The following is a 121,896-nucleotide window of genomic DNA, read 5'->3' on the forward strand; positions in this document are numbered from 1 at the left end:
TATTTGCATTGTTGTTGTGGTTTATCGGACGCGCTTATTCGTCAGACACGAGTGAATCATCACCGCGTCAATAAACGCGCTTTCCGCTTCCGGCACGATGGAGTCTGCTTGAGTTCGTTACAGTTCTCTTCACCCTCTCTTTTGCTCAAGGTCATCTGCCATCTGCTTGGAAATCAGCCAACATCACCGCTTTACACAAAAAGGTGCAAAAACAGATCCTAGCAACTACAGACCAATCAGACTTCTCCCAGTTATGAGCAAAGTCATGGAATCCATCTTTGCTTCGGATATGAAATTTTTCTTCTTCTCCAATGAAGATCATCTTCGGATTCTTCTCTGATCATCAATTTGGTTTCAGACCAGGTCACTCTACTCTGGACATGCTGCTTCTGCTGTCTCAACAATGGATGGAGATCCTCAATGCCAAACAGGAAATTAGAGCTGTCTCCCTTGACATATCACGTGCCTTCGATACGGTCTGGCATCCCGCTCTGCTCACCAAACTCTCCTCCTTTGGTATCCATGGAAATCTCCACGCATGGCTGGCGGACTTCCACTCTAGTCGTAGTCAACGTGTGGCCCTGAATGGGTTTCTCTCATCTCCTCTTCCTGTTCAGGCTGGAGTCCCCCAAGGCAGTGTTCTGGGCCCTGTGCTTTTTCTGGTCTTCATCAATGATCTCTCCGACTCTATTGAAAATCCTCTCTATCTCTTTGCTGATGACTCCACTCTCTGCCGCTCCATTCCTCATCCCTCAGATCGGCAGTCTGCAGCCTCCTCATTCTCTGCAGACCTGCACAAAATCACAGACTGGGCAAACAAGTGGACCATGTTTTTCAATCCTGACAAATCTCACACTCTTCCGATGTCTCTCCGAAAAGACCGACTGGACAACCCTCCCATCCAGTTTCTGAATAATCCTCTCCAAGAAGTTCTGTCACCCAAGCTTTTGGGTCTCACTATCTGCCATGATCTTAGCTGGGAAAACCACATTTCAAATCTGGCCTCCAAAGCCAGTCGCCGACTGGGCATCCTCCGTCGTGCGAAGTCCTTCCTTGGCACACCTGAGATCCTCACCACATATAAGGCTTTCATCCGCAGCTCAATGGAATACTGTTCCCCCCTCTGGGCTGGTGGTCCTGCCTCACACCTAGCTCGTCTTCACGCTGTTGAAACCAAAGCGTTCAGAATCATTGGAATCTCCCGCGATGAAGCTACCTCCGAGGGCCTTTCACTTACTCACCGCAGGCAGGTTGGTGGTCTTTCTGTCTTCTACCGACTCCTCTCCGGCCTTGCTCCTCCAGGTCTCTCTGGGCTCTGTCCCCCAAATATTCCTGCAGGTCGCACAAGATCTGCCTGCAACCCTCTTATGGTTAAACTGCCAAAATCAAGACTCTCCGCTCACCTTCACTCCTTCATTCCTCTTTTCTCCCACCTCTGGAACAAACCCCCTCACTCCCTTCAATCCCACTCCTCCCTCCAGGTCTTAAAAACAGCTGTTCACCGCCATCTCTTATCTTCCCCTATCCAAAACCTTGATCTTTTCTACCCCCTCTAATTTCACCCCAAATCCACTTTTTTGAAATGCCAACTTCTTTCCGAGAAGTCCTTGGTGTCCTTGTGTTTATACTTCTCCCACCCCCCCCCCCCCCCACCCCCCTCCCCTTCCCAGGCCGCCTCCCCCCAAGCCCTCTCCCTCCCACACATTCCCGATGTCCCTGCTCTCAAATGTTGTTTATGTGCTTCCCCTTCTCTCCCCATCTTGTCTACCACTCCCCTTTTTATATACTTTGTTTGTTTGTCTGTTTGATTTGTTTGTGTGATAAATGTTAGCTCTTTCACGAGCCTCGATTATGTATACAAAAAAAAAAAAAAAAAAAAAACAATCACCCAATGGTGAAGAATCACTTAAATTAATCAATAGTTCTCATTTGCGAATCCATATTCAGATCTTCACCAAAATCTAATCGAATCTTCCTTGTCAGACACCCAAGTGGTCCACAAAGTTTCGTCCAAATCTGTCCACAACTGTTTGAGATATCCTTCTTTGAATCGTTCTTGCCCAGATCTCCCAATGGTGAAGAATCGCTTTAAAATTGTACGAGCTGGATCCTGATCAAGATCTTCACCAAAACTGAATCGATTCTTCCTTGTCACCTCGCCACCAAGTTTCGTCCAAATCTGTCCACAACTTTTTGAGATATCCTGTTCGCGAAGGGACAAAAAGACAAGCAGACAGGAGTGAAAACATCACCTCCATCCACCAATGGTGCCGGAGGGAACGAGACTCTCACTTGGGAAATTCTTTCGATCCTTCAAGAATATCCAAAGAGAGTCAGTTGTTGCCTACGACCATACCACCCTGAATACGCCCGATCTCGTCCGATCTCGGAAGCTAAGCAGGTTCGGGCCCGGTTAGTACCTGGATGGGAGACCGCCTGGGAATACCGGGTGTTGTAGGCTTCTTTTTCTCCTGCAGGGGGAGTCTTGGTTTGTTCATTGTTTGATTGTTTGTTCATTGTTTGATTGTTTGATTTTGATTGAAACTCTTGTTTTGATTGTCTGATATTTGTGCTGATTGACACGCTCGCTGGTATGTTCGTTTTTGCCGCACTACTCCTCATCTTCAACTACAACCACCACTACTACTAGCCTTCAATCAACTACTACGTACTACCACAAGGACCCACCTCCACTATAAGCCTACGACGATTACTACTAGCCTCCTCCTATCAGTACCGCTTCTGCGACTACGACGCGCCTACCACTTCGACTACCACTACTACGACGAGCTGACTACTACCACTACTACCACTACTACCACTACTACCACTACTACCACTACTAGTCCTTGAGCCAGACCAAAAGTAATGCTCCGGCGGGGGGAGTAATTCTCATTATGATTTTCCATTAGACCAATGTCTCAAGTGTCAGAAAAGGTGTGATGGACATCTGAGAACGGTAGCTTAGTGCCCGGATGGACGCCATCTTTGAAACCACCCAGCTCGAAAATGCCCATTTGGTGGGGTACATTGTTGCACGTGTATCTGGACTTCTATACTAGCTATCGATGTGCGGTTGACGACTAAATATACGTCCGATGTGTACCGTCTAAATAAAAAATAATATGAAGCATTTTGTTTTAGATTAATTATTATAAAAATCAATTATCGGAAAAAAATCATATATTTTTCAATATTTTATTATTAGACTTGTACTTTTTTTAGTGAAACAACACTGGTATGATTTTCCAAATTATGCATTGTCCTACACCGTTTATCTGTCTATAAAAATAACTCAAAAACTAAAACATATCATCCACCACGAGTTTACAACAAATAAATGTAAAGAGGCATAAAATGACTTAGGCCGCCGCTGGCATTATCTATTCTGACGATAACGCAAGTTAGGAATGTCGTACGGAGAGGATTTTAACACCATACGATATCTAATAAGCAGGCGGAAATTGTTACATAGGAAATCTGCACTTTGGTGGCCATCTTGGATTTCAAAATGGCCGCCAATTATATTAATTATTCATTACTAGAGTTTGGAAAGACGTATGGAGCTGATTTTAACACCATACGATGTATATTCCTAATAAGCAAGCGGAGGTATCATTGAACATGTCATGTTTTAGTCAAATAACACCGGTATGATCTTCCAAATTATACATTTTGCTAAACCGTTTATCTGTCTATAAAGATTTTCAGGCAATTTGGCCTGCATTATAATAGAGAACAACATATGCTATACAATATACAGTGCACACAAAGTTAATCATCAGAGTCGCCATCAGAGTCATTGGCATCCTGAGCCACGATAGCATCATCCTGCACCATGTTGGAGCATCCCTGCAGCTTACACACAACAGTGCACTTCAACCCATTCAGTATGCAGGAGCAATCTGACGGTCGACATGTCCTTCTGCATGTGCATGAGATGAGATTCAAGACGACATCTGGAGCTGGTAGACCCGCCATCCATCGGATTGTGAGCGAACCGCCATCATCGAGTTCCCAACCATGTCCTGCTGATGGTGTTGGGACGTCTGGTAGGTTTTCAAGGCTGCGTCGCCAGATAGCCGCCTGATAGTTGGCCCTAAGCGTATGCTGCATCAAGGAGTCTTCACAAGGCGGCAATTGTCCAGATTCGATCTGGCCCTTCTTTGCACAGAACATGTGATAACGGAGCGAATTAACACCGACGATCTTCGTGTTCTTGGCATACAGCTGACACGTGAAGGCCTGAATGCTATTGAAGACGTCTGTTGGTACATTCCACGAAGATCCCAGATCTGTGAATGCTTGAAGATACAGCTCATTCGCTTGCACAAGCTTCAAAGCCTTTATCTTTCCTTGGCTAGCCAGAGCACTCACAGTGTCACACCCGCTCCATGCATGAAGCCCTGGCAATGCACTGCAAACTCCAGACCCCAATACCGCAGCCAACTTTCCAACGTCGATCATTCTGACTCGAACCTTTGTTCCTCGTCTGATGAAGAGCTCAGCAGATGGTTCTGCTGAGATGAAGACTGATGATCAGAACGTCGGTGTCATCTGCCACTAAGATGATCGTCTTGTAGTGGGTAGCGGCGTGCTTTGCGTGGAGAAACATACGCGTGTCTGCTTCCTCGTGGCTACATTTGAGTGCTTGCACCAACTTCCACCTATCGCGGGTCAGTACCAGACATTTTTCACCACAGGTGACATACAGTGTTCTGTTGCCTAGCTTTTCGCGATTTGTTTCATGTTTCCACGACTCCGCCAGAAACACAACCAGTTTCTCCTTTGTCTGGCTGCAAGCAAGGAGACGCCGCCAGTTCATGATTTTGTGTGCGGGTCTGATCTCGCTGAAACTGATGCCTTCATTTGAACCGCGGTTCACACGCTCAGCTGCTTTGATGGATTCTTCTGTGTATGTGTCAAAGACAACATCGATGCGCTCACTGCCTTGACCAGCGTGAAGCGCTGCAGCAAGGATGCGGTCAGATAGTTCTTCGAACGTGTCGTTCTCGCCATGCATCTTTTGTATGAGAGCCATCGCATCAATTATTGTTGCACTTCGCTTGTCAACGTTCTCGGCTGGTTCCACAAGACCTTCCATGTGTTTCGCAAGTGCAGCTTTGTTCGTTTTTTTCATTGACCCATCAACGTTTGCCAAAGACCATGGTAACGGCCCTAGTGGGTGACAAAGGACAAGTTGCATGTCGAGGTTCCTTGTCTTGGCGATGAGTATCATGGTGGCAAACAGTTGTCTGTCAGCTCTCAGGACGATCTCCTTGTTTGTGCCCTTCACAACTTTCTGCTTGATCTTACCAAAGGTCTTCAAGTTTAGCTTGTTCAATGTGTCATGAAAGCCTGTTCCCTCTTCAAGACGTTTCTGGAAGCTTTGATACGCCGCTTCCCCCTTTTGCAGGGTGTTGAGTAGGTCATTAGAAACGTCCTCCCTCGCAGCCGCTCCGGTAGATATACTGAGAAGACATGACGGATCATCGGCGAATGGATTGGTCCAGTCATTTTCCAGTAGATCACAGATAGCTGTGACGCCAGACTCATCACGTTTGATGCGAGAAGTAGACAAGTCAGGGTGCTTGGCGTGAGATGTGTCGCTGCCATTCACAAGGATAGTTTCTCGTAGTTGCCTCAGTGCAGTAGCCCGATTTTCTGCAGTTAGATAGTATCGTGACACAGCCCCTTGTCGAAGACTAAAACCTCGTGTTCCTCCAGCTGTTTGCGTATCTTTGTTTACTGTTTCTTCTGTTGTCTGATCAACAGCGATTCTGGCAAATGGATTCCCTGGTCTAAGCTGTATGGAGAAGTAGCCTTGATTGAAATGCCTGTACAACTCGGGGCATGTTTCGTGGAGTTGCGTCATCTGTGCATAGTACACTGGTAGATATCTAGCATAGTTCACCTTGTTCATTGCGAAACACCAAGGGATCACTCTTCTGACACAAGCCAAGTGAAGCATCCAGTCGCCTTCTCTATCCGCACGAATCAACCCCAGCAGGGTCTCTACCATATCAATATACATCATCCAGAAGCGAGCCAGGTCTCCATGTTTGGTTCGCAGAAAATGTAGGTATTTCGCGAACATGTCAAAGCTCTGTACACATGAATCATCATCGAGAGCAGCAGCGAGAGTCTCGTGGCAAACATCCTCCTTGATGCTGCGAATTTTGAGGTCAGTGCTTCGAATCTGGGGTTCCTTGTCAGGATGATTGCTTTCTATCCACACCTGGAAGCCCTTCCAAATGATGCGCATTAGTGCCTCGTACATCAACTTGTGGAGTCGCACAGCACGGTTGTATTGCTTGCCTTCCAGAACCCTGTTGATGGAACCTTCAGCGATTACTCCTGACTCAACAGCTACATCCCGAAGGCCTGCATCTCCAAACATTTTCCCAATGCTCGACATGAAGTTACAGATGGTATGGAAGTTCCCCATCATGAGCACGATTCTTCCATATCGATCGACATCTTTCCATGCTATTTCGGTCGCCTTAGCAAATAGTGCCTGGTCTAGCACCACCGGTATACGCTCAAGCTGAAGTGATGACATGATGTTCAGAGCTTCTCTGAGGATTTCTTGCACTGTTGCCATATCTGTGGCAGGCGCGTTTATAGTCGGCAGGTAGCCAACTACATCTTCCGTCACCTGAACACGATCTCTAGTCATGATGTTGAAACCAGTCCACGAACTGATTGTCTGGTCGCATGGTTCCAGCATGCGAGTCATAATCCATACGTGATTTCGGCGCTGCGCAAGGGATGTTGCGCCTGCAAGAGTGTCAGAAAGATCTGCAGGCTTGATTGCAGGTGGGCCCTCTCGTTTCCCACCGCTGTATATTGGAACTAAATCGCTGGATGACGGGATAGATCGCTTCTTATCTGCTTTGGATACTGCCGATGGAGGTTGGGGCGGCAAACACGACTGCGACTTCAGTTGGACGATGATACTGTTGACGCGATGCGATGTTCCGCCACCACTCAGCGATTCCTCTAGCCTGTCGATGTTATCGAATGCTAATACAGTCGGGACCGAAGGGTGCACATGTGACGGAAGTGGTACTGTATCTTTCTCCACACTTGCTAATTTGTCTATGCATAGCGCTGTCTCGATTTCTTCCAGAACTGTGTACGAACATCCGTGCCCGAGTCGATTCAATATTCTGATGACCTCTGTATTACCGGTGAGCGTTTTCATGACCCACGGAAGTAGGACATGCTTCGATGTTCTGATGGTACCCCGGTGTACAGCATTGATGATATCTTGAGCCATCGACCATACCAGTGTGTCGGCACGCGCAGAGCTACCCCCACTCCCGCAAATCAAAGTATGCAGAAATACACGAAGAGTAAACAAGAATGTATCAATTGAATGCAGGTTTATTAGCAACAACGATGAACAATCAATCTGCAAGACAAAGAAAGCGATGGTAGATATTAGAATAAGATAATAGATACAGAATATGCAAATAACAATGCGCAGTATTACACAAGATGAGAACGCAATAGAGAACAGCACCATACAAGAGTTGTCTATCTCCCTTTCCCAAAAACGTTCAATTGTGACACAGAATAGAACGAAACTGGAGACCGAGAAAAAGGATCACATGAGCTTATAATTGATATTCTTCTGAATTGAATCGGGCTGGTGGTTTGATAATTCGCTTCGGGCGGCCCGTCACCACCCGATCAATCGTCGGAGTCCTCTGAGGGCAGTTCGTAATTTCCTGGTCCATTGTGGGAGTCTCCGGTGGGTGGTTCACTATCGCCCTGTCCAACGCCGGAGTCCCCTCCAGCTGGTCCATCATCACCCGAACCGTCAAGGGGGCAGAAATAGGCAGTGACCGTGGAGGTGTGGCGGTGGTCTGCACATGTGGTTGGTTAGCGACTCTCGCGGGTGGTGTCATCGCGGTGGTGGAGCGGAGTGTCTGTGATGGTAAGCCCGGCGCAATGACATGTTGGGGTTCACCCTTCTGGGGAGTGGTAACAGGATTGAGACAGACTCTTGGAGCGGCGATGGGTTGGGTACCAGACATTAAGGATTTCGGTACGATTGGCATAACACTTGGCATAACGGTTGGCAGCATGCCACTTTTGCCAGTCGTAGTGGGAGTTGTCATGCTGAAAGGCGTAAAACGTCGCAGGAACTTACGATTCCGGAGAGTGATTCTTCCGGAGCCATCCACCTTGACAACGTATTGATCGAATTGTTTTACCTCAATCACGGTTCCGGTCCGGTCCCATTTTCGTGGTTCCAGGCCGGTCTGGTTCTGGATCCGGACATGGTCCCCGACGGCCAGTGGAGGTAGTTTTGTCGTGTGTTCAGAGAGTCTTTCGATCTCCCTGGCATGCCGAATGCGCAAAGCTTCCTCACGATTGTTGCGTGTTTCCCGCCAGGTGTCCGATGGCAAGTATCTGCCTGGGATGATGGGTATGAAGTCCTTGACTGGCCTCTTGAAGATGATCATGGCTGGAGACAACCTAGTGTCCTGATCCGGTGCATTCCGGTACTGGAGTATTGCACGTTGGAACCGATCAGTGTCTAGTTCACCATTGGAACCAGTGTTATCGGTGATCATTCTTTTCGATGTTTTGACTGTGATCTCGGCACGACAGTTGCTGTGTGGGAAGGCAGTGGATGACAACCGATGGTTAACGCCCCACCGACGCAAGAAGTCTTGGGTGTCATGTGCCGTGAATTCTGGCCCACAGTCAGATGCCAATTCGTCGGGGATACCATAAGTGGCGAAGTTCGACCGCAGACATTTCACTAGGCCTTGTGCCCCGCCAGTTGTTAGCTGAATGATTGGCCAATTAGAGTAACGATCAACGGTGACCAAATAACTCCGACCCTTGTGATGAAAGTAATCTGAACAAACGTACTGGAAAGGGTAGGCAGGTTCAGCTGAGGCTGTAGGTGGAGCGCTTGGTTGCGATGGGGCCATCCGATTGCAGTGTGAGCAGCGATTGCGCATCTCATGAATCTGGGGAGTGATTCCAGGCCAAAAGATCGAGCTGCTGGCCCGGGTGGTCATAGCCGTGACTCCTTGGTGAGCAGCATGAAGATTCTCAAGGACAAGCTTCCGTAGCTTCGGTGGGATGATAATCCTACCCTTGTAGACCACTATGCCATCAATAGTGTAGAGGTGTTCACGGAAGGGAAAGTATTCCAAAATGGACACAGGGAAATCGTCCCGACTGGCAGGTAGACCCTGCTCAATAGAATTGAGTAACTGCAGCATCTGAGTGTCACTTGCTGTTTCGTCCCGAACATCGTCCCAAGTGACGGACCGCACAGAATCGAGTGTCTTGATGGCTGCCATAGAAATAGCCATTTCCATGCCAGTGTCGTCATCTGTGGTCCACAGCCCAGTCAAGGTGTGCTGTCTTAGTGTAGTCGATGTGGCCACATCCATAATGGAGGAAATGTCATCCACCAGTGGCAGTCGTTCCAATGGTCTAGCACCCGACGGATGTCGTGAAATCGCATCTGGTACGCAGTGTCGTTTTCCCGGGATGTGGATAATTCGGAAACGATATGCTAGGGTCCTTTCTTTCAAGTTGGCAAGCCGCGTGTTATGGATGTCCTCTAATCGTCTGTCACCAACAAGCTTGATTAAGGGCTTGTGATCGACGGCAATAATCAGGTTCTTGCATCCCAACACAAAATACTTTACTTTTTCCAGGCTGTCCGCCACTGCTAGAGCTTCACCCTCTATCGGAGCATAGCGCGACTCCGCTGCATGGGTGAAGCGGCCTCCAGCAAGGGTGATTTTCCAGCCATCGGGGCAGCACTGTGGGGTTTCACCAGGGCATCTGCAGTGTTTTTGGAGGAGCCAGAAGCCAATCCCATCCTTCGACCAGTCAGTTGCGAGACGTGTTGTCCGTTCCTTGTCAAAGATCCGGACCCCATTTGCGACTTCAGATATGATGAGTCGTTTTGATTCTTCGAATAGGGATTGTAGTGTTGCATCCCAGTAGAAGGGGGTGCATGGTTTTAGGAGGTCCCAAAAAGGTCGCATCCTCTCGGTCATGCTGAAGCAGTATGTTACCTGATTGACTAGCCCAAACCAGGAGCGAATGTCAGTAATTGTTTTTGGTGTGGGGAAGTCCTGTATCGCTTGGAGATACTGTGGAAGTGTAACTCAGTGTAACTTATTAATTGGCACTGGTAACTTATTAATTAACACTGGTAACGAAGCAGATACATTTTACCTGCAAACTCTGTGAAAGCCGAGTTTGTAAATGAGTGTCAGGAATGCGCCCGAACATGATAATCTCTTGTCCACCTGGTCACAGCCCCTGGCTGAAGCACCCCCCTATCGTTTGGTAAACGGAACTCACAACAGGAGGGGAGCGAGCTGATGCCAGGACTTGGTACATGCATGACCTCGGGGCATTAGCGGAGAAAGGATTAACGGTTAGCGGACAGGGGATTAAGTCCAGTTTGTCCATATAAACGAGAGCAAACGTGGAGTCGAGAGGACTTGTCACCAGGACCTCTGCCGGACGGGAGTGGCGGAGGAACATCGGCCGAACGAGAAGGACCATGCGAAAAGAGTTAACCTGGTCCATTGAATTATGCGGTATTATTTGGTAAATGGAATGAAGTGAATAACCAGTTAATAAAGTTGAGACCTTTTGTAAAACCTGTGTCCGGTCATTGGAGTCTTGAGTCCCCCGCTACAAATTCTCCTACAATACCTTTGGCATGGTCGTACACTGTCCATGGTGATCTCGAATCCAGCGAATTCGACCGTGTCCTGACCAAAATGGAATTTCGTCGGATTTTGCGTAATCCCATTACGGCCGCACAGGTCGAGCCAGTTGCATGTCTGAAAAAAGCTCTCTTCCAATGTGTCGCTCCACATGATGGTATCATCAATACATTTGGACTTGTTTTTGAAGTCCGATACGATTTCGTCAAATCGTCTGGAGTATCCATCACCTGAAGCGATGTAACCTTGGGGAGTGGTGCAGTAACGGTATCGGCCCCATGGTGTGATGAACGTTGTCAGATGGCGGTCACATTCTCTGATTGGAAGGCTGTGATAGCCATTCCAGGCGTCTGTTACCGTCTTTTTGGTGTTATGTGGCACCGCCATTGCTTGATGGAAGGGTGACTGGGTGTGGTGGGTCTCACGTGTGCAGTGCGCATTCAGTGGTTGCAGATCAACTGTCCTCCGTGGGGTCCCATCCTTCTTTGGACAGACGACCATTCTGCTGCACCATGTCACTGGTTCACCAATTGGCACCGGTTCCAGAACCCCTAACCTGATGTCGCGATCGATACCAGCCTTGACTTCTGCCTGCCAGTGTAAGGGGACAGGCACTGGGGTGTGCACCGCTTTTGGTGTTGCCTCGGGGTCAACCATCAGTGTGAGAGGCGGACCTTCCATGTGGGGTAGTGGCTGGTGTTCGCAGACATTGAATGTGCTGCTTTTGTAGTACTCCAGTAGCCATTTCTCCAGCCTCTCTCGGTTCTCGTCAGTGGCCGGAAATGGGATAGATGTAGGCAGTGTAGGGGGAAGCGATCTTTCCGGGCAGTTACAATTTGCATCGATAACTGCTGCCACTGCAGCACCAACTGTGTTGGATTCGCCAATGGTTGGGAAGCTACTAGACACGAGGCCTAGATCGACGCATGCTTCACGACTGAGATACATGTTCCGTGTGTCAGGTGAGATGTAGCAGATTTGTCGGGTTTCAATAATGTCGCCATTGGCTGTGCGACCAGACAGGTGTAGGAGCATGGCGCCGATAATCCGGACCCTTCCACTGTTAACAGCATTCATCTTCAGGTTGACAGGTAACAGGTCTTCATTACGCAGCCCGAGTTTGTGGAAAATATTAAGTCCTGTGAGGCAGCTTTGACAGCCAGTGTCGGCCATGGCCTGGAGCCTGGCCGATTTTGGTCGGGATGACAGTGGCTGGCCGAAATGGTCATAAGATTCCTTATCAATCCGTGCTATGAGTTTTATGTACGGCTGTGGTTGAGACTTCTTCTTGGTCCAGCCAGAGAGGTGGTCAAATATATGGTGGTCGAGGTGTAGTGGAGTTGACAAGGTGGCCATGGCCCTTTTAATTTGCGGCTTCCAAATGGCCGTTTCTCGTTCCGTGACAGAGCAGAGGAGATCGTGGACCTGGCTGCTTTCTTCCACATCATGAGCATCCATTGATTTGTCCGTAGGTTTGTTGTCCGCCTTTTTCGTGCCTCCCCGGCAGACATGTGCAAAATGGCCGCGAGTGGCGCATTTACTGCATGTTTTCCCGTAGGCATTGCAGAATTGACGCCTTTGGTCGATGTTCGGCTGTTTGCCATGACCAGTTTTGCCGCAATAACTACAAATGGCCGCCTGCTTGTCGGTAGTGATCAGGGCTCTTTTGTTCTTCCAGATTTTGTATTGGCTTGCGCCATGAGCGCCTTCACTATCGAGCAAGGCATTCTGGGAACGTTTCCCTGCTTCCTTGGCCTCGACGAAAATAAGAACTTCCTCCAAGCTCATGTTCTGATTTTGATCGCCGAGAATGTCCTGTTGTATATCTTGATCGGCGAGTCCCCGACATAGGACATCGCGAACCATGTCCTTGGTGTAGTTGACATCAGTAGGGGGATTGCATGAGCATACAACAGAAAACTTGCAGATCTCAGCTTGACCAGCCAGACGGGCTGCGTAGGTACGAATTGGTTCTTCTCGGTCCTGTCGCATGTTGTGGAGGTTTACGCGGGACACCATGGTATTCTCCTCTCGGACAGCAAGGGACCGAATGGCTTGTAGTATAGCTGCCTCGTCCTTGATTTCAATGCGTGGGTTGCTGCGGTGGAGGTCACGTCGTAGGTTATCATCACAACATTCAAGGAGTTGAACGCGAACATCATTGCCGATTATCTGGGTCGCTGCCTTGTAACCATCCCATCTTCTGGTGAAATATTGCCAATCTTCGCTGGTACCGCCGGTTTGGATACGAGGACGGCTGACTTTGTCCGGTTTGGCTGGTGCAATGGACGTGTGAGTCATGGCATGGATGGAGAGCTGGATAGCAGCAACGGCATTGTCAGTGCTGTCAGTAACGTAGACACAGCTCGGGAAGGGGCAGACTGCAGCAGGCATCTTCAGATGAGTTGATTGTTCATAAACAAGAATGTATCAATTGAATGCAGGTTTATTAGCAACAACGATGAACAATCAATCTGCAAGACAAAGAAAGCGATGGTAGATATTAGAATAAGATAATAGATACAGAATATGCAAATAACAATGCGCAGTATTACACAAGATGAGAACGCAATAGAGAACAGCACCATACAAGAGTTGTCTAAAGAGAATCTGGTATCTTCACGTAATCTGAAGTGAGTTCTGCTGGCTGAGGCGGCCAACGTTCATTGTAATGAGCATCTTTGATCTGGTGTCGCAGTGAAGAAGCTGCACGCACAATGTTACTTTCACCGTCCGTTCGTTCAAATGCTTTCACTTCTGCTTTCAGGTTTACGCACTCTGCAGCAATCTCTCGCTTTGTCAGATTATCGGGCATCAAGTATACACGGTGTTTCACATTGAAGAAGATGAGCGATTCTCTAAACTCTCTTTGTAATGTGCGCTGCAGATTCTTCTTGATGGAGTCACGAACATCAACTGAAAATGTATCTGAAGACAGGATATCTGTTGCAACATCAACTATTGGAACAATCCTCGGGTTCAAGAACAAGTCAGTGCGAATGAAATTGAATATACATCGTATCATTTCTTTTTTCTCGATATTATCTTCAATGTCAGTTTCTACTTGAGGTTTTTGGGGCCGTGTGTAGTTTCTATAGCAGGAGAAGTGGTAGTGAGCCTCAGCTGCAACCATATCTCGTGTAGTCAATGCCAAAACTCTCTCATCATTGCGAGCTGTCGCAGCATCTCTTATTGTCTTATCTGCTCGAAGTTCAACAGCCAAGACAACTGTTTCACGGGTACGACTGCCTTTTATGAATTTTGAAGCACGCTGGCAAAAAATGCATTTATCATCGTAGACCGTTGAAGTTGATCCTGTCTCTTCCCGTGATGATCGCCGTCGCACCGCATCGCCAGTATCAACTGAAGAACTTCTAGCTGCATTGGTCAAAGTAGCTAGGTGGTTTTTGTGAGTGAAGTCTGATCTACAAGCCCTATGGTATAATATTGGAATATTAGGAAGTTCAACTGCGCCTTCTTGGACTAGCTTTAGAATTGGATAAAAGTTTCTAATTGCGGCTGCGTCACACAATATCTTCCAAGAACTGTTGCCCGCTGCCTTGCTTAGTTCAGAGAGTGGCGACTTCTTGCTGCACAGGATGCACGTTCCGGACTCAGGTTCAATCTTCGCCCGTTTCGCCTCGACACCGGCCATCTCAGCTGAAAGAACAAAAAGACTGACGTTAGATTACTCCGATATCCGAAAAGCTCGCCAGCTTACATAGACATACTCATCCAAGTCAGTGAACATGTTAGATGGCGCCACAATACAACTCTATAATAGAGTTGTATGTGGCGCCATCTAACATGTTCACTTTTAGTTCTTAAGCCACCCACCCCCCCCCCCCCCCCCTCAGAAATTAATCACGTCACCGCAACAAATCTCAGACTGAGATATAGAATATAGAATATAGATATAGAATAGACTGACGTCACTTTCGGCACTGGGTTCTGTGGGTTGATTATCGGCGGGAAATTCCAACTGACATAGTTTCGGTTTGTGGAAAGTGCATGCCTTTTCATATATTTTTTGTGTACACTCGTGGTGGATGATATGTTTTAGTTTTTGAGTTATTTTTATAGACAGATAAACGGTGTAGCACAATGCATAATTTGGAAAATCATACCAGTGTTGTTTCACTAAAAAAAGTACAAGTCTAATAATAAAATATTGAAAAATATATGATTTTTTTTCGATAATTGATTTTTATAATAATTAATCTAAAACAAAATGCTTCATATTATTTTTTATTTAGACGGTACACATCGGACGTATATTTAGTCGTCAACCGCACATCGATAGCTAGTATAGAAGTCCAGATACACGTGCAACAATGTACCCCACCAAATGGGCATTTTCGAGCTGGGTGGTTTCAAAGATGGCGTCCATCCGGGCACTAAGCTACCGTTCTCAGATGTCCATCACACCTTTTCTGACACTTGAGACATTGGTCTAATGGAAAATCATAATGAGAATTACTCCCCCCCCCCCCGCCCCCCCGGAGCATTCACTTCAAAAAATGGCCGGTTGGCTCAAGGACTATACTACCACTAGCCTTATAAAAACCACGAGTATCACTGCCACCACCACCATTACCGAGAAGGAATTGGAAAGAATGCCAAGGTTCTCCATTGAAAAAGAAAATCGTAATTGAAAGAAAAGTTATAAATGGGAATTAAAAGTGAACGAGAACGGCACTCAGAAGAGAGCACACCTTCGCCAGGTGCACAGTTTACGTTTTGTATTCCCGAGTCGAACAGAAAATCACAAAACAGAATCATATTGAATCAAAATCATCCGTCCACAACTTTTTGAGATGTCCTTCTTTGTATCGTTTTTGGCCCTATCTCCCAATGGTGAAGAAAAAAGAAAAAAAACACCTTTAGAGGCCATTTTTCCCCGCAAGCGGGGGTTGGCCTTTTTCGGGCACCGTGGTTGTTGTTGTTTTTTTGGGTCCCCTTTTTGAAGCAATGTTTTGCTGCCGGATGCCCTTCCTGCCGCCAACCCTGTTGGTCGCCTCTTGCGACGCACAGGGAATTACCAGTGAACTGGTACTCAATTTGCCGACCTTGGAAGGATGACAGGCTGGGTCAACCCCCCTGGTCGTTAATTCAGTGATCGACCGGGGTTTTACGAACCCAGGATCCTTAGGATATCCTAAACTGGCACCCTAACCGCGAAGCCAACACCAGGCTTCCCAATGGTGAAGATTCACTTTAAAATTATACGAGCTCGATACGGTTCCGGATCTTTCTCAAAATTGAAGCGATTCTTCCTTGTCACACACACAAGCTCTCCAACAATTTTCGTCCAAATCCGTCCACAACTTTTTGAGATATCCTGCAATGTATCGTTCTTGGACTATTCTCCTGATGGTGAAGATTCACTTTAAAAAATCAATAATTCTCATTTGCGAATCCATATTCAGATCTTCACCAAAATCGAATTGAATCTTCCTTGTCAGACACCCAACTGGTCCACCAAGTTTCGTCCAAATCTGTCCACAACTTTTTGAGATATCCTTCTTTGTATCGTTTTTGCACCCTTTTGCACCCAAGAGACCGAGGACTTGCCGGAATTAAAAAACACTAGCAACGGTGCCGGCCCTACGCTCCCCGCCCTGTGGGCGGGGCTTCAAAGAGGCCCAAATGAAAAGGTAAAATATCAGAAATTGAAGGCTTTTATTTTATTTTAAACGATTCATATAAACATCCGTTAAATCATATCGCAAGCAATTCATCAAAATCTAAACAGTATCTTACTATAATTCACCAAATGTCCCACAGTGATCGATGCACTATGATCGTGATGATCGTGACCGTGAATCGTGATCGATAATCGTGTTCACAATCGCTATGTCGTATGTACTCCCGATAGGTGTTTCCTTCAGTTGAAATGGGTTGGAATTCTCTCAAGCAGGGATTCAACCCGTGTCCTTATAAAAGGTCTTTGTCCGAGGTCACCGAGTCCGATTGGTGCAGCTGTGCAGCGATCGGTGCAGCCGTTTGTGCGGCACCCGGGAAAACAACATCGTCACAATGAAAACATCGTCACAATGAACGTTATACGAACGCGAATGTTATGCGGGAGTCCAAACTTGAGAATGCTGGAGACTCAAGCTGAAATGGGGAAAACTAAATAGCCTATTTTACTCCTGGAGATCCCAGGATTATCCACCCAAAATATCGTTGCGATCGGTTCAGCAGCTTTTATGGTACCTTCGAACGGACAGACAGACAGACAGACGGACGGACATTTCATGAATTATCCTAAGATGGCAGCCGAACCACGTGACCGATGACGTCATGATTATTTTTTTTCTCCACCAGTTTCTGCCGACATGGCGCTCAAGAAATTGCATCTTGATTGGATGAAGTTTTGTACTTGTGGAATTGTCGAATTATGACGTTATAATGGAGGCCTTGTGCCGAGAGAGTTAAAAATTGGGCACAGTCTATTCCAGGGCAAGACACGTAATTATGTGTGTAAAGTATGGCGATTCTATGTGCAACGGTGTAGACGTAGTACTGCACACAAACAGACAGTCAGACAGACAAACAGACAGACAGACAGACAGACAGACAAACCAACCAACCAACATACTTGCCGGAATCTTTTCCGGCAAGTAACAAACAGACAAACAGACAAACAGACGGACTCAAATGCAATACCTTCTCCTCTGGTAAGGGTAAATATTCGAATTCTGTCCATTCTTATCGGTTAACAGGGGGTGCGAGTGTGCGCCAATCCGACAACAGATTTCTGCAGTCTCCACCACTGATCTCTATTGTTCAGATGGTGCCAACATTGCAGAGATCAGGTGCCGGAATGACAGAGATCAGGTGCCGGTATTACAGAGATCAGGTGCCGGTATGGCAGAGATCAGGTACCGGTGTGACAGAGATCAGGTGCCGGTATGACAGAGATCAGGTGCCGGTATGACAGAGATCAGGTGCCGGTATTACAGAGTTCAGGTGCCAGCATCACAGAGATCAGGTGCCGGTATGACAGAGATCAGGTGCCGGTATTACAGAGTTCAGGTGCTGGTATTATAGAGATCAGGTGCCAGTATTACAGAGATCAGTTGCCGGTATGACAGAGATCAGGTGCCGGTATTACAGAGATCAGGTGCCGGTAATACAGAGATCAGGTGCCGGTATTACAGAGATCAGGTGCCGGTATTACAGAGATCAGGTGCCGGTATTACAGAGATCAGGTGCCGGTAATACAGAGATCAGGTGCCGGTATTACAGAGATCAGTTGCCGGTATGACAGAGATCAGGTGCCGGTATTACAGAGTTCAGGTGCCGGTAATACAGAGATCAGGTGCCGGTATTACAGAGATCAGGTGCCGGTATGAGACCCCTAAGATCCTTAAGACCCAAAAGACCCTTAAAGACCCAGATGACCCAAAAGCCCTTGAGGACCTGAAAGACCCAGATTACACAAAACATCCAAATTACAGAACCCAAAATATCCGGTGGACACAAAATTTCCCGAAGACCCATAATATCCCCGGAGACCCAAATTACCCAAAAGTCCCTGAGGACCCAAAAGACCCCAATGATCAAAAAGACCCAGCAGACGCAAAAATCCCCGAGGCCCAAAAATACCCAAAAGTCCCCAATGATCGAAAAGACCCAGAGAACTCAAAAGACCCACTCCCTCGCATGAAAACAAAAAGTTATCCTGCTATGTCGGCCGATGTATCGTTTTTGGCCCTATCTCCCAATGGTGAAAAATCCCTTTAAAACTCTACTAGCCGGATCCGGATCTTCACCAAAATCAAATAATTTCGTCCTTGTCACATGCGCTACATCGCTGCCAAATTTAGTCGGAATCCGTCTACAACCGTTTGAAATATCCTGTTCACAAAGGGACAGAAAGACAAACTGACAGGGGTGAAAACATCACCTCCATCCACCATTGGTGGCGAAGGGAAGGGAACAAGACTCTGACTTTGGAAATATTTTCGATCCTTCAAGAATATCCAAAGAGAGCCAGTTGTTGCCTACGACCATACCACCCTGAATACGCCCGATCTCGTCCGATCTCGGAAGCTAAGCAGGTTCGGGCCCGATGGGAGTCCAGGAGCAGTTGGGTTCGACTGGGTAAGGTGGGAACAGAGAGAGATGGGTTTAGGACACAAGATTTTGAGGCAAACACAGAGTTGAGGCATTCGGCTTTGTCACGTGCAGTGTCAACTGTGCAGCCATTTGAAGTAAGGGGGAGGAGATGGAGGGGGAACAAACACCAGAAACGGTTTGGACAGACACCACCAGGATTTAGAGGAAGGAGACAGGTTTCAGAGTTCATTCTTGAGTGTGGAGAGATAGTGCTTCCTGGCACTCCTGAGGGTAGGCACACACTTGTTCCGACCTTGGTGGAAGGAACTGAGATTGCCTTCCGTTAGATTTGTCTTCCAAGAGGCAAAGGCAAGTTGTTTCAGGGCAACTGCCTCACCACAAGATTCAGTCTACCATGGATGGGCGGAAGGGTAAGACAACTGAAGACGAGATGTACCTGGATGGGAGACCACCTGGGAATACCGGGTGTTGTAGGCTTCTTTTTCTCCTGCAGGGGGACTCTTGTTTTGTTCATTGTTTGATTTTGATTGAAACTCTTGTTTTGATTGTCTGCGATTTGTGCTGATTGACACGCTCGCTGGTATGTTCGTTTTACCCGCACGACTCCTCACCTTCAACTACAACCACCACGACTACTAGCCTTCAACTACTACTTACTACCACGAGTACTTCCACCTCCACTATTAGCCGACTACGATTACTACTAGCCTACTCCTATCAGTACCTCCACTGAGACGACGAGTTGCCTACCACTTCGACTACCACTACTATCACTACTACCACGAGCCGAATAAAAACCACGAGTATCACTGCCACCACCACCATTACCGAGAAGGAATTGGAAAGAATGCCAGGGTTCTCCATTGAAAAAGAAAATCGTGATTGAAAGAAAAGTTATAAATGGGAATTAAAAGTGAACGAGAACGGCACTCAGAAGAGAGAATACCTCCGCCAGGTGCACAATTTACGTTTTGTATTCCAGAGTAGAACAGAAAATCACAAAACAGCATCACATTTAATCAAAATCATCCGTCCACAACTTTTTGAGATGTCCTTCTTTGTATCGTTTTTGCCCCCATCCCCATCTCCCAATGGTGAAGAATGACTTCAAAATTATACGAGCTCGATCCGGATATTTTTTCATTATTTTTTTTGTGTACAAGATCGAGGCTCGTGAAAGAGCTAACATTAATCACACAAAAAGTCAAACCGACCCATAAAACACAAAATAAGGGGAGCGGTAGACAATATGGGGAGAGAGGGGGAAGGACACAAACACAACATTTGAGAGCAGGGACATCGAGAGAAATGTGGGAGGGAGAGGGCTTGGGGGGAGGTGGAGGGGTATAAAACATATGGACACTGCAAGGACTTCCAGGAAAGAAGTTGGAATTTCAAAAAGTGTATCTGGGGTGAATTAGAGGGGGTAGAAAAGATCAAGGTTTTGGATGGGGAAGATAAGAGATGGTGGTGAACAGCTGTTTTAAAGACCTGGAGGGAGGAGTGGGATTGAAGGGAGTGAGGGGGTTTGTTCCAGAGGCGGGAGAAAAGGGGAATGAAAGAGTATAGGTGAGCAGAGAGTCTTGATTTTGGCAGTTTAACCATAAGAGGGTGGCAGGCAGATCTTGTGCGACCTGCAGGAATATTTGGGGGACAGAGCCCAGAGAGACCTGGAGGAGCAAGGCCGGAGAGGAGTCGGTAGAAGACGGAAAGACCACCAACCTGCCTGCGGTGAGTAAGTGAAAGGCCCTCGGAGTTAGCTTCATCACGGGAGATTCCAATGATTCTGAACGCTTTGGTTTCAACAGCGTGAAGACGAGCTAGGTGTGAGGCAGGAGCACCAGCCCACAGGGGAGAACAGTATTCCATAGAGCTGCGGATGAAAGCCTTCTATGTGGTGAGGAGCTCAGGTGTGCCAAGGAAGGACTTCGCACGACGGAGGATGCCCAGTCGGCGACTGGCTTTGGAGGCCAGCTTGGAAATGTGGTTTTCCCAGGAAAGATCATGGCAGATAGTGAGACCCAAAAGCTTGAGTGACAGAACTTCTTGGAGAGGATTATTCAGAAAGTACATGGGAGGGTTGTCCAGTCGGTCTTTTCGGAGAGACATCGTAAGAGTGTGAGATTTGTCAGGATTGAAAGACATGTTCCACTTGTTTGCCCAGTCTGTGATTTTGTCCAGGTCTGCAGAGAATGAGGAGGCTGCAGACTGCCGATCTGAGGGATGAGGAATGGAGCGGCAGAGAGTAGAGTCGTCAGGCAAAGAGATAGAGAGGATTTTCAAGAAAGTCAGAGAGATCATTGATGAAGACCAGAAAAAGCACAGGGCCCAGAACACTACCTTGGGGAACTCCAGCCTGAACAGGAAGAGGAGATGAGAAAAACCCATTCAGGGCCACACGTTGACTACGACTAGAGAGGAAGTCCGCCAGCCATGCATGGAGATTTCCATGGATACCAAAGGAGGAGAGTTTGGTGAGCAGAGCGGGGTGCCAGACCGTATCGAAGGCACGTGATATGTCGAGGGAGACAGCTCTAATTTCCTGTTTGGCATTGAGGACCTCCATCCATTGTTGAGACAGCAGAAGCAGCATGTCCAGAGTAGAATGACCTGGTCTGAATCCAAATTGATGATCAAAGATCAAGCCTTTGGAGAAGAGGAAGGATTCAATATCAGAAGTGAAGATGGAATCCATGACCTTGCTGATTATTGGGAGCAGGCTGATTGGTCTGTCGTTGCAGGGATCTGTTTTTGCACCTTTTCGGTGACCAATTTGGTGATGGTCTGTACACAATTCGACGATGTACTGTACACAATTTGGAGAGGCACTGCACACAATGTGGAGATGCACTGCACACAATTTGGTGATGCACTGTACACAATTTGCTGCTGAACTGTACGCAATCTGCTGCTGAACTGTACGCAATCTGGGGATGGGCTGTTCACAATTCGACGATGCACTGTACACAATTCGGAGATGCACCGCACACAATTTGCCGATGCACTGTATGCAATTTTACGATGGACTGTACACAATTTGACGATGCACTGTACACAATTTCCCCATGGACATAGCACATGTACTGTGTGCATTGTTGTTGTGACCTGTACACATGCTATAAATAGTCCAAAGGTTGGTTTTTGACTACTCCGATTGCAGGTAGGGGTATCAGTTGCAGATTGGGGGGGGAGGGGGGAAATTAAGTTTTTGGTCACAATGGTGTAGAAATACCAATGTTTTTAAGCATTCCACACCATTACCATGGTAACCAAATATATCTAAATGTACATACTTCTATGCTGAATATTCAAATTTTTAGTACTTATATGCGCTAGTATTGACCTTTGGCCCCGGGTGCCACAAACCGTAACTTCGCTACTACCCACACCTGCATCTCTATCTGAACCCCACTCTGACGTTCCAATGCGTACGTCATAAGTAGATGGCCGCTGAGGTTGTATTGGTGGCGTTCTCTGTGGAATTGTTTTTTTCACGATGCCCTGAAGTTCATCGATTTGTATATTTCCATTTCCGGTTTTTATCCTGAACTTAGTTTCGTTTCTAATGTGGTTTTTAAAAACGGATGATAATCTTTTTCATCAACCACAACAACAACAACTACATCTGCAACTAGTAACTACAGTCCAGCCTCATTCATTGGCCGTAGAGGGCAGGCGGTGATGATGGCGGCTCGCAGGCTTGGACAGCTTGTTCCTCGATCATCAGTGATGTTTTTGTGCGACATGCAGGAGAAATTCCGACATAACGTCGCCTTTTTCCCACAGATTGTGAACGTGGCTGCGCGCATGCTACAGGTCAGAGTTCGACGTGTGTGCATGTACACTGTATATACTGTACCTGTATATGAAATGAAGGCACAGGTACAGGCATTTGCCCATCATACCTGTGTCATATCAACACAGAAGTGACATCTTTTGCGGGTAGTGCTGATTATACAGATCATGGGGCATGGACACCAAAATGCAGTGACCTACTCTTTTCGAAAGTTACCACATGATCTTAAATGTTCACAACACCTATGCAAACAGGTAACAGCTCCATCTGAAGCAAGGCGTGCCCTGAGATGGGATGCCCCTTTGATGATACCCTTGGGATGGGATTCTCCTTAGATGATACCCTTGGGATGGGATGCCCCTAAAATGGGATTCCCCTGAAATGGGATGCCCCTGAGATGGGATACCCCTCTGATGGGATGCCCCTAAGATGGGATGCCCCTCAGATGGGATACCCCTCAGATGGGATGCCCCTAAAATGGGATTCCCCTGAAATGGGATGCCCCTGAGATGGGATGCCCCTGAGATGGGATGCCCCTCAGATGGGATGCCCCTAAGATGGGATGCCCCTAAGATGGGATGCCCCTAAGATGGGATGCCCCTCAGATGGGATGCCCCTAAGATGGGATGCCCCTAAGATGATGCCCCTGAGATGGGATGCCCCTAAGATGATGCCCCTGAGATGGGATGCCCCTAAGATGATGCCCCTGAGATGGGATGCCCCTGAGATGGGGTGCCCCGAGGATGATGCCCATGAGATGGGATGCCCCTGAGATGGGATACACCTAAGATGATGCCCCTGAGATGGGATGCCCCTAAGATGATGCCCCTGAGATGGGATGCCCCTGAGATGGGGTGCCCCTAAGATGATGCCCCTGAGATGGGATGCCCCTAAGATGGGATGACTCAAGCATTTACGTTCGATTATGAAGACACACACGGAGCTGTATGCCGCTTTGGCTTGGTTCTAGTTGTGTGATGAAGTCGAGGTCGAAAGGACCCGGAATGCTTTGCTAATCAAAACATAGAAGGTGCATTGTGTTGGTGTTGATTTTAAAAAACCATTCTCACATTGGAAGTACCATGAAATAGTTAACGCTTGCAGTCAAGGCCATTGCTTACTATGCATCGTCCCATTGCTTACTATGCATCGTCCCATTGCTTACTATGCATCGTCCCATGATTGACATTCTCTAAAGCACCAGTTATGGTTGATTTGACTCCATTATCCATCAAACCCACGTCAAGATGGCTCAATGTGAGCACAGGACTTCGAGTCATCTCATCGGCTTGAAAAATTGTGTGCTTTATTCTAGAACTACTGATGGAATTAGCAGGACTCTCAATAGATCATTATCCTCCTTCCCTAGGTCATGCGTCTGATTGAGGTGCCTGTGGTGGTGACAGAGCAGTACCCCGAGGGCCTTGGTCCTACTGTTTCTGAACTCAACATAGCAGGTCTTCCTAAATTCACCAAGACCTGTTTCAGTATGGTGACACCTGAGGTGCTGCAGGAGCTCACTGGTATTGGCAATATCCGCTCAGTGGTGCTGTGTGGCATCGAAGCACAGGCCTGCATTTCGGTGTGAAGCTCAACTTTGTTCTTGATCCACCTTTTCCTTGATAAACCCCTCTCCATTCTCAGTCTATTGCGTTGACCTGAGAGGATGGTGCAGCATTTAATACCATACATCATGCTTATAGTCACTTTACTACCATACATCATGTTTACAGCCACTTTAATACCATACATCATGTTTACAGCTGCTTTAATACCATACATTATGTTTACAGCCACTTTAATACCATACATCATGTTTCCAGCCGCTTTAATACCATACATTATGTTTACAGCCACTTTAGTACTGTTGTGGATCCTGGGTTCGTCGACGTACTAAGGGGGGGTTATGCCCCGTTCCCCCTCGAACTCCAGTTCCACTGAGGCCGCCGACCGCGAGCGACTAAGCTCGTGATTGATGGATTGCTAAGCAATTCCAATCGCCAACCTCCCAGCCACGCGCCGAAGATGTACGTTATGTACGAATCCTGCTCGCCGGTCCTTGCGGGACTAACGCAGCACCGACCCCCTCTGGTCCCCACGGCGCACAACTTATATGGGGCTCGCACCCCCTATTTGTCCCACTGACCCCAATCACGGTCGGTGTCGATGCCTGAGATGGTCGATTACGCCTTGCACCCCATTCCGTACTCGTGCACACTGGTGCGCACACTCTCTCCACACACTCTGTACCATTCGTACCCCTCGCATTTGGCCCTGCACGAACTCCCTGGTCCGTCCTTTCTCCCAAGCTAGCCGAACACCCGATCGCACCAAACACATTCCTGAAATCATCGCCACTCACCTCGGGACCCATCTTCGTCCGGCTCGCTTCATTAACCTGCAATCTTTTCATTTGATTAGCAAGTTCCTCATCATGCTGTGAGCACCACTCTTGCATACATTACCGCAATTCCTCCTGCATTTCATTCCCCGTTTCACTTCGTCTCTTTTTAATATTACTAACATCATTTTCCACCTCCGCCATTTTTTCCTTAACTCCCATTATTTCCCGATGCGCCTCCGAAATCTCCCCTTCTAAGGTTACCTTGGTCGTCTCTATCTGTGTCCTAATTTCCCGTTCCTTTGTCCCCATCATCTCTATTACGTCATCCACCCTCTTCGTCAGTCCCTCGTGCCCCATCTTACATTCCTTCTTGGTCGCTACCACTTCCCGTTTTAATTCCTTCTGCGCTGACTTTAACTCACCTATAACATCGGCATTCCTACCCACCTGTTCCCTTAATTCCTGTTGTCCCACCGTCAGTTTCTCTACCTCCCGTGTCAATATTTCAATTCCCCCATTCAGTTTGGCCGTGCTCTCCTTCAGCTCTCGCTGGACGCGCATCTCACTCCGCTTTACCTCGTCACGCACCTCCGCGACCCCTTCGCTCATCCTACACCCAATTTCCGCCCCCATGGCATCCATCCGATCACCCATTTTATTCATTTCCCATCTTGACTCTTCCAAATATGCCGTGATTTGAGTCATGAATAACTCCATGTTTATAAAACCCCCTTGCACAGCGGGGCCAGCCCCCGCCGCTGGCCCTGCGTGCGAAGCGCCGCCATCATCTCCACTCCCTGCTGCGCCGTGATTAACTCCAAGGTCAATCTGTTTGTTTGTGTCCTTGGCCATTAATTAATCCTCATGCTCTCCACTTTCTATACCCACCGGAACCTGCTCGTCTTGGCCCGCCAACATCCGAATTCAATTTAATTTTTTTTTTTGTTTGTTTTAAGGGGGCATTATACCATTGAAGGCAAAAAAAAACCATTTTTTTACAAATATACAAATGCATCAATTAAAATGTTTGTTTCCTAGTATTGTATATATGTACCAAGTTTGAACGTAAATGGACTTGTCATAGAGAAGATATAAGCTGTAAAGTGGTAATTCATCATTTGTATGCATCTGGTTACCATGGTAACCATGCATAATATAATGCTATGTAATGTATACCAATGTAATGTTCATATATCAAGCAACATGTACATATATAGTTTTGCATATTTTCAATCAAGACATTTTATCAAAAAGTGCATTACTGTGATTCAGTGTTGTTTTTACTGTGTTCAGTGTAATGGGGAGCTTATATCTTCTCTATGACAAGTCCATTTACGTTCAAACTTGGTACATATATACTGTAACGAATGTGGAAACGTTACAATGTGAACGTTACAAAAGTATGGTAACATCCTCGTAATGTAAATAATGGTCGCAGCCATCCTCCTAGTTAATTCCATGAAACTTACACGCAGGTCACGATATATCTTTTAAATAGTGTATTTCCTTATTCCATGTAGGCTAAATATGTGTTTCCCACTAGATTGACTTTGCATTGTATCAAACAAAATAAGCGTAGGCCCTTCCAATTTCCCCAAAACCTCCCTTCCAATTGCCTTCCGCATTTTGGGCGGTTTTCTTCAACCACCATTGGCCACGAGGTAGGGTTGGGGAAGAAAGGCGTGTCTCCACCTCGTCATAAGGGGGGAGGAGTGAGCCAGCCCTAACAGCCAATCAGCACCGCGGTGAGCGACCCGGTAGGCGTGCCCTCGGAGCCGGCGGCTTGATTTCGCCCGAGGTGATAAAAGCGACTGTAAGGGACTGCTTTATGAGATGACCTGGGAGATGAGAAAAGAGGCGGACCAAGAGGAGCGGTGAGATGCGAAACGCTCCAAGCCAAAGAGAAGAGGTACTCGGCAAGGAAACCAGCTTTGGAGAGACGCGCTGAAAGGAGGGAGACGGCTCCACCACAAGAAGAGGAGCAGGTGTGCCGAACCAGCGCGTGACGTCTACCGCAGCGGATACGCAAAGGAGGGTTTTCCTGCCAAAACCGCGAGGAATTGCGAGCTGCTGCCTCCCGACTTTGCCTCCCTCTCAAGCAATCCACCTCAAGCCCTACCTGCCTGCATTATCCCCTGTGTAAGTGTGAACGTCCTGTCCTGCTCGTTGTCTTGGGGTTAAGTAAAAATGAATAGTGTAAGTTAACGATTCGCTGTGTTACTGCTTCTTCCATCCATTGCTTGTGTGTGTATAATAAATCTGTTCTTTCTCCGTATTCTTCTTCTTCTTCTTTTTCATTCTCTTTCGGTCGCTTTAGAGGTTTCCCGATTGAATATCTGTGGGGCGATCTGGTCAACGTCGGGTGAAATCGGGTTCTAATCGGGGAGTAACTGTTCGGACGCGGTTAAATACACCACCGCTCGGTCAAACTAACATCCAAAACCGCGTCTGTAACAATTGGTGTCGAGGAGTTGGATTCGGACCTGGGACTAAATTTGTTAGGCCCAAATTTTGGAACACCAATTGTACTATTAGAGTAACAATTGGTGTCGAGGAGGGAGATCGGACCCGATATCGGACCCGAAGCGCGCTTAACGCGCTCAAAATTACAAGCTGCCGAAATTTATTTTGTTTTATAAAGCAAAACCCGAATTTTGAGATCGCGCCATGGACAATCAAGGCGATCGGATGTCGGTGGGAGAGATAGACAGGGTGGAATCGACCCAGGACCTCGGGGAAATGTATGTGGAGGAAAGGGAGGAGGAGAAAAATAGCAATGTGGTTGCGGAGGTTTCAGACGCACAAAATGGCGCCTCGCACATGGCCACGGCGTCCACGCCCGCGACCGTAGTAGCGCCGCTGGTAGATTTGAACCTTTTTTTTATACAAATGAAGGCCCTTATGGACAAGAATAGCGAAGAAATGGAAAGCAGAATGATGGGGGTAATGGGGAACCGGATGGATGCTCAGAGTGAGCGATTGGAGGGCCAAATGGGGGTAATGAGGGACGAAGCGAGGGGTGTCTACCGGTGAGAAGGTAGACAAAAATTTTGAGGGGTTAGACAACGGGATAAAAGAGGTAAAGAATGGGTTAACGGGGGTGGAAAACAGAATGGCTGCCCAGGAGAATCAGTTAGAAGGGGTGAAAAATGGGTTAATGGGGTTAGAAAATAGGATGGAGGACAAATTGCGGGAAATAGGGGAACAATCTGCCAGGGAAATCAAACAAATGGGAGAGCAGATAGAGGAGGTGAAAATCGGGGTAGAAACCAAACTGGATGCTCAGAGGGATGAATTGGGACAGATGAGGGAGGCATCTACAAAAGAGATGGAGGAAATACGACGAGGGGTAAGTGAGGAGGTTTCGGGGCTACGCGAGGAGGTAAAGCGAGGTGAGAAGCGTATGGAGAAAGAGGTGAGAAATAATGCGGCTAAGTTACAAGGGGGAATAGAAGATCTGACGAAGGGAGTAGAACAGCTGACAGTCGGACAAAGGGAACTAGCGGACCAAGTGGAAAAGAACACTGCAATCATCGGGGGTTTGAAAGCGACACAAAAGGACATTAAAAACGAATTAATAGCAACACAAAAGGAATGTCAGATGGTACATGAGGGGTTGACGAAGAAGTTGGAGGAGGTGACAGAAGTGATGGAGACGAAGGACCGAGAGGTGAGGACGCACATCGAAACGGTTAAGGTGGCGTTAGAGGAAGAGATAGAGGGGGCGCACCGGGAGATGAAGGAGGTAAAGGAAAAATTAGAGGAGGTGGAAGAGGGGGTGAGTGAAATTAAGAAGAGACGGAGGGAAACTAAGAGGGAGATAAAGGAGGAAGTCATGGAATATGTACAAGGTCTGTGTTCAAATCATGATGAGGTGCTCACTAACCAAATAAAAAGTTTGCAGGTGGCAGAGGAGGTGCGACGACGAAGTACGGAGGTGAGTGGCAATGTATATGATGTGAGGGGAGATTCAGTCGGCTTGGGGGGTGGTGTAGACCCGGGTGTTCGTGAGGGACCAATGGTAAGATGTATGACTGGTCCGGAGTGGATGGACAGAGGAGGTGTGCAAGGAGGTTTGGCTATGGGGAGTGAGGGGGGTGCTGGTGAGCAAGGGTATGGGGGTATGGCGTGGGTAGCGGGTTGCGGAGGGGCGACCCAGGCATCGACACCAGGAGGGGTAGTGTTTGGAGGGACGGGGGACGCGCGGGAGCCCCCCGGGAATAACGTACTGTGGGAGCCCGAACGGGTTGGTCCCGCGTTGATCCCGCAAGGAGTGACGTGCGGGGTCCGACCTTCGGGCGCCCACAAGGTCCCACTCGCGCCGTATGACGGCAAGAGTGATTTGAGGGCGTACCTGGCGCAGTTTGAGTACGTGTGTAAAGGCAACGGTTGGAATCCGGACGAAGGTGGAGTACACCTGGTGGGGGCACTGCGCGGTGCGGCGGCGGAGGTGCTGACGGCTTTACCACCGGGTGCTCTCACCCTGCCAGCTCTCCGTGCGGCATTAATTAATCGGTTCGGCATTGAGCAGCAAAGCGAGCTTGTTAAAGCCCAACTTGCGCAGCGAAAACGCAAGCCCCAGGAGACCATCAGGGAACTTGCTCACGATATTCGCCGCGCGGTCGGGATTGCACACGCGGACATGGCAGCGAGTTCCCAGGAAAGCCTGGCGCTGGATCACTTTATTCAGGCCCTTCCGGATCTGGAGCTCCGGCAACAGCTCGCCATGTGGCGCCCGCAAACCATGAGTCAGGCGGCCGACGCTGCAGCCCGTTGGGAAGCAGCGAGGCCCCTGGCCCGGGGAGGCGAGCGCCACGCAGTGGCGGTGCGTCAGATGGGGCCCGTGATGGGGGGCGGGCCCCCAACGGGGGCCCTGACCTGGAGAGCATGGTCCGGAGGTTAGTGGATCGGCGCCTGGCGGGACCTGGACCATGGCAGGCGGCCCCAGCGGTGGCACCCGGTAGTCCCCGACAGAGTACCCCAATTCGGACATACAGGGGGGGGGGGAATTTGGAAAACCGGAGGCAAGCACCTTACCAGGTGAGGTGCTATAATTGTGCTCAGATGGGTCACCGTGCATGGGAGTGTCGAGCTCCGCGCCGGGACGTTTCCCGCCAACCGATGCCCTCAACTCCGCCCCGTATAGATCGGCCTAGCCGACCTCAGACACCCCCCCGCCAGGACCCGGGAAACTAGAACATGCCGGGCATGCAGGGCGGTGTTCGGCAGTAGGGGATGGGGAGAAGCCCTCGTTGACGCGACAGGTCATTCATTGTGGCCGAATTGGGACGGGTAGTTTGACAATTCGGTGCAAAATTGCCGGCGTGGGGGTAGACGCCGTGGTGGACACGGGAGCCAGCGCCACGATCATCAGCCCCGTGGTCCTTAATTCGAGTGCAGCCGGCTGGGGTAAAATCCAGCGTCTGGAAAATCATAGTTTGCAGTTGGCTACCGGGGCAACGGCTCCGATCATAGGGCGTGGTTTTGTGACCCTCAAGTTGGGATCGGTAAAGGAAGAGATAGAGGTTTGGGTGGCGGAGGTGTGCGACCCGTGCTTAATAGGGTTGGATTTGTTGACTGCCAGCGGTTGTAAAATCGACTTGAGTCGGGGGATCCTGCGATGGGGAGTGGAAGAGCTACCATTGGAGGGGGTGAGCACGGCCGAGAGGGTGGAGCTGGAGGCTCCTGAGGCCGTGACCATCCCTCCGGGGGCCGAGGCCATCGTGCCGGCCCGATGGTCAGCTCGCCCGACATGGCAGGAATCCTGCGGCCTGGTCGAACCGGTGGCAGCGCTATCCATACCTGGTTTAATCGTGGGCCGTACCCTTGTAAAAACGGACGGGCCGGTGGTGGCCGTCCGAGTAATTAATAGTAGCACAGAACCACGCACTATAGTAAGGGGCACGAAGGTAGCTGGCTGCACCCCAGTTAGAGAAGTCGCGTCAGTGAGGGGCGAGAACGTCCAGCCGAGCCGGCCCCAGGGGGAGCCTTCAATAAGTTCTAGGAATTGGCCCGATCCCATTTGCGAGATGGTAAATCGTAGTAGTGTAGAGTTGGGAGGTACCCAGAGGGAGGCCTTACACAAACTGGTTGGGTCCCATTTGGACCTCTTCTCCTTGTCCACCGAGGATATTGGACGTACGGGCCTGGTGAAACATCAGAACCACACCGGTGAGGCCCGGCCTATTCGTCAGGCCGCCCGACGGCTCCCTTGGAGCAAGAGGGCGGAAGCTGACGAGCAGGTTGAAAAAATGCTCGACGCAGGTGTGATCGAGCCCTCGGGAAGTCCTTGGATGTCACCTGTTGTGTTGGTCAAAAAGAAGGATGGGACCACGCGGTTCTGCGTGGACTATCGCCAGCTAAACAACGTGACACTCAAGGACTCATATCCCCTGCCAAGAATTGATGACACCCTCGATGCCGTTGCGGGCTCAAATTGGTTCTCGACTTTGGACCTCAAGAGTGGGTATTGGCAGGTGGAGATGGATAGGGCAGGGAAGGAGAAAACGGCATTTTCCACAGGTAAGGGACTGTATCAGTTTACTGTGATGCCGTTTGGTTTGTGTAACGCCCCCGCCACCTTTGAAAGATTGATGGAGCATGTACTAGGCGGCATGCCATGGCAATCATGCCTGGTGTACCTGGATGACGTCCTAGTACATGCCAAAACGTTCCCCCAGGCAGTAGCTAATTTGGACCAGGTGTTCGGGTGCCTCAGACAGGCAGGGTTGAAGCTGAACCCGAGTAAGTGCACTTTGTTTGCAAGAGAGGTGGCCTATCTAGGTCACGTGATCGGCCGCGAGGGGGTAAAAACGGACCCAGACAAAATTAAAGCGGTAGAGGAGTGGCCCGCACCACGTACCATCAAGGAGGTGCGGGGATTTTTGGGACTCTGCTCCTACTACCGGCGCTTTGTGGCGAAATTTGCGGAGTTGGCCCGTCCCCTCCACCGGCTTACGGAGAAGGGGACGCGATTTAATTGGACACGGGAGTGCCACGAGGCCTTCCAAAAATTGAAGGGGTGTCTAACATCCGCACCCCTTCTAGCTTACCCCACTAGTGACGGGACATTTACCCTGGACACGGATGCGAGCCAGGAAGGATTGGGCGCAGTTTTGTCTCAGACACAGGAGGGCGTGGAGAGAGTGATTGGTTACTATAGTCGGGCCTTAAGTAGGCCCGAGCGAAATTATTGCGTCACTCGCAAAGAGTTATTGGCCATGCTGGCTGCCATGAACCATTTCCACCCGTACCTGTACGGGCGGAAATTTTTCGTTAGAACTGACCATTCCTCCTTGCAATGGCTCCTTCGGTTCAAGGAACCGGAGGGCCAAATTGCAAGGTGGTTGGAAAAGTTGCAGCAGTACGATTTTGATGTGGCCCATAGGGCCGGGAAGGCCCATGGTAATGCGGACGCACTCTCTCGGCGTCCTTGTCTGGGGGAAAACTGTAAATTTTGTGCGAGACACGAGGAGAGGGAGCAATTGGGCGATTCCGCCCCGATTCTCGTCGTCCGGGCAACCCGGGTGAGAGGGCCAATTTTGCCACTAACCGCGGATGAGGAATTTGGAGAGTTGGCTTGGAGCACGGCCCAGCAGGAGGATCCTGTTCTGGGGCCGGTGTTCCAATGGGTCAAATTGGGGCAAAGACCAAAGGGGGAAGAGGTCACCCCCCTCGGGGCGCAAACAAAGGCGTATTGGGCTCAGTGGCAGACCCTGGAATTGAAAGGCAACATCTTGTATCGCAAATGGGTGGAGGTTCCCTCTGATAGAACTTCCTGGCTGGTGATAGTCCCTGACAAATTCAAGAACGTCATATTGCAACAGGTGCATGGTACCCGCTCCGGCGGCCATTTGGGCAGGACAAAGACAATATCTCGGGTCCGCCGGAGGTTCTATTGGGTGAATATGGGGCGCGACATACAGGACTGGTGTCGGAGATGCGACGCCTGTTCTGCCAAAAAGGGACCAGCACGGAGGATGAGGGCCCCCCTTCAATTACATCAGGTGGGGGCCCCCCTTGAGCGGGTGGCTATGGATATTCTAGGACCGCTGCCCCGCACCCGCCAAGGTAATAAGTATATCCTCGTTGTAATGGACTATTTCACCAAGTGGCCGGAGGCCTATGCCCTCCCCAACCAAGAAGCAGGGGTGGTAGCACAGGCCTTCGTAGAAGGATTTGTATGTCGGCACGGGATTCCACAGGAGCTGCACACCGATCAGGGTCGAAATTTTGAAAGTCAATTACTAAAAGATGTGTGCAGACTCCTGTCAATTCGAAAAACCAGGACCACGCCCTTGCGGCCACAATCTGACGGGATGGTGGAAAGGTTCAATCGAACATTGATCCAACAACTGGCATTGTTCACCACCACCCGTCAGGATGACTGGGACGAACATCTCCCGTACCTGTTGATGGCCTACCGAACTAGCCAGCACGGGGCCACCGCATGCAGTCCAGCGTTGCTTATGTATGGGAGGGAGTTACGGGCTCCCGCCGACTTGCTATGCGGTCCCGTGCCAGACACCACGGACACACCGCCGAGGGAGGGTTACGCACGTCACCTGGAGGAAGGCATGGAGCGGGTCCCTGCCTTCGCCCGCCGCCAGCTCCATCTGGCAGGGGCCAAGATGAAGCGCAGGTACGACGACCGGAGCCAGGGGAGTCAATACGCTCCGGGGATGAAGATTTGGTTCTTTAATCCCCGGAGGCGGAAGGGAAGGTGCCCAAAACTCACCTCCCCCTGGCAAGGCCCGGGAGTCGTCCTGTCGCAAATCTGTGACGTGGTCATGAAGATCAAAATGGGGCCACGGACCCCCCCTCGGATCATCCATGCCGACCGGATAAGACCTTATGCCGGCGAGCAGGCGCCCTCATGGATCGCCTCGGCTCTAGATGCCGAGGCAGGACCCAGTACCTCTTGCGACGGGGGCTCGTAGCGTCAGAGGACTGGGGGGATGGTAGTGAGATGCCCCGCTGTGGTGGGATGGCAACGCTGTCATCCCTCACAGAAGGTGGCGGCAAATGCGCAATAGTTTATGGGGTGGCTATGACAACCGAGCCAGGGAGGGCTTGGATAATTGTAGGGATCTAGCGAAGATGACATTAGGTAACGTTAAGATTAGTTAGTAACAATGATACCGGTAGTGGGGACGCAGGTAGATTAGTGTGGATGATAATGACGAGGGAGCGCAATAGTTTAAAGGGATGACTGGGAAGCGCAAGTTTCAGAGGGGAGTAGTTAGATGAGATGATGCCGTGTGAGTGTTGGAGGTATATTCAGAAGTGTATTGTGAAAAGTGTGTGAGGAACAGGTGTGATTGCACAGGTGTGCAACTGGACAGGTGGATGGAGCAGTGTTTGAGTGATGATGATGGTGATGTGAGTTGTATTGACCAAATGGTCCAGGAAGGAAGGAGGGTGCAGGTGGCACCAGGTGTGAGTGCACAGGTGTGCACCAACAGGTGTGTGGAATACATGGAGTGTGGAGTATATGGAGTATTGGAATGGATGGTCGTGGAGTGAGTAGGATGGAAACTGTGGAGTGGAGTGGATGGTACGGAGGTGTGAATGGGGGAAGAGTGGACCCCCATCACAAATACCCGGGGCGGGCAGTGTAACGGTTAGGTAGAGGGTACAGGTAAATTGTGGTTGGATATTGGCATCTGTGGTGCGGGTGGAAGAATGGTATTTGGATGGGTGCATTAGTGTTGTGGAAATGGCTGGGCGTGTAGCCTGTTAGTGTGTGTAGTTTGTTTGGGCACTCCACCACTGTGAGGATGTCGGCCAGGTGAGGCCGCAGGTGGGCTCTGGGAGCCGGTAGTTGTGGATGGGGCCCGAGGATCCGGAGGACGGACCCGGGTAGCCCAGTGCCAGAGGGCACCGAGGGGTGACAGAGCCAGGAGGGGCCTTCCCCAGTTAGTTAGGTTAGGGTGAGGAGCTAGGTAAGCTCGGGTGGCAACTACAGTGGTGGAGGTGTGCAGGTGGGTAGACCTGCTGGGAGAGCTACACGTCACAGCCCAGAAATTGTGCAAGGGCACCGGGAGATGAATCGGGGGAGTGAGACCCCAAATTGAGCAGCACCACAGTTTGGTCAATGGGAATTGGTTTTTATAACCCATAGTGTAAGTTGGCCAATGGATTGGCAGGGAGAGACCCCGGGTAGAGTAAAGTGTGTTAAAGTCATTTAGAAAATAGTTAGGATGAAAATCTCCTAGCACCATCTACATCCACTCACCTGAGGTGACAGGTACCTCCACACCATGCCATGTTTTGATTATTTTTTATGTGCAAATGTTTTGGATTGTGAGACGCATCATGACGTGGGTGTGACATTGTGCTTGATGTTCCATCTCTCCCTCCTTATGAGGATTGATGATGAATTGATGATGGCAAATTTTGGTTAGAGGGATTGTGGTGACGAATTTGGTATAAGGGAAATAAGGGGAAGACGTGACAGTAGCGACGGATTTGTAAATGTGTAGATTGTTGTACATATGGGGTAAGGGCAAGGGTAGTGTAGGTGACAGGGGGGGTGACGTACGGTAGGGACGAGCTTTCTCACTTCGCTCTCCGTACGCATTTCGCCTTGCATTGCCTTATTGATGTGTACCCTTGTGACCTTACCCCTCGCTCATTTGTCTTGTCCCCCTTTTGTCTCCCACATGACCTGTGCACCATTGGGCGCCGAGGGGAGCGTGCGTGAGTCGGCCATTGTGCGCCCGAGATTCCCAGAACCAGCATGCATTGCGTTGATGTACCACTGTATGGACCGCTGTTCTGCGGCCAAGTACCACTTGATGGACCCCAGGTTCTGGGGCAGGGCACCTCTGTTGGAGACCGGCCATAGTGGCCAGGGAATCTTGCTTGCGGACCTCGGTAAGGTGGCACCTATGCCAAACAGGTGGACCACCCTTAGTTGGCCCCTGAGACCCTAAATAAAAATGGACACAAGTTGTGCTTTTTATTATTTCCAACTAGGCCGCATGAAGCCAGAAGACGTCGGGAAGAACATCGGCCCAGCAGAGAAAGAGAAGACCACCACCAGTTGTTTTGTTGTGTTTATTATGAACCATGGTGACTGCGCACCGAGTGGTGCTTTTGGTGCTTTGTGGTGCTTTTGGTGCTTTTGGGTGCTTTGGTGGTATTGGTACTGGTGCATCGATGCAATGCGTGCTGTCTCCTCCCTCCCAACAGGAATTTCTTTTTTTTCTTGTTCCCTAAAAAAAAAAAAAAACAACAAAAAAAAAAAACACAGGTCCTGGGTTGCGTTGTAAATAAGAAATCACGTCATTGTAAATAATGCTCCCCACCGTAAATGTATAGTTTGAGAATAATTCCGTAATTCGGTTAGCTGTGGGCTTGAGTCTGTTAGACAGGGTGCAATGCAATAGGGGGACATACTTATTTGTGTTTTAAGATTGTCACACTCAGGGTCAGGTTAATTGTAGAGGGAATTACACCTACGTGTCACACTAAGTTAAAGTTTAGTAGGCCCGAGCACGGGCCTGAAGAAAGGAGGGTGCAGTGTAACGAATGTGGAAACGTTACAATGTGAACGTTACAAAAGTATGGTAACATCCTCGTAATGTAAATAATGGTCGCAGCCGTCCTCCTAGTTAATTCCATGAAACTTACACGCAGGTCACGATATATCTTTTAAATAGTGTATTTCCTTATTCCATGTAGGCTAAATATGTGTTTTTTTTTGTATACAAGGTCGAGGCTCGTGAAAGAGCGAACATTAATCACACAGAAAGACAAACCGACACATAAAACATATAACATAGGGAGCGGTAGACAAGATGGGGAGAGAGGGGGAAGGACACAAACACAACATTTGAGAGCAGTGACCGAGAGACATGGAGACATCGAGAGATCTGAGAGAGGGCGAGGGCTTGGGGGGGGGGGGCGTGGGAAGGGGGCGGTGGGAGAGGTATAAAACATATGGACACTGCCAGGACTTCCAGGAAAGAAGTTGGAATTTCAAACAAGGTGGATCTGGGGTGAATTAGCGGGGGTAGAAAAGATCAAGGTTTTGGATGGGGGAAGATAAGAGATGGTGGTGAACAGCTGTTTTAAAGACCTGGAGGGAGGAGTGGGATTGAAGGGAGTGAGGGAGTTTGTTCCAGAGGCGGGAGAAAAGAGGAATGAAAGAGTGAAGGTGAGCAGAGAGCCGAGATTTCGGCAGTTTAACCATCAGAGGGTTGCTGGCAGATCTTGTGCGACCTGTAGGAATATTTGGGGGACAGAGCACAGAGAGAGCTGGGGGTGCAAGGCCGGAGAGGAGTCGGTAGAAGACAGAAAGACCACCTACCTGCCTGCGGTGAGTGAGTGAAAGGCCCTCAGAGATAGCTTCATCGCGGGAGATTCCAATAATTCTGAAAGCTTTGGTTTCAACAGCGTGAAGCCGAGCTAGGTGTGAGGCAGGAGCACCGGCCCATAGGGGAGAACAGTATTCCATTGAGCTGCGGATGAAAGCCTTGTATGTGGTGAGGAGCTCAGGTGTGCCGAGGAAGGACTTCGCACGACGGAGGATGCCCAGTCGGCGACTGGCTTTGGAGGCCAGCTTGGAAATGTGGTTTTCCCAAGAAAGATCATGGCAGATAGAGAGACCCAAAATCTTGAGCGACAGAACTTCTTGGAGAGGATTGTTGAGAAAGTAGATGGGAGGGTTGTCCAGTCGATCTTTTCGGAGAGACATAGTAAGAGTGTGAGATTTGTCAGGATTGAAAGACATGTTCCACTTGTTTGACCAGTCTGTGATTTTGTCCAGGTCTTCAGAGAGTGAGGAGGCAGCAGACTGCCGATCTGAGGGAAGAGGAATGGAGCGGCAGAGAGTGGAGTCATCAGCAAAGAGATAGAGAGGATTTTCGAGAGAGTCAGAGAGATCATTGATGAAGACCAGAAAAAGCACGGGGCCCAGAACACTGCCTTGGGGAACTCCAGCCTGAACAGGAAGAGGAGATGAGAGAAACCCATTCAGGGCCACACGTTGACGACGACTAGAGAGGAAGTCCGCCAGCCATGCGTGGAGATTTCCATGGATACCAAAGGAGGAGAGTTTGGTGAGCAGAGCGGGGTGCCAGACCGTGTCGAAGGCACGTGATATGTCGAGGGAGACAGCTCTAATTTCCTGTTTGGCATTGAGGACCTCCATCCATTGTTGAGACAGCAGAAGCAGCATGTCCAGAGTAGAGTGACCTGGTCTGAAGCCAAATTGATGATCAGAGATCAAGCCATTGGAGAAGAGGAAAGATTTCATATCCGAAGCAATGATGGATTCCATGACTTTGCTGATAATTGGGAGAAGGCTGATTGGTCTGTAGTTGCTAGGATCTGTTTTTGCACCTTTTTTGTGCAAAGCGGTGATGTTGGCTGATTTCCAAGCAGATGGCAGTTGACCTTGAGCAAAAGAGAGGGTGAAGAGAACAGAGAGAGGGTGAGACAGAGCAGCAGAGCAGGATTTTAGGACCCGTGGGCTGATGTCGTCGGGTCCAGTTGCAGAATCAGAGTCGAGGGTTGACAGAAACTTTTCCACCTTGTCAGGAGGAAAGGACACGGAGTCCAGGAGCAGCAGGGTACGACTGGGTATGGTGGGTACAGAGAGGGATGGGTTTGGGACACAAGATTTAGAGGCAAACACAGAGTTGAGGCATTCAGCTTTTTCACGTGCGGAGTCAGCTGTGTAGCCGTTTGAGGTAAGGGAGGGGATGGAGGGGGAACAAACACCAGAAACGGATTTGACCAGACGCCACCAGGATTTGGAAGAGGGAGACAGATAAGAGAGTTCGGTCTTGAGAACGGAGAGATATTGTTTCCTGGCTCTCCTGAGGGTGGACACACACTTGTTTCGGGCTTTGTGAAAGGAAATGAGATTTCCTTCCGTTGGATTTGCTTTCCAGGAGACGAAGGCAAGTTGTTTCTGGGCAACAGCCTCACCACAAGATTCCGTGTACCATGGACGGGAGGAAGGGTATGACAACTGAAGACGAGATGGGATAAATCTGTGCATGAGAGAGAGCAATTTACTTTGGAAGAATTCCCAGGATGAGTTGATGTCAGAGGTGGTAGAGATGGGAGACCAGTCCAGATGATTGATGGCTGCTTGAAGACCGTGCCAGTTGGCCTGAGTGAAATGCCAGACTCGTCGACGCTGAGCAGGCTCCCTGAGGATGGTCAGAGAGATGTCCACTTTAACAAGGACATGATCAGATGATCCGATCGGAGCAGAAGAAGAGCAGCAGACATTTTCAGGGAAGTTAGTCATAACCAAGTCCAGAAGAGAAGATGTTCCGTTGACTGAGATCCGGGTCGGGAAATTGACAGATTGTGTCAGTCCCAGTGAGTCGCAGAAGTCCTTTGCTGAGGAGCCATGGCTGGTGAGAGAGGTACCCACACCCAGCCAACTGGCATGATGACAGTTGAAATCACCACATATGAGGAAGAGAGAGTTGGGATGAGTAGATAGAAGTTGGTCCATATCATCAGACAGCGAGATGTAGATTGAGTCATCACTGTTTGGTGGACGGTACAACACACATATGAACAAGAGGTGGGAGCGAAGGGGAAGCCGTAGCCAGAGGTATTCCTGGGGGTGAGGTGGAGAGAGTGCAGTACAGGGCGAGTGAGGAAGAGAGTTTTTGATAAAGATAGCAACCCCGCCTCCAGGACGAGGCTCAGGTCTATCATACCGGAGGAGGGAGTAGCCCGGGAGAGATACTATGGAATCAGAGACATCATAAAGGAGGAAAGTTTCTGTTAAGCAGATCACGTCTGGTTTGACAGAAGCAACCTGTATGGAGAGATCAGTTAAGTTTGAACGAAGGCCCCGGATGTTTGAGGTCCATACCGTTAATGAAGAGGAAGGGGGAGCATCAGATACAGAACAGGGCGGAGGAGGGGTAGGGTAAGATGTGGAAGAGGTGGAAGAGGTAGGGAGAGCTGTTGAAGGTGTGTCAGAGATTTCAGAATAGCTCGGAGAAAGGGAAGGATGGGGCGGACAAAAGGTTTGATGGTGATTGGGTGAGCCACAATGAGGTGTTATTTGAGGAGGGGGAAGAGCGAGGCAGAAGGTTGGGGGAGATGGAGGTGAGAGTTTGAAGGGGGAAGAAGCGGGGAGGACGCTTTGAGGAGGGGCAGTGAGAGGGGGGAAATTGAGAAGCAATGAGGGTGGGGAGATTTGAAGGGGAGGGGTGAGGGGGGAGTTTGGGAGGGAAGGGGCAAGGGGAGGGATTTGAAAGGGATGGGATATGGGGGAGATTTGGAGGGGAGGGGTGAGGCAGGAGTCTAGGAGGGGAGGGGCGAGGGGGCGTCTTGGCGGGGAGGGGTGAGGGGGTAGTTTAGGAGGGAGGGGGCAAGGGGGGAGATTTGAAAGGGATGGGTGATGGGGAAGATTTGGAGGGGAGGGGTGATGGGGAAGATTTGGAGGGGAGGGGTTATGGGGAAGATTTGGAGGGGAGGGGTGATATTGGATTTTTGAAAGTGTACGATTTATGGGAAACGAACATTTATTGCAAAATGAGTTTCTTGTGACCTTCGAGTTAAAAATACGTTTAAGGACGCTGGATGGAGGATGGAGTGCAGGAGAGTTTAGGGAATGTAGAAAAAAGGCACTATAGGAGATGGATATTTTTTTTGGGATGAATTGATTTGGTGAGCAAGTCGAAAGCAGCCTTTTAAAGAAGAAGAAGAAAAAGGTGTTATAAAATATGACGGAATACATAACTTGAGGGGAAAGTGTAAACATTGAGGGTTAATGAGTGAAAACTATCTGGGGAAATGGGGGAGAAACACGTGGTCGAAGAACGAACGAACGAATAAGAATGAATAAACGAATGAGAACAGAGAAGGAAAATGTTTTTTTTTTTTTTTTTTTTTTTTTTTTGAGTTGAGATTTACACAAGGAAGTAGGCTATGGGTGAAAAGACTGGGAATACAGAGAACGAAAGTTATTGGATCACAAAAGACGGACCGCTGAGAGAAAAACAAAGCCTCAAGGTTGTACAGTGCACACTGTACAAGGCCTCAAGACACGACACGGCAAACAGACGATCAATTTATGAAAGATAAACACCGAGAAACAACCAAAGTTGCACACAATAACTTCACACACCGAAAGATAAATACAGTTTCGACAAAATACAATTGTGAACAGACTTAACTTCGAAAAACGTGGAGACCGTGTGGAGCTTCGAAAATCCCTGCCGCCGTCTCCAAGATCTCACGAGATCCGTCGAGATCCGAGATCCGTGTTTCCCACTAGATTGACTTTGCATTGTATCAAACAAAATAAGCGTAGGCCCTTCCAATTTCCCCAAAACCTCCCTTCCAATTGCCTTCCGCATTTTGGGCGGTTTTCTTCAACCACCATTGGCCACGAGGTAGGGTTGGGGAAGAAAGGCGTGTCTCCACCTCGTCATAAGGGGGGAGGAGTGAGCCAGCCCTAACAGCCAATCAGCACCGCGGTGAGCGACCCGGTAGGCGTGCCCTCGGAGCCGGCGGCTTGATTTCGCCCGAGGTGATAAAAGCGACTGTAAGGGACTGCTTTATGAGATGACCTGGGAGATGAGAAAAGAGGCGGACCAAGAGGAGCGGTGAGATGCGAAACGCTCCAAGCCAAAGAGAAGAGGTACTCGGCAAGGAAACCAGCTTTGGAGAGACGCGCTGAAAGGAGGGAGACGGCTCCACCACAAGAAGAGGAGCAGGTGTGCCGAACCAGCGCGTGACGTCTACCGCAGCGGATACGCAAAGGAGGGTTTTCCCGCCAAAACCGCGAGGAATTGCGAGCTGCTGCCTCCCGACTTTGCCTCCCTCTCAAGCAATCCACCTCAAGCCCTACCTGCCTGCATTATCCCCTGTGTAAGTGTGAACGTCCTGTCCTGCTCGTTGTCTTGGGGTTAAGTAAAAATGAATAGTGTAAGTTAACGATTCGCTGTGTTACTGCTTCTTCCATCCATTGCTTGTGTGTGTATAATAAATCTGTTCTTCCTCCGTATTCTTCTTCTTCTTCTTTTTCATTCTCTTTCGGTCGCTTTAGAGGTTTCCCGATTGAATATCTGTGGGGCGATCTGGTCAACGTCGGGTGAAATCGGATTCTAATCGGGGAGTAACTGTTCGGACGCGGTTAAATACACCACCGCTCGGTCAAACTAACATCCAAAACCGCGTCTGTAACAATACAATACTAGGAAACAAACATTTTAATTGATGCATTTGTATATTTGTAAAAAAAATGGGTTTTTTTTGCCTTCAATGGTATAATGCCCCCTTAAACTAAATATCCACACACTCGTAATTTCGCAGTACGTGAAGCGTACTCCAGATCAGAATATCGCAAACTCCTGACCAATTTTGTTTGCGAGGGTTCAAAAATCCCACTCCTGACACCAATTTTGTTGTGGGTCCCGGGTTCGTCGACGTACTAAGGGGGGGGGGGGGGGGTTATGCCCCGTTCCCCCTCGAACTTCGGTTCCACCGAGGCCGCCGACCGCGAGCGACTAAGCTCGTGATTGACGGATTGCTAAGCAATTCCGATCGCCAACCTCCCAGCCACATGCCGAAGAGTTTGCTGGTCAAATAATCCCAAATACCTTCAAGACGAGCGACCGAAGAAACCGGGGATCGAACCCTCGCTTCCCACACTCTATTGCGTGCTGAGCGGATTTGCATGGTGTGGAAAGCGGCGTTACCTCACGCGATTTACGGACCTGATTCAAGCCAAATTTGGTCTCGGGTGATGCTAGGCCAATGGAGAAAAGACGTACCCGAACAGGTTTGAAAGTAACAACAAAATGTATAGCCTTTTATTTAGAAGGCACAGAGAAACAGAGACTAAGATGCAATCTTATCAATGCTTACCTATAATAAACCCGACTGGCGCCTTCACACTCTCACACACACAGGGGATGACACACCGGTTATTCTCGTACCGATGGTGCTTTGCAGGGACTGACTCGAAAGTGGCCACGTGGTGTGCGCAGTTCGATCCTCGTTCCGGACGTGCAGCCTGGATGAGGTATCTGGACGACGAACTTCAATGCAGGCAGATGAGCTTCAGCGCAGGTAGATACGTTTCAGCTTCAAGGTGAGTCACGCGAGAGGCCAACGCTTGCAGGTCAGCCGGATCAGAGCGAGAGATCGGTGAAGCACAAAGGGCAAGAGGATCGGCGAAGCACAATGCAATAGGGGGTCGTTCGGCGAAGCAAAATGCAAGAGGGGGCTATAGGGTGCTGGGCGGGGTTTTTTATCTGACCCCAAAAGCTTCCAGAATGTTCCACAGCCTCCCATTGGCTGAGGTTGGTCACGTGCTGGCCTTCAATCCTTCCTCCTCCTAGGAAGGTTTCAGTCCTCCTTCTCCCTTTCATTCGGGGAGGTTTCACAACCCAGTGGTCGCTTGTTGGTGACCTGCCCCCGACCCCTCATTGGTGATGTGGGCCTGTTCTTTTGGCCACGCCTTCCTGCACATTAAAAATGTCTTATCTCCACCACACGGAGGTTTGAAATCCTGCCTAAATCAACGCATATTGGTGTGGATTATTACACAATGGGAAGGGGCTAATCTTTACATTCAATAAGAAACGAACTACTGCAGGCTACATGTTGTCGTGCAATTAACTATAGGGGGTTTGCCTTTATGGCAAAACCGCAACAATACTATACATCATGTTTACAGCCGCTTTAATACCATACATCATGTTTACAGCCGCTTTAATACCATACATCATGTTTACAGCCGCCTTAATACCACACATCATATTTACAGCTACTTTAATACCATACATCGTGTTTACAGCCACTTTAATACCATACATCATGTTTGCAGCCGCTGTAATACCATACATCATGTTTACAGCCACTTTAATACCATACATCATGTTTATAGACATTTTAATACCTTGTTGTAAATAAGTCAGCTCCGTGTGCTCGGCATAAGGTTGTATATTTGTCTCCATGCAAGCGGTGGAGCTATGCTAATTAGTTAGGATATAAGGAATAATTCCCTGTATGTAAATTGCCTCTGTGGTTTCCCTTTGTTCCTTATGACAGATGCAACACCGGCCATGCACTCCACACCTATAATAAATGCAATAAATAAAGCTACCGGATGCGGACATTCGAACACTACCATTGATGCCACCAGCCGAGTCATCACAAGGGCCATGAGGCCTCGCCGCTTTAATACCATAATATCTCACCAGATGATTGGTCGTAGCTGTGGCGCCCTTTGTTTTGAGCGCGCGCGGTCATCAGAGAACGTTCGAGACCGAGGAGTAAAAATGACATGTCCCGGCATTTTCCTTCACTTGGCGCTGCGTTTTCATTACGAACGAATGCATTGTGCTCTCTTCTCTCTTCACTCTGGATTTGACTGCGTGCAGTCGCACGTCTCTCTTGGCGCTGGGTTTTCATTACGAACGAACGCATTGTGCTGGTCTTCTCTCTTGCCTCTGGATTTTATAGCGTGCAGTTGCACGTCCTGCTCTTGGTGCTGGGTTTTCATTACGACGGACGCATTGTGCTCTCTTCTCTCTCCGCGCTGGGTTTCATTACGAACGAACGCATTGTGCTGGTCTTCTCTCTTGCCTCTGGATTTTATAGCGTGCAGTTGCACGTCCTGCTCTTGGTGCTGGGTTTTCATTACGACGGGCGCATTGTGCTCTCTTCTCTCTTCACGCTGGATTTAATGACAGATGGTCGCAGCTCGTCCACTCTGACTCTCTTGGTTCGTGGCTGGCATCGCGGGCAGTCGGAGTTCGTGCACACTCTTGGCAGACGCGTCCTTCTCTTGTCTCACCTGTCTGCTTTGTGGAGCGGATGGTGAGGAAGGAGCAAGGGCCTGCTCGCTTCACGCTTGGCGGCTGGCGGGTGGACGGACTTTGCGCCAAGAGGTGTGTTTTCCCGCGCAGGGACACGGGATCTTTGACGACCCCGGACGGTCACGGACGCCAGGCAAACGCACCACACACACATTTTTACTTTTGTTACTTTATTTATCCTGTGTCTGTAGTTGAGTCCATCTGCAGACGTCTCAATTAGGAATTAGTTTTACCGTACATTTCTTGCTCCCTGGCATTCATTTTATTAAACCTTTTATTTGTTGAAATTTAATTCCTTGTCTTGTCCGTTTATTTGTTGTGGGAATAGGATAACCCAGTGCCGCGCCCGTCCGTCCAGGTAAGCTCGCTGCTCTCCACTCCACCCTCACGCGTGCTGAAGAGCTAACATTGCCATAGTTTGAGTGAACGCCTCAGAGTTAAAGCTTGGTTGGCCATCCATCACCACGGGTGTCGATCCCAGCGGTGAACACGACAACACAATACATCATGTTTATAGCCACTTTAATACTATTATGAATTTTGGGGTAGAGTGGTATATAGACCAGGTAGATCTGTGTAGGTATCATTTCACTGTCGCGAAGAAGAAGAACCATCTCGATGTATATAAGCAGGGACCTGTCTAGCCCGGATGTCGGATTCCGTGTGTATTTGTGGTCATACAAGAATGGCCTTGTGATAAGTAGAATAGGGATTATGTTAATTCCCCTGTGTGAAACCTGTGATCATTCCTGTGTCCGATATGGCAACGCACCATAGACATTAGTTAGGCCCATTAGTTACACCACACACACTACTTAAATTCCCCCCCGCCCACAATAACAATAAAACTAACGGGAACCCAGATGACGCACTTGGGCTGACCACCCCGACTTGGCAGACACACATTGGGATGGGATGCCCCTTAGATGATACCCTTGGGATGGGATGCCCCTTAGATGATACCCTTGGGATGGGACGCCCCTAAAATGGGATTCCACCTTGCGAAGGATTGGTCGAAGGATTTGATGGGGAGATAACACCATTGGACAAGACACCACCAATAGGGAGACGAGGCAGGATGAAGCTTGTGATTGGTCAAGGTAGGGGCAAGAAGCGGGCCACTGATTGCAGGACGTGAGGGGCGAGCAAGATGCTGTCACGTTAAAGGTTAAAAGGAGAAGCGCCGGTGACGTCACGAGCTGACGTTGAGAGGTTTGAGGAGACCGACATTTTCTCTCTTCTTCCTGCTTCTCGTTTTTGGATCGCTTCATGCCCGGACCTCTTCCCTCTGCTGCCTCGTGATTCCTCTTCCTCGATCTCTTGCTCCTTTCGCCACCTTTGCCCTCGACCTCTTACTCTTCTTGCCCACCTCTGCCCTCGACCTCTTGCTCCTGGTGCCTGCGTAGTGCGTACGAGTGCTGTGGTGTGAGACGGACTGCACAGCGAGGCCTGTGTTCGCGCCAAGGTCGGGCGGTTTTCCCACCAACCGGGGCCGCATCGGACTGCACGCTTTGGGCCTGACAATCCCTGGCACACCTCAGCCAGACGAGATAAGTCCCCACAATAAAACACAACGGTTCTTTTCATTTATATCCTCCCTTGTCTGTTGTTGAAGTCTGGTGTGTGGGATCCCAAATTAGATTTTAGCTTTATCGTCGCGTTTCCTTGTCCCGGCATTCCGTTAAATAAATCTATTATTTTTGTACATTTAATTCCGCGTTCATGAGTTTAGTTACTTTGCAGGTTTGAAGACTGCTCGATCCTCCGCGTCAGGTAAAATCTCCCGCTTCTTGTTCTTTTCCTTCCGCGCTTGTATCGTGAGTCCGTATTTGATCGTCGCCTCAAATTAACGCTCAATTGGTCACCCGTGGTGTGCTCTGTTTTAATAGAGCCGTCCACAGGACAATACCATACATAATGTTTACAGCCACCTTAATACCATACGAGTGAAGTCACGAAAAATGGAACACTTTCATTTTTCTCAATACAGGGCTTGATATTTTCTTATTACAAATAAAATATCCACTATTTTACACTTGTATGCTGTGTAATGGGGTCTCCTCTACCTGCAGAGACAACTTCAGTGCAATATAACAATTTGTGGTTCTTGTGTGACAGGTTGAAGGCCAAAAATGGGGGTATTTTTGGCATTAAAATGTAAAGTAGTTAGACTATGACATTTCTTTGATCAACTATTATTAGCAGGAAGGTTTTGAGGTGTCTCCTTATTTTTTTATGTAAAATTTAAATGCTAAGGTTTATTTCAGTGAAAAAATTATCCTTCTACCCCTCTTCATTGCGGAGTAATTGAGATGGGAAGATGGCGCTATTTTCAAAGTGAGCTCAATTTGAGTGGTACTAATTATCACTCTACTCCTTTACAAATGGTAACAGAATAACTATATATTTTGCATTTTTCTGTTGTAGATACCATTCTCTGTTGAAGTCTATAAGTAAAATTCAAGAAACATATCACAGCATAAAAAAATTTGTATGAGAAAATCATCAAAAAATTTCCGTCCCCTTATGTCACGTCCGTCACACCCTAATTTATTCAAAAAATAAGAGTTACAAAAATATGAAAAAATATGCCTGAGACAGCTTCAACCATTAGCTATTCTCAAACATCAAATGATTAATTTGTGCCTTCATGTTAATTTGTAGAAGGGGAAAATAATGAATCCGTCCCCTGAAGTGTCACATCCGTCACACTGTGAAGGTAGAAAAGTTTCCACTGCTGATTTTTACATAAGTGTTCCATTTTTCGTGACTTCACTCATACATACATCATGTTAACAGCCACCTTAATACCATACATACATCATGTTAACAGCCACTTTAATACCATGAATAATATTTATAGACGCTGCATTTTTTAAATCGCTTTTGTATTTCCTTATTTATTTACCATTAAGTTTCCGTGTGTCTGTCCAGGCCATAACATTTTTACCAGTTGAGCTTTTGTCGTGAAATCTTCAACAAACCTTTATTATCAGAATATAGAGAACACAAATGAATAAAATCTACAATTTTTTGAACTGGCGTTTTCATCAAGTTTAGTTTGAGTGTAAAGCAGATGTGGACGGGCCTTGCATTTTGAGATGCTTTCCAGTTCCTGATTTAAATCCCTCCGTGTTCTTTCCACCCTTAAGGCTACAGTTCTGGACCTCATGGAGAAGGACATTGATGTCCATGTTGTTGCAGATGCCTGTTCATCTCGATCGTAAGTGAACTCATTCATATGCTCAACACAGTGAGATCTGTAAATGTGTTTCGGATTCAAGGATATAAAGATAGGGGTAATACCCCTGGTGCTCACCTGGTGGAATAAACAGTATACTGCACCGACTAGGGGTATTTACAACCAATTTCAATGGTTGCTAGAAGACAGTGCAGCATGTAGAATCATACTACATAATCATAAGACTTTAAACAAACAAACAAATAAAATACTTATTTTGGGGGACAACCCTCCCTCCCCCAACCTAATACCTCCTAAGACCCCAATTTTTCTATTGACTTGAACAAACTTTGGTACATCACAGGTGGTGAAGGTTGTGGTCAGGTTTCATCAAAATTGTGTGTGTAGTTTCAGAAAAAAAAGCAAATACCTATTTTGGGGGGTTAAACCTGGATCCACTTTGACACCCCCCCCCCCCCCCCCCCCCGTAGACTCCCTCAGACTCAGATTTTTTTAACGCCATGAACAAACTTTAGTCACAACACAACAAATATCATTTGTACCAAATTTGGTCGCAGTTTTATCAGCGGTTTCAGAGAAGAAGTTTCAAGTGTTTACAGACGGACTGACAACTTGCCATCGCATAAGCTCACCTGAACTTCGTTCCAGGTGAGCTAAAAATCAGCACCAACTATTGGGAAAGTCTCAGGTCTGACGTTTTGATTATAAAGTGATCTCCATCTGAGACTGTAAAGGTGTCCTGAGGACAAATAAACATGGAGATAGAGAGATCTACTCACACAACCATAGCCAGGCACACACCTTTATATCCTCTTAGTATAAGTATCAAATTTTGTGTGTGGATGAATGATACTTGGAACGCATTATGTGGAGTATTATGTGACTACAGGCAGACAGCACTCACTGTTTAAAATTGATGAAATATACAGATTAACTTCAGTGTTTGAGTTAAGACCTGAGATGTACCATTCATCAGCTGGAGGCCATTAATGTCGCTTTGTGGCAACACAGTCCTGAAACATGACGTGGGGTCCTTGGCTTTTCCCACCCACAGTCAGGTGGACCGAATGTTTACCTTTGAGCGACTGAGACAGAGTGGTGCATTCATCACTACCAGCGAGGCTGTCATGTTCCAACTATTGAAAGATGCAAAGCATCCTCACTTCCGTGAGGTGAGTAACACGACATCATTGTGCTGGCACATGATGAGTTATCTTGCATGTAAAATATTATGGTGGTGACGTTGTTGTGCGGACACCACTGAAATAGCATCCCGGAGGTTGTGGATTCATAAACAGTGTTATTCTTCGCTTCTGGCAAATGAGCGAGGTCCAGAATATGGGACTTTTGAAATGACGTTTGAATGCTGAACGAGGCTTTTTGCGGATGCAAATATATGTTATGTTATGTTAAACGTGTTACATTATATTATAATGTTACATTATAATGGGTGTTACATAACTTGTGTTTGTGTTAAACAAGCATTCTGGGATGGATTATGTCATTTTGAAAGTCCAGCATTACAATGCTACCATTATATTGTCAGTAAATATCAAGCTAGCTCATTAATGACATTTATGGGAAAGGAATTTTATAAGTGGCTCCTTTTATAAACTTTGTATTTTACATTAACACCTGTTTGCTCTGTTTAATATTAACAGCTTATCGCACGTTTCGGCCTAATCACGTTCAATTTCCCCACCACCCAACCCTCCAGGTTCAAAAGCTGATCTTGGACAAACCGACTACAGACAGTGGGCTTCTTGCAATGTTTGGTCAGAAAACTGCTTGATAAACTCTAAATGGATGATCAATAAAAGGAGGCACTTTATTTTCACCACATACCTGCCTATGCCTGTTTTAACTCTATTCAGACTGGAACGGGGGGGGGGGGGGGGGGGAGGCGCTCATAAATTAACCCCCCTGTTAGAAATTTTGTGATTTCTCCTTAACCCCTGAGAATTGCCAGATACTGTTTGATGACTTTTTTTCTTTGAAGCCTTGCCCATCTTGTGATACCAAATTTAGGGAAAACAAATAAACAAAACTTTAAAATGTATAAAATTAGCGTACTTGTTTCAAACAAACTTCAAACTAGAACAATGCGACTGTGTCGTCAATATTCCTCCACATAGTCCCACAACGGGTAGATGCCATCACTCTGCATATGTATGGGTAGTGGATCACGTTTGTGAAGTTTCGTGTTGATCGGAAAAGGTTCGTTTTTCTATCCAAGATGGCTGTCAAACCATGTGACCTATGACGTCATTTTCAAACTATATGCAAGTGCCGTTAGATGATATTTGTAAGATTTCACATCGATAGGGTGGCGGCTTCAGATATAATTATTTAATATTTTCCTTCAATCCAAAATGGCTGCCAAACCATGTGACCTATGATGTCATAAGTTTAATATTTCAATACAAATGGGTCATAGATCATGTGCATGCAATTTCAGATTTTTAGGATAAGGAATTCGATTAAAACATTTTTGGCTGGTATACCACTTCACCTATGATGTCATCATTATCATGCTTTTGTTCCCCATTGGGAGTACTTGACAATGTGCCAAGTTACAATTTTTCCCATTCAGCGGTTTCCGAGAATTTTTAAAAATTATTATTTGCTCTTAATCCAAGATGGCTGCCATACCACGTGACCTATGACATCACAATTATCATAAAAACATTCTGCATGGGTGTCACTCCTACCCTGAAAGTTTCTTCTCAATCGGACATAGGGTTGCTGAGAAAAACGAGCTTTAGCTCGGACGAACGGACGGACGGACAACCCGAAAACATAATGCCTCCGGCGACTTTGTCGGCGGAGGCATTAAAAGGCCAGTCTGAATAGGCTTAAGATGAGTGCATTTTGGGTCCAATTGAAAAAAATTAATTCTCATTTGCAGTGATGAGTCGTTCTATAATTGTGATACAATTCAAGGTTCAACAAACTTTTGTTTCCAGATATTACTTTATTGTTAACCCCATCCTGATATTAGTTATGGCCGTTGACTGGTAACAATAACAAAAGAATCTTACTATAATTCACCAAATGTCCGTCCGTCCGTCCGAAGGTACCGCAAAAACGGCTCAACCGATCGCAACGATATTTTGGGTGGGTATTCCTGGGACCCCCTGGAGTAAAATTGGCTATATTGTTTTTCCAAATTTTCCAGTTTTTCCAAACACGATGGAATAATATTTACCGATATGAACAGTGATGTGGCTTTTGTTGAAATTCTACAAATACTGTTTATTCTACGTACCAGGAGAGAGTAGATCGACTCCTGATGAACTCTTCCCATACAAGTGTGCAGCTCCGAAGTAACATGGCAGCGTGTGCAAAGCGACTGAGAAACAGGTGTAGTGGCCACTTCCGTGTTGCAGATTCGGCGCGCACTCTTCACACATAAACGTGCGACTGAGAAGGACGTGTAACGCTTCCGTTTTGCAGAATTCAATCTTTTGTCAAAATGGGCGCCATGTACTGTTTAGATTTTGATGATTTGCGTGTGATATGATTCAACGGATGTTTATATAAATCGTTTAAAATTAAAATTAAAAGCCTTCAATTTCTGATATTTTGCCTTTTCATTTGGGCCTCCCAATTGAAGCCCCGCCCGGAGGGCGGGTACCGTTGCTGGTAATGATAAATTCAACCTTCAGTAAAGGGCTTTGATTATACAGAAGAACACGTTTTTTTCTTGATGACTCACGATTCGCCTGTTTTCAATTCGAGATGAACTTTTGGCAGGCTATAAAAACATACCAATGACAGGAAAGGCCTACTCGGACCTGCCAAATTTGGTGCACGGCATAGTTTGCGACTCGAGTCAGCGACTGGGACCTGTCTAAAAATTTCGAGACTTGGGACTTTGTGTCTGAGAACTTGCGACTCGAGTTTGTAATGATTTGTTGACGATGTTTGGAAAATAATCGTTGAATGGACATTGCTTTGAAGCAGCATTTAAAATAAGTGGTAAATGATTTTCAGTCTGGGGAGGAAGAAATCACCGCTCACTGTACCTGTCGTTCAGGTATGATTGGGTGGCCCATTGAAGTTTTTTTTTACATTAATGGAGTGTGCAATAGGGTACAGGTATGATGGGCCGAACAACTCTTATTAAACTGCCTCAGGCTCGAGGAGAAACTCAATGTTAAAACTTTTGAGAACATCCACAAAAACATAATCTGCGATTAAACACGACTACAGCAGACCGTTAATGTACCTTGGGAAGACAGGATCACAGTCTGGGTTTATCAAAATTAGCCAGTGATATACGAATGGGGCTTGGTTTGAATTTTATGATGAACAAACTTAAACAGCTTCTTACAGGCCGCGGTCAGTAAGGCCGTCAATCCGACAACTTTATCCACCATTTGTGCATCATGTGATCATGTTCATATTTTCTGCTGGAGTTCAGACCTCTATTTATGACTGAATCCTATCAGCCATTTTTCTTGGACAAAACGCATTTCTAAGTTGCCTCCAAAGCTCGTCACCGACTGGGCGTCCGTTGTGTAAAGTAGTTCCTAGGCACACCTGAACTGTTATCCACCTACAAGGCCTTCATCCGCATCTTCATGGAGTACTGCTTTTCCCTCTGGTCTGGCACCCCTGCCTCACATCTTGCTCAGCTTGACGCCGTGGAAACCAAGGCCTTCGATATCATTGGGATCTCCCATGATGCAACTGAGTATATGGGCCTATCACTTTCCCATCGCAGACAGGTCTCTGTCCGATATCATCTCCCTTCTGGTCTTGCCCCCTATGCTCTTTCTGTGCTTTATCCCCTCCAGGTTTCTTCAGGGTGCTTTATCACTGATGCATAAAGCACCCTACAACTATTAGGGATGCCTCGTTGTGGTGGTTGTATCCCCCCAATGCAAGTCGGGGGCCAAATCTTCCCCATTCTTCCCTGCTGCCCGGATTCGTCAGTGCATCGCGGTCATGGTCAGAGGCTGATCGGTCCCCATTGACCCTTTCCCTCTTGTCTCCTCTCTCTCTTTAACTATGTCGTGGCCCCGACTTTGTGAAGGTGGGGGTACACCATCCTGGATGTGGGGGATCTCTGGGTCACTCCTGGGAGATCAATTGGCTGTCTCCGTGCCACGGGCTTGTTTGAGAGAACTGTCCGGGGCTATACAACAACACCCTGCAACTCATACCTACAGAAAATGGATTGTTTTTTAATTTTCCATTCCATTATCCATCTTTAAAAAAAAGTTATTCATGGGTAGGCACTCCTATGTTGAAAGTTGTGTCAATCGCTCAAGCGGTTGCGGAGAAAACGAATTTATAAAACGAATAAAGGTGAAAAAGTGAGGGCGAAGCCAAGAAAAGTTCCTGCTATGTGAAACACCCCGCAATCCATGTCTGCTGAAAACAGATTTTAGGTCGTCCAGGATTCTTGACATCGATGTGCAAAAACTAATGGGGCCCTTTAAAGAAATCTCCATACAGGTGGTGAGATATTTACCTAATCAACTCAAAATGTAAGGTATTGTTTGTCAAAATGTCCAAAATGTTTGTATGTCCATCACATTTTTTTAATGTTGGAGGCTCCAGGCATGGACGATTTTTCCCTCATCGAGGCCAGGCCTTGAATAAAAGAGAAGAAAAGTGTATGATGTTTGTGAGAAAGAGAGGTAGAAGCTCAGCTGGTAGCTGTAGTTTGAGAGACAGGAAGTAAGACGACAACGGCACTCAGTAGAGAGCATACCACCGCCTGGTTGGCCATATCACTCAATGGTGAAGAATCACTTTAAAAATTCTACCAGCCGGATCCGGATCCAGATCTTCACCAAAATTGAATCGATTCTTCCTTGTCACACACACAACCTGTCCAACAAGTTTTGTCCAAATCGATACAGAACCTTTTGAGATATCCTACTATGTATGTATCGTTTTTGGCCCGATCTCCCAATGGTGAAGAATCGTTGAAAAAATTAAATAATTCTCATATCCGAATCCATATTCAGATCTTCACCAAAATCGAATCGTCCTTGTCACACACACAACCGGTCCACCAAGTTTCGTCCAAATCCGTCCACAACGTTTTGAGATATCCTGCTATGTATCGTACCGAGAAAGACTTGGCTAAAGGTGGTGGAAGAAGAAATGCGGGAAAGGGGTTTAACAAGGGGAGATGCAGAAAATAGGGCAAAATGGAGAACATCGTCATGGGGACCGCAAGGCTAACCTCCGCTCTAGCAGGGAAAATGGCCTTAAAATGCCTGTTGTTGTTGTTGTTGTTGTTGTTGTTGTATACAGCCTACTACTACATATCGTGAGATTCTGTCACCTCTCGAGATTGTGAATTCAATTTAAAAAAAAAAAGGAGGTTGATGTTTTGTTGTTGTTCAATTTAAATGTCTTACTTTAATATTAATCATTATTTAATTCAATCTCAATGAAATTTGATCATCCTAATGTCATTCATGTCCTCTTGTTTTCAAGAATGGAAAAGGGGACAGACAGTTGGGGTGGGGGAGGGGAGACAGAGAGGAAACAGTCCGTTTACCTTTTAAGACTTTCAACATTTTAGACCACAACTACTATTGGAACATACCCTGTAGACCTTTAGACCCCTAAAATAACCCCTAACTCTTTCAGATCCAAACTACTTTTGGAACGTATTGTTCAGACCCCTTTGATCCCACAGACCTTTAGATCCCATCTTAGACCATCTTTAGACCCTTAGACTGTTTAGACTTCAGACCACTTCAGATCCTTTTGACACTTTCAATATATCGTCCTTTAAGACCCCTTTGATCTTATTACAATTGGAATGTGTACCCTTTTGACTCATGACCGTTTAAACCCATAGACCTTTACACCATTTAGACCCTTTTATTCATTTAGAGTTTTAGACCATTTAGGATCGAAAAGGGTTTAAGAATCCATTCACTGGATAAAAACCGATAGAACGTTTTTCATCAACTCAAGACTCGCTCATCCTAGTTTTCACTGCGCAAATGCAATCTCGTTTTATCAGACATTTCAAGCCCCATGGGCTTCTAATTTTCGATTGATTCATCATGCAACTTTGTTTGAATAAACATCCATGGGTGGGCACTCCTACGTTGAAAATTTCGTGTCAATTGCTCAAGCGGTTGCGGTGAAATCGAATTCAATATAAAGTAAAGGTGAACAAAGTGAGGGCCTCGGCCTATGTTCCACAACACGGTCAGGTGAAAAAAGTGGGGGCCTCGGCCTATGTTCCACAACACGGTCAGGTGAAAAAAGTGAGGGCCTCGGTCCATGTTCCACAACACGGTCAGGTGAAAAAAGTGAGGGCCTCGGCCCATGTTCCACAACACGGTCAGGTGAAAAAAGTGAGGGCCTCGGCCCATGTTCCACAACACGGTCAGGTGAAAAAAGTGAGGGCCTCGGCCTATGTTCCACAACACGGTCAGGTGAAAAAGTGAGGGCCTCGGCCTATGTTCCACAACACGGTCAGGTGAAAAAAGTGAGGGCCTCGGTCCATGTTCCACAACACGGTCAGGTGAAAAAAGTGAGGGCCTCGGCCTATGTTCCACAACACGGTCAGGTGAAAAAAGTGAGGGCCTCGGTCCATGTTCCACAACACGGTCAGGTGAAAAAAGCGAGGGCCTCGGCCCATGTTCCACAACACGGTCAAGGATGCTTTTGGACACCTATTACTCGTAAGAAAAAGCCTGTTGTTGGCTTAACACTGTTATCACACCTTTCAGTGTTAGAGCCCTCTTACTACCTGGTAACTGCTGCCTTCCCTCTTCTTCTCGATGTTCATTCATACCACTTCTTGTTGTATCAACCTACTGTCCCAGGCACTTCCACACTGTGGCAATACTTTCCCACTTTACCTCATTTTTCTGAGTCTAGATTTTGCACGCACAACTAAAACCTAGAAAATAGAAAATGACACGAATGTGCCAATTGATATGCCTCTGCCCATGTGACATATCAACCCACTGTTGTTTGAACTCGATTAAAGGTCACATGAGAGAAAACAGAGAAGTGGAAGAGAGAAAACATCAGATTCTCCAAACTCGTTATGATTTTCAAAGGGCACATGACCTTTGACCCGTTGCTCAAAATTGAATCGGTTTGTCTTAGCATGACAGTCCATACTTGCGCCATGTTTGGTCGACATCCCTTCAGTGGTTCACGAGTTAAAGCAATAACGATTTTCAATTAAAGGTCACATGGCCATAGACCTTTGACCTTTTGACCCCAAAATAAAATAACACCTTTGCATCAAAGTACATGTGTACAACGTTTGGTCAAAATTCCCTCAGTGGTTCACAAGTTATCGTAGTAATGAAAATCTGCTATGCACGGAATAATGATAATAACAATAATAAAACTTAAATCGGGTCCAAGTTCAATCATGACATAGTTCACCCAAGGCCAAGTTGAAATGTCATATAACAAATGGTTTTATTCAGGCTTCTCAATGCAAAGTTGCGTCAGCTGCTCATCATTGCTCACGTTAAAAGTCAAAGGCAACACCCACAAACAATTGCCATTGCACACAAAATACCAGCTCACTCAAGTTTCCTCCAAAAGGTAGCCAGAAAAAGTCACGTCCTGGCTCACGATTGGAGAAAAATGCTCAACATGCCCAGTCGCAACGGTATCACGGAATTGAAATAACCTTTGCTGCCAAAGAGCTTTTTCCGCTCCTTCTGCACATATTACCTTGACTTTCCTTCCCCTTTTTAGTCATTTCTCATCTCGCCAACCACATCCCACTACTCAAACCAGACCCCACCCCCTCCACTACTATACATCTGAAATAAAATACGGCTCATTTCAAGATCTAAAAATTTAATGGGGGATGAAGGCCAAGAGTGGATGCACAGGTACATTTGGACTTTGATCAAATCTTCCTGTGTGGCGACTTCAAAGACCTCTTAAATGGGTTGCTTAAGGGAGAACAGTACATCTTGCGTTCAGAACGGGAAGCTAACAGTTTGACGTCACTGCAACCCGTTGTCATTTTTTTCTTTCCTGACCGCAAAGTCATGGGTGAGATTCTCGACAAGCTTCCAGACGCCCGAGGCGACTTTGCTTTTTTCTGGACACTTGTAGTCTTAGGAGTCACTGTAAATGACTCGAGTTCGCTTTTGGCCTGTGAGCTTTCTGCAACAAACGTTTCTAAATCAGATGCTTTGGAGTCATCTTCACTTGAATCAGGAACAGGTTTGGGTGTTCTCAACAGAGTTCCATCTAATTTGGCCTTTGCTCGCCTTTGAGCAGATTTAGGAGATGGTTCAATTGTCTCCAGAGGAGCAATGAGTGTTTCTTCAAAACCAGAAGATGGACTTGCCTTCCGGTCTTCCATTGCTCTCCTTGGCATCATCAACTTCTTGGGTGAAACAGATTTGCTTGCAACTGAAAAGGGTGATGGATAATTTCTGGCATCGACCTCCATGACCAATTCCTCATCCACTGCAATTGGGGACTTGGCCTCGCTACACACTAGCTCCAATTTCAATTTTACCTTTTGTAGGCTCTTTGCCAAAGCAGATTGTGGAAATTTAGGGCTTTGTGTGTCAAATGCTTGTACATCCATATCTTTGCTTGCAAGAGCAACGTCGTGTTTCAATTTGAAGCTTTTACTCGATTTCGCACTTTTAGATGACTGAGGTGTTTTTTTGGACTTGACTGGTCGAGGAGTCTTTGGAAAGGGTACATCACTGATGACTGGAGGAGGATGATGATCCTCTGCTTTGACCTCAACTTCCAGCTCAGAATAAAGGTCTCTATTCATCTTCACTTCCCTGCCAAGGGATTCCATCTCACTGCAGTCCAAGTTCAGCTTTGTGAGAGATTTGGGACCATCTTGGACAGAATTTTGAGAACTCGTTGGAACAGTTTCCTTCTGTGGTGGATTCACCTTTTTAGACAATAGAGTGGGTGTGGAAGAATTTGGGCTTTCCAATTTTAATGTAGTACCACGAGGCTCACTTGGTGACCCTTTCAAACATGGAGTTTTCCTGTACTTCTTGCTTTTGAGCGATTTTTCCATAGTTTTGGTGCTATCTAAAATGGAAGGCTTGGCAGAAGAAACTGCTTGAGCCATTGAAGTGTTGCCTTCGATACGATCATTTGCATGCTGGTCCTGCAAAACAAGGAAGAAATGCAAGAAAAAAAGATATATAAAACAAATATCATGGCTTAGCAATAGCAATCTTTTAAGTTAAACAAAGTTTCCATTATGGGAATATGGAATACACAAACCTTCAATTTTGCTTTCTTTTTTGGCACTGACAGCTCAGATTCAGCAACCTTCTCCTGTTCAAAGTCGTCACTGTTCTGCTGTACTTTCTTTTTCTGCTAAATTTTTTTTAAAATAAGGCAGACAAATATTTCATGCATTTAGAAAACGTCCTCATATGCTCAGGAATAGCTTTTATATACAGTTGTAGAATAGCAGGATTTCCCCCAGACAGGTGGGTAGGGCAGTGTGCAAGGAAATGAGGACAGGTGCATACCCTACCCATTAAATAATTATCTTTGAAGATGTAGCCTGATAGTCCGGCAGCTAAGCTAAATATAGCATAACAATTGTGCATTTTGTGAGGAAAGCACTAAATTTGGCACACTAGTAGACTATCATATTATGAAAAGATCTGGATATTGGGCCATCTCAGATTCAGAGATTTGATTTTTGCAAGATTTGCAGATTTTGCAGATTTGCAAGCTGAGATTGCAACGCCAGGGACGGCCGACTCCTTCCTGCGAGCTGCCCACGTCACCCGCACAATAAGAGCTCATCAAATCACTGCAGCGGCACTGCACATCCTGTAACACCGTGCGTATGAACGCCACTGTATGACATATGCTGATGATGCAGAAGACCTGCCTGAGTTCGAAGACCGGTGTCACCAGAGAGGAGAAGACATTCCCAACTTTCAGTACTGGGCAACTGTGCTGGAACTAGAGATGTTGGTACTGGTCTACGTACGTTCTCTGCAGCAGGCTTCATTCACGATGTACCTTGATGCCCTGACGGAACTGGTCCCATGGTTCTCTGCCTTAGACCACACACACTATGCCAGGTGGGTCCCTGTTCACCTGAGGGACATGGTTGCACTCCCAATGAAGCACCCAGATGTAGCCAGAGATTCAGGGCTGGCAACTTCACTGCACAGAAGACGAAGAAGGTGTTCTCTTCGATCCCAATCGACCAGGCGCATGAACAGAATAACGCCTGCATCAAAGGAGATGGTGGAGCAGTCGGCCTCACTGACAACCCAAGTGCCCTGCGGCGTTGGATGATTGCCGGGCCAGAAGTTGCCAGGGCCATAGAAGAGTTCCAAGATGGCCATCAACACTGGGGGAGGCGAGAGGACACACGTCATCACGACCAGACACCAAGTGTGCAGACCTCTTTCGCAAAGCATGTCCGCGCCCTTGTCAGCGTCATAGAAGAGGTTGGCAACCCCTTTGAGGAAGAAAGCATGGATTAGTCAGGTTCACAATGTTTTTTCGTTCAAAATCATGGTAGATTAGCAAACCTATACATTTTTGGAAACGTTATTACATGGAAAATCTGAAAATCAATGTTTACATTTGCCAATTCCGACCAATTCGATTCGACCAATCGACCAATTCCATTCGACCAATTCGACCATTCGACCAATTGCTTCGATCGACCATTCGACCATTCGACCAATTCGATCGATTCGATTCGATTCATCAAATTCGATTCGATCGACCATTCGACCAATTCGATTTGCCAATTAATTTGACCGACCTTTGCTTGTGTGGAACGGACTGTGAAAACGATGCGGACTATATTGTCGGATACGACACACAGGACAGTGATGACGAACTCTAAATGGCATATTCTGTAATCGTGTATGTTTGATGCCATTGACTGCCTGTGTATATTTTGTCATTGACTGCCTGTGTAGATGTGAAGTTATACCGACTGCATGTGTATATATGATTTTGCTGACTGCCTGTGTATGTTTGGTGATATGAATTATTGTGACACATTTTGATGTTATTAACTGCCTGTACAAAATGATAACATGTATTTGATTATGCAACTTATCGCGAATATAAAGACAGTATTTTGCAATTCAAAACCTTTGATTCGTGTCTTACCATACCCCATAGCACTAATTTGATACTTTCATTGGATTCCTTGTCCCTGAAAATATAGGTTTAGTATATTTTAAAAAGTTTTTAGGGTAATTAGAGGCAGAAATAGAACAAAATATGTATTTTACAGTGGCCATTTTGAAAATCCAAAATGGCCGCCATACAGGTATCTCTCCAAATGTAAACATTGATTTTTAGTTTCCTTATGCTATAACCTTTCCAAAAATGTATAGGTTTGCTAATCTACCATGATTTTGAACGAAATATAGTTTATTGACATAGTGAACCTGACTAGATCTGGTTGTCCTTGACACAAAGGAAATTCAGGTCCTGCTGCAGTTGAGACTGTCAGGAATGTGAAGAAGATTGGCCAAGAGCAGTTCCAGGCTTTCACCAGAGAATGCCTGGTGGAAAGGACCAAGCCAATTGATGATGCAATTCGTCGGAACAAGCTGAAGGTGTCATTTTGGAAAATGGCTGCCACAGCCATCAGGGGCTGAATTTGAGATGGCCCAATATCCAAATCTGTTCATAATAGGATAGTCTACTAGTGTGCCAAATTTGGTGCTTTCCTCACAAAATGCACAATTGTTATGCTAAGTTGCCCCACTTTGATGGGATTGTGTTGTTATAAACTAAAAACATGTAGAGTTTATATGAAGGTTTTATTGATATATGTGGGAAAATTACGTGCCCAGACCAGGAATCGAACCCAGGTCCTCTGCTGAACCGCACCAGTACAGTGCTCTGCTATCTGGGCGACCCTGACTGAGCATGCAATTTCCCCACACATGTGATTGCCACTCTGTTTCCGTCAATGCTTCCAGGGCACTCGCTACCAACCATAGGAGCACCAATGGCCTGAACATGAAAGGGTCTTCCTTCAATGAGGGGACAAATCCATGGGGGGTGAGGGAGGCATGCTCAGACAGGGTCACCCAGATAGCTCAGTGGCTGAGCACTGTTACGGTTTTCCACAGGACCTGGGTTCGATTCCTGGTCTGGGAATGTAATTTTCCCACCTACATTCACGTGAAAAAGTAAGTACACCCCATGTAAAGTTTTGACTTTTTCAACATATTTCAACATACAGCTATTTGATCTTCATTTCAACAATATTGATAGATAAAGGTGATATAATATAACAAATATCATGAAACATTTACATTTTGTAGTCCATTGTATAATTTAAATAAACATAAATGCAAATTCCGCATGTGGAAAAAGTAAGTGCACCCTTGGCTCTAATAGGTGGTATTGCCCCCTTTGGCAGAAACAACCTCAAGTAGGCGTTTCTTATAACTGTCTACCAGTCTCTGACATCGACTGGGAGAAATTTTTGCCCACTCCTCCATGCAGAATTCTTTCAGCTGTGCGATGTTTGAGGGATTTCTTGCATGCACAGCTCGTTTCAAATCCCTCCACAACATCTCGATGGGATTTAGATCCGGGCTTTGACTTGGCCATTCCAGAACCCTCTATTTCTTTCTTTTCAGCCATTCCTTGGTGGAATTACTGGCATGTTTAGGGTCATTGTCATGTTGCAAGGTCCACCTTCGGTTGAGCTTCAACTTTCCGACAGATGGCCTCACATTATCCTCAAGCACCCTCTGGTACAATGAAGAATTCATAGAGGATTTTATGATGGTGAGCTGCCCAGGCCCTGATGCAGCAAAGCTGCCCCAAACCATAATATTTCCACCACCATGCTTTACAGTTGGTATCAGGTTCTTGTGGTCAAATGCTGTCTTTGGTTTTCGCCAAACATGTATTCTGGTACTGTGACCAAATAGCTCTACCTTTGACTCATTTGTCCGGAGCACATTGTTCCAGAAGTGCTGGTCTTTGCCTCGGCGTTCAATGGCAAACTTTAGTCTTGCCCTGATGTTCTTTCTGGACAGCAAAGGTTTCCTCCTGGCACACCTCCCATGTAGATCAAATTTGTGCAGCCTCTTTCTAATGGTAGACTCGTGCACTTTGACATCAACAGTGGTAAGAGCTATCTGTAGGTTCCGTCATGATATTCTGGGGTTCTCAGAGACTTCTTTCAGCATCTTGCGGTCTGCTCTTGGGCTGAACTTGCTGGGGCGGCCTGGCCTGAACAAGGTGGCAGTTGTTTGGAATCTTCTCCACTTGTAGATGATCTTCCGGACAGTCGAATGATTGATTTCAAATTGTTTGGAGATCTTTTTAAATCCCTTCCCACACTCGTAGGCATCGATAACCTTCTTTCTGAAGGCCTCAGAGAGCTCTTTTGATCTAAGCATGGTGACGCCACACACTTCAACAACAAAGAGCAAACCAAACTAAATGTCTGAGGTTTAAATAAGACAGGTTCCTCCAAGATCCTCTCTAAAGATGTTCTAATCATTTGCACCTGAGCTGGTGCACCTGATTCTAATTTTAGGTATTTGAAGGAGTGATAAATGTAGGGGTGTACTTACTTTTTCCACATGCGAAATTTGCATTTATGTTTATTTAAATTATACAATGGACTACAAAATGTAAATGTTTCATGATATTTGTTATATTATATCACCTTTATCTATCAATATTGTTGAAATGAAGATCAAATAGCTGTATGTTGAAATATGTTGAAAAAGTCAAAACTTTACATGGGGTGTACTTACTTTTTCACGTGACTGTATATCAATTTAATTATTTCATCCTGTTCATTAATCTAATAGCACATGTCCAGTTCTTCATATTGTACGAGAGACCAACTTCGTCTGATTGGCTGGAAGCTATCACTTCCAGTGATTGGATTAAAGATCCTGCCATGTCCTTCAATCCCACTCCTCCCTCCAGGTCTTTAAAACAGCTGTTCACCACCATCTCTTATCTTCCCCCATCGAAAACCTTGATCTTTTCTACCCCCGGTAATTCACCCCAGAGTCCTTGCAGTGTTCATATGTTTTAATCCTCTCCCACCTCCCCCCAAGTCCTCCCGATGTCCCTGCTCTCAAATGTTGTGTTTGTGTCCTTCCCCCTCTTCCCCCTCTCTTTTGTGTCCTTCCCCCTCTCTCCCCATCTTGTCTGCCGCTCCCCTTGTTTTTTGTGTTTTGTGTGTCGGTTTGTCTTTTTGTGTGATTAATGTTAGCTCTTTCACGAGCCTCGATCTTGTATACAAAAAAAAAACAAAAAAAAAACATATACAGTGTCGGTGTTTTGCTGCATATGGCAATATTCATAGTGCCTGTGCATAGGTGATGTTTTCCTGGGACAGTGGTGTGGGGTACTGTTGAGAAGCAGCAGGGTGGACGGAAACAGGGGGGCAGGGGCAGAGTGACAGCCAAACAATACATGCTCTGAGCTAATATGTACTCACCAATATATTTTTCAAGGCCACACCGAATAGCTGTTTCGGAAGAGCCATGTAAATAGGCAAGGTGATGGAGCTTTTCGTTTTCAAGTGCACCATCTTCACATTCTTCCATCCCTGCAAGATGCCACACCATGTGCTCAAATCAAAACATCTTGTGGCTGGGCAGGATGGCCGAGGGGCATGCATACCCGTCTGGTTTGAATTTCGGCCCAGCTACAAACTGTCATCCTAGTGTTTTGTAGGACGGACGAGGGAGCAATGGCTGCGCCGTCCCTCGGAAAGACGTTAAACTGGGCACCCCGTCTGCCAGCATTAGCTGGTGGATGTTAAAGATCCCGCCATGTCCTTCACAAAGAGTAAGCAAACTATCGGTGGCACACTCAAAAAATTACATATTCCTGCTCAAACCTACAGGGGGCATTGCAACAGCTGTACAGCCGCACCACTAAAGCCAATAGTGTCGCTCTCGGCCATGTGCTGCATACAAAAGAAGAAGAAAAAACACCTTTTCAAATGTCTGCAAGGGTTGACGGCAAATGCTCAACACGTGCATTTGCAAATAGCACCTGGAAATACGGAAATGAGAGATTTTAAAAGCAACATGATAGCAAAAGTGATCTGGAAACAGAACCTACCAATGGGAACCTGCGGATGATGCTGGCATTGGCAGCCATGACGTTCTTTATCACCATGTCGACGCTCATCCCAATGTGGGCCACATGTACAGAGCTGGGAATAGAGCACATGTGGAAGGCAAAAAGAAATGTTAAACAGATTGGGACAAGATGGTGAGCAAATGAATGAGCCTGTGGTCAGATCAGGATTGACAGCGTGGAAAGGTCACCTGCAAGAACCTTTGTTGGAAACGATGAGTCTTGTCCCACCGACAAATCTCTGAATCTCCGCATTCAGGTCTTTTAGCTTCATGTTAACTGACATTGGAGCCCTAAAAGGTAAAGGTATCATTATGTCGAATCAATTAGCCATTTTATTCTGAAACCCATTTCATAATAAATCCAGGACCAATCAGTAGGTTTCAACCAAAAGGTGAGTAAACTTGTACACGGACGGCGTGTTATACCTGTACACGTTCGCGTGTTATAAATACCTGCTGTGCTGCTCTTGCACTTCCTCATTCTGCCCTTTACACCCTGTCATTTGCACTAGGCCATGTTCCATCTGCTTGGAAATCAGCCAACATCACCGCACTACATAATGAAAACACAACCTTTGTCCACCTTCAATGGCTCCCCTTAACAACAGACCTATCGACCTGCTTCCAATCATGAGCAAGGTCATGGAATCAATCATCGAAGGGGACATAAAATAATTATTTTCTCCAATGACGTCGTCTCAAATCATCAATTCCGATTCAGACCTTCAACACTCCCAACAATGGATGGAGGTGTTCAATGTCAGACATGATATCGGGGCCAACTCTCTGGACGTATCTCGTCCTTTTGATATAGTCTGGCATCCCGCCTTGCTCTCAAACTCTCTGCTTGTGGCATCCAAGGCCGACTCCACACATGGCGAACTGACTTCCTCCACTCTCGTAGCCAACATGTGGCTCTCAACGTAATCCTTTCATCTCCTCTCCCTGGAAAGGCTGGAGTGTCCAAAGGCAGTGTTCTTGGCCCCATCCTATTCCTAATCCTAATCTCCATCAACAATCTTTTTTGACTCTGGAAATTCTTCTTTATCCATTTGCTGATGACTCCACCCTCCAGGATGATAGGATGGCCTAGAGATATGCACACACCTCCACCCTCTAGGATGGCCTAGAGATAAGCACACACCTCCACCCTCCAGGATGATAGGATGGCCTAGAGATATGCACACACCTCCACCCTCTAGGATGATAGGATGGCCTAGAGATATGCACACACCTCCACCCTCTAGAATGATAGGATGGCCGAGAGATATGCACACACCACCCTCTAGAATGATAGGATGGCCTAGAAATATGCACACACATCCACCCTCTAGGATGATAGGATGGCCTAGAGATATGCACACACCTCCACCTTCTAGGATGATAGGATGGCCTATAAATATGCACACACCTCCACCCTCTAGGATGATAGGATGGCCTAGAGATATGCACACACCTCCACCTTCTAGGATGATAGGATGGCCTATAAATATGCACACACCTCCACCCTCTAGGATGATAGGATGGCCTAGAGATATGCACACACCCCCACCCTAGAGGCTGATAGGATGGCCAAGAGATATGCACACACCTCTAAGCTGTCTAGCCTGGGTTTGAATGCTAACCCAGCGATTAACTAGCGTGAGTGTGTCATCGATCGGATGGACGTCAAACGGATGTGTCTGCCAGCATGTGTTGGTGGACGTTAAAGATCCCACAGTGTCCTTTGTGAAGAGTAGGCGAGCTATCGCCGGCACCCTGAACAAATTAGAAATTCGGGCCCAAACCCGTAGTGGGCATTGCATCAGCTGCACAGTTGTGCCATCAGCCGGCAATGCTACCACATAGCCTTGCGCTGCATACGACAACTACGCCCTCTGCCGTGACATCCCTCCTCCTTCAGACAGACAAGCAGCAGCCTCCTTCCTCTTCCAACCTTGACAAAATCATTAACTGGTAAAATACTTGGAATAAGTATTTTAATCCTGAGAAATCACACACACTTGCTCTCATTGAAAGGATCATTAGGCAAACCTCCCATCTACCTTCTTAACAACTCTCTCAAAGAAGTTCAGTCACCAAAACCCTTGGGTCTCACTTTTAAGCATGACCTTTCTTGGGCAAACCGCATTTCAAAGTTGGCCACCAAAGCCAGCCAGCCGCCTACTTGGCATCCTCCGTCGTTTGTCTGCTGCTGACTGGGAAAAGTCCTTCCTTGGCACACCTTCACTCTTATCCATCTACACGGCCTTCATTCACATCTTGGCGTACTGCTCTCCCCTTTGGGCTGGCGCTTCTGCCTCACACCTTTCTCAGCTAGACGCCATGTAAACCAAGCCCTTCAACATAATTGGAATCTCCGGCATTGAAGCCAAGTCGACTGGCCTATCGCTTTGCCATCGCAGACATGTCGTTGGCCTCCGACTTCCACCGCCTCCTTTCTGGTCTTGCATCCTCTGCCCTTCCATGCCTTGTCCCCCCCAAAGCTTCTGCAGGGTGCATATGGTCCACCATAAACTCCCTTCTGGGGAAACTCCCAAAATCCAGAATCATTGTTCACCTCCACTTATTTGTTCCTCTTTCTTCCCACCTGTGGAACCAACTTCCACATTCTCTCCAACAATCTCATTCTTCCCTCCACGTCTTCAGGTCAGCTGTTTAAGATATCAGATCATTCCAATGCTAAACCATGATCTTTTCTACACACATTAACTCCCCCTCCCCTCCCCTCCCCCCCCAATTTTTCTTTCTGTATCCTTCTTCATCATCGTCGTCATCAGGTCGATCTCGATCGCACACTAAAGACAATCTTTTTCCATTGTTCTCTTCTCGCCATTGCTTCAGGGAGGTCACGCCTGTTCATTTTGGTGTCGTGTTCCAGTGTATCAATGCAGGTTGTAGCGGGTCATAAGAGGATGCTCTTGAGTGGCCATGAAAAGGTTTCCATAAAAGTACCAAAATATCCTTCTTATCCACTCCCTACATTCTCTCCTACCCCTCATTCTTACCCGCACATCCCTTGTTGTCAGTCTCCATTCATTTTCTCCCTCAGCCCTGCTGTTTCCCCCTTCTCTTTCCGCCATTCTGTTTGTTATGTTGTGTCCTGTGTTCTAGCTCTTCCATGAGCCTAAACTATGTGTACAAAAACACAAACAAAAAACATGATAAATGGGTTTGCTTGTTTTTCCAAACTTTAGGTCAATTGAGATCTCGCGAGATCTTGGAGACGGCGGCAGGGATTTTCGAAGCTCCACACGGTCTCCACGTTTTTCGAAGTTAAGTCTGTTCACAATTGTATTTTGTCGAAACTGTATTTATCTTTCGGTGTGTGAAGTTATTGTGTGCAACTTTGGTTGTTTCTCGGTGTTTATCTTTCATAAATTGATCGTCTGTTTGCCGTGTCGCGAGCAAGGCCTTGTACAGTGTGCACTGTACAACCTTGAGGCTTTGTTTTTCTCTCAGTGGTCCGTCGTTTGTGATCCAATAACTTTCGTTCTCTGTATTCCCAGGCTTTTCACCCATAGCCTACTTCCTTGTGTAAATCTCAACTCAAAAAAAAACAAACAAAAAAAAAAAAACATTTCCTTCTCTGTTCTCATTCGTTTATTCATTCTTATTCGTTCGTTCGTTCTTCGACCACGTGTTTCTCCCCCATTTCCCCAGATAGTTTTCACTCATTAACCTTCAATGTTTACACTTTCCCCTGAAGTTATGTATTCCGTCATATTTTATAACACCTTTTTCTTCTTCTTCTTTAAAAGGCTGCTTTCGACTTGCTCACCAAATCAATTCATCCCAAAAAAAATATCCATCTCCTATAGTGCCTTTTTTCTACATTCCCTAAACTCTCCTGCACTCCATCCTCCATCCAGCGTCCTTAAACGTATTTTTAACTCGAAGGTCACAAGAAACTCATTTTGCAATAAATGTTCGTTTCCCATAAATCGTACACTTTCAAAAATCCAATCTCACCCCTCCCCTCCAAATCTTCCCCATAACCCCTCCCCTCCAAATCTTCCCCATCACCCCTCCCCTCCAAATCTTCCCCATCACCCATCCCTTTCAAATCTCCCCCCTTGCCCCCTCCCTCCTAAACTACCCCCTCACCCCTCCCTGCCAAGACGCCCCCTCGCCCCTCCCCTCCTAAACTCCTGCCTCACCCCTCCCCTCCAAATCTCCCCCATATCCCATCCCTTTCAAATCCCTCCCCTTGTCCCTTCCCTCCCAAACTCCCCCCTCACCCCTCCCCTTCAAATCTCCCCACCCTCATTGCTTCTCAATTTCCCCCCTCTCACTCCCCCTCCTCAAAGCGTCCTCCCCGCTTCTTCCCCCTTCAAACTCTCACCTCCATCTCCCCCAACCTTCTGCCTCGCTCTTCCCCCTCCTCAAATAACACCTCATTGTGGCTCACCCAATCACCATCAAACCTTTTGTCCGCCCCATCCTTCCCTTTCTCCGAGCTATTCTGAAATCTCTGACACACCTTCAACAGCTCTCCCTACATCTTCCACCTCTTCCACATCTTACCCTACCCCTCCTCCCCCCTGTTCTGTATCTGATGCTCCCCCTTCCTCTTCATTAACGGTATGGACCTCAAACATCCGGGGCCTTCGTTCAAACTTAACTGATCTCTCCATACAGGTTGCTTCTGTCAAACCAGACGTGATCTGCTTAACAGAAACTTTCCTCCTTTATGATGTCTCTGATTCCATAGTATCTCTCCCGGGCTACTCCCTCCTCCGGTATGATAGACCTGAGCCTCGTCCTGGAGGCGGGGTTGCTATCTTTATCAAAAACTCTCTTCCTCACTCGCCCTGCACTGCACTCTCTCCACCTCACCCCCAGGAATACCTCTGGCTACGGCTTCCCCTTCGCTCCCACCTCTTGTTCATATGTGTGTTGTACCGTCCACCAAACAGTGATGACTCCATCTACATCTCGCTGTCTGATGATATGGACCAACTTCTATCTACTCATCCCAACTCTCTCTTCCTCATATGTGGTGATTTCAACTGTCATCATGCCAGTTGGCTGGGTGTGGGTACCTCTCTCACCAGCCATGGCTCCTCAGCAAAGGACTTCTGCGACTCACTGGGACTGACACAATCTGTCAATTTCCCGACCCGGATCTCAGTCAACGGAACATCTTCTCTTCTGGACTTGGTTATGACTAACTTCCCTGAAAATGTCTGCTGCTCTTCTTCTGCTCCGATCGGATCTTCTGATCATGTCCTTGTTAAAGTGGACATCTCTCTGACCATCCTCAGGGAGCCTGCTCAGCGTCGACGAGTCTGGCATTTCACTCAGGCCAACTGGCACGGTCTTCAAGCAGCCATCAATCATCTGGACTGGTCTCCCATCTCTACCACCTCTGACATCAACTCATCCTGGGAATTCTTCCAAAGTAAATTGCTCTCTCTCATGCACAGATTTATCCCATCTCGTCTTCAGTTGTCATACCCTTCCTCCCGTCCATGGTACACGGAATCTTGTGGTGAGGCTGTTGCCCAGAAACAACTTGCCTTCGTCTCCTGGAAAGCAAATCCAACGGAAGGAAATCTCATTTCCTTTCACAAAGCCCGAAACAAGTGTGTGTCCACCCTCAGGAGAGCCAGGAAACAATATCTCTCCGTTCTCAAGACCGAACTCTCTTATCTGTCTCCCTCTTCCAAATCCTGGTGGCGTCTGGTCAAATCCGTTTCTGGTGTTTGTTCCCCCTCCATCCCTTCCCTTACCTCAAACGGCTACACAGCTGACTCCGCACGTGAAAAAGCTGAATGCCTCAACTCTGTGTTTGCCTCTAAATCTTGTGTCCCAAACCCATCCCTCTCTGTACCCACCATACCCAGTCGTACCCTGCTGCTTCTGGACTCCGTGTCCTTTCCTCCTGACAAGGTGGAAAAGTTTCTGTCAACCCTCGACTCTGATTCTGCAACTGGACCCGACGGCATCAGCCCACGGGTCCTAAAATCCTGCTCTGCTGCTCTATCTCACCCTCTCTCTGTTCTCTTCACCCTCTCTTTTGCTCAAGGTCAACTGCCATCTGCTTGGAAATCAGCCAACATCACCGCTTTGCACAAAAAAGGTGCAAAAACAGATCCTAGCAACTACAGACCAATCAGCCTTCTCCCAATTATCAGCAAAGTCATGGAATCCATCATTGCTTCTGATATGAAATCTTTCCTCTTCTCCAATGGCTTGATCTCTGATCATCAATTTGGTTTCAGACCAGGTCACTCTACTCTGGACATGCTGCTTCTGCTGTCTCAACAATGGATGGAGGTCCTCAATGCCAAACAGGAAATTAGAGCTGTCTCCCTCGACATATCACGTGCCTTCGACACGGTCTGGCACCCCGCTCTGCTCACGAAACTCTCCTCCTTTGGTATCCATGGAAATCTCCACGCATGGCTGGCGGACTTCCTCTCTAGTCGTCGTCAACGTGTGGCCCTGAATGGGTTTCTCTCATCTCCTCTTCCTGTTCAGGCTGGAGTTCCCCAAGGCAGTGTTCTGGGCCCCGTGCTTTTTCTGGTCTTCATCAATGATCTCTCTGACTCTCTCGAAAATCCTCTCTATCTCTTTGCTGATGACTCCACTCTCTGCCGCTCCATTCCTCTTCCCTCAGATCGGCAGTCTGCTGCCTCCTCACTCTCTGAAGACCTGGACAAAATCACAGACTGGTCAAACAAGTGGAACATGTCTTTCAATCCTGACAAATCTCACACTCTTACTATGTCTCTCCGAAAAGATCGACTGGACAACCCTCCCATCTACTTTCTCAACAATCCTCTCCAAGAAGTTCTGTCGCTCAAGATTTTGGGTCTCACTATCTGCCATGATCTTTCTTGGGAAAACCACATTTCCAAGCTGGCCTCCAAAGCCAGTCGCCGACTGGGCATCCTCCGTCGTGCGAAGTCCTTCCTCGGCACACCTGAGCTCCTCACCACATACAAGGCTTTCATCCGCAGCTCAATGGAATACTGTTCTCCCCTATGGGCCGGTGCTCCTGCCTCACACCTAGCTCGGCTTCACGTTGTTGAAACCAAAGCTTTCAGAATTATTGGAATCTCCCGCGATGAAGCTATCTCTGAGGGCCTTTCACTCACTCACCGCAGGCAGGTAGGTGGTCTTTCTGTCTTCTACCGACTCCTCTCCGGCCTTGCACCCCCAGCTCTCTCTGTGCTCTGTCCCCCAAATATTCCTACAGGTCGCACAAGATCTGCCAGCAACCCTCTGATGGTTAAACTGCCGAAATCTCGGCTCTCCGCTCACCTTCACTCTTTCATTCCTCTTTTCTCCCGCCTCTGGAACAAACTCCCTCACTCCCTTCAATCCCACTCCTCCCTCCAGGTCTTTAAAACAGCTGTTCACCACCATCTCTTATCTTCCCCCATCCAAAACCTTGATCTTTTCTACCCCCGCTAATTCACCCCAGATCCACCTTGTTTGAAATTCCAACTTCTTTCCTGGAAGTCCTGGCAGTGTCCATATGTTTTATACCTCTCCCACTGCCCCCTTCCCACGCCCCCCCCCCCCCCCCCCCAAAGCCCTCACCCTCTCTCAGATCTCTCGATGTCTCCATGTCTCTCGGTCCCTGCTCTCAAATGTTGTGTTTGTGTCCTTCCCCCTCTCTCCCCATCTTGTCTACCGCTCCCTATGTTATGTTTTATGTGTCGGTTTGTCTTTCTGTGTGATTAATGTTCGCTCTTTCACGAGCCTCGATCTTGTATACAAAAAAAAAAAAAAAAAAAAAAAAAAAAAAAATTCAATAATTCATCAATAAATGGCCTCTAAAGGTGGTTTTTTTATCCATAAATCGGTGTACAGCAGAATAGCTATCTGTAGGCAATTTGACTGCGTATTGCCCCTTTTACAAAATCGCAAAGTTCTGTCTCAGCAGTCGAAAAATAAAATTATGGCAAAGTGAAAAAAAAAAATGATAGCCCTCTTCAATATTCTCATCCAATTGGTCTTCGTGCAGACTTTTGGGTAATGGCCTAATTCTAAAACAGCCTACGGGTAGCGAGATAACGCATCTGAACCTCACTTTTTCCTCTGGTAGAAGTGTTTTCCAATATGTGAAGGCAGCAGACGAGCGATCCGTGCATCTGTCAGGAAAAGGTCAAAGCTGGAAGCCAACTTCCTCTTGGCTTCAAATGCCTTGTATTCCTTCTTCAAAGTATGAAATGCCATAACCTGGGGGGTATGGAGGGGCGAAGGGGGTTGGGTTACAGAGAAGACCCACTCCTCAGTTGCTTTGCTGTGTATAGTGTTGTGCAGTGTCGGTGTCCTTTGTGTATCACTTCCACTGTATATTTTTACCTCCACCACCAAAGGTGGGTGGAGGTTATGTTTTCACCCCTGTCTGTGTTTGTGAACAAGATATCTCAAAAAGTTGTGGACGGATTCCAACGAAATTTGGTGCAGAGATTCGGTGTGCGACAAGGACTAATCGCTTCGATTTTGGTGAAGATCTGAATGTGGATTCAGATACGATAGTTATTTAATTTTTAAGCGATTCTTCACCATTGAGAGATCGGGGAAAAAGCGATATATAACATGATATTTAAAAAGTTATGGACAAGTTATGACTAAACTTGGTGGATGAGTTGGTTCGGTAACAAGAACAAGCTGATTAGAGTTTGGTTGAGGTCCGAATCGAGATCCGGCCTATCAGTGGGATACAAAACAAACTGTTCAGCCTGGCGGAGGTATGCTTGCACCAAGTACCGATCTAGTTGGGTATGTAATAAATATATAGTCCCAAAGACCATGTAAGGCGGGGTTGTGTTCATCCCTGCGGTTCGTTGATTCTGGGGTTATATTATTAAAGTCGTTAAAATTTATTGTGAGATTAAGGATGAGTTTAAAGTAATGGAGGACAGTAATTGAGTAATGGAGATTTGAGGGTCATGTGACGTGTGCTGTGTTAACCCGAGCAGCAAATGGTGGTTCGAGCCCATTGGAATGTTTGTTTCGGACAGTAGCGTGTGCGTGAAGAATGGAATTTGATTCGGAGATGTGATCATGTGTGGGCTTATGGGGAAGGTGGAGTATTGAATAGACAGAGACACAGCAGGGATTTAAAGATGAACAGAAGCTATTTCAGAGCAGAGGCAACGGTAAAAAAAAAAAAACGGTAAAAAAGACTACTCGGTAAAGGTAGAGGCAAATACCTCCTCCAGGCTGAACAGGCTACGTTGTGTATTCCACTCATAGATCAGATCTGGATCCGACATGAACTAAAATCGAATTGATTCTTCCTTGTCACACACCCAACCTGTCCACCATTTTTCGTCCGAATCCGTCCACAACTTTTTGAGATATTGTGCTCAGACAAACGGGGTGAAAATATTCGTCCACCTTCGGAGGCAGAGGTGAACATGCAGGGCAGCAAGTTAAACCTGCCAAGTTAAACATGAACCGACTCGATGCAACAAGATTGGCGGTGACAGCTTAGTCAGGAACAGGTTTACGATCCTCGTCAACTACATTTTCAGGTGCGTCGGCGACAATCGTAAAAAAAATGGCCACGAGTGAGTTGACTGTCATTTCTTGAGGTTGTAGCACCGACCTCTTCTGATTTGGGGTAACCGCTCGAGGAGCTCTCTTTTCCCCTGTGAGCCACACCGATTCCCTGTGAGCCACACCGATTCCCTGTGAGCCACACCGATTCCCTGTGAGCCACACCGATTCCCTGTGAGCCACACCGATTCCCTGTGAGCCACACCGATTCCCTGTGAGCCACACCGATTCCCTGGGAGCCACACCGATTCCCTGGGAGCCACACCGATTCCCTGGGAGCCACACCGATTCCCTGGGAGCCACACCGATTCCGTGGGAGCCACACCGATTCCGTGGGAGCCACACCGATTCCGTGGGAGCCACACCGATTCCGTGGGAGCCACACCGATTCCGTGGGAGCCACACCGATTCCGTGGGAGCCACACCGATTCCGTGGGAGCCACACCGATTCCGTGGGAGCCACACCGATTCCGTGGGAGCCACACCGATTCCGTGGGAGCCACACCGATTCCGTGGGAGCCACACCGATTCCGTGGGAGCCACACCGATTCCGTGGGAGCCACACCGATTCCGTGGGAGCCCCCTGATTCCCTGGGAGCAACATTGATCCACTGGGTGCCCCCTGATTCCCTGGGAGCCACATTGATCCCATGGGAGCCCCCTGATTCCCTGGGAGCCACACCGATTCCATGGGAGCCCTCTGATTCCATGGGAGCCACACTGATTCCATGGGAGCCACACTGATCCCATGGGAGCCCCCTGATTCCCTGGGAGCCACACCGATTCCATGGGAGCCCCCTGATTCCCTGGGAGCCACACTGATTCCATGGAGCCCTCTGATTCCCTGGGGGCCACACTGATTCCCTGGGAGCCACACTGATTCCCTGTGAGCCACACTGATCCACTGGGAGCCCCCCGATTCCCTGGGAGCCATACAGATCCACTGGGAGCCCCCTGATTGCCTGGGAGCCACACTGATCCCCTGGGAGGTTCCCTGATCCCCTGGGAGGCTCCTTGATCCACTGGGAGATCGCTGATCCCCTGGGAGCCCCCCCGATACCCTGGGAGCCACACTGATCCCCTCGGAGGTTCCCTGATCCCCTGGGGGGCTCCTTGACCCACTGGGAGACCGCTGATCGCCTGGGACAAGAACAAGCAGATTAGATTTTGGTTCAGGTCCGAATCCAGATCCAGCCCATCATTGGATACAAAACATAAATTGTTCAGCCTGGCGGAGGTATGCGCTCTACCAAGTGCCGTTCTAGTTAACTTCTGCTTTATTGGTGGTGGTTGTTGTTGTTTTTCTTCATCCTCCGAGTGCCTGTTCCCAAAACCTAAGTAATTGTCCGGATTTGTCTGCCGTCATCGATTTTGTTCTCAGTTTGTGTCGAGTGCTCACACCTGTGTAGTTTTCCATGCCCATCTATATCGCAAAGGAGCCGAGTTTCTCCGTCCATAACGCTTTATTCCAAAGAGTTCCTGCTATAATGAAATATATATTTTAAAAATGCGTACAATAATGTGTCGTAATGTGTGTGTGTGTAATGTGTCGTAATGTGTCAATAATGTACAATAATGTATCACTGCTGTCGAACAATAATCCAAATGGTACTGTTGGGAAAGATAATAATCGATTTACTTGGTGACAAAAGCTACAACAACAACAACAACAATATGCTTTTAAGGCCCTTTTCCCTGCCAGAGCGGGGGTTAGCCTTGCGGTCCCCATGACAATCTTCTCCATTTTGCCCTATTTTCTGCATCTCTCCTTGTTAACCCCCTTGCCAGCATTTCTTCTTCCACCATCTTTAGCCAAGTCTTTCTCGGTCTTCCCCGTCCTCTACTTCCTTCTACATTCATTTCCATCACTCCTCTCAACCAGTCACTTTCATCCTTCCTCAACACATGACCAAACCATCTCAACCTGTTTCTCTTCACAGCATCAATCACAGGCACTATTCCCATAATCTTTCGCAATTCATCATTTGTCTTCCGCTCTCTCAACGATACTCCACACATCCACCGAACCATTCGCATTTCCACCCTTTCCACCCTTTGTTGCTGCTCTACGTTCATTACCCATGTCTCGCTCCCATAAATCATAACACATCTCACACATGCAGCATACAGCTTTCCCTTCAGCTTCAACGACACTCCCCTCCTCAACAGCACGCCACTCAGTTCTCGAAACTTCTTCCATGCACCTCACTCAACCAACCGTTGCTGAGTCTGATCCACCTTCTCCATTCAGCATGTCTCCGAGGTAGCAAAATGTTTTCACACCTTCCAGCTTCACGCCGTCTCCAAGATCCAACTCAACATTTCCTCCGTCTGCAGCTCCCTCTGTGCACACCTTACATTTGAATGTAGCTGCCACACTGGTTAATGACCCTCTCAGACCACTACATTTTTGATGAACCCACTCAGCGCACATTGTACATTGAATGGAGTTCACTCCGACACCCTTCCTGCACACAGCACACGGCCACTTCCCATTCGTTTCCACCTCACCACATGCTTTACCACTTGCCATCACCTTTGTTTTTCCGATATTCACCTTCAGACGTTTTGACTCCATAGATTCCTTCCACTTGTTCATTTTTTCCTTCAGTCCATCCATACTTTCTGCAATCAACACCAGATCATCTGCATATAACAACTCCCACGGTAAACCCTCCTTTACGTTCTGAGCCAGCACCTCCATCACAACTACAAATAGTAGTGGACTTAGTACCGACCCATGATGCACTCCCACCTTCACCTCAAACTCACCACTGTTCCGGTCCTTCGTCCTTACAGCTGTGCGCGCTCTTTTGTACATTGCCATCACTACTCTGATCAACCATTCCTCCACTCTTAACTTCCTCAATGCCCATGTCACTACTTCGCGTGGAACCCTATTGAATGCTTTCTCCAGATCAACAAACCCAAGAAACAACTTCTTCCTCTTCTCCATGTACTTCTCCTGCAACTGCCTCACAATAAAGAGCACGTCTTTCGTTCCTCTTCCTGGCATGAATCCAAACTGCATTTCGTCGATCTTCACTTTCTTCCTCCTCCTCCTCCTCTCCAACACCCTTTCCAATACCTTCATTCCATGCTCCAATAACTTTATCGCTCGATACGAGCCACAGTCCAGAGGGTCACCTTTCCCCTTGTATAGAGGGACGAGTGTACTCAGTTCCCAATCCACTGGAATGTGGCCTTCTTTCACCACCAGATTACAGATCTCTGTCATTCTCTTCACACCCCAACTTCCTGCTGCCTTCAACATATCTCCCACAACTCCCGTCGGCCCTCCCGCTTTTCTACTCTTCATTGCTTTTATCGCTTCCTCAACTTCCTTCTCAGTTATCTTCTCTGCCGGTCCTAAAACTGGGTTACTCTATATGTTTGCCATCCCATTCATTCCCTGCATTCAACAGCATTTCCATACATCTCTTCCATCTTCCTTTGATTCCATCTGGGTCCACAACGATTTGTCCCACTTCGTCCTTCAAGCAACTCACCCCCATCACATCACACCTCTCTTTCGCTATCTGCTTTGCAATCCTGAATACCGCTCTCTGACCCTCTTCCGAATCCAAGCGTTCTCCGAACATTTTCCTGCATGCCTCCTTCGCCTTTGCTGCCTCTTTCTTTGCAGCCTTCTTGGCTGCCTCATAACTTTCATGCTCTGCTTTTTCTGCCCCCGTACCCTTCACCTTCTGCCACTCCTTGAACTTCTTCCTCTTCTCGTGATTCCTCTTTCCAACTTCATCATCCCACCACCATGTTTCCGAGTGCCTCGGTGGTCCTTTTGTCCATCCACATACCTCACCAACGGCTCCCAACAGACTATCTTTCATTGACATCCAACCACTTTCAAGCTCAACCACATCATCCTCTACTCTACTCTGCCTCTCTTACTGTCACCTCTTTCAAACTCCACACCTTCATTCTCGGTTCGTACTTCACCCGCCGAGCTCTCCTCTCACCTTTCACCCTTATGTCGCAGACAACCAAGTGGTGCTGTGAAACAGCCTCCTCCCCCGGGATCGATCACCTTTGTGTCCCGGAGGTGCTCGCTATCTCGCCTATGCATCATCAGGTAGTCAACGGTTGTCGTCGACCCACCTGACATGTTTGTAACAAGCTTATTATCCTCTTTCTGGAACTGAGTATTACAAATCAACAAATCAGCTCCATCAGCAAACTCAAAAATCCTTTCACCTTCTCCATTTCTCACACCATATCCGTAACCCCCATTAACTCCCTCAAAACCGTCCATACTCCTTCCCACATGTCCATTTAGGTCTCCTCCTACCACAACAACTTCCTCATCTTTCACATTTTCCATCAGCTTCTCTATTGCACACCAGAACTTGTCCTTCTCTTCATCGCTCCGACCAACCTGCGAAGCATATGAGATGATGATGTTCCAACCCGAGATGACGTTCACCAAGAGCTTTCCAATCATCATTTTCACCATCATCAACCTATCACTCACTCTCGTCACACTCACCACACTGTCTACAAACTCCTCAGAAAACATGACACCAACGCCATGCACGCCCTCCGGGCACCCTTGCCACACAAACTTGTATTTGTGTCCCTGCCTACCCTTCACCATTCTCATACCACTTCCCTTCCATCTCGTCTCTTGCACACAACATATGTCCACTCTTCTTCTGACCAATACTTCCACCACTTCTCCTGACGTCCCTGTCATTGTCCCTACATTCCATGTCCCAAACCTCAGAAACTGATCTCCACTTCGGGCATCAGACGTTGCGTCGTCATAAATGGAGTGATTTCCACCCTCGATTCGATCGGGTTCCCCACCTTGAGTTTTGACGAGAGGGAGTGGGGCCCCCCACGGGGTACTTAGGGCTGTACCCTGCCCATATGTAGTTGTAATTGTCAGGCTTCTCTTTTTGAGGCAATGTTTTTCTGGCCGGATGCCCTTCCTGACGCCAACCCTTTTAGTCGCCTCTTACGACACGCAGGGATACGGTGTACCTTTTCTAAACCGGGGTATACACCGGGAGCTAATAATTATATATATATATATATATATATATATATATATATATATATATATATATATATATATATATATATATTGTTATGAATTTGGTAGAGCAACATCTAGAGCTAGGTAGATCTGAATAGGTAGGTATTCGGCTGTCGTGACAGGGACTCTACATGTAATAAGTTCTTGATGTTTAGGCGTTTGTCGGGGTAAGATGTACGATTGTGGATCTACCTGGAGGTCCGAGTGTTAAATAGTGAGGGGTTAAAGGTAACGCCCCTGTGAGTCTCACCTAGTAGTCAAACCTTTGTCCATTATGGCACTGCAAACCACATAAACATTAGTTAGGTCCTTAGCGCAACATTAAATAATTCCTTTCCCTGACAATGACTTCGTAATAAATGGACACCACCAGACCAAAAACACCGCCACCGTTTACACCTCCAAGGCCTACAAACCTCGCCTGGCACGTGTTACACAAGGACCGCAGGGTCGCGTAACAAGAGATGTCAGGAGTAGCATGCCGCAGAGGGCGTGACCTGGGCGAGCCGGCGAGTTGGGAGGCTATGATTGGCTGAGGAGTGCGCCAATGTGACGTCATCGGCCACCAATATTAGCGACGGTCGGACGCCATTTCGGGCAGTTGAGAGTTGGGGCAGTTCGCAGAGAGAGAGTTCGGTAGCACACAGAGCACACGGGAGTTCGCAACAGTTCGTGAGCCGTTCGAGGTTCGTTGGTCGCAGTTCGTTGGCAGTTGGCACTTGGCTGCCAGCACTCCCAAAAGAGAGTCGAGCCAAGTGGAGTTCGCTTGCTTTGTGCAGCTTACGTCGAACCTTTGGTGCACGGACCTTGTGGAGATCGGCCTCGTGTGGAGCCGCTGGCCTGCGTCGGACGCGTGGTGCTTGGAGGAGGCCTTGTGGAACTTGGAGCGAGGGACCTCGTGGTGTGCGATCGGGCCGAAAGGAGCGGTGTTGGACGGCCGCCACAAAGACGACGAAAGACAGACAAGATAAGCCGCATCCGCGTACATTTTGAACGACGAGACGTGTTATTTTCGTATTCACCTCCCTCGTATCGTGTTTGATGTCTGTTGTGTCTGGGATCCCAATTTAGGCTTATTCGATTTATTAGATTTACCGGCGGGCTTTTTCACTGGCTTTACTTTTCCATAATAAATCCTTGTATTATTTTCTATATATATCTGAACGCAGTTTCCTGGGTGTTTGATTGTAATAGATAAGGCGGCGGGGGGGGGGGGGGGGGGGGGGAGCTTCGCCGTGCGCCATTCCGCGCGCTTAACTTTGTGTTGAGCTTGAATCCGCCATTGAGTTTTCGCCTCGGGAGTTAAAGTCTCGCAAATCGGCTATCCGTAACTGTGGTGTTAATCACAGTTGCGTAACAAGTGGTGTCAGGAGTGTAGGATTTGAACCCGTCGGACAAATTTTTTTGTCCGCGGCGAGACATCGACACGGTCGGGCGTACATTGCGCCCGACGTTCGAACGCAAATTTTTTATAGTCGAGGCGGAGAAATTTAATAATCAATCGGGCAAACGGAGCGCGATATCGCGTCTTCGTCAAATTTAAATTGGGTCAGGAATTATTAAAATAAATACGCGCGCGGGAAACAATCTTCCGGAAAGCGGATGTCGGAAATTGATGAGATGGAAGTACGCAGCGAGGCCTCCGTCAGCGTCGGGAGTGAGCCGGAAATAGGGGAATTAGATGTAGAGGTGAGCCTTGGAACCTCCCTCGTCCCGAGCACCAACTTATCCCCCTCCCCTACCGGGGAGCCGGGAGTAGTAGGAACGGCCCCGACAACCGACCAGATGTTGGGTCAATTGCTTCGAAAAATGGAAGGGATGGAAAAGAACAGTGAGCGAGCCAGTCGGGAATTGAATGACAAAATTGAAGGGATGGAAAAGAACAGTGAGCGAGCCAGTCGGGAATTGAATGACAAAATTGAAGGAATGGAAAGAAAAATGGAGTCCCAGGGGAAGGAATGTAGGGAAGGAATGAAGGGAATGAGTGATCGATTGGAGGAACAAATTGAAGGGATGGAAAATAAAATGGAGTCGCAGGGGAAGGAATGGAGGAATGAAATAAAGGAAAGGAATGAACAATTGGAAGGAAAAATTGGGGAAATGGCACAGCAGCTGGGGGAACGAATTGATGGCATAGAAGGGAGAGTGCAAAACCAAATTACGGACAGACTGGGGAAATTTGAGGGTAAAGTAGAAACTCAAATGGGGGAGATGGAAAAAGCCATAGGGGTGGAAATTGAATTGAAACGGGAGGAATTAATGTCAAAAATAGAGGAGGGCGTGACGCAGGCTGTCCAAATGGGGGAAAAGTTGGAGGGTCAGATTGGTGCCACAAATGCTCGAATTGATAAAGCAAATGGGGACCTGGAAGGCTATCGGGGCCGGGTGGATGCCAGAATGCTACAGCAGAGTGAGGAATGGGGACTGCTCAACCGACAAGGGGGCAAATTGGCCGAGGAGGTGAGGGGGTTGGAAACCCGCATAAAAGAGCAGGAGCAAGGGTTAATTGAGAAAGGCCTGTGGGGGCCACTAATGGATAATGAAAGGGTGAGTGATTTTATGCAGGAGCGACTGGAGATCTGGGACAATACCATCAAGAAGGAGGTTGGTCGGGTTCAAGAGAGCCTGAAGGAAGAGGTGAGTAGGTCGGTTAAACATCTTCAGGACCAGATTAAAGTGACCCAGGAGACCCTCACCACGAGCCACATTTGGACACCAGAGGCTCCGAAACGGAATACCCAGTTGGGGGGGGGGTGTTTTGGCCCCGGACTGGATTTGGACAGAGAGGAATCGGGGAATAGAGTCTCTGGAAAAACAATCCCCCTCGTACATTTTGACGGATCAGGGAGCCTCGAGGCTTTCCTGACACAATTTGAGTGCGTGTCTCAGCTCAATGGTTGGGGAGAGCGGGAGCGCATGGGGAATCTGGTGGCGACACTGCGGGGGTCAGCCGCCGACGTGTTAAACGTAGTCCCAGAGGGAATATTGACCAGCAAGGCCATTTGTGAGGCCTTGAATAACAGGTACGGGACAGGCGCAAGGTGCGACCTGGTCAGGGCACAGCTGCTGCATCGCAGGCAAAAGCCTAATGAGACGTTGCAGGAGCTGGCCCAGGATATATACCAATCTGTGAGGATAGCATACAGGGACCTACCAGCACAGGCGTGGGACAAGCTGGCGATAGAAAAATTTATGGCGGCTCTCCCTGATCCTGAGGTCCGGACGTTGGTGGAGTTACAGGACCCACCCACGGTGCACCGGGCAGCGGAATGCGCGGCGAGACTGACCTTTTTGAGAAGGTCGAACCGCGCATCGGAGAGGGCACCTGTGACGGTACGGCAGGCCGAGGTGCGGGATCGGGAAAAGCCAGAGGATGACATCGGGCGAATGTTAAGGGGAATCAGCCGCCAGCTGACAAATTTGATGGGGGGACAAATTGCAGGGTGACTTCGGACCATCTGCCTGTCCTGCCTTGCAGTGGTGACTCTTGGCCTCCCTGATCGAGGTCTGTCATCTGCAGAGTTGTGGAGGGTGTCTCTGTCCACCAGGGCCGATATCGTCTGGTGTGAACAGCCAAGGCGACGTGCCACCTCACGGTAGCTCAGTCCGCCTTGCAGCATGCCCAGGGCACGCTGCCGTTGATCCCTTGACAATCGTGGCATGTTGATTGAAATGCCCATTTTGCACTGGCCTTTTTAAAGCCAATATCAAGACATCACGTGCAGCTCATTAAAATCATCCCATACCCCTTGGCTAATCACTGATAGTCAAAATGGCTGTTCAACAGCTGTGCTATGAAGTGACCATTGAAGGTTCAAGTGACCATCCGTGACCGTTTTGTCTGACAGTGAGGACACTATTGTCCACAAATAAGTTCACACATTTACTACACGCAGTGTTATTGTTGATATTTAAAGGTTTCAAAAGTGGTAAGTTTCTTTTGCGTTTCAGTATATATACAGATAATTTTCCATCTGTCTGGCAGTCAAACAGGATTTAAAATAATTCCAAACAGGAAACTTTGTGTTTTTAGCGATGTCAAAAGGACAAACAATAGTCACGAATAACTAATGGACGTGTTAAATGAGGTGGTGTAAAAGACTATTGTATGAACGCTCAAGTTGACTATTTGTTCAACAGGCCCTGCCTCCGTATCCAGGGCTTGCTAAATTTTGCCCCATTTCTACCTTGCGTTACGGATTCGTCACTTCTGTCTTTGTAGTTTTCATCCACTGGAAGCATTTTTAGTTCCATGTACTATTATTGTTTTAGTTTGAGTGAAATGGAGATAACTTTCTTCAAAAGGATAAATTCGTGTTTTAAAAGAAAAACGAAATGGATCGGGAGAAACCGGAAGAAGAAGAGGGAAGCGAAAGCGGAGCAAGTGAGGTCGGGGAAAAAGCCGAGCTGCTTTGAAATATCGAGCGGACGCTGGCGAACGTGGGTCACGAGCGAAGATTGGTTTTCCCAGGAAAGGGATTCCGGTGACAGTCGTGATCGCTGTGACAGATAAACCTGCGTGACGGGTTTTGCGGTCGATTCCGAAGTGAATCGTTGTTGGAGAGCAGGTACGCCTCCATTATGGGCCCGTCCGCCATTTTGCCTCGCTCCAGCCTTTTCACCTCGCTCCAGCCATTTCACCGTGCCCAGCCGTTAGCCTGGTTCGCGTGTGTAACGTGGATTTCGATTGGGAATTCGCGGCTCTCCGTTTGGGAGCCGCTGAACGTTCATACCAGCGTCATTGTTTGGTGAACCGAAGGTGTGAATTCCCAGTCTCCTTTTGGGTGCACCTTTGCCTGACCAACGTCGGCCCGACACCCACCGAGGGGCTCTTCGGCAGCGTTGACTGTCAGCCGACCTGGATTCTGGTCTCGATACAACTTTTTTCTTGTGATCACCGGAGCATGGATCGACTTTGCCCTGGTGCCGGGACAGTGACTTTGGGAATGTTACATTTCGCTCACGTGGAGCACCGTGAGTTATCGAGTAAGAAACTGATGGTACCATCATAGGAATGACATGATATTTGTTGTGCAATTGATTAATATTGTACTGGTGCAAGTTGTTATTCTTGTGTGACATTAATACAATACTTGGTTTTGGTATTGATTGGTTGGTGTGGTTTCACCATTGGTCATTGGCACACATAATAACACATCTTTCTGCCGTGACTCCTTTCGGGGCTCGGAGGTACACCGTGACCGGGGTTTGGGGAGGAGCACGTAACACTTGCCTCAAAACCTTTCCCTTTTTTTTTTTTAACTTGCTTCTCAAAACGAACTCATGTTATAATTATCTATATTATAAAAGGAGCCGTGTCTATCGGTCTGTTTGTCGTGTTGTAACGTTGAGAACGGATTAACAGATTTCAATAAATCCAGCTACGGTGGATTCAGCGAACTCCCAGGAAGGTTTGACGGGGAAGGAGGGGAGAATGGGGAAGGTTTGACGGGGAAGGAAGGGAGAATGGGGAAGGTTGCTTTGTGTGCACTGTGTGCACATTTGTGTGCACATGGGCACACGTGGCGAAACCGTAAACGCCAAATTGTGACGCTGGTTATCCCTGCACGAAGGGAAGGATCTCCAAGGAATCCTTTTTGTCTTGCTCCATAGATTAGCCATCGCAGCATAGTTTGGTATTTTTGTCAGTGAAGCAACGAGTCTTATATTCTGGTTATAATTAAATGTCATTCATCATCATTCATTCCCAACTCATTCAGTACTTAACTTTCCTTCCTCTTCTCCATCAATGCAAACCTTTTTGATTATTTTTTGACGAACCACATTCTTTGGAGCGTTGGTGCTGCCGAATAACTTTCTTGGCAAATGTTATACTAGGTTGTTTGCCATTGCCTTCCCAGCGTTTTTCCATGCTCGATTCTTTTAAATGCTGAACCCCAAGCAAGGAAGCAGCACTTACCATTTTTAAACGTCTTTGGTACGACTTGGCCTGGGGTTTGAACCACCGACCTCCCACACTCAGAGCGGATGCTCTAACCAGTCCGGTCTAAACCTTTTTAATGGCAATTTTAAAACATTCAATCTTCCCAGGTACTTGCTTCCAAACACGTTTCTCACATTCTGCTTTCCATTCTCCCCTTCTCTCTATCCCTGAATCACTTGCAAACCCATACCTCATCCACCATATTGGTCATATAGTGCCATTTTTCTCCGTGCCGTTAATCCTGTTGTTCATCTTCATCTCTCTGCTCTTGGAATCCTCAATGCCAACCCTTTTTGTACTGTGTGTGGGACGGTGACAAACTCCCTCATGGTCAGCACCCTCCCCCACATCTTCACACACGAGTGACCCCACACACATTCCAGGCTTCCCTACGCTCACCCGTTTGGCATCATTAAATTCCATGTCCCTCCATGCAATGCCCCTCCCTCTCCCAATTCCACCAACGCTTCCCCAGCCTTCAGTCCATTCCTCCTCCCCCTGCAACACTTACTCTTCCTCATGATGGTGATTTCAACTGTCACCATGCAAATTCAAGCAGCCATGACACTGCAGTACAACAGAAAACCCATCGCGAATAGTCAAAACTGCGGGTGATAAACCCACCTATAAGGGTTACTGTACAATGTACATGCAACAGTTCTACAGCTACGTGAACATACACGGTATCTACAATCTTAATCTATTAACCCCCATCCCCATGAACGTAAAAAGATGCATGTGCAGGAAGATGATATTTGTACCACAGTGACGGCTTAAAAGAATCAGTTGAGTGATTGAAACATCCATTTTACATCCAAGAAAGGAGATAACTTTACAGGGAAATAAAATTTTGAAGCACAGAAAAAGGGGTGAGGGGAGGGGGGAGTTACCCCAGCTTAAACCGGAATGATTGGTTCCTTTAGTTATAAGTGTGTGGCCTCCGATGTAACAGTTCCAAGCTGTCAACAACCACAAGTCACACACCTTGGTAATGCCTTTGACACCCCGGCTGTCCAAAAGTTGCCGGTAATGCCGTTCCGTTTCCTCTCCAGTTGCTGCTTCATCTTTGGTGAAGAGGCACACTTCAGCAGTTTCACTGCGCAGTTGGTTTGGAAGCCACCTACACACAAAAGAGCAAATCATCCCGAGTTTCAAAATGAGGAGAGTACGTGTACAGGTTTGGGATACGAATATTTGATCACCGGACATTTAATGTCCAGTTAGTCCATACATCCACAACCAACTTATTATTCCTTCAGTTTTGCACAACAGCTCAAAACATGAAATTCTACTCCATAATAATAATTTTCTTTTTATATTGCAGCACCATTTATCTGGGGATATAAGGCACTGAAAGAGAGAGAACGAAGGAGCAGATGAACGAGCAAATAGAGGTAATTATCACAATTAAACAACTTTTACAGTAGAAGGAAGAAGTCATGATTTGACAGATTCCTAATTAATGCATTTTTCCCCCATTGTTTGCATTTATTTAGTGTCAGGGGACATGTGTTTTGCAGGCCTTCATTTTAATAGGTAGCAATTTGGTATTTTGCAAGGGCATGATGTATGTGGTCTGGCATCGCATACGTGAGATCAGGAGCAGGAGTCCATTCCCCTTCCCCGAATATCATCAATCAAGTTATTTTTTTGAGGCAGGATGCGCACTTTCACTCATGTCTTTCTTCACATATCTCCTCCAAAACTCCTCACCAATGCGGATTCCTTTCCAATGTTTGGTCCGTTGTTAATAACCCCTCCCCAAACCTCCACTTCTCCCTTTCTCAAAGTAATGCTCCCTTCTTCATCAGTCTCCTCCTCATCATCATCCTCTTCCTCCTCCTTCTTCCCCCATCTTCAGCCTCCTCCTTCCCCCATCTTCATACTCCTCCTAACCCCCCGCCCCCCATATTCGTACCTCCTCCTTCCCCCATCTTCCCTCCTTCCCCTTTCTTCATCCTCCTCCTTGCCCCAAACTTCATCCTCCTCCTTGCCCCAAACTTCATCCTCCTCCTTACCCCAAGCTTCATCCTCCTCCTTACCCCAAACTTCATCCTCCTCCTTACCCCAAACTTCATCCTTCTCCTCACCCCAGTCTTCATCCTCCTCCTCACCCGTCTTCATCCTCCTCCTTACCCCAGTCTTCATCCTCCTCCTTACCCCAGTCTTCATCCTCCTCCTTACCCCAGTCTTCATCCTCCTCCTTACCCCAATATTCATCCTCCTCCTTACCCCAATATTCATCCTCCTCCTTACCCCAAACTTCATCCTCCTCCTTGCCCCAAACTTCATCCTCCTCCTTGCCCCAAACTTCATCCTCCTCCTTGCCCCAAACTTCATCCTCCTCCTTGCCCCAAGCTTCATCCTCCTCCTTACCCCAAACTTCATCCTCCTCCTTACCCCAAACTTCATCCTCCTCCTTACCCCAATCTTCATCCTCCTCCTTACCCCAATCTTCATCCTCCTCCTTACCCCAATCTTCATCCTCCTCCTTACCCCAATCTTCATCCTCCTCCTTACCCCAATCTTCATCCTCCTCCTTACCCCAATCTTCATCCTTCTCCTCACCCCAGTCTTCATCCTCCTCCTCACCCATCGTCATCCTCCTCCTTACCCCAGTCTTCATCCTCCTCCTTACCCCAGTCTTCATCCTCCTCCTTACCCCAATATTCATCCTCCTCCTTACCCCAATATTCATCCTCCTCCTTACCCCAATATTCATCCTCCTCCTTACCCCAATATTCATCCGCCTCCTTACCCCAATATTCATCCTCCTCCTTACCCCGTCTCCAACTCCATCCTCCTCCTTCCCCCCATCTCCATCTCCATCCTCCTCCTTCCCCCGTCTCCATCTCCATCCTTCTCCTTCCCCCGTCGCCATCTCTATCCTCCCCTCCTTCCCACGTCTCCATCTCCATCCTCCTCCTTCCCCATCTCCATCCTCCTCCTTCTCTCGTCTCCATCTCCATCCTCCTTCCCCCCATCTCCATATCCATCCTCCTTCTTCCCCCGTCTCCATCTCCATCTCCATCCTCCTCCTTCCCCCATCTTCATCTCCATCCTCCTCCTCCCCCCCCCATCTCCATCTCCATCCTCCTCCTTCCCACGTCTCCATCTCCATCCTCCTCCTTCCCACGTCTCCATCTCCATCCTCCTCCTTCCCCCATCTCCATCCTCCTCCTTCTCCCGTCTCCATCTCCATCCTCCTCCTCCTTCCCCCCATCTCCATATCCATCCTCCTTCTTCTTCCCCCGTCTCCATCTCCATCTCCATCCTCCTCCTTCCCCCATCTTCATCTCCATCCTCCTCCTTCCCCCCCCCCCCCCCATCTCCATCTCCATCCTCCTCCTCCTCCCCATGTCCATCTCCATCCTCCTCCTTCCCCCATTCTCCATCTCCATCCTCCTCCTTCCCACGTCTCCATCCTCCTCCTTTCTTACTTATAATACTTACTGCCACTAGAGCATACCCATTTACACAGAGATAATTGGGGTGCTCTCTGAACATTGCAAGTCATCTCCACAGCTGACCTGTAATACCCTTTCCCCCCATGCGGCACTGTACCCTACACATTTACATAACCAAATTTTCTGGATCAGGATGACACAACCCCGAGGGTAAGGAGGTACCCGTGAGAGCTTATAAAAGCAGGAACATTATTATAAGTCTCTTTCTTTTTGCTCTCTGGTGACTCCCTAGCTGCCTTGTTCACCCCCAGCTAGACCAATCTGCTCGCCCTTGCCCCGTTTGCTCTGCCTGTTGTGGAAGACGCCGGTGGCTTACCATGTCACCTTCCTGTGCACTTTACTCTGAAAACCTGATCCACTTCGGTGCGAGTAAAGGTTGAGTGAGAATGGCACCTGGAATTTTTTTTTTGTTCAGTGTAAAACAACCAATGTGACTTTTACAAGGATCATCAAATATCGAATTGTTGGAGCCAATAGGTGTCATGGGCCTTGTGAAGAAAACAGTATGTTTAGGCCTCAAGCTTCAACTCTCTGATGTCAGGCTATGGGCCAGTGCAATTGAAGTACGGTAGTTTCAAAATGACGTAATCTGCCCCAGATTGCTCGATGGCAGGCACCCTAGTAACGAAGAAAATTGGGGTGGCCTGGCCATATTTCCTACCTCCCAGATAAAGATTGTAGAATGACACAAAAAAAAGTTTTTTGGAAGCCAAAAGTACTTGTAAGCGTACTGGCACAAAAGGGGTGTGACGATCGAGGCAGTGGTCTGTTGCCTATACACCACCCAAATAAAAGGATGCTTCAGAATAGCATGCCGCATGCTTTGAACACAATCGCTCATAGGGCAGGTACTCTGCTAGTAAAGGTAATTGTAATCCTGATAGTGTGTGAATTTAGACATCCTTGTTAAAACAAGGAGCATTCGTCACAGCTCAGGGTGCCCTGTATCAAATACTGTCCTACGCCGGCCAATTTGCCAAGCGAATGGTTCAGCGCTTGCAACGCCACAACCAACTTTAGGAAAAAACAAAAAAAAGAAAAGAAAAGCAAAACTCCTCCACTGTCAACACACCTGTACACAAGGACCTTGCTGTGCAGACTACCATTCACGAATATACCTTGGACCAGGTGGATAACCAACACCTCAACTCTTCCTCACACCCTCCCCTTGTACTACTGATATCTGGCCTCCAATGATAGTCATCTGGTGCTACATTTGAAGCCCTTGACGTGTGGCAGCAATGAGGGACTAGCTCAAGGAACGATCTGAAAACTGCTATTTTATTGGCAGACAGTTTGAAGGAAAGATGTATTGAAGTCAAGGGACACACCTGTATTGAAAAATAAAAAGGTGCATATCTTGGACGACTATTTGGATCCGATAACTTTTTATTGTCCATCAAATACATGGTTTACCCATAATATGACAAGTGAAGGGGACTTGTACCCTCCCTACCCCATCCCTCCTCAACCCCCACCCTCTCTCCTCCATGGGTATTTATAATGGTACATTAGGGAATTTGTAAGTCCCATATATAGGGGATTTGTAAGACCATTAGAAAAATCAACAAAAATGAACTTCCTACCTGAAAAAAAACAGCCAATTACTATTAGCAATCTTTGGTACTATCAGACAAGTTACACATCTATGAAGTTCAGAACATGTAAGGAGTGGGAGGTAGGGGAGGATGTGGCAAATCAGACAACATTTTTGGCTGCGACAAGCAGCTCAATGAGAGGACCGCGTTGTTGTTCTTGTTGTTGGGGTGCCATTTTGAATAGCGCATGCGCATACACTCGGACGTGCGTTGGTATGAGGTAAGAACATATTGCAACGGATATCCTCATGATCCTACACGTCGCAGCTGGTGACCACACTGTGGTCATTTTTGTCTTGTTAGAATTCAAATGAGCAAGTGTGGGAGCATCTAATAAACAAAAAAAAAGACAGTAATGACAAAGACACACACACACGCACACACACACACACGTACACCTTAATGGACCGAGCCTTTTTGGGAATCCTCCATGGAGTGATGATCAAGCGAATGGGTTCCTCCTCAGCCAATAGCAGCTGCCGGGAATTTCCCTTGGCCTTTGCCTTGTCCTTCAAAGTGTGCTCCCGCAGGGCAATGACTGCCAAGCGAACCTGACGGAGAGATGTTCATGCAATATAATTATACACAGCATGTAATCAATGTAACATCTACACTGAGTAGAGGGATGTCTTGGACTTAGAGAGTAAAAAAGACAAAATCCCATCCGCTTTACGACACTTTCCGATCACTTAAGATGTGAACGGACAACCACTCACAAAAGTTACGGTACCCTTATGGAGACATAATGAACCTCTTCTCCTCCTCTGACGTTTATAAGGGGTGAGCTCCAATGGTACTGAGCTCCTGCCCTGCCTCAACCACAATACTCCTCCTCTCCGCTCTGTGCTGTGCTGTGCTCAGCCAACTCTCTCCATTCTCCAACATGGACCAACTTCTATCCACTCATCCCAACTGTCTCTTCCTCATATGTGGCAACTTCAACTGCCATCATGCCAGCTGGATGGATGTGGGTACCTCCCTCCGCAGCCATGGCATCTCAGCAATGGACTTCTGCGACCAACTGGGACTGACACAATCTCTCAATTTCCCGACCCGAATCTCAGTCAACGGAGTATCTTCTCTTCTAGACTTCGTTATCACTAACTTCCCTGCAAATGTCTGCTGCTCTTCTTCTGCTCTAATCGGTTCATCTGATCATTTCCTTATTAAAGTGCACATCTCTCTGGCCATTCTCAGAGAGCCTCCTCAGCGTCGACGAGTCTGGCATTTCTCAGGCTGACTGGCACAGTCTTCAAGCAGCCATAAATCATCTGGACTGGTCTCCCATCTCTACTGCCTCCGACATCAACTCTTCCTGGGAATTCTTCCAAAGTAAACTGCTCTCTCTCTCTCATGCACAGATTCATCCCATCTCATCTTCAGTTGTCGTACCCTTCCTCACGTCCATGGTACACTGAATCTTGTGGTGAGGCAGTTGCCCTGAAACAACTTGCCTTTGCCTCATGGAAAGCTAATCCAACTGAAGGAAATCTCAGTTCCTTTCACAACGCCCAGAACAAGTGTGTGTCTAACCTCAGCAGAGCCAGGAAACACTATCTCTCTACTCTCAAGACTGAACTCTCAAACCTGTTTCCCTCCTCCAAATCCTGGTGGCATCTGGTCAAATCTGTTTCTGGTTTTTGTTCCCACTCCGTCCCCTCCCTTACCTCAAATGGCTACACAGCCGACTCCGCACGTGACAAAGCCGAATGCCTAAACTCTGTGTTTGCCTTAAAATATTGTGTCCCAAACCCATCTCTCTCTGTACCCACCATATCCAGTCGAACCCAGCTGCTCCTGGACTCTGTGTCCTTCTCTCCTGACAAGGTGGAGAATTTTCTGTCAAACCTCGACTCTGATTCTGCAACTGGACCAGACGGCATCAGCTCACGGGTCTTAAAATCCTGCTATGCCGCTCTATCTCACCCTCTCTCTGTGCTCTTCACCCTCTCTTTTGCTCAAGGTCATCTGCCATCAGCTTGGAAATCAGCAAACATTACTGCTTTACACAAAAAATGTGAAAAAACAGATCCTTGCAACGACAGACCAATCAGCCTGCTCCCAATAATCAGCAAGGTCATGGAATCAATCATTGCTTCAGATATCAAATCCTTCCTCTTCTCCAATGGCTTGATATCTGATCACCAATTTGGTTTCAGACCAGGTCACTCTACTCTGGACATGCTGCTTCTGCTGTCTCAACAATGGATGGAGGTCCTCAATGCCAAACACGAAATCAGGGCTGTCTCCCTTGATATATCTCGTGCCTTCTGGGCCCTGTGCTTTTTCTGGTCTTCATTAATGATCTCTCCGAATCTCTGGAAAATCCTCTATCTCTTTGCTGATGACTCCACTCTCCGCTCCATATCTCATCACTCAGATCGGCAGTCTGCAGCCTCTTCACTCTCTGCCGACCTGGACAATATCACAAACTGGTCAGACAAGTGGAGCATATTTTTCAATCCTGACAAATGTCGCACTCTCATTGTGTCTCTCCGAAAAGGCCGTCTGGACAACCCTCCCATCTACTTTCTCCATAATCCTCCTGAAGGAGTTATGTCACTCAAGCTCTTGGGTCTCACTATCTGCCATGATCTTTCCTGGGAAAACCACATTTCCAAGCTGGCCTCCGAAGCCAGTCACCGTCTGGGCATCCTCCGTCGTGTGAAGTCCTTCCTTGGCACCTCTGAGCTCCTCACCACATACAAAGCATTCATACGCAGCTCAATAGAATACTGCTCTCACCTCTGAGCTGGTGCTCCTGCCTCACACCGAGCTCGGCTTCACAATGTTGAAACCAAAACTTTCAGAATCATTGGAATCTCCCGCAATGAAGCCAACCCTGAAGGCCTTTCACTCACTCACCGCAGGCGGGTTGGTGGTCTTTCCGTCTTCTACCGACTCCTCTCCGGCCTATCTCCCCCAGCTCTGTCTGTGTTGTGTCCCCCAAATATTCCTTCAGGACACACAAGAACTGCCCAAATCAAGACTCTCTGCTCACCTTCACCCTTTCATTCCTCTTTTTTCCCGCCTCTGGAACAAACTCCCTCACTCTCTTCAATCCCACTGCTCCCTCCAGGTCTTTAAAACAGCTATTCACCACCATCTACCATCTTTCCCCATCCAAAATCTTGATCTTTTCTACCCCCATTAATTCACCCCAGATCCACCACTTTCAATATCCGACTTCATTCCTGAAATTCCTAGTAGTGTCAATTTGTTTTATGTCGTGTACCCCTTCCCTCCCCCCCAGCCCTCACCCTTCCATCGATCTCCCGATGTCCCTGTTCTCTACTGTTGTACTTGTGTGCTTCCCTCTCTCTCCCCATCTTTTCTCGCCCTCCCTTTATTATGCTTTATGTGTCCGTTTATGTTTTTTGTGTTTTATGTGCTAGCTCTTACACAAGCCACGATCTTGTATACAAAAAATACACCTACACCTTATCGATATCACTTCTAACACAATCCTCCCATCTCAACTGTGGCCTACCACTTTTCCTCCTGCCTTGTTACCTCAACCTATCCATTATCTTTGCCATTCCCTCTTCCTACATCAGCGCCACGTGAGCAGCCCACTTTTCACCAATCTCCCGGGCAAGCTCATCAACACACCAATCTCCTCCCTCAGGTCATCCATTCTCCTTCTATCCACCCTCTTTACTACCCCAATCCTCGTGACCCAGTTGTTCTCACCTGTTGTTGGCCTTCTGTCAGTGACACTATCTGCAGACCGTAAAGGTAGGCCGGCATTACACAAGACATCAGAACCTTTCCTTTAAATCTCCTTGAAATCTTTCTATTTGCCAGGAGCCTTAAACCAATTAAGGACTAATACCCCAAACACTCCCCCCACAAACCCCCAATAAATAAACAGACGTCATGCAGAGCACGATCCTTGCAAAATCCGCCCCCTCCCCCCAAAAGATTTCCATTGATACGGCAAATTGTCCATTTCATCAAGATTAAAATTGACGATCTCAATCAAAGCTCGGGTTAATAGGATGAAAAGTGATGATTTTTCAAAAGAAAATTGATGATTTTAGAAGTTACACCTCGAGTTGACCTTTGACCTTTTGACCTCAAAAATAGTTTGTTTCACGATTCAGTGAGGCACTATGCAAATGTTGCATTTTCAAGTCAATCGGATGAAAATTGACAGGTTTTCAAATGACAATTGATGATTTTGGAAGCTTGACTGAGTTGACCTTTGATCTTTTGACCTCAAAAATAGTTTGTTTCCCCAATTAGTGACTCCATATGCAAATGTTGTTCTATTTTCAAGTCAATCAAATTTAAAATGGCGATTTTAAAAATTTAACCTCCAGATGACCTTTGACCTCAAAATCAATAGGCTTCTCAATTGTGACGACCTCTACAACTTGGTGAAGCTTCGTGATGATCGGTTTAGAATTGTGACCTGTAGGCCGGTGACAGACTAACAAACGCAACCGACCAATATACAACTTGAAAAATCTTCGATTTTGCAAGTAATAAATAGTAATCAGTGCTTAACCCATAAAATGTCACCGGCGTTTCTCCACCAATCAGAAGCTTTCATAAGTTACCCCGGGGTATTATACATTGCAAGAAAAGTCATGATTCGTTCTTTGGGTTGACCTCAATTTAACCTCATTTACATACAAATAGTGGCTAGAACACGACCATATAATGACCATATTTGGTAGGGCCACCATCGTGGCCCGACACGCTTTATGGGCCCAGAGGATTACCTGTGGTCCCATAGCCGTGAAAATGACGTCATAAGTAGCGGTTGGTACAACCCTTAGAATCTTAGATGATGACTCGTTACCAAAGGGAAGACCCTTTGGAAGATCACAAAGGGAAGACCTTCCAGGATGCTTGGAAGGGGCTGAATGGAGGGGGGAAGCATTACATCTAGATCGGTACTCGGTAGAGTATATACCTCCACCTGGCTCAACAATTTACGTTTTGTACCCACTGATAGTGATAGGCCGGATCTGGATTCGGACCTGAACCAAAATCTAATTGGCTTGGTCTTGTCACCTGCCCAACTCATCCACCTGGTTTCGTCGGAATCCGCCCCCAACGTTTTGAGACATCGTGCTCACAGACAGACATACAGGTGTGAAAACATCGCCTTCGATTCACCTGCGGTGGTGGAGGTAATTACAAAACCCAATCACAAACAGCGACATTAAAACCAGGAGAGCCCGGGCTTAGCATCACCATCAGCCATCAAGTCACGGCGAACATCGTTAGTATTCCCTCCAAAAAATAAAAACACACAGAACATCACGAGAGTCTGTCCTTCAACAACAGGTTTCCAACTTACCTGCTGTTCGTCCAAGCCACCTTGCTCCATCATTCCCCGGTACGTACGTACCCCACGTGCAGCAGAGCAAACTGTACACCAGTACAGTACACTCACCGACTTACGTCTGACGTAGAAGAAAATGTCACCTAAACATTTCGTCAGCGATATTTTTAATTGCAAAGGATTTATTATTTTTGTATAAAATGTAATAACATGTTTTACATATCGCCGCACGCAAACAATAGTATACCGGTGTTAGCCGAGGAACCAGCAGTTCCAACAATCAGTGCGCCAATCTTCTTCTTCTTTGAATTTACGGCGCTTTCAGAGCTGTGAGGCTCTATATATGCCACGCGCCACATATACGGAAATGAACCTTGAGGTAACCCAAAATACCTGTACTAAATAGATTTCCCGCTCTCACGAGTGCAATCTGCATGTTTTTATTTATTTATTAAATCGAGGACGTGCACGTGGAACATGTTTTGCTCCTCAATCTTTGATTAGATGAATGGAATAAGTGCGACAGCTTTCTCCTTTTCTTCAAACTGCTATGGCACAGTATATTTATTACGTCCACCACAAAAGGTGCATGGAGGTTATGTTTCACCCCTGTCTGTTTGTCTGTCTGTCCGTTTGGGAACAAAATATCTCAAAAGGTTGTGGATGGATTTGGCCGAATCTTGGTGGACAGGTTGTGTGTGTGACAAGGACAAATAGATTTGATTTTGGTGAAGATCTGAATATGGATTCGGATGTGAGAATTATTTAATTTTTCAAGTGATTCTTCACCATTGGGAGATAGGGCCAACCAGGCGGAGGTATGCTCTCTACTGAGTGCCATTCTAGTTACGTAAGCAAGTATGGCGTAACTTTCCACTCCCATTCGTCATCACATACGTCATACGTGATATATTCAGTCGAACGTCAGGCATGGACAGCAGGTTCGTGAAGGACTTGGAGAAAACACGTACCCAGTCTGAATGTTGCTATATCCAGTCAATGTCGAAACTGCAAATGGGGAATCCGAGATTGTCACAGATGGAAACCCTTACGTCATTTCCTCATTCTGCTTTAAACTCAATATCTCTATCTTTTCATTCCAAACAGCATCATTCATCATTACAATCACAATTTAATACTACAGAATTATATGTCAAAATATAATGTTAAATTGAAGGAACTGCGCTCCAACGCGAGTCGAAAGAATTGACGCGACCAAAGACGGAATTCGTCCGAGTTGCTTTATTGAAACAAAACAGCTCAGGTATTCTGACAAGCCCGTTTATCGGGCAACAATATATATATATACACATTTATGTCGGGAAGTTTGCCCGGCAAAAGCTATACCGGGCATGCCCGGGTGTCAAGGGCGAGCCTTGGAAAGGCGAGTCTGGACCTGCCCGGGCGTGTTTGGCTGCGGCCTGGCAAGTCGAGGCTGGGCGTGCCCGGGCGCTCTGGGCGAGCACTGGAAAGGCGATAGCGGGCATGCCCGGACGCTCTGGGCGAGCCTGAAAAGGCGATAGCGGGCATGCCCGGACGCTCTGGGCGAGCACTGGAAAGGCGATAGCGGGCATGCCCGGACGCTCTGGGCGAGACCTGGAAAGGCGATAGCGGGCATGCCCGGACGCTCTGGGCGAGACCTGGAAAGGCGATAGCGGGCATGCCCGGACGCTCTGGGCGAGCCCTGGAAAGGCGAGAGCGGGCATGCCCGGGAAAAACGAGACCGGGCGTGCCCGGGAGGTTCGGGCGTGCCCGGGAACAGTGAGTCCGGGCATGCCCGGGAGAGGCGCGTCTGGCCGTGTTCTGGCCGGTGCAAGGCGATTATGTACATCTAGCGGTAACCGCTACAAAATCATGATTGTATTGACATTATCAAACCAGCGAACCGTTATCATCTGTTCACTTCTGGATTCAGGAGCAAGGTTCATGTAGATTGCGTTTCCAAATCATAATTGTATTGTTACCCTCGCCACCAAAGGTAGATGGAGGTTATGTTTTCACCCCTGTCTGTCTGTTTGTTACTTGCGAATATCGAAGATTTTTCAAGTATATTGGTTGGTCTTGTGTGTTATTCTGTCTGTCTGTCTGTCACCTACAGGTCACAATTTTCAACCGATCTTCACGAAAACTTCACCAAATGGTAGAGTTGGTCCTAAGCAAGAAGCCTATTGTTTTTGGGGTCAAAAGGTCAATAGATCAACATAGGTCAAAGGTCACCAACTTTGTCGAATTTCTAAAACTAGCTACGGTATCCGTCCTATGGGCGGGGCTTCAATTAGGAGGCCCAAATTAAAAGGCAAAATATCAGAAATTGAAGGCTTTTTTTTATTTTGAACGATTCATATAAACATCCGTTGAATCATATCACACACAAATCATCAAAATCTAAACAGTACATGGCGCCCATTTTGAAAAAAGATTGAATTCTGCAAAAAGGAAGCGGCCGCTACACGGCTTTCTCAGTCGCACGTTTATGTGTGAAGAGTGCGCGCCGAATCTGTAACACGGAAGCGGCCGCTACACCTGTTTCTCAGTCGCTTTGCACACGCTGCCATGTTACTTCGGAGCCGCACGTTTATATAGGAAGAGTTCATCAGGAGTCGATCTACTCTCTCCTGGTACGTAGAATAAACAGTATTTGTAGAATTTCAACAAAAGCCACATCACTGTTCATATCGGTAAATATTATTCCATCGTGTTTGGAAAAACTGGAAAATTTGGAAAAACAATATAGCCAATTTTACTCCAGGGGGTCCCAGGAATACCCACCCAAAATATCGTTGCGATCGGTTGAGCCGTTTTTGCGGTACCTTCAAACGGACGGACGGACATTTGGTGAATTATAGTAATTTCTAAAATGCTCAATTTTCATCCGATTGACTTGAAATTTGAAGAAGATTTGCATATATGGACACTGAATTCAACCACCAATAATTTTTGCGGTCAACATCGGCCAAATTTCTAAAATCCTCAATTTTCATCCGATTAACTTGAAATTTTAAAAGTATTTGCATATCTGGTCACTGAATTCAACCCCCAATTAATTTTGAGTTCATCACAAGCCAACAACTTATTTTAGGGATTTTGCAAGTATCGTGCTGTGCACGACATATTTTATTATTTTATAATCATAAAATATGTCGCACGACACGAACCGAGTGCCGTTCTAGTTTTAATTTTATTATTATTTTAATTATTGGCTATTATAAATTCAGTTGGACAGTGCTTGTGCTGATACAACCAAGTATGTGGATGAAACTATCAGAGATTGGGCTGCACAGATAAAGAAACTGCTTCGGCTGCACAGACACTCTGTGGTAGAGCATGGTCTGATAATCTGGAATAATGTGGACACTTTTGGTCACCACATGTGAGTAAGGACTTCGGTGTCATATAGACTATAGAGGGTATAGCATAGAAAAGTACATTGTTCCTGGGCCAAGCAAGACTAAGCTACGATGAGCACCTGAAAGACGTGACTTTTTACATGAGAAAGGAGATGCGAGGGGATCTGATGGAGATGGTTTGTAGCGTGCACGTGGTCCACCATCAACCCCCTTTAGTGAAACTACCTAAATCCAGGATCACTGCTCAACTCCACTCAGTTGCTCCTCTTATTTCCCCCCACTTGCGGAACCAACTTGCACATTCTCTTCAATCTTATTCTCCCCTCCAAATCATCAAGACAGCTGTTCATCACCATCTCATATTATCCCCCACTCAAAACCATGATATTTTCTCCCACCATTAGCCCCACCACCCCCAAGCTCACCTCCTTCCAAGTTTTCAGTTTTTTCTTCCTGAGAGTTTGCTTCTGTATCCATCTTGTCCACCACGTGCATCATTCCCTGCCACATATTCCTCCCCACATCCATTATTTGTCCAAGTCCCCCTCTATTTTGTCCTTCAACACTGCTGTTGGTGTTTCCCCCTCTCTCAACCGTTGATTTTGTTCTGTCGTATCCTGATCCGTTCAGTGTACTAGCTCTTCCATGACCCTTGACCTTGCACACAAAAAAGGCTTACAAGTATTTATTCATTGTTTTTATACAAATGAGATCAGTAAGAAAGATAAGCATCTTATCTATACACCAACTTAAATAGACAGCTTGATGATCCAACCTAAGGGGAGAACAAATGTGTGGTGCTTGAAGCCACAAATTCAATCTGAAGCTGCAGTGTTTGGAATGCAGAAGGGGCTGAAGTGCAACGAGTCTTTCAGTCGATTTTGAAACTGTGGCACCTGGACAACCAATCAGCTGTTCCACCATGACAGTAATCCCAGGCCAGGCTCGCTGATGGATCCCTGTGAATGATAGAAACCAAACATCAACTTTCTTGGCTGAAAAATAAAACTTTCCTTCATTGCCTTAACCTAACTGACCCATAACGAAATACACCTTCTAAAATTAAATTGATGAAATTAATTTTCTCTATTATTTGCAAGAAACCAAACGCTTTTGTTAACTTTGCTGCTTTGAAAAAATATTTCACATATCGTTTGCACAAGTTCCCTTCATTATACCGTTAGTCCTCTTTTTTATTTGTAGCACATGGCTGTGGATAGCATTATCTGCTAAGGGTGCAGTTTCGCCACTGATGCCATGCCCCCTGTAGGTTAGAGCAAGAATTTGGAATTTGTTCGTGTGCCAACGACAGGTCGCCTACTCTTTGCGAAGGACACCGTGGGATCTTTAACATCCATCCGAGGGACGGCATGAATCACCCTGCCTGTGAAACACCAGAATGATGATGGTTTATAACTGGGTATGGATTTGATCCCACGCTGGACAGCTCAGAGATGAGTGATGAGTGAACAAGTGACGACTGTTGCCATGAGATTTTTGTTCACAGTGCCCTCACAAAGTGAGTTTGTGTCCTCCGATTGGCTATGTAAACATTGCACTTTCATAACCCATGCCAAGAAACGATGTGACATAATAGGGTGGGTGCAGGGATGATAGGGGTATATGGGCCGTAATATAAGTTGGCCACAATAGTAGTGTGTGCAGGAAATAGTGGTATTGTTACGATTGTGGGGGTAGGCATGAAATACCTTAAGAAAGTTCAGAATGTGTAGATTAGCATGCTCCGAGTGTCGCAAAGAAGAATAACCTATCTCGATGTAACTAAGTAGGGAATCTGTATAGAACAAGATCGTTTATGTTTGATGTGTGATGTGTGTTTATGTTTATGTGTTTATGTTCTATAAGAGGGGTGGACCTATGCTAATTAGGTAGGGATTAAAGATTTAACTCCCCAGTGTGTATTTAACTCCCGACAGAAACAGCATTTGCCGATCGGCATGTAAATCCCGCCTCACGACCGCCGACATTATCTGAACATTCCCGAATGACGATTGGACTCTGCCCCCTCGCCCCCCCCCCCCCGACTCGTAAAAACGAGGCCGCGCGCCCGGCCTTTGTGACTGGTTAAGAAGCCATGGAATGATTGAGTAGCACTCGGGGAGTGGACATAGTATGACATCATCATGGAACATTAGAGAGCTGAAAAGAAAAATCTGCCTCTCGCCATCTTTGTCTCTCGGTCTTTTGGTCCTGGTCTTGTGGTGGATGGTCGCTCCTCTCGTGCGTGCTCGTGTAGAGAACCTTTGGAGCATTGTGGAGTTTTTGCAACGTTGGAGGAGGGGGTGTTGTTGACTGTGGTGCTTTTCAGGGGAGGAGAGAGCCGCGTGTCACGTGGCGGTAGAAGCGAGGAAGGGCCGGTTGGCTGCTTGTTCACGCTTGGGTGTTTTCGGCACCATTTGTTAGTGCACTTCCCGTGCGGTGGTTTGGAGGTGACGAATGCCAAGCCCCCTCGTTGAGACAGAGTTAAGTGCCGGCCGGCAGAAACATCATTTATTTTTATTTAATCTTTCCCCTTGTTTGTATATGAGTCTGAATGGAGACATCTAAATTTAGGAAATAGTTTTTTACATCACCATTTATTTCGTTTTTATTACTCTTGCATTGATTTTCATTAAATCCTTTATTTTTGCATTTCATCCTTGTATTGTGGATTTTGCTTGTCCCGTATTTGTGTTTGTAGGCAGAGTCATTAAACCCCGTATCGGCCGACCGATCAGATAAGGCCTCAAACCTTCCCGCGCATGCCAGAAAGAATCCCGCCAGGTTTGAAATACGCCTTGGAGTTAAAGCTCGTTTCGGTCATTCGTCCTCTTGGGGTCTTAACCCCAGGGGACACGACAGTATTTTTGTTGAGAATGAACGCGCGAGGCGAGACCATGTGCTCTACGAGTGCCATTCTCGGTTTTCTTTTTTCTAATTTTTGAAAGCATTCTACAAATTGAATCCAGATTTTAGTTTCTATCGGTCAGTTTCCACCTTTTAAGTTTAATGTGGTGTATTTTTACCTCCCCCACCAAAAGTGGACGGTGGTTATTGTTACATATTTATGTGAATGTATGTGAATTACCATTCAGGTCTTTGCTTATCCATGTGTAATAGATTAAGGGTTGTTGTGGTTGGAGGGTCAGGAGCCCTTCTGAAAAGTGTCCGGAAACGGAAGTGACCGGAAACGGAAGAGGAAAAGACACGAGGAAGAAAAAGGACGAGGCTTCTTCTTCCTCGCCCCGCTCCGACGAAAGGGGGGATTGATTGAGCCGTGTGGAAAAGCGGCGTTCCCGAGCCCATCTGGCGAGAGGAGTTACCGGGACGGATACCTGCCCGGTGGACGTCAAACTGTCGTGTGGCCGTGCACCGACCCAGCGTTTGGCACCGTTCGCGACACCGTCTAAAAAGACGCGTACGGGTCGCCCGTTGGGGCCTAACACGCCTTGCAAGCGGCGTGGGGCTTTTGGCTTGCTTTCCCGTACCCGCTTCGCGTGGCCACGAGGGGCTGCAGCCGGGGTGCCGGGTACGATACCTGCCCGGTGGAAACACGTCTACCCGGGGTTCGTTCAACCGCCCGAGTGCGGCGACGCCGACCATCATCTTGGTCAGGAGGGGCCCAGAGACATTGTGCGGGACCGAGACCAAAAGGGGGTCGTGAGTACTCACGGGGACACACACATATAAGATGGCCAGCTTAATCATAGGGAATTGATTGTGGATTGGGAATTGTTGATGGTGGTTTATTGTTGATTGCTCGGGGAAAATCTCCGTGGTTGTATCATTAAAATTGTATGGTATCATTACCATTGAAATATATCCTTGAACATCAGTTGTCTCTTGGGTGGAATTCATATGGATTGCGTGGCGAAAGCGCATATATAATATAACTTTCTGGCGAAGTTCCTCTCACGGTCCGGGGGTCACCGAGACCAGGTATTCACCGAGGGGACCACGTAACAGACTTGGGGGCTCGTCCAAATTACGATTCGCAATTGGGTCTACGTCCGGGATCTAAAAGTGTATTTGTATAAAATAATAAAATAATATTTTTATTAATTAAAATTTATTAATTAAGTATTAATTGGTAAATTTTTGGGGAAATTGGGGTAAAGTCTTGGGTGAAGGTTAACAGGTGTTAACGATAGTCACCATGGCGTTTGTGGCACAGAACTTTGCGGTAACACCGAGTGAGGCACAGTTCCGAGCGTTACTAAAGTCGGACCTCTTGAAATTGGCCAAACATTTTAACGTGGAGGTCCGAACTAATTTGAGGAAGGCAGAGTTGCAGGCCACGGTGATACAATCTATGGTGGGATTAGGAACATGGGACGAGTTAGCCTGGGAGTGGCTACCCGAAGAACCAGAAGACGTTGAGCTCCGGAAACTGGAGTTGCAATTACGGAGCCAGGAACGGATCAAAGAAGAAGAAAGGAAAGCAGAAAAGGAAAGAGCAGAAGAAGAAAGGAAAGCAGAAAAGGAAAGATCAGAAGAAGAAAGGAAAGCAGAAGCGAGGAGAGAAGAGAAACAAGCAGAGGAAAGGAGAGTGGAACGAGAACTCCAGGAAAGGTTAGAAGGGAGAAAAGCAGAGGAGAGGAGAGCTGCAAGGGACCTCGAAGCAGAGGAGAGAAAAGCGGAAAGGGAATTAAAGGAACGTGACATGGAGCTTCAGCAAGAAATCAAATTCAAGGAGCTGGAGTTAATGAGAGAACGGGGAGAGGCACCACCCTTGCTGACGGGGTCGACACCTAACCAGAAAACCTGGGATGTGGGCAGACATGTGAGGCTGGTTCCACCGTTCAGTGAAAAGGAAGTCGCGAAATTTTTTCCACACTTTGAGAAAGTGGCTCGACAATTAAACTGGCCGGAGGAGGCCTGGACCATACTCGTGCAAAGTGTGCTGGTGGGGAAAGCTCAGGAAATTTATTCGGCGCTACCAATGGACCAATGTGCAGATTATGAGGTACTGAAGAAGCACATCCTCAAAGCCTATGAGTTGGTTCCGGAAGCTTACAGGCAAAAATTCAGGAATGCCAGGAAGAGGGAGAGTGAGACCCATGTGGAGTTTGCCAGAGTGAAAGAAAACATGTTTGATCGGTGGTGCGAGTCAAAAGGAGTCGGGAAAGACTTCGAAACATTGCGTGACTTGATCCTGGTGGAGGAATTCCAGCAGTGTGTCCACGAGGACATCAAAGTGTACCTGCAGGAAAAGAAAGTACCAAAGTTGTGGGACGCAGCCACCATGGCAGATGATTATGCCTTAACCCACCGAATAGGGGTCCACAAACCTAACTCCTCGCCTAGACTTCAACAGGGGAGTTATGGAACACCCGGTGCGGAGAACGACCTTACATGGCGGCGGCCTCGAGATGATTATGGGGACAACTATGATACTTCGAAATCAGAGGGATGCGGGCCCAAGACAAACTTATAGTTCGGGGGGCCCGAGGCAGACCACGAGTTTTTCCTCCGGGCCTACTTGCGCTTTTTGCAAGAAACCTGGACACTTGATGTCCAGTTGTTACCGCATGAAAAGGGAAGACCCAGAGCGGAGTCCGACTATTACGACTCCAAATGCAATGGCCATTGTGAGAAATCGCCATCAAAAGGGTTACCAACCATTTATTTCAGAGGGGTTTGTGTCACGGGATGGAGCCTCGACTAACCGGAAACCGGTTAGGATATTGAGGGACACAGGGGCACATCAATCTTTAATGCTTGAAGGCATTTTGCCATGGTCCGAGGAGACGGCAACGGGGGATAGTGTTCGTTTACAGGGGATCGGGGGCGGTGTTAGTGCTCCCCTTCATGTCATCCATTTGGAGTCCGATTTGGTGTCAGGACCGGTCACCGTCGGTTTACAAGCCACGCTTCCTGTCGAGGGTGTATCTGTGGTTATCGGGAATGATTTGGCCGGGGGTCAAGTTTATGGTAACCTGAGGGTTGGTAAAGAGCCCAGCAGGGAAAATAACACCACACCAGCTCGGGATGGCGACAAAAGTGCCAAGTTATTTGTAGGGGGACTGAACTTCAAAACAGAGGAAGAAGTTCTGACCTCTGTCTTCAACAGATATGGGCCGCTGGTGGAAGTGCGGTTGGTAAGAGACTGGGAAACGCAACAGTCAAGAGGGTTCGGCTTTGTCACGTTTGCCAGCACAAAAGACGCCAGAGAGGCAGAGAAGAATTGGAATGGCAAGGATTTGGAGGGTCGGACCATAACAGTAGGGAAGGCATTTCGTAGGCGTCGAGAGGTCTACAGGAGAGGACAACTGGGCGGTAGTTTTGGTGGTGGCCGCAATCAATATTATTATGGAGGCTCCCTGAGTTACGGCCTCTCCCGAAGGAAGGATTGGCAAAGTAGTGGCCGAGAAGGAGACCGCGATTCATGGGACTACAGGGACAAGTGGTCCCACCCTAATTATTAGGGAAGTTCTGAGAAGTTGAAGCACTGAATGCGGCGGAGCCGCCGAGCCAATATTCCTACACGGATTAACCGTGAACGCCGTTCCTAAAGGCGTCCGTGTAGTGAACTTTCATGCACGGACTAACCGTGAACTCCACGTTCCTCAAGGCGCCCATGTAGAGAACTTTCCTGCACAGACTAACCGTGAACTCCACGTTCCTAAAGGCATCCATGTAGTGAATACTCGGCTTGGCCTCCCGGAAAAAGTACTATCGAGTTGCTTAACTTTGGATCTTTGATCAACCCCTTAACCTTCATTCACAAGAAACTGACGGTCAAAGTCAGAGGGTCATAAGATGGAGTTTGATTTGGCAGGGACAATGTCGTTGCTGGTGCTTAGTCCAGAGGGAGTAATCTGGAGGGGTTGTGGTGAAATTTTGGTTGCTTTATTTTTAAGTGATAACTGTGCCCGGGGGGAACTGATAATGTGGGGGGGTTGAGTTATCTGGTTTGTTTCTCCAAATTGGCCGGCAAAGAAAGTTTTCGCTGGGTTCAAACTTTCTTTCTTGAAGGGGGGGAGTGTTACATATTTATGTGAATGTATGTGAATTACCATTCAGGTCTTTGCTTATCCATGTGTAATAGATTAAGGGTTGTTGTGGTTGGAGGGTCAGGAGCCCTTCTGAAAAGTGTCCGGAAACGGAAGTGACCGGAAACGGAAGAGGAAAAGACACGAGGAAGAAAAAGGACGAGGCTTCTTCTTCCTCGCCCCGCTCCGACGAAAGGGGGGATTGATTGAGCCGTGTGGAAAAGCGGCGTTCCCGAGCCCGTCTGGCGAGAGGAGTTACCGGGACGGATACCTGCCCGGTGGACGTCAAACTGTCGTGTGGCCGTGCACCGACCCAGCGTTTGGCACCGTTCGCGACACCGTCTAAAAAGACGCGTACGGGTCGCCCGTTGGGGCCTAACACGCCTTGCAAGCGGCGTGGGGCTTTTGGCTTGCTTTCCCGTACCTGCTTCAAGTGGCCACGAGGGGCTGCAGCCGGGGTGCCGGGTACGATACCTGCCCGGTGGAAACACGTCCACCTGGGGTTCGTTCAACCGCCCGAGTGCGGCGACGCCGACCATCATCTTGGTCAGGAGGGGCCCAGAGACATTGTGCGGGACCGAGACCAAAAGGGGGTCGTGAGTACTCACGGGGACACACACATATAAGATGGCCAGCTTAATCATAGGGAATTGATTGTGGATTGGGAATTGTTGATGGTGGTTTATTGTTGATTGCTCGGGGAAAATCTCCGTGGTTGTATCATTGAAATTGTATGGTATCATTACCATTGAAATATATCCTTGAACATCAGTTGTCTCTTGGGTGGAATTCATATGGATTGCGTGGCGAAAGCGCATATATAATATAACTTTCTGGCGAAGTTCCTCTCACGGTCCGGGGGTCACCGAGACCAGGTATTCACCGAGGGGACCACGTAACATTATGTTTTCACCCATTTATGTGTCTCTGTCTGTGTGCAGGATATCTCAAAAGGTTATGGACGGATTTGGACGAAACTTGGTCGACATGTTGGGTGTTTGACAAACACGAAATGATTACATTTTGGTGAAGTTCCCGATTCGAGAATTTTTAAGTGATTCTTCACCATTGAGAGACAGGGCCAAATATGACATATACCACAACATATCAAAACGTTGTGGATGGATTATGACAAAACTCGGTGGATGAGTTGGTGAGGTGAAAAGAACAATGCGATTAGATTTTGGTTCAGGTCCAAATCCAGATCCGGCCTATCAGTGGGATACAAAACTTAAACTGTTCCTTTTGCATTTTCAGTGCCAAGTTACATAATTTGCCAGTTTTTTCAATTCAAGTCACAATTCATAATTACAACAGAGTCAAAAAAAATAAAAGCGTTGTTCTCCAATACCATTTTTTAAAATCAATGCGTCAAAACAGTAACACATGGAATAGATAGGACGGACCAACGACAAACCTTCAAATTTAGCATTTTTGAAACCGACATAACTAGACACCTAAAGAGAGCTTTTTATCTTGGTGAAATTGGTATTATTATCTCAATAGCGTTGCATGCCATTTTGGTTGCCAAGGAAGCATTCACAAAATATGGTCACAAGTGTTAAAATCGTAATCTCTATGAAGCAGTTTTCCTCAAATTCCACAAACTTCCCAATGTCGAACAATAGTCACTTTTCATAGTAACTTTTATAGTCCCAATTGTCACTTCATAAACTTGACGCAACTTCGTTCATCGATGATGTATGTGAAATTTCGTATCAATCGTTTCGGCTGTTATGAATGTCTGAGTAAATGGTTCATATATCAAAGATGGCACCATGCCATTGGACCAATCAGTTCCGTTGGATGATATGCACTCGATCTCAAGGCTTGTAACAACGATGTCAAGTTTTAAGTGCACCGACCTAGCGGTATCTGAGAAAACCAGTCACAAACTAGAACGACACTCGGTAGAGTGCATACCCCCAACAGGCAGAACAATTTATGTTTTGTATCCCACTGATAGGCCGGATTTGGATTCGGACCTGAACCAAAATCTAATCGGCTTGTTCTCGTCACCGAACAAACTCATCCCCCAAGTTTATTCATAACTCGTCCATACCTTTTTTTAATATCATGTTATATATCGCTTTTCGCTCGATCTCTCAATGGTGACGAATCACTTAGAAATTAAATAATTCTCGTATCCGAATCCATATTCAGATCTTCACCAAAATCTAATATATTAGTCCTTGTAAGAATCACTTAAAAAATTATACTAGCCGGATCCGAATACGGATCTTCACCAAAATCTAATCATTTAGTCCTTGTCACTTACACCACCTCTCTGCCAAATTTCGTCCGAATCCGTCCACATCTTGAGATATCTTGTTCACAGACAGACAGACAGGGGTGAAACATAACCTCCATCCACCTTCGGCGGAGGTAATAATAATAATAATAATAATATATATATATATATTGTTACGGACCGCGGATAAGATGTTGATTTGCCGAGCGGATGGCGCCGCGGCCCTAACAGTTACCCCAACTAACCCGATTCCTGAACGTTGGCCAAAATCGCGCCACAGATATTCAATGGGGAAACCTCTAAAGCGACCGAATGTAAAGAGGAAGAAGAAGACGTACAGAAGAATAACAGGATTTATTATTTACACACACTAAGCAAAAGGAGCAGTCAAGGTTATATACAGGGAAAATGGCAAAAGCAGGTGACACAGTGAAAATACTAGCTTAACTATACAAGCTTAATTAACCCTGGGACAAGACAAACAAAACAAACTCAAGTACACAAGAAGGATGGAATGGCAGGAATGGATGCTGGAAGGAGGAATGGGAAGGTTCAGCTGGGGCATATGGTTCGGGGTGATCCCGCACGGGACGTCGGCTGGACCTCGACGGCCACCGATGCCACCGCTATCTGGTTCCCGCGGGGTAACGGGTTGAAGCTGCCTGGTGGAGTCAACGCTGCTGGTGGAGCCAAAGCTGCTTCCCTGGCTCACCTCAGGACGCGTCTGCCCTCTCTGGCGCAACTCTTTCTTGGACCCTTTTTGCACAACTCTGTCTTGGTACCTTTTGCGCAACTCTTGTCATTCACCTCGCTTTGGCACAACTCTTATAATTGACTTCTCGTGCAACTCTTTTAATTGACCTCGAACCTTCTCTCTCGAACCTTCTCTCTTTCTCTCTCTCGCGCAACGGCGTCCGCGCGCGCTTATATAACGCCTCGGGCGATCAAGCCGCCGGCCTTCAGGACACACCCATCGGTGAGCTCGCTTCGGCCCTGATTGGTGGGCACAGGCCCTCTGACTCCACCCTTGATGACGATGGGCGGGCACGCCCTTCTTCCCCGAGCTGACCACGCCGTAATGGCGGCAATTGCAGTTGGCAGTAGAAGTTTTGGGAATGGGAATGAAAGGGGATCTATCTATTTGAATTCGGTGCAATGGAGTATTAAGTTAATGGAAGACAAGGCCTTACCCTAATACACATAATAAGGATATAACTGTCAACAAGGGGGGAAATCTATGATTGGCTAACGTGTGGTGTTTATGAACTAATTACGGGACGCACTTTGACCTTTATACATAACTGGAGCAAGGAGGGCGATATTTTACAACAATTTACACAACAACAACAACAACAAAAAAACATTCTCATATCCACAACAATATATTGTATATATATATATATATATTGTTGCGGCTCTCAGCGCCGGCCTTTCCCCTTTACCAAGGGGGCATTAGTCCCCTTGTCTTTTACTAGCCGACGGGACCCGGGACCTATGACGTCACTCCTGGACAGCGCGAAGTAGGGTCGTAGGACTAATCACTAATACCTAAGTACTCGCGCCGCCCAGAAACGAGGAAATAAGCCCCGCCCGAATCACGGGTATTGGTGGAAATGCTGAGCGGTAGCGAATCCATGACCCGAGCCTTTAGCAAGGACTAAACCCGATCCAAGCGGTCCGTAATCGTGCCACGCTTACCCAATGGAGGAAATGACTGAAACGGTCGAATATGGGAAGAAAAGGAAAAACAGATTTATTTACACTTTGTACAATAATAAGAAGAAGAATACACAGTAATGCCTTAAACAGTCTTAACTTATCCCTGGACAAACGGACCCGTCGCACTCAGACACACTCACACAGGATTTCAGATGAACAGGTCGATGGTCCAGGGATGGCGTCCAGGCAGCTCGCTCTCCGGTGCCCAAATCGCACCGCGAAGTAGAAGAACGCAGCGGCCAGGAGCTCTCCACGCGTCGTTTGGCGCGCACAGGATTATCACAGGGCGACGGGTAGGGCTGGCTTTGGCGGTTACACTCACGGGGCTGCGTACGTAATAAACGGACAGATCAATACGCGCTTCTCAATGCGCTGCTCAATCAATGCCTCGAACTGTCATGTGCACGCCGGTCCTCTCAGTGCTGCTCCCACACGAGTGCTCCGGATCAGTTCTCTCAATACCAGTTCGCTCGGTTCTCATAAAGTTCTTCGTAAGCGCCTCTCCCTTCTCATCTCTCATGCCGAAAAGTCCTGTTCAAGGGCTTTGTGCGCTGGCTTATATAGCCTTGCCCAGCGAACCCTCTCAAACTTACTAGACGCTCTGTGCCACGCCCTATCATGCCATGCCCACCGAGTCCTGGTTGGCTGTTGCCCTTAACGTCACCGCCTCTGACGCGCTGCTTGACACGGCCACACCTCGACCCTCGCGCTCCTCCCTCTTTTCAGGCCTACCTCGTGTCACTTGGGTAGTTCGAGCGAGCAAAAGGCAGCTAATGCTGCTGGCAGCCAAAGCGGAACAAACTGCTGCGGGTAGCCCAAAGCGTAACAAATTGAGGGATGCCAAATGAGGCGCGGGATCGAGTTTGCCCAAGATGTAATTGAAGGGTGGCCGCAAAATGAAAAGGACCTAAGCTTAATTCTTTACACAACACAGATGTCACTAGGGAAATGGCCTACTCTTACACATACTATGACATAACTAATTCTAATGGGCCTACGTGTTGCTTGTGGACTAACTATGGGGGGCAAACCTTTAACCTTTAATGATGTCATATGTACAATCTCAAAACCTCAAAACACACACACACACACACACACACACACACACACACACACACACACACACACACACACACACACACACACACACACACACACACACACACACACCATAGAAAACACGTCAATTTGTGTGTTTGTACATATGGCCGTCCCCTTCATAAGGGTAGGTTTTAAAGGCCAACCTTTTAACACGAATGTGCGTTCACTAGGGTCTATTTTTGAGGATAAAACAAACTCGAAAATATTTTCCATAAAAGAGTAATTATTTCTCTTACATTGGAATTGTAGATGGTGGCTTGTAAACCGAGCCTCAATGACGGTGTACAGAAGCGTTTTATTTTTTAAATAACAATAAATACAAGGTGCAGGGAGGTGAAATTCGCTGCACATGATGTGCAATGAGCGACGAGTAAAATGAGTGCTCATTTACATCCGTAGGATGTCTAATAAATAAAGAAGATTATAAGCACACCTGACACTAGGCCGAGGCTTCAGACTGACACGCTCACGAGGCTGCACCGTCGAATAAACCGTTCCAAACATTCATTTTTGATGGGCTTTTGACTAGTACATATATAATCTGAGAGGTGTCTGTGTAAAAAAAAAAAAAAAACACCTTTAGAGGCCATTTTTGAATGAAGTTTGTTTGAATTATATGCACTCCTGAACCGATGGACGGAATGAGTTGAAAACTGGTGATTATACTTAGCATGTGCACAGAAAGGTATTATGGGGTAAAATATTTGTAGCCTGAGGGGTTCAGAGTGGGGGGGAGGACTCCAACTCTTTCTCTGTAAATGTAGTGCCACCTGATGGGAGTGGGTTCCTCGGACATGACCTAAGCCCTCGTCGGTATCCCCAGGCGGTCAGACCGTATCTGTCCATTTTGTAGATAATTCTTGAAAATCCCGGAAACCACTCACTCGCAGGAGCCCAAGAGTCGTATACCCACACTCATTTGCCACCATCCACAAATTGTGTATGTACCTACATAATGCGTACACATCAAATCCTCACCCTTTCACAGGAGCCCCGAAAATGTGTGACCATCTCTAATCGCGTACACATCTAGACATCATAGAAGTGTGGGAATTAAGACATCCATAAAAATGGTTTCGCTGCTTGTGATAATAATGAAATAGCAAGAGCAATCGGCTTCCAGCAAAAAAAGGTTACGTTCTTTTTTTTTTTAACGCATTTCTCTGCACTACCTTGTAATGTATTATATATAGTGGGCTAGCTTAGGCAGCTGAGAGGGATGAAAAATTTCCTACCATAAAAGGCCAGGATTGCAAACTTTTCAAATACATTTTCGAAATGAAAACAACCCCTCACAGTACACACCGTCAGTGTATATGGAGCTTGCTTCTTTTGTAACTCTTCCTGCACAGCACTCTCTGTCCCTGAAACAGTTACAGTTCCGCTTCCTGATGGTGAAGCAGGTTCAACTGCATTCGAGGGACCGGTCGGGGTAGTGTCGACGAAGGTTTCATCAATGACCCGGAAACGAATATCTTCCCCGATGTCCATGAAAAGGTCATGCGTGCCATCATCGGTCTCATACTCCCAGGCCCATACCTGTTCTGTTTCATCACTGACATTAAAAGGTCAGGACCACAAGCCAAAAAACACAAAACAATACGATTCAAACAAAAGTTTCAGAGATAAAGAAACTCTAAAATTATTTTTGACAGTCATCCTACATTTACAGCTGAACTGCATCTGCCCAGGCCCATTAACTCCTGCTTTTCAATCACTTACTCAATACGCATAACAACATATAGCAGCATTATTGTACCTCTTGAGCACAAAACTGGGCCTAGTGGAAGATTAATTCAGTTCTAGGTGTGAAGACGCCAGGCATGAACCGGCACCTTGTGATCTCTGTGCCTGTGACTCTCCATTCCCAGCTCATCATGTCATTCTCATGAGTCATCAGGTTTTTACTTGGTGACGGTCTCAAACTATGCGACATTCTTTAGAGAATGGTACATAGATCGACCGAGGCTGAGCGAAACGAGGTCATTTACTCCTGATGCGTGAAACACCCTGCAACTCATTCCTACAGAAAACAGACTTTTTGGACGTCGGCAGCATTTTTCATGCAATCATCATGCAATCGAAACTTTGTTTAAAAATTCCCCATGGGTAGGTGCTCCTATGTTAAAAGTTTTGTGTCAACCGTTAGAGCTTCTGGAAAAACAGATTTAAAAGCGAATAGAGGTGAAGAAGTGAGGGCCTCGGCCGATGTTCCATAACATTGTTAAGGATGGTTTGGACACTAATTACAAATTTAATACTGGATTTTGTTGGGAATTTTGTACAATCAGGAGTGAACATAATTGTTTTTAAAATCTCTTGGTGCTTGCACATTGTAAAGCAAACCAAAATTAAAGACCAGTTACAAATAGCCCCACTATTTGTGTTATTATTAATGGAGTTGAACGTGTTGGACGGGAAAATGCACAATGTGGTACGAACTTCAAGTCATGGAAAAATGTGTAGGAATGGTGTGAATAGTTTCTAAAAGCACAGGCGAGACAGACAAGTCCAACGTGATAGCATACACCCATCCGCCATGTTTTTTTAATTATTCGCAGCATTGCTGCACATTTTACCATGAAATACTGTTCATACCATGTTGTGCAGTCATTCTCCCAAGATTTGACACCTTCACCTCGCATAAAAACTGGTAACTCCTCACTGCTCCATAATGGTGCAATCTTGGAGTGGGGCAGCCATCTTTACAGAAGGATTACTAGCGCCACACGTGGGGAAATTGGGTACCAAGTGGTCAACAAACGACTCGCGCTTACCCCTGCAATATCACACATATCATTCTCATTTTCAGTTATTTGCAACATTATGTGCTGTCGTGGCTACACGGCTACACTCGTTTCCAGAAGCCTCATTGCTGTACATACTAGGTTTTACCTGCTCTTGTTCTTTAAATTTGCTCGTCTGTCTTTCCATGAGTTCCTTTCTTCTGCAAGTAAAAGTTTTGACATTTATCCATGACTAGGTTTTTTTTATCCGTCGCTCTGCTGACAGTTTTCGATGAAGGACTGAAAAAAGCGTGACAGTTTTCGTCAAAAGACAACATGTTGCACTTCACAAACATTCTGCTCAATTTACCCTATAATTTTCCCAAGGTCATCTTCTTTTTGCTTGGAAGTCATCAACAATCACCTTCATCAACCATCCTTGCTGCTTCTATTTGGCATGAGCAGAAATCACTTCCTCTTCACTGCGAAGCTCCGTGTTGGATGCTTTGGTTTAAACCTCCAATTAAAATGAGTGAAATGAAACATTTTGAAAACTTTGAATTATTCTCATTCAGATTTCAACATCACTGTAATGCATGTTGTCAAGTTGTTTAAACTTTTTCTGTAAAAATAATATGATTTGGAATACCGGATACACCGGAGACATTGTACAATACGCATTTACAGCGAGAGAATTGGGGTCTCCCCCCACCTTGAACCCCTTACTCCAAATATTCAGTCATTTTGTTTAGTTTTTAAAGCATATATAACAAGAAAAAGTGCAATCAGAGATTGCAAACCCTTGCCAGGATGTATTTTCAGTGGTTTTTAAGGCTTTTGTGTTAAAACAAATATGGCGGCCGAACCACGTGACCGATGACATCATTATTTTTTTCCTAAACTAATTTATTCCTACATTATGCTCAAGAAATTTCATCTTAATCAGATGAAGTTTTGTACTTGTCGAATTATGACGTCATAATGGAGGCACCAATGACATCATCATTAACATATTTTATTCCCCATGGAGAGTTCTTTACAATGAGCCATGTCTCAATTTTTTCTATTCAACACTTTCGGAGATATAGAGGTGCAATTTTTTTCGGTTTTTCCAAAATGGCGGCTGAACCACGTGATCGATGACGTCATTATTATTTTTTCTCCACTAGTTTATGCCGACATGGCGCTCAAGAAATGTCATCTTGATAGGATGAAGTTTTGTACTTGTCGAAATATGACATGATAATGGAGGCATCTATGACATCATCATTAACACATTTTATTCCCCATGGAGAGTTCTTTACAATGAGCCATGTCTCAATTTTTTCTATTCAGCGCTTTCGGAGATATAGACTATAGAGGTGCAAAGTTTTTCGGTTTTTCTAAGATGGCGGCCGAACCACGTGACCTATGACGTCATGATTATAATTAAAGGTGGAGTTGCACCTATGGTGAAAATTTCCTGTCAATCGAACCAACGATTGCAGTGAAAATCATATTTATTCTGTGCGGACAAACAGACAAACAAACAAACGGACTCAAATGCAATACCCTCTCCCCAGGCGAGGGTAAATATATAAACAAAAATAATAATAATAATAATAATAATAATAATAATGCACTTTTATATTGTAGATAAACTCAAACCAATTAATTGTCTTGGTATAATACTTGATTAGAATGATAAATCTTTGAAAGGATACAACTTTGAAGGCTGCTGAAGCGATTCAGGAGGAATGATTATATCATCAAAAAAGCCCAAAGACACTGTGGAACAAAAATACACAAAATAAAGATGTTACTACAATGTGGGTTGGCTTGTTTGGCATTCACTCGGTTTCAAATCGTTAATTGGTTTGGTTTCACATGTTTCATTCAACATTTGGCATTCACATCTTGTTTGCCTATTCACAACTAAAAACACAACAGGTTGGCATCAGAGGTCTTGAGCAGGTAGCTCATCCTGCAGGGATCCCAAATTCAAATCCCATAATTATACTGCGCCAATTTGGCCATCGTCTACTCGTGTCCATCCAATTCATTTACTCATAGTTCCTAATGAAAATCAACCATCACGAGTCTGAGAACATTATTAAAAGCCATAAGATTGCTCATAAAATAAAGGAAACTATAGAGAAGTCTAATGCACATCATCGCAAACTCCCCCCCCCCCCCCACCCCCCACTTCCCACCAAAAGCAAAGTTGATAAAAGACAAAAAGTTCCACCAGGAATGACGTAATATCAAATTTCGAGTTAAAATTTTTTTCCCCCCAGTGACCCGAAGTCCCCACCTGCTGGTGAATGAACCTGGGAGAAAATACAAAAAAAGTTCCATATTTAATGCGGCTCCCAATGTCGATTGCATAAAGAAAGTTTCATTTAAAATGTTTTAAAATGTGTCCTGGGGGGCGTGGCCAAAAATGACCCTGCTCCTGCACCTTCGTGTCATGCGGCGATCATAACTACCAAGCTTGGTGAATTTCTGCCAAACTACAGGGTGATTGAAAAGTAACTCCCTATTTTAAAATATTTAGAAATTATTTATTTATTGTAATATTTTTCTCAAATTTTTAGTGTTTGTTCCTTAATGTATGAGAATGTAATTTGTGTTGGTTTTTTTTCAGATTATTTTTTGTTTGAAATTCGGAAGCCCTACAAACATGGCTGGACGTCTTACCCTGCAGGAGCGAGCGTGCCCAGCTAGCGGCACGTTACGAAGTTTGGAAATCCGTTGTTCAAGTGCAAAGATGGTAGAGGACCATTAAAGGAGCACATGCTCAAGTTGAGGCAAAGACGATCAAGAATTGTCATGCAAAACTCATGGCTACAGGATCTGTATCTGATACTCGAAGAAGCGGTCGCCCTTCCAAGTCCAGTGACCCGGAGACAGTGCAAGCAGTTCAAGAAATGTTTACACATAACCCAAGAAAGTCAATTCGACAAGCAGCAAGGGAAAGTGGGCTCTCCTTTCACACTACGAACTGTGCTCAAAAAGGAGCTTAAATGGCATGCTTGGAAGCCGCACTACTGTCAAGCACTCTCTGCTGAAGACTGCGACATTCGCATGGAGTTTGGGGAGGTGATGCTGGCTTGGTATGAAGATTGGTCTGATCTCTTTAAAAATATCCTCTGGTCTGATGAAGCGGTATTTCACATCGGTGAGTTTGTGAACCGTCACAACTGCTATTACTGGGCAGGAGAAGATCCTCGTGTTATTTCTGAAAAAACGCAATATCGGCCCAAGGTAACGGTGTGGTGTGGAATGACTTCGGAAAGGATTGTAGGTCCCTTCATTCTTCGCGATACCATGAATGCCAAAAGGTACCTCACCATGCTGCAAGACGAAATCTGGCCAATTATCAGTGCTTCGGAGAATGTTGAAGATTTGATTTTCATGCAAGATGGCGTTCCTCCACATTTTGCTATTGTTGTTCATGAATGGCTGAATGCCCACTTCCCTGGGAGATGGATGGGTCGTCGTGGTCCGTATGAGTGGCCAGCCAGGAGCCCTGACTTAACACCATGTGACTTTTTTCTTTGGGGTTGGGTAAAAGAGCAAGTCTACTGTACCAAACCAACGACTTTGGAAGAACTTGAAGGGCGAATACGAGAAGTTATGTCTTCCATCCCACAAGAGTTCCTGGTGAAATCAGTTGACGCGGTTCCCGGGTGGCTTGAGAAGCTGTTGGCGAATTCTGGTGCCCATATCGAATTTTAAATAAAACTTCATGCTATACGCTTTCTTCTTATATCCATTTCTTGTAAAAATTATAGTTAAGAAATAAATTATAAGTATTTTAAAATAGGGAGTTACTTTTCAATCACCCTGTATATAGAACGAGACAGTGTGACAGACGGACCGGATTACAATATCCCCCGTTTATTTCAACAAGCGTTACGCCTCGGTCCCCCGTCGGTGAAGTGATGCGAGTTGACAAAGTGGAAGACGCAAGGCGGCCATCTTGGATTTTGACGTGGCGACCAAATTTTCAATAGAGTTCTCCCTTATGCTTAGATACACTCACACACCAGATTAGAAGTTAGTAGTTCATTTATTTTTCAAGATATTTCGCTCACAAGGTTCAGACATATACATATGGTGGCGACCATCTTGGATTTTGACGTGGCGACCCAATTTTCAATAGCGTTCTTCCTTGTGCCTATATACACCCACACACCCGATTAGAAGTTGGTACTTCGCTTATTTTTCAAGATATTTCGCTCACAAGGTTCAGACATATATATTGTGGCGGCCATCTTGGATTTTGACGTGGGTTGCACCCACACACCAAATTAGAATTTGGTCCTTCGCTTATGCACGCATGCACGCACGCCCACCCGCACAGATGGATGGACGGACAGACGCACGGACGGACGCACACACGGACGGAGGGGAAAACCATAGTCCCCCTTTCGCTCCGCGGTGCGACGGGGGACAAAAAGCGTGGGGACAATTGTGGATAGTCCACACCAAACTGATATTTTCTAATCTTCAAATGTACTTCGCAGTCTGTTACCTATGCACATTTTCCAAGACACAGAATTATTTTCAGTTTCCAACTTTCCACCCTTTGTTGTATCCTTCCAGTGCATTCTTAAACCAAACTAGAATTTTAAATCATCAGCAAGACAAAAAATTGGTCAATTCGGTCTTATTGGGCCTAATGGTGTCCTCCAATGTTGGATTTTCTTGTATATCAGCTCACTTGAGAATAATACCGGAGTAAACAATACTGGAGTAATAGCCATAAAAAGAATTGTGCTCGGAGCTTTGGCCTATGGAAGAGCGAGGAAAAGGAAATGTGCGCGAAACTGTCACCGGTCGGTCGAGCAGCGGACCAACCTTGCACGCCCTCTGGGCCACAACTTCGGATCTTTCCAACAACGATCTCGTCCAGGAATGGCCGAAACACCACGTACGTGAAATGGACTGTAAAACAGCTTTGGTCAAACCACTGAATTAAATTCAGTCAGAATTGTTGGGCCATGGTGGTCTTAGCCTATTAGTTTGTTCAAGATGTGAGAAAGAAAGAATACCTTTGGTATGTGAAGCTCCATCTCCAGGAAACACGTAGGAATCCTCCATCTTGTTCAAATCAAACAGGCAGATGCAGAGGCCAACATTGTATACAACCTGCACCCTTGGCACAACAACAAAATCAGAAACATTATTTTATCCAACACATACAAGTCCATTGTAAAAATCGGCACCAACTGTCTGTCCGTCCGTCCGGCTATATCCTCTGAAACGGTTGTGTATAAAGTCACCAAACCTGGTAGTTATGAATTATGATCACCACATGGCAAGAAGGTGCAAGAGCCATATTATTATTGGGCCGCCCCTGGGTGGACCCAAAAACCAAGGAATGCAATTACGGACACATTTTTTTAAATGTTTTTTTAATGAAACTTTGTATATGCAATCAACATTGGGTGGGCCGCATGAAATATGTAACGATTGTTTGGAATTGACCCCCGGTTCATGCCCCAAGGGGTGGGGATTTAGGGTCACAGGGGTCAAAAGGAGGAAAAAAAATAAAACTCAAAATGTGATATTTGGTCAATCCTGGTGGAATGTTTTGCTATCTTTCAACTTTGTTTGGGTGTGAAGCGTGGGGATTTGCGATGGTGTGCAAGTATACCTCGTCAGTAAACATAGTGAGAGCACCAACCTAAAGGTAGGGAGTTTGCAAGATTATACAATGTGATGGTTTACATAGTCCAACAAGACGGTGTCGAGAGGTAGTCTGGGCTCGATTCCTGACCCGAATATAAACTGTCGGATTGGTGCTTCGCAGGCAGGGTGACGCATCACAAAGTATGGCGTTCCTCGAATCGATAATAAACTGGATATCATGCCTGCTAGCATTAGTTGAAGGATCTAAGACTAAGAGGAGGGTCTTTCAGCAGAGAGTAGCTGGCGACGACTCCACTATTCACTGTAGAAAGAACAATTTGGCTTCATTTGAATGTCAGACCACGGCCATGCAATTCGAGAAAGTTTTTGATGCAAAGTCTTTCACTGGCCGACCCCAGAAAAGGTGGGAATATTTGGGGCTGTTATAGTGGTAGCACTTGTACTCCTCCTCCTCCTCCTCCTCCTACTAGTAGTAGTAGTAGTACTCCTCCTCCTTGTACTACTACTCCTCCTCCTCCTCCTCGGACTACTACTCCTCCTCGTACTACTACTACTACTACTACTACTACTACTACCATGACTACTCCTCGTACTACTTTTCCTACTCCTTCGCTTCCTCCTCCTCCTTGTACTACTCCTCCACTCCTACTACCCCTCCTCCTGCTCCTCCTACTACTACTACCCTTCCTCCTGCTCCTCCTACTACTCCTCCTTCTCATACTACTACTACTACTACTACTACTACTACTACTACTACTACTACTACTATTACTCGTCCTCCTCGTACTACTACTAGTACTACTACTCGTCCTCGTACTACTACTACTTCTACTACTACTACTACTACTACACATCCTGAGCATGATAACATGATTTACACACGAAGTCCAAGGAGTCTTTCAAAGGATGCCCACTGTTCAACATGTATTGAATACAGTCGGATTGGGCTTGGCATGATATTCGAATGTTACTAATGAGCTTCCCTTTACCCCTGTCCCCAAATACCCTCATACAACATAGAGGGAAGGTAAAGTAAAGGCATTTAAACTAGACCCCACACCACGTTGGCACGTCACACGGCGCACGTCACACCGCTCACGTCGGCACGTCACACCGCTCACGTCGGCACGTCACACCACTCGCCCCTGCAGAAACCAAGCTCCGTCCCTCCCCGTGTACTCGGACCTTGTTGGCGAGTTTCTTGTTGAGTTCCTCCACCACGGCATCGTCCAATATGCGCTCGAAGTTCCACGGGGGGATTCGGACAGTGTCCGTCATCGCCACAAGCACAAACATCTCCGCACGTGTTCTACCCCTACCGCCGAGAAGCTATAATGACGTCACGGCTATAGCTATTCTCCTGGGATCCCCATCAACCCCACTCTTTACCACACGCAAAAAAGTTCCCTTTCCACACGTAAAATTGGGTTCACTTTACATTCTCAACTGCAACTCTGTTCACACTTAATAGTGCAACTGCGCGTATGTAATGGAAGCCGATTAACCAACGACGGAAACACATACACCGCCTTTGCATCGTTAGTTTTGTCACTCAATGCATGTACGCAAATTGTTTCAAATTCAAGGAGAGAAAACTATTTAGCAAAGTTATTTCAAACAAGTTCAAAGGTAATGTGAAAAAACGTTCGTTTCTCTTCTAAATTGTAGATCGTGGTTTGTTGTTTGAAAGGCCGACATAGGTTTCCTCTTCATCAGAAAATCTTCTTTTTCTTCTTTAATAACATCATCAGATACGGAATCGAGGTTAGTGTTGTCGGTCCCGAACAATTCGTCCTGTAAACTTTACAACAATCATCCACGATCCGATGTGTGAAGAACTTACTTGTTCCTGACTTCCAGACGGCTCCGCCATGAAGATCTTCAAGGAGTGTCCTGTGGTGTTTGTGTTGTACTGTTGGGTAAACGTAAAGTTGTATGGATTCAATTTAACGATTCCGTGCGGTGTAAGATCTGAGCTTGTACAGCAGGATCAAGTCCCCTCATCCGCTGCGGTAGAGCAGGGAATACAGGTTCAGTTCATTGCGCCTCTGTTGTTACCTAAGATGGCAAATACTGGGGATTCGTTTGGTGGTTCTTCTCTTCAACCTTGTCAGCATCTAGTTTGAATCCCTGGTGCCACAGCACAGGTATGAGTATGACTAGAGTCCCTTTATACAGAGAGTTACGACATGACGATCCGGAAAAATACGGTCACGTGACTCAGGGAGCCATTTTGGGGCCAAATTCGCGTTCGTGTGTTATGCAAGTACAATCGATTCGACTACCTACGGAAGCCTTAGTTCACTGAAAATGCCGGGTTGTTGTGCATTTGGATGCACAAATAGACATGACAAGGGTTTCAAGATGTACAGATTCCATTCAGATCCCAATGGACGTAAAATATGGGAAAATAAAGTCAGCCGTGTGGGCTGGAAGCCGGCTTCGTCTTCAAAGCTTTGCGAGGTAGGTCAAGTTACTGTTCAGTCCCATGCATTGTATTCCTTTAACACAGGGAGCACCCGGTTCCCGTAAAGAACGGGTTAACAAATTGAATTATTAACCTGTAATGGGATGCAGCCCAGACAATCTTGAATATGTAGCGGTTACCGCTGGATGCACACAATCGCCTTGCACCGGCCAGAACACGGCCAGACGCGCCTCTCCCGGGCTTGCCCGGACTCACTGTTCCCGGGCACGCCCGAACCTCCCGGGCACGCCCGGTCTCGTCTTTCCCGGGCATGCCCGCTCTCGCCTTTCCAGGGCTCGCCCCAGAGCGTCCGGGCATGCCCGCTATCGCCTTTCCAGGGCTCGCCTAGAGCGTCCGGGCATGCCCGCTATCGCCTTTCCAGGGCTCGCCCAGAGCGTCCGGGCATTCCCGCTATCGCCTTTCCAGTGCTCGTCCAGAGCGCCCGGGCACGCCCAGCCTCGACTTGCCAGGCCGCAGCCAAACACGCCCGGGCAGGTCCAGACTCGCCTTTCCAAGGCTCGCCCTTGATACCCGGGCATGCCCGGTATAGCTTTTGCCGGGCAAACTTCCCGACATAAATGTGTATATATATTGCTGCCCGATAAACGGGCTTTTCAGAGTACCCGAGTGTGATACATTTATTAAACCTACTCGGACGAATTTCCATCTTTGGTCGCGTCAATTCTTTCAACTCGCGTTGGA

General features: G+C 46.9%; 3 protein-coding genes and 1 non-coding gene across 8 annotated transcripts; 2 read left to right on the top strand and 2 right to left on the bottom strand.

Annotated features, from left to right (window-relative positions):
• Positions 1-2,342: 2,342 nt before the first annotated feature.
• Positions 2,343-2,461, top strand: LOC137415376 (5S ribosomal RNA). The gene has a single exon (XR_010982059.2). It is a non-coding gene; the product is annotated as a 5S ribosomal RNA (ribosomal RNA).
• Positions 2,462-22,245: 19,784 nt separating this feature from the next.
• Positions 22,246-51,555, top strand: ISOC2 (isochorismatase domain containing 2). 2 transcript variants are annotated; one of them, XM_068127350.2, is made up of 5 exons: positions 22,246-22,631; positions 23,981-24,193; positions 47,925-47,995; positions 49,029-49,146; positions 49,692-51,555. In XM_068127350.2, exons 1-5 carry the CDS (start codon positions 22,497-22,499, stop codon positions 49,764-49,766), a joined length of 612 nt encoding a protein of 203 aa, XP_067983451.1. In that variant the 5' UTR covers positions 22,246-22,496; the 3' UTR covers positions 49,767-51,555. The 2 variants fall into 2 exon arrangements, with proteins under 2 accessions (XP_067983451.1, XP_067983453.1); XM_068127352.2 differs by lacking the exon at positions 23,981-24,193 and having other exon boundaries at positions 22,458-22,631.
• Positions 51,556-56,376: 4,821 nt separating this feature from the next.
• Positions 56,377-95,257, bottom strand: RSL1D1 (ribosomal L1 domain containing 1). 3 transcript variants are annotated; one of them, XM_068127353.2, is made up of 10 exons: positions 95,196-95,257; positions 94,964-95,069; positions 90,046-90,200; positions 85,569-85,704; positions 72,107-72,255; positions 64,249-64,350; positions 64,040-64,133; positions 63,408-63,518; positions 58,208-58,303; positions 56,377-58,088 (listed from the first exon to the last, which is right to left on the bottom strand). In XM_068127353.2, the coding sequence occupies exons 2-10, from the start codon at positions 94,994-94,996 to the stop codon at positions 56,844-56,846; spliced, it is 2,121 nt and encodes a 706-aa protein (XP_067983454.2). In that variant the 5' UTR covers positions 94,997-95,069; positions 95,196-95,257; the 3' UTR covers positions 56,377-56,843. The 3 variants fall into 3 exon arrangements, with proteins under 3 accessions (XP_067983454.2, XP_067983455.2, XP_078641625.1); XM_068127354.2 differs by lacking the exon at positions 95,196-95,257 and having other exon boundaries at positions 58,208-58,300; positions 94,964-95,063; XM_078785499.1 differs by lacking the exons at positions 72,107-72,255; positions 95,196-95,257.
• A 2,002-nt stretch (positions 95,258-97,259) lies between these two features.
• POLR3H (RNA polymerase III subunit H) lies at positions 97,260-120,089 on the bottom strand. Of its 2 annotated transcripts, none has more exons than XM_068127360.2 (6): positions 119,913-120,089; positions 118,127-118,223; positions 117,933-118,019; positions 114,791-114,854; positions 111,667-111,916; positions 97,260-99,254 (listed from the first exon to the last, which is right to left on the bottom strand). In XM_068127360.2, the coding sequence occupies exons 1-6, from the start codon at positions 120,021-120,023 to the stop codon at positions 99,204-99,206; spliced, it is 660 nt and encodes a 219-aa protein (XP_067983461.1). In that variant the 5' UTR covers positions 120,024-120,089; the 3' UTR covers positions 97,260-99,203. The 2 variants fall into 2 exon arrangements, with proteins under 2 accessions (XP_067983461.1, XP_067983463.1); XM_068127362.2 differs by having other exon boundaries at positions 118,127-118,230; positions 119,913-120,061.
• Between the last annotated feature and the right edge of the window lie 1,807 nt (positions 120,090-121,896).

This window comes from Myxine glutinosa, chromosome 10 (genome assembly GCF_964187855.1).
Source record: "Myxine glutinosa chromosome 10, kmMyxGlut1.1, whole genome shotgun sequence".
NCBI classification, from domain to species: Eukaryota; Metazoa; Chordata; class Myxini; order Myxiniformes; family Myxinidae; genus Myxine; species Myxine glutinosa.

Bases quoted from the DNA above. Each gene is read 5' to 3' on its own strand.
- RSL1D1 (XM_068127353.2), bottom strand. From the start codon at position 94,996: ATGATGGAGCAAGGTGGCTTGGACGAACAGCAG. The intron at 63,519-64,039 runs GTAGGTTCTGTT...GGCATCTTGCAG, and splicing joins TCATCCGCAGGTTCCCATTG to GGATGGAAGAATGTGAAGAT. The intron at 58,089-58,207 runs GTTTGTGTATTC...CTTGTTTTGCAG, and splicing joins AAAAGAAAGCAAAATTGAAG to GACCAGCATGCAAATGATCG.
- ISOC2 (XM_068127350.2), top strand. From the start codon at position 22,497: ATGATGGCGGCTCGCAGGCTTGGACAGCTTGTTCCTCGATCATCAGTG. The intron at 24,194-47,924 runs GTGTGAAGCTCA...TCCACCCTTAAG, and splicing joins AAGCACAGGCCTGCATTTCG to GCTACAGTTCTGGACCTCAT. The intron at 49,147-49,691 runs GTGAGTAACACG...CCAACCCTCCAG, and splicing joins AGCATCCTCACTTCCGTGAG to GTTCAAAAGCTGATCTTGGA.
- POLR3H (XM_068127360.2), bottom strand. From the start codon at position 120,023: ATGTTTGTGCTTGTGGCGATGACGGACACTGTCCGAATCCCCCCGTGG. The intron at 118,224-119,912 runs GTCCGAGTACAC...CCAAGGGTGCAG, and splicing joins ACAAGAAACTCGCCAACAAG to GTTGTATACAATGTTGGCCT. The intron at 111,917-114,790 runs GTATCCTTTCAA...TTTTAATGTCAG, and splicing joins CTTCAGCAGCCTTCAAAGTT to TGATGAAACAGAACAGGTAT.